General features: G+C 38.4%; 3 protein-coding genes across 5 annotated transcripts; 2 read left to right on the top strand and 1 right to left on the bottom strand.

The window, feature by feature from the left end:
• The first annotated feature begins 321 nt into the window (after positions 1 to 321).
• On the top strand, positions 322 to 46037 carry slco1c1 (solute carrier organic anion transporter family, member 1C1). Of its 2 annotated transcripts, XM_007238161.4 has the most exons (15): positions 329 to 843; positions 5320 to 5477; positions 19633 to 19774; positions 23900 to 24032; positions 24247 to 24356; positions 24472 to 24618; positions 25968 to 26066; positions 26874 to 27119; positions 28472 to 28636; positions 29776 to 29971; positions 30148 to 30313; positions 31494 to 31663; positions 32637 to 32701; positions 33787 to 33904; positions 43963 to 46037. In XM_007238161.4, exons 2-15 carry the CDS (start codon positions 5334 to 5336, stop codon positions 44201 to 44203), a joined length of 2142 nt encoding a protein of 713 aa, XP_007238223.3. In that variant the 5' UTR covers positions 329 to 843; positions 5320 to 5333; the 3' UTR covers positions 44204 to 46037. The 2 variants fall into 2 exon arrangements, with proteins under 2 accessions (XP_022527250.2, XP_007238223.3); XM_022671529.2 differs by lacking the exon at positions 43963 to 46037 and having other exon boundaries at positions 322 to 843; positions 33759 to 33902.
• A 6063-nt stretch (positions 46038 to 52100) lies between these two features.
• LOC103043886 (B cell receptor associated protein 29) lies at positions 52101 to 70886 on the bottom strand. 2 transcript variants are annotated; one of them, XM_049475126.1, is made up of 12 exons: positions 70562 to 70846; positions 69773 to 69894; positions 69539 to 69656; positions 69286 to 69408; positions 68960 to 69196; positions 60517 to 60615; positions 58988 to 59088; positions 58654 to 58801; positions 58426 to 58561; positions 56316 to 56418; positions 53607 to 53707; positions 52101 to 52683 (listed from the first exon to the last, which is right to left on the bottom strand). In XM_049475126.1, exons 1-12 carry the CDS (start codon positions 70621 to 70623, stop codon positions 52654 to 52656), a joined length of 1380 nt encoding a protein of 459 aa, XP_049331083.1. In that variant the 5' UTR covers positions 70624 to 70846; the 3' UTR covers positions 52101 to 52653. The 2 variants fall into 2 exon arrangements, with proteins under 2 accessions (XP_049331083.1, XP_007238227.2); XM_007238165.4 differs by lacking the exons at positions 52101 to 52683; positions 53607 to 53707; positions 56316 to 56418; ... (2 more) ...; positions 58988 to 59088; positions 60517 to 60615 and adding an exon at positions 67528 to 67884 and having other exon boundaries at positions 68970 to 69196; positions 70562 to 70886.
• A 1542-nt stretch (positions 70887 to 72428) lies between these two features.
• cog5 (component of oligomeric golgi complex 5) lies at positions 72429 to 96851 on the top strand. Its single transcript, XM_022671527.2, has 22 exons — positions 72429 to 72547; positions 72658 to 72797; positions 72896 to 72953; positions 74106 to 74160; positions 74305 to 74374; positions 76604 to 76724; positions 78415 to 78545; positions 78823 to 78982; positions 80920 to 81032; positions 81225 to 81302; positions 82056 to 82137; positions 84562 to 84763; positions 85034 to 85195; positions 85658 to 85757; positions 86310 to 86420; positions 88083 to 88142; positions 88310 to 88413; positions 90648 to 90885; positions 92356 to 92432; positions 93314 to 93440; positions 93545 to 93624; positions 94281 to 96851. The coding sequence occupies exons 1-22, from the start codon at positions 72472 to 72474 to the stop codon at positions 94390 to 94392; spliced, it is 2457 nt and encodes an 818-aa protein (XP_022527248.2). The 5' UTR covers positions 72429 to 72471; the 3' UTR covers positions 94393 to 96851.
• Positions 96852 to 106927: the final 10076 nt, after the last annotated feature.

Genomic DNA, 106927 nt, shown 5'->3' with positions numbered 1-106927 from the left:
CTCTGTATTTTTTCATTATTGCAGTATATGTTGCAGAGAAATATTATTTTTTCACAATATTGTGCAGCTCTATGGTAATAATATAACTACAAATGAGTTATTAGTTTGTAGTGGGTAGCTTTGCTTGTCATTCAAAGGCTTACTTCTTTTGCTTTCTCAGATTTGGTTTGTAGCTTGCAGTCTTGCTTGGTCACATGCTCTTGGAATGCTGAAGCAATGTGAGCAGTTTAACTTCTAGGCTTCACGAGTTCCAAGGAAGACTTTTATGCAAATGCTTGTTTTATTCAGGCTGAACGTCTAAAAGAGGACAGCACCAGTAAAAAAAAAAACGTTCGCCGTGTTCATCATCTGCTCCTCACTCATCTCTCTTTCATTTCGTCGCACTGGAAAACAGGATCTAAATATTCTGGATCCACTAGCCCCCAGCCTCCTCCCTACCCCCCTTCACAGCCATCACGTGTTTCAGCCAATTCAACCAGCCGCTTGCTGAAACGCTGGAAGCACTTTCTGGAGAGAAGGTTGTGAAAACCTGCGAGATTGACGTCAAAGATTACACTATTCAAAACACTGCGAACTGACCTGAAACGGAAAGAACTGGATCCGACTCGAACCATGACGAATTAACTCCCGACTCCAAGTGTCTTTCGCCTGCAACCCTATGGGAAGTTTGTGCGACATCCGCGGCGCGCGCAGCGGTGCTGTCCATACGAGCTCATCCTCATCATCCTGAGCTGTTGGGAATACGCTCCATACATATCTTTATATTATATAACGGCCCAGAATCGGTAAAGGAAACATCCGACAGAGAGGAACACGCAGCATTTATCGGAGCGAGGATTTGTGGTCAGTATTCTTGTCATTTTTATTTTATTTTAAACACTATAAATACAGTACACATACATTTTTGTATGTCAGAACTAATCGCTTTTTTATTTGTGAATGGGAAAATAATGTCAAACCGCGCGCATTTCAGGCTGTCTGGGTTTGACGTGAATAGAAAATCTAATAGTGTTTCGTGAGAAAGTAGGTCTGTCCTCGAGCTGCTGTTTGTGCGCTGTTTATACGGCGCGCATGAACGGGATTAGTTATTCTGTTTGAGACAGTGCGCATTTAACGCGTTCACATTTAACGCGTTCACATTTGACGGGCGCGTAAATGCCACGTTTACATGCGGGAGAACTGAAGAAAAAAAAAACAAGGTGTAACATCTGTGTCAAACCTTGTCATTTCGGAGACATTTTGCATCCACCTTCCCATAACCTCCCTACAGCTCTCCTCAGTATTTCTCTGCTTCTTGGTATTTAAATCCGCGTTAGAGAGCAAGTCCTCCTTTTGTAACGGCGCACATCACGGCTACATAAAACACTGTGGCGTGTCATAGTCTGATACTAGTCCAATAATCGCGTATGTGTTGTCTATTGGTCGGTAGGGGTCCAGGCGCAATGCATGGCTTTAATATACATTGGTTAATTAGGTGAAGTGCGCTGGTGAGTCTCCGGTCTCTAATCATCACATCCCCCATTCGCTCACCCAGCCCTGTCCCTTCACAGCGAGCGTGTCTAGGCACAGGATAAACCACTGTGATGTGATGTTTCCCGTTGGCCTGATTCCAATAAGACTTAAACTTTCATTTTGATGTATGTAGCTAAGACCAACAATATTGATGCATTTTAAAGAAACTACTGCAGCCTTTTCAAACTGGTGATGACAGAAACGGACATAACAAAATGTATATACACAAAATATTTACAACTACACAGTAAAACAGGTTTTTAGGTAAGTGAAAAACTTGCTAAAATAGAAGTATAAATACAGACAACATAGAATTTCTCAAAACCTACACTATACCTATGTTATTTCACTGATGAAGATGAAGACTAATAATGATTTTGTCCTGAAGACGTTGTATGACTGAAAGATGTTTTTACAGGCTTTTCAAGTTAGTACAGCATCTTCTAATTGTAATTTTGTTACATTTTCAGAACGTCATTCCAGAAGGACACAGTCAAATCACAATATTATGACCTCCTCTTTGTTATCATTCAATTCTTTTCAATTATTATTTATTTATGTAACACTTTTCACAATGGATGTTTTCAAAAAGTAGCTTTACACAGATCTGGGTCCAAGTCTCTTTGAGTGAACACAATTGCATCAGTGGCAATGAAAAATGTCCTCGAGAGGAAGAAACCTTGGAAACACATGCTCCTCTGTTCAACAATAGATAAAACAAATACAGCAGATATCACAACAAATAACAGCACAACAAGAATAACTTTAGAGAATGTGTAAATAAAGAGGTGCTATGACTGATGTGAGAATGGGTTATGGATTACGAGAATATGAGTGAGTGTAGGACACATGCTCATTGCTCATTGTGTCATATGCACAGCTGTGCAGTGTGGTGGGAGTGAATGATGCAGAGGCCAGGGAGAACCGAGTATCATCATGATAGTGTAAATGATAATTACATGGTCGACTTATTGTATGGACATGCTCTCAGTATTTTTTTTCTGATATCAGTATTACCCATTGTGTTTAAAAAGGAAGAAGAACCCATCAACGTTAACAACGTAACGTTAAGTTTTTTTTATTTATTTAAATATGAAATAAAAAACTAATTAATTTTGTTCTGAACATAATGTATTGTCCCAAAAACATTGGTTATCATGACAGCTCTTACTGTCCAGGGACAGGGCTTTCTACTAGATTTTGGAGCATTGCTGTAGGTATTTGATTACATTCAGTGACGAGCATTAGTGGTGGTAGGATGTTGGTTCATAGTGCTTCACATAAATAGGAATAAAAAATAAATAGCAAGAATTTAAACTTCCAGCACACATTACTGACAGAATTCGAAATAATACAGATTACACGCAAATGTTCCAAGACTGGGTGACTACCAGAACTGCTACGGTTCCAGAACTGATCGGTACCAAGTTCTAATAGAATACAATATGTCACTGAATACACGAAAATACAGAACTTGTATACATAGAGGTCAATGTATTAAAGTGGTCTTCATAAACATTTAGACATACAGTATATCTGCCAATGTACTAATTAAAATGAAGTATAATCATAAATAATTATCAATGAAAGATACATGCAGGGTTTTGGTGGAATCTAAGCAGCTACTTAAGGCTTTTGAAACGTCTGGAAATCCCTGGTCAAATTATATGTTTTGCAGATATTTTAAAAAGTTAATAATATACAGTATATTTATATATATTTATAATATATATTTTATCTCTTTCATCAGACCTTGGCTCTTACTCTAATCCTCCTGATGCATCTAAAAATTGTACTGAGACATGAATAGCTGAATGAGGTGTTAGATTTGTGTTGGAGGAAATTAAATCTATAGGAGGAGGGTTAATAAAAAAGTTCAACAAAGTTCAGAAACTACACATTATGTTGATTTAGACGCAGTAAATGTGTCATCCATTTTACAGTCCAGCTCTTTTAGAATAATAAATTCACAAATGTGTTGTTTCTGCAGTGTGTGCCAGTTTTGTAAGAATACAATAATAAAGCAAACTGTCTTCAAAGGATATAAGAAAAACAGATATTGGAGGTTTATTGTATATTCAAATCCAAAAATAACACAAAGTCTTTACATTTAAAATAGACGGCTAGAAAAACAAAAAAGGACATGTTAGGTCTTCGAGTGTGCACCTCGACATTTGAGCTAACCTTTCATAACTTAAAAAATAAAAAAGTGACATCAACTGTTTTTTTTTTAGTTTAAATAAAAATAAAGTGTGAAATAATTAATGTTAATAAAAAATTGATACTGTGTTTTTAAAAAAATCTGTACAGAATATAAAGCAATATGTTAAGTTATAATATAATATTTTCTTACACCACAAATGTTTACAAACAGTTCAGCTCCTCATTCGGCTGTGTCTGTCTACTGCATTGTCTCTCTCCTCTGCTGATCAGTTCCAGATGATCTTAATCAGTGTTTGGGCACCTAAAGAAGAGAGCATGGAAGGAGAAGAGAGCATGTTTGTGTGTGTTTCTGTGGGGGGAGGGGTGAAGAGGGTCTGTGGGTGTTGGATTCATCCAGTTCTCCCAATTAATCTTTATCACGCTGAATCTGAGAGAAAGTACACGGGACATATTGCCATATTCACAGGCCTGCAGCCTCCTGACCCGGCTGACAGTAAGAACATTAAGAATTATTTAGTAAATAAAAAGGAGCATTTTCTCAGTCAGCTTTATGAGGTAGAACCAGGAATGTCTTTAAGTTAACAAGCTGTGCTGAAGTTGAATTAATTATTTGATTTTTATTTTTGTTCTCTTAATGTGTTTGAGAGCATCAGTTTTGTTTTGAAGAGGTAGAGATGGTGTACAGTGAATAGCTTTTAAAAAAGAAAAAGAAAAAAAAAACGTAAAAAAATGAAGGTCAGTCAATCTGAAAAAAGGAAAGAACTTTGAAAGTATTCTCAAGTGCAAAGACCATTTAAAATGTTATGATGAAACTGGCTCTCATCAGGACCGCCCCAACATAGAAAGATCAAGAGTTACCTCTGTTGTACAGAATACGTTTTTCAGAGTTACCAGCCTCAGAAACCACAAGTCAACAACACCCCAGATGCTTCACAGAGTTTTTTGGTTTGTTTAACACTTTTAAATTTACTACATGAATCAGTATTCATTAAAAATTGTAGGAATTTTTAATAAGTCAGAAATGAGGAAATGGAGCAGTGGAGGGTCGTAAAGTCATAAACATGTTAGTAAGGTGAAAAGTGTTGTTGCAGGCATGTTCATCCTCCCATAACTTATTTCATAACAATATTACACACAAGTTCACAAAAATGAAAATTCTACATTATACTATCTACATAAATGATTGTGTAAATACAATAATTCTTTATTCAGTCATCTGATAAACAATTATTTTGATATATTGTTCATAGCTGTATGATCTGAGAGGATGTAACTCTTTGGAGGTCTCCTCCTCTTTGGATAACACACAAGCAGAAAAATATGCTAATCCTGTGTGGGATTACCTAAAAGCTAACTAAGCTAACTAATTCTGGCATTTGCTAATTTACTTTTTATTTCCCAGAAGTGTGCAGTTTGAGTGTCATTTATTTAGTTATTTAGTATCAAGTTATTACCATTACCACAAAAGACTAAAAAATATCTTTACTATTCTCTTTATATTTATATTTGTTAAAATGACCCAGTTTAATCACTGTTTTGTTTTTTAATATTAAAGATTTTTTAAATAAGTAATATTTGAATTTTAATTCTTTTTATTGGAGTTATTTGAAAGCAATAAATCCCATTGTCTGTTTTTCTTTACAGGAGTACATCCATCAATGGCAAGAAATTTCATTAGAGAAACCTTAGCCAAGGAAAATGAAACGTTTTTAAGGAGGATGGAAATACCAAACAAGGACAGCTGGTCGCCTGAAAATGAGCCTACGTCAGTGAGACGGCACCCTTTCTGTTCCAGTCTAAAGGTAAATGTTAGGTGCTGTGAGCAGCTTTTCTCTGGACTTCAGTAAAGCTGGTCATTATGATGATTTACACTTTAAACGACTTCATATCTTTCCTTTTGACAGTGTTTCTCAATATTAGCACCAGATAAATGGGCATGATGAGCATTTATAAATGATCAAATTTGCAGAGTGATTCTTATCAATCGTATACAGTACAAAGTAAATGCGCCAGTGTTGAATAAACACTGTTAGTGTTAAATTATCACTGAGATTGTGAAATTGAACACTAACAGTGTTTATTTAACACTGGCAATTTTACTTTGTGTCTACTGATAGTGGTCTATAGAAGGACAGACCACAATCTAGCAACAGGGTGTTGGACACTATAGATTCATTAATGTCCTATAAAACAATATAGGAACTATAGGAATTTTGGGGAGCTTAAAGGACGCTTAAGCATCCTTGAAGACAACATGGAGAGCACACCAGGCCTCTAGGGCTGTGTGAAACACTGCTGTCATGTGAAATTTAAACCATGGTCATGGGAGGAATGTATCACAACACACAGTGGAGTGCTCTCTGCTACATAGCTGCAGATCTTTTATAATAAATGTTCGCCATGAAAGTTCTTAATAAATACACATGTTGTAACTCGACCTTGAAGCAATGAAAGAAGGTTGCCTGGCAGCTAGGTACTACATACACACAATACATTTACGTGCATGAAACACCCAATCCAGCATGCAGTCACAACATAATAGTATTGAAAGATCTTCTGCCACCATCTTGGAGCACCTTCGGCTGTGTTTTAGAGTTTTGGCAGCATGGATGACCAACAGCATATCGGCCAAGTGGTCATAATGGCTCAGTGGTATAACATGACAAAGACCTCAACATTCCAGTAAATCCACAAAAGAATGTCTCAGACGCTATGTAGATTTGCTTTGGGTAAGTCAAAGTCTAAGTATTAATCCTACTGACATGATGTGGAGTGATTTGAAGCTAAAACAAAAAGCTGTACTTTCAAGGATTGTCTAAAGCAATACACAGGTGAAAGAATTCTGCAAAGAGGAGTGGGAAAAACTTCAATATGAGTCTATAATGGACCATTTTAGGAATTGTTGTTTTATTGAGGTCATTATAATTAAAGGAAAAAATACTAGATATTAGAACATATAATGCCTCATTATATTAATTCTATTATTATTATTATTATTATTATTATTATTATTATTATTATTATTATTATTATTATTATTATTATTATTATTATAAGTTCTATAAAAAGCATTTTTCCCATAAAATGTATTACAACAGCTGTATTACATCTATCTCTCAGTACAGGTAAATTCAAATCAATTGTCATGTGAAAATAGGCAAAAAGACATATGAGACAAAGATATAATTGGGTGTCCTAATTTTATATAATAAAATAATAATATTTGAAAAGTTTGGTGTACACACTAAGAAATGTAAGTACAGATTTGTACTTAAAAGAGTACAAAGCTTGTCGCTGGGGCTGTACCTTATATTGAGGTACAAAAAAGTACCTTTCAGTGAAAGTCCTTTTTTGTACCCATGGTTTTTGTGGCAGTTAAGATTATAAAAATTATAAACATCATCATCAACTAAATATGGCTCAAAAACTTGATGATCCAAAATTGTCTGGCTTTTAAATAAAAAATGTGCAAATAAAATATATATTGTTTATTAGTACAGTGATACAGAATACTGAATGTACCCTTTGGCTGGTTAAATGGTACAAATTTGTACTTATTGCTGTTAGGAATGACTTTGTACTTCAGAGGGAACAAATCTGACCTCGTAAAGACCAATATTGTACCTTTGAGGGTACAATTATGAAGAGTGTACCTTTGAGTACAAACAAGTACTCATATCGTACCTCTGTTTTTTAGAGTGTAGCACAATGATGAGGAGGCCTGAGAAACTGCCTGTTCCTTTAATCTGTTCTCTGAAATAGTTAATGAGAATGTATTGTCAATAATATTTTGCTAATCCTTTACTGTAATGTCACATGCAATGGAAACACATTGCTGACTCAAGAAGAATCTTTGTTTTCAGTGTGTTTAATATTATGGAGCGCTGCACCATGGGTTTGTTCTGTGGCGTCACTGGGTCAAAATAAGATTTAGCTGCAGTTTGTGGTGGAATCTTCCTGTGCTGATCTGAGTGAGGAGAACAGAGAGGGGTTTCAGAATGGGCTTCTGACTGCATGGTGCCTAATGATTTAAATAGGCAGCCAGTCATGCTTAGCAGTGCCTTTGTTGTGAGGTTTTCTGCTGTAGTTACTGAATATCTGAATGCATCCACAGAGGCTCTATTCAGCAGTGAATTCTCTGTACATAAACTGTATTCTACGTTATCCATATCATGTGCTGATTGCATATGAAGCAGTAGATGTGTAAACTGGTCACTGGGGCCCTCGTAGTTTTGTGTTTTCTAATCATATTTGTGTTTTTAGCCTTTATATAAAACTATGACTGCAATCTTCTTCTGTCACATTAGGTAGTGTATAACTTCAGCCTGAGTACCTTAATATTCTGCATTTTTTCTCTGAAGTTATTTGGCCTTGACTTCATTATTAGAGATATATAGTAAAAAGATCACATTATTTACTAAACTAACTTTATAATTTATTAATATGGTAATTAAACATTAACTTTTTACTTAAGGTTTTCATTTAAACCAGGTATAAATTGTACGTTCATTGTAAACCTGGTTGTGTCACATCCTGGTCTCGTCTCGTGTCTCTGTGTGTCTTCCCCACGTGACCTGTGCTCCCCTGTGTCTCCCGTCTCAGTACTTTTCCACCTGTTTCTCATTTGTAGCTCCGCACCTTCCCCAGGTGTTTCTAATTCTAGAGTGTTTCCTGTTTCTTTATATAGATCCCCTGTGCCACTTTGTCTCCGTCGGTCTTTGCACCTTCCACTGTTGTCTGTCTCTCCGCGTTTCTGTGTTGCTAAAGCCCTAGTTCCGTGTTCATTCCTAGTTTGTTTCCCTTGTCCTGCTTAGTTTAGTTTTACCTTGTCTAGTTTAGCTTCTTGTTTATTTCCTTGTTTATTTCTAGTCCTTCTCTTGTATATATTCCCTGTTTATTATTTTATTCTCTAGTTGGTTTATTTTAGGTTCTCTGATTTGTTTTGGTTATTGGTTATTTGTGTATTTATCCCTGCCCAGTTTTGTTTTGTATCTATTAAGTCTCTCGCTTGCTTCTTTGTTTATGTACTCACGGTTTGTTTGTTAGTTATTATTTTTATCGAGTTAAGTTCCTTGTTGTTATTCCCTGTTTGTTTATTCTTATTATCTCTTGTTTGTTTATGTTCTCTAGTCTCCCTCGTTTATTTTGGTTTATTATCCTTGTTACGTGTTTACTTGTTTCTTTGTGTTTCTTTGTTATTTATTTAATAAATTATTTATTTATTTCGCCCTACCTGCACTTGTGTCCGTCTCCTCGTCTACCTGCCTGGATATCCGTGACAGGTTGCTTTCAATCATAACTTTTGTCATTTTTCAATGGCAATTTTTATAGTTATGAAGTTATATTTCCGATATTTAAACAATAAAAAAAAATTACATAGAAAGGAAATTCATTGCTAGTTAAAAAATTGCTGATTTTCAACCTGAGGAAATCTGAGTTTATAGCTTTTTGTTGGTTTGTTTTATTCTGTGATCTAAGCTCATCTATGAGAGAATAAAGTCAAATCAGCTTTAAATTAAAATATTTTGATCAGCAGCATATTAAAGAACAAACAAACAGACTTTTCTCGGAAACGGGAACATGCTGAGGTGTAGCACTCTGCTCTTAGACTGGTGCCTAATCTTGTAATAAATCTCCCACTGTGTGTTCATTTTTAATTTCCAAGTTCTCTCACTGAGCTTCTGTCCAGTTCTGAATAATCCCAGAAAGGTTCTTGCACAGTCTGCTCCATATTAACTACATGTTGGCAGTGGATAAATAGCCATGCAGGAAGTTGGTAGCCAGAGTCCTTCTCTAAATGCTGCAGAAACAGGAAGTGATGTGATGAATAAGGGTATTGTAGTTGTAAGCATATAGTAGACCAAAGCTGATTAGTGTTTCATATAGCACTCTGCGTTTAGGCCTAAATATGCATGTGAACTTTTACTAGGTTAGTAAAGTGGGATTAGAATAGTTTTGTTCAATTTTTAAACTATTTAAGTATATACTTTATGCAATTTTATTTTTATAGTTATTAGTTTTATAGTCATTTGGACATATGGGATAGAAGCAAAAAGTTTAAAATTACCAACCTAAAGAAACATTACAATATATATATATATATTTTTTTCTCTTTTATATAAGAGTTAGTATAACTTATCAAGAAAAGATGAAAGTTTAAATCTAGCTTTATCCTAGAGAGATAACATTTATTTCTCATATTTTTAATTATATAAAAGCTTTGAGCAAAATTGCATATTTGCCCTTATGTTGTTATAATCAAGCCATTTATGATATATGTGATATATACGATAAGTCAATGATGTGCAAACCTTGAAGCTAATTGAAAAGTTATTTTTTTCTCAATTTTACAAACACTAAAAAGAACAGAACGTTTTTCATGAAGAGATCTCCATGCTTATGTGCTTTATTCAAGCAGGCAATGACTGAGCATGCAACGAGCCTAGGCACATGAGGACCTTTAGCCTCTGATAAATAATCTTATTACTTTGGCATAATGGGAAGGGATTTAGACATCTAGTTATTTATTTATGCCAATTTACTGCTCTGCCGTTTCTACCCTTCATACCACCTTCCAGAGTTATTATCCAGAGTGTTCCAGAGATATTATTGTTTTACTTTTTATAATTGTATAAAGAAAACAACAAGTAGCAATTATCCTTTTAGAAATATATATTCTTTTAGAAATATAAGGGTATTCATGTAACGATTGACGTTTCTACAGCATATGCCATTATCAAATAGCCCATGTGATTTACATGGGACAGACTCATGGCATATAGTTACCTCAGAGCACTTGTCATATGCCTCCAATTTCTAAATAAAGAATTGCCCATTCAAAGAATGTCAGTCAGCCCCAATCCAAAAACACCCATCCCCCACCCCACCCGTTAGGTACATACCCATGTCCACAGTGGACAAAATAGCCTGGAAGATGCAACAAAGACTTTATTTTTTTTTTACATTGTATTGATTTCTGAATTCATTACTAATAAAACATGTTCTGATTGGTATAAGTCACAGTTATAGATAAACACAATCTGACACGGCTTGTTACAAACCAACAGTTCTGTTCTGTTCATGTCTTTTATTGAGAATATTGATTAAACATCCACAGTGCAGTCCAGAAAAAGTAAAGCCCTGCGTGAATGACCTCTCAGAGAGCTAATTGGCAAAATGATGTTTAGTTTAAAGAGATCAGTTTGAAATTGTGGGTTTCATTTTTAAGGTGTTTTGCTCATTAATAAAGACACACAAAGCCTGGTTACTGACTGTATTTTCTACTAAAAGTAATTGTGAACTATATTAGACATGAACGTGTGTAATATACACCTGGGCGTCCATAACATGGTTGTACGGATGGATACATTTCAGAATCAAGTCAATGTTTGCTACTTTTATTAGAAGTAAAAACTAATAGCCTACTAGTTTTAGTCCAAGAGTCTAATGGGCAATCCTGAAAGAGGAGAGAAAGAAACTAAAGGTAGCATCAATGGTTTACAGATGTGTTCATGAAAGAACATAGTATAAGAATCTACTGCTGTCTATTTCAGACCTGCTAAATAAGTTTAAGACCACTGGGATGTCACACAATTCTTTTTTTAAATAAAGAAAGAAAGATAGAAAGATAGAAAGATAGATACTTTATTGATCCCTGAGGGGAAATTCTTGACATCCAGCAGCAGGTGTGTATAGTACACAAAGTTACAAAAAGATAAAAAAAATATAAATGATACATATAAATACAACAAAATAAAAAATAAAATGAAATTATAAAAGTACAGTATTTAGTGTGTGTGTATGATGTAAAATGGAGGTAGTGCAGTTGAACACAATAGATACATGGACAGATGGAAAAAAAAACCTTTTATCCACTGCAAATGTATGGCAGTTTTTTAATCATAAGTACTTTTGTTTGTTGTGTAAATCTGTATGAAGCTGTAGGAAATGTGTACTGAAAGTGATTGCAACTTAAAGGTTCTACAGGTTGTTAAATTCAACGATTCACTTACTTTTTCATAGCATGCACAGGGAATATTTATTAATCTTGCTGTATAAAACATATGATGAGCAGTATAACATTGTGTGCTATTGGTCTAGTTGTATTAGGTTTGTCTATAATATGACCTAAATAACAAGAACTTGATAAGTAATCAATGAAGACATTTCGAAGGTATTCCTCTGTGGCAGAGCCATTACGTTATTGAAAACTGTGGATTGAATTCAGTGATTGTAAAATGTTAATGATGAGCAGGTTAATGTGCTTGAGTTAGAAACACAGGGAATTATATGTACATGTATAACAGGGCAAATAATATTTGGGTGGTGGATCATTTTCAGCACTGCTGTGAAAGTGACGTGTTAGTGTGTGTAGTGGTACGAGTAAATCAGACACAACAGTGTGCTAACCACTGTCCACTCAATTAGACACTCCCACATAGCTGCTTTTCCATGTAGATGTAAAGTCAGAGACAGATTGTTTTCCGCTGTACAGTTTGTGTTGGTCATCCTCTAGTCCTTCCTCAGTAATCACAGGATACAGCCTCCTGATCTGAATACATTAATGCTAAGTTCTAGCAGATACTCTAGAGTTGCATGCATACTGGTATTGCCTTTATTGTTTCTACATTAGCTATAGCATTTCATTATCCATTATGTACACACCACCTACTTAGAACCTGTTTCTACATTAGCTATAGCTCTATATTATCTCTTTAACATAAACACTAAACATGTGTTCATCATCTACTCACACTGATAACCTGTTTCTACATTAGCTATAGCTCTATATTATCTCTTTAACATTAACATGTGTTCATCATCTACTCACACTGATAACCTGTTTCTACATTAGCTATAGCTCTCCATTATCTCTTTAACATTAACATGTGTTCATCATCTGAACTGGCTACCAGTTGATGCTCGCATAAATTTCAAAACTCTTACAATCGCCTACAAGGTGATAACAGAACAGGCTCCTTCCTACCTGCATTCCTCCTAAGGAGGTACCAAGACTTTGTTTTTCCTTGCAACTTTTGCTCCCATGACTCTGCCACTGTTGGCATGACTGTGATGCTTGCTCATATGAGGCTTGGACCCGTTTCTCTGTAAAGCTGCCCTGTGAATACATGTGTTGTAGAAAGCACTATAAAAAAAATAATTGAATTGTGATTAGGGGTAAAGTGTCTCTGTGCTCAATCACTTGAATATATTAAATGTATTAAACCCATTGATCCCAGTGTAGAATCTTTATTTTCTGCTTATTGTTTGTTAAAAGTTAAACAATGTGAAGCATTCCACACCAACTTTTAAATTTAAAGAAGACATTGTAATGGCATGGACATGCATGACTGGTCCATCTACTTATCTCAGATTTAAACTTTCAGAGCAGCCCAAGAGCTTCTTAAGGCCGAGAAATCAGTTACCTGACCTCAACCCAATCAAGCATGCTTTTCACTTACTGAAGACTATGATAAAATAGTTATTTATAACTATTAGTTTGCCCATTTACTGCCCTGTCCTGGGGATATTCCTGATGTGCTCCTAATTCATCTGGCTAATCTTCATACTTGCTGCAAACCTGACCAAGAAGAGGCTGAAATGTATGTCCTATTACTTTTGAGGACTATGTATATTCGGCTCTAATTGTGTCATGATTAGGCAGAATGGGTAAGCTTTATTAAGAAAAGGGCCAATACAAAGGGTGGTCAGAGCAAGCAGGGTCAATACCGGTGAACAGGAGCCAACAGGGAATGACACACCCTAAACAGGATACATTCCAGGGTCAAAAACACAGGCAAACAGCAACATAGAGCAGGCAAAAAGACAGAGTCATGGTACAAATCTCGTAAACAAATAAACTGGGGAAACCCATTGTAGCAGGACAAACCAAAACAATACAATGAGAGCCAGAGCTGAGGGGGAATATATACATGTGAACACAGGTGAGGCTAATTACACTGATTACTTCTAAGAAGTACAGTGTGCAGAGTCATGTGATCATGTGAGCAAGTGTCTATGTGTGGTGCATTCTGGGTAGTGTAGCAATATTTTTTGTAAACCTCTTGAATTAAATCTAAATCTGTTCAGTTAGATCGTCCTTCATTTTAAAATAATTGAGGTGCAGCAAAAATATTAAATATAAAACAATATATAAAATGTATGATATACTCTTAAAATATTGCACTGTTAAAAATATTGCATTGTTAAAAATATTGCATTGTTAAATAAATGTAAATAAATGTAATAAATGTAAAATAAAATGTTAAAAGTCAAGTACATTAAAGTACACTTGAAAAAATAAATGAAATATTCTTGAGGAAGTGTATTTTCCTTAAGCGCATTAAAGTGCATGTCTAAATATAAAAAAACAGTGTATTTTTTAAAATATATATAAATAAATAAATAATTGCACAGTTCTATTAAGACTTACCATTATTTTATTAAAGCTCCCAACCTGTTTAAAGAATACATACTCTAACCTATTAATATTCCTGTGCTCAAACTGTTGTATGAACCAACTAAACTGTTCCTAACTGCACATAATGTGTGTGTAATATCCAAAACACATCAAAATATTCACTTTACGTATGCAACTTGTTATTCAGAGGAACGTCAAGTAATCTGTACAAAGCAACTGGTTGTTTACTTAATTGTCAATTAATTAACATAGATTATTGCATTCTAAAATCATTTAGAGTCTGTAATAGAAACCAGTGGAATTTGCTTTATAAACAATGTTTTTAGAGGTTGTACAGATGTATTAACATTTAAATATCAAAATCCATTCTGTTGTATTTCTGTTACATTTTATAGCCAGCTTTAAGAAAGGAGTCAACCGTCAGTATACAGTTCCCATATGCATCAACTTTGCCAGTTTTAACCATTACTGTGAATCAAAACAATAAAAACAGAAGGTAATTGTAGACAGATCAAATAGTCCTTAGTAACCCACATGATCACAGGATTATTCAGAAAGTTTAGGGACATTTTAAATGGGTAATTGTCTTTTTCACAGGACCACCTTTTGGATTTTATTCTCTGTCTGATCTTTTGTATATTTCTCTGTCAGTAATTACAGGCTGAAGTATTGTTTTTACTTTTGATATTGGCATCAGGTATTAGCCAGTATAGTAGCAAACAGGGTCCAGATACCAACATCCAAAGGCGAGTGAGTTGCTGAGACCCAGCGGTCTCAAGTTTAAACCCCTGAAGGTCAGCAAACTGTCCATAGCTCAACAAAATTGTGAAGTACTCTGTGCAGCCACCATTCATACACCATTCATATATCCAAGCTGCTCGCTGTTCTAAGGAAAACAGTGTGATCTATGCATCCCTAGTTTTACTAAACTTAGCAGCCTATTATTGTTCTGTCCACCCTCTGTATCCTTCCGGGCAGATGTTGATTCACAGTGGAAAATATATTTCAAATGTTTAGCACCCAGCCAATGCCCCCTCCAGCCACCAGAGGGAGGCCTTGAATAACACCGGCAACTAATCAAGCTAAACGCAATGCACCTGTGTACCAACTATTTAAGCTCTTGGTACCTCTCAGAGAGAATCCTCTCTGTCGGAGAGTAAGAGCCCACTGAATCTGACTCTCTCTTGTTCTTGTTTTTTTCAAGCTTCCTCTTACCCCTGTTCTCTGTCTGAGAGTCTGAGTGGCCGCTCTCTCACTGCTTTTGAGCTTCCCCTCTTCCGTTCTGTTGGAAAAGGGCATCAGTCCCTAAGTTCCTAAAGCACCCATTTATTCAGTAGTTTGGTTTGGGAAGATTTAGTCTTTCATCCAGTTTGTAAGGGGCAGTCAGTCCTATTCTGGTGTTCTTTTGTTTATTGTCCCACATGCTCAGCATGGTTTGTCCAACCATTCTACTCAAATTCTACTTCTCTTGAGTTGCTATTCTTACCTGCATCTCAATCTGCGTGGGTTCAATTCCTGGCTAGGTCAATCAGTCATTTTGCAGTTTATGTGGCAGTTCATTTAACTGCGCCCCAATCCACCACAGTAACACGACAGTAACGGGTTAGCCCGTGTATGCGGTGACCCTGCTTTGATCCCTGAGTGTATTACTGAAAAGTCTGGGGCTGAGCACATCACTGTGCAACTGGCTGTTAGACTTCCTGATCGGAAGACCGCAGGCAGTGCAGGTTGGCAGCAACACATCCAGCGTCACCACACTGAACACAGGGGCTTCCCGAGGATGTTCACTCTGCTGACCCACGACTGCACACCAGTACACACCTCCAACCTCTTTGTCAAGTTTGGTGGAATTACACTACAGAGAAGACCAAGAAAATTGGTGTGGACTTCAGAAGAACTTGCAAACAGCACACTCCTTTAAATATCAACAGTATTGCTGTGGAGAGGGTGAGCAGATCCAAGTTCCTTGGTGTGCAAGTCATTACAGACAGATCCAGTCAGACATGGACTCAGCAGAACAGGTAGACCTCGAGCAGGTAAGTTGCACTAGCTATCCAGGAGGCAGTTATAGAGAAACATGAGCAGACTCTGCAGCAGATCCTTTTGGGGGTGCAGAGCCTGGCAAATGTATTTACACAGAGCTTTCCATCAGAGCGTGCGACGAGGGCATATATCATGTCCCTCTTCACTGGTAGGGCGTTTGCCTGGGCCACCTCTATCACAAACCTTGAAGCTTTTGGTCTGCAGAGAAGAGACAATGGACTTGCCACTGAGCCCTTGCTATTGCACCCATTGAATATCTTCAGTCCCCCTGGTTGTCTTAGTGTCTGACACCTACCCTGAAGATCTTGAGCATTTTCAAGAGCCAGAAGAATGCTGGGATCTCCAGGAGGTGTTCAGTAAGCTTCAGGCCAAGCTGCTTCCCTTCATCACCCATATGACCTTGCCGTTGACCTCTTTCCTGGCACGAGCCCTCTCAGCGTCGGAATGCCAGGCAATGAAGGGTTATATTTAGGGGCCTGGAGCTGAGGTTTGTTTGAACAGTTTTTCTATGTCTGGAATAAGGACGGGGGCTTAGGCCCTGTATTGATTACAGGAATCTCAACAAGAAAACCATTAAGGACTGCTAGCCTTTAGCCCTCATGACCTCAGCCTTTCAGGTGCTGCAGCAGGCATCCATGTTCATCAAACTGGACATGCACAGTGCCTACAACTTGGTTAGGGTCAGAAAGGGTAATGAGTATATATATATATATATATATATATATATATATATATATATATATATATATATATATATTGTGTGGTATTAGTTTAAGCAGACTGTGTCTATTGTCTATTGTTGTGACTTGAAGATCAGAACACATTTAATGACTAATTTATGCAGAAATTCAACTAATCCACACTCTTTGATTAATCCTAAATAAAAAATTGGGCTGTTTATGGACAGGTAGTTCGTGCATCTGTGTAATGATGATTTGATGATGATTTGTGTGGGACAAAAATAGACATTTTATGGCCAGTCTGAAAAGGAGGTAATAGAGTGAGCACAAATATTACATTCTGGTTATATTAATGCCACCTGGATGCAAGAGTTTTATCATTGGGGAGGCTGGTAAAACACTGTTTACAGGCATCCACCAGAAAATCGAATCTAATCTGAATAGAGCTTTAGATACCCTAATCCATCTAATGACTTGCTTCAGATTCCACTACAGTGAGCAACAAATAGATAGAATGAATTTAAAAGGTGCTTTTTTTTATAGAGATTTCTGTAATTATTTGGCGTAAATTATGGTAGCTGTATGATAATTGTAAAGGGCTGTTGCCGAATTTGCAAACCATTGTTATTCTTTAACTTACGCACATTTAATGAATACATCTGGTCTGGTAGTCATGAAGCTGGTTCTTTACCAGAGTCCTGAAACTTTTTATGTTTATGTTTTTAAGGTTTGATGAATATGCCTCAGTAATTAGCAGAACTAAAGTACTATAAAGCACTAAACAAACAGTAAACTGCTGCAGCAAGCGAGTCACTTTGGAACTAACATCCGGATGAGCTAAAAACGTACTACTGTTGTTTCAAAGAAAATCAAACTAACACCCCTGAAAAAATATCTGTTTGAGGCCAATACACTTGCTAGTTCTAGAACTTATGTGTGTACATCCTTCACACAAGAAATCACCCACAAGAATGCATTTATTCACAGTTCAGTCTTTTTCTGTCCTCTCTCCTCTGCCTGTTTTTCCCACCTTGCTATACCATCTATTGTTTTTATAACAATGGCATATAACATATTAGATCAATTAAGACAGGAGTATTTGAACTGAAATCCTGAACTTCCTGTCAGACTATTACCAGGTGGTAAGAATAGGACAACTTACTTTCTCCTTACTGACCCCTGGGATGTGCTTAGGCCTCAAGTATAAAGTTCCTCACAGAAGTAAGTAATCCTCACATTTTAACAAATATATCTTTAATCTTTTAATGGGACAACACTATAGCAATGAAACTTAGATATAAATTTGAGTGAGTCAGTGTACAGTTTTTTATAGCAGTATAGATTTACTGTTCTCTCATTAATGTCTAAATATCTGGCAACACAAGTGAGTACCTGTCACAGTTGCCAAATGCAGGACAGACAAGTGTGGATACCAAACACTCAATTTATTAGATAAAGAACAGGCATTTTAAAAACAGACAGACAGGTACAAGGCAGTACCTCACAGTAAACATATCCAATTTGTGCCCAAATTACTATCTAGCTCTGCCTTAACTCTCTTGGGCATGGAATTCACCAAGGCTGCACAGGCTTCCACTCCTCCATGATGACATACCAGAGCTGTTAGACAGCATGCCCTCATCCACCTTTTGGTAGAGGATGCCCCACAGGTGCTCAATTGGGTTTACAATTGGAGACTTTCATGGCCAGTCCATAATATTTACCTTTAGCTTCCACTTTAAGGAGGTCACGTGACACCAGAAAGGTAAGGTGTACTCACTTGTGCTGCCAGCTATTTAGACATTGATGGATGTGTGTTATAATGTTGCTCCATGAAAACGTTTTTTACAGAAATGTAGGGTGCATTCTCACTTTTGGGAGATACGATATAAGTAAACCCACACATGCACATGTACATAAAATTACAATGTTATCATATCATTTCCATATGACACAAAGATATTACACTCCAGTGAAGATGAGGTAGCCCCTTAGTGGAGCTGAGCTTCTGTCACTCCTGGAAGTATATACCAACAGTCTTGAGGAAAATACTGAAGACCACAGGCACAGGTTTCCCAAGCCATTGTCTTTCCTGCTGCCACATCAGGCTACTGAATGGCTAGTAGCTCTTTGAAAGCAGGTGTTTGTCAACACAGTGCTGCAGAAAAAATGTCTGTGGGAAACAAAGACAGTGTGAGCTAATTTTCATTTTAAAAAAAGAATATTTATCACTGGAATGATGTAAGTTTCTTCACATGAACATCTCTGCTCGCATCTTTTTTGTAATCATTACTTTTGATGTTGTGTGTGGGCTTGTTCAGGAAAAACACCACAGGGGTGTGTGTGCACTGCTGTGAGGATTCATAACCGTTGTTAGCAGCATCCTGAAAGTGTGACTGTATTTTGTCAGTCATTATCCAAGCCACCGACTGCATGTTTTTTCCACCATTCCAGGCTTGAGTCACTCTGGCTGGATGTGGCAGGATCTCTCAAGAGCATGACATAAGCTCTCTTAATCCTCTTTTTGTCCCCACTACCCATAATACAGCACAGCTTGAGAAATGATGGCTCCCCCCACCCAGCTACGCTGCCTCTTCCTTCCACCTGTTTGTTCCCCCACTGCTCTCCTGCTCACTCTTCTCTCCCTGATTATTTTAAATGCACATTAATGTTGTGATCATTTTGCGATTGGATGTAATGATGTGCAGTGTAAGTGGATATATAGAATATAAAAAGTGGATTCAGATGATAAATGTTTATGATAATAAAATGCTCTCTCTCTCTCTCTCTCTCTCTCTCTCTCTTTTATTCCAGATGTTCCTTGTAGCCTTGTCCTTTGCCTACTTTTCAAAGGCTTTATCTGGAAGCTATATGAAAAGCACAATAACTCAGCTGGAGAGGCGCTTTGACATCCCCAGTTACTTAATAGGAGTCATTGATGGAAGCTTTGAAATAGGTAAGAACCGGATCATCATGCGTCAGCAGACTCCTCCAAATCATTCTTGTGTGTCTCAGTTGTGCTCGAGTCACAGAGTCTCTCTTTTAAGAAACTAGCAGCCTTTCATAGAGCCAGCAGTGTTCCTGTGCAATATCAGCAATGGGGAAATAATCCAGAGGCTTAGAGGGTGTGCTGTAAGGTATGTCAGTCATCAACAACACAATGCAGCAGTCTGGCAGAAAGGCTTACACAACAGAAACAGGAGCCCACATAGATGTTCATTTCTGTGCTGTTAACCGTGTCAGACCTAATGTCTAATCAGTAAAGTGTCCAGAAACCTCATCTTTGTCCCCTTAAAATATGGCCCGAGAGAAAAGGAACTGCATCCATGTCTTGATGGCCACAGTACAGTAGATTAAAGCTTTCTGTGTTCTGTTGTTGTGAAAAACAAACCAGATGTAGAATCACAGAGCGTTTTCAAGCTGTTTAATCAAAACAACAATTAAAAGTGACTATAATATAAAGCTTGAGAGTACGGACCACACTGCAACAGGAAGTAACAGGAAGGTGAAGACACAGCAGGTACACAGAAATATTGTTTGTTTACTGCAAAAAAAAAAAAAACAACACACTGGATCTAATATTTAAAGAGAAAAAAAAACGTATCTGGACAAATGGACAGCAGTAGTTAGTCAGGGCTTCAGTGGTGGTGGCGATAAAGAGACAGACCTCAAAAATATTTCAGGTGATATCTCTGTTCCACTAGTATTAGAAGGTTTGTGTTTCAAATGGTCTGTGTTTCTAATGAAATGTCCGAACACAGCTACAGGTCACAGCTGCATCATCAAAGGGAAGAACCCTTAAAGGACCCCACAGACGTGTCTGTGATTGAATAACAGCAAGCTTTATTGTAATCTCAGAGATAAGCCCAGCTGTCATCCACTAAAACTCGATTTGTCCTGATTCTGTATGAAGTATGAAACCAAAATTTCACGTGAAGACCTTTTTTGTACGTGTGCATCAGTTACCCAGTGTGGACTGTTCCAATGATTTGGTAAAAAAAAATCTGGTTTAAACCATGTTTACCTGTTATGGGCACGTAATGGGTGCAAAGTTGTTTGTCATGGAGATGAGGTCAAAGGTTGTCAGTAGGGCTGAGGAGGAGGGTTTTGGGTTTCTAAAATTCAGCTGCAAGGTAACTCTACTAAATTTCCTTTGTTTTTAGCACAATACATTTTAAAAGATATAATAAGATTAAATATATTAAGATATACATTAATGTATTAATATATAATATCAAATGTTACTATAAATATAAATACAAACAAATATAAAGTTTATGATAATGGGCATTCTGCCTCACAAAACATGTCTATTTATGCATTACATCACTGATTTTATTTTCCCAAAAGGATGTAAAATAAATCTGCATACAATAAATACAATAGTATGTTTAGTGAATCTCAGGCCTGCTATGTCATCACACAAACCTTGGACCTGTGGAGCCCCAAAGCACCCTCACTTCCGCAGTCACAAGGCCCCGGCAACCAGCGTTTTCATAGAAGTGTTGCCATAGAAACAGGGCAGAAAGCAGGGCTGCAATGGAGTCAGAGAAAGTAGCTAAAGCAATCTGTCTTAAATCCTGTGTTTGAGTGAGCCAGTCAGTGTCTACATTATGAATACACTTTGCATGATATATTTGATATTTTACAAAACCTAAACATGGAACCAAGTGGTAAAATAATTGCTTTTTAAGAATAATATACAGCAATGGCCAAAATATTGCCACCCCTGCTGTTTTTTTTAAGAAAATGTCCCATATTATCCAGATAATTCATGCATTTACCAATGCTTTGGAATTCATATGTTTATTTTAGGGTTGTCAAAAAGTAACTGATTAATAATATAGTTTGCTGTGATTTTGGAAGGTGTAGAGTTCGTTATGACATTTAGATCATATTTTATCATAAATAAAAAGTAATCTACCATTTAAACTCATTGTTAACATTGCTAAATATAACCACTAATAGTTTACTAGGATCTTTTGAAAGCAAGCTCAGGCCAAACTTTAGTAAAAAAGATTAATATGCATTAAAGAAATAAATGCATTAGTTTCCAGACTAATCACATTCATTAACACATTAATGTTGACAGCACAATTTTTTTTCTTGGTTTTTATTGAAACAACACTAAAACACAGAGAAAAACAAAACATCTGATATCATTTCATACAGAGCTCCAGACATTGGTATATTTGGTCCAGTTGCTCCTGAAAGCATCTGTCCACAGTGTGTTTCTACCAGAAGAGAGAGGTTCAGTGAAATCATTTTTAATCTCTCTGTGTCAATAGTGCTGTCCTCCTGGATTTTCTTTCCATATCATTCCATTAATGCAGATGATGAAAGATAATGTGAGCTGAAACTGTTGTACTATGTGTCTGCAGTTCAGCTTAAATTTATTCAGATGTTGGTTAAGGTTCTTTAGGCACCATTTGAATAATGATATGATGGAATCTTCTATAATATTTTCTTTTCTGTGCAAATCTACAGAGGATAGCTACAGTGCAACAGGCTGTACACTTCTTACTGATTTTGCACACAGTGAACAATGGAACATTAAGATCTCCAGAGATTAACTTGAAGTCTTGAGATTGTCAGACATTTATTTCTTTCCCTTTTCCTCAGTGTTTGTACAGACTCAAAGACTGACTGGACTTTTCTTCATTTACAGTGATGGCTGAAAGTGTTGGCAGTCCTAAAAAATGTTCAGAAAATAGAAGTATTTCCCCCAAAAAGTAATGCGATTACATGTTTTGTTATACATGTTTATGTCCTTTGTGTGTATTGGAGCAACACAAACCTGTGTGAAATTCACTCTTGCAAAAGAGTGGTTCAAAATTCCAGTTGAGAGGTGTAAGAAGCTTTCAGTTCATTTTTTTTAAAGTGTGCAAATAAATATTAAGTTGAGGTTGCTAATATTTTTGTCCGGCCCATTTATAGTGTTTTGTGTGAAATTATATTAATTTACCTTTTTTTTCCTCTGTGTATATCAAATGTGTTATTGAAATTCTTTTCTAGGAGAAATACTTTTCTGGAAAATATTCAGGAGTGCCAACACTTTCAGCCATGACTGTAAAAATTAAACATGTTAAAGGTTAAACATGAGATTCAATGAGATATTTCTTACAGTTACTAAAATGTTCCAAACATTTTGTCCACTCCAGTGTTATTTTTAAAAGGTGGTTTTTATTTAGTTAAAATAGTCACATTTTAGTAATTTAGTTATTATTAGTTTTAATGTAGTGAGTTTTTGTCAACAAAAAACAAAAACATTTAGTCTAGTTCAGTTTCAAAAATATAGATTTTAATTTGTCAATTTTATAATTTTTTCTATTTTCTATTTGTGATATTATTTTGAGATGATTTATTACTGACATCTATTGAAACAATATCCTTGTGTTTTTGTTACTTTAAAATTAGGCTAACTTTGAAATGTATTAAAGCACCTGAGCCATAAAGACAGTTAGACAAATACAGGCAATATCTATTTGAATTATGCACTGCTCATAGTATGTAAAATGCAGGGAAGACTGTGTGAATTGTGTCTCATGGTGCATTATAATGAGGCGTTTGTGGCCAACATGACCTGAGCACCTTAACTAATGATCATGGATTACACACACCCCTTTTAAATATTAAACAACACAAAAAGTAATCATGACACATATGAAATAATCAAGCTAATGTTGCTGAGAGAGCTGCTAGATGTGCACAATCTGCCTTTTTCTACATCATTCAGTGGTGAGATATAAGGTTTGGTCAGCTGTGTGGAGCTTGGGGAAGGCCTTATCTCTTGGCTTGAAGGCTTCATCACAGGCTCTCAGCAGTGCATATAAATTAGATGTTATGCATCTTGAAGATTCATTTACTGATTCACCTAGAATATGTTTCTCACATTTACTTTGACTTTTCCTGATTATTCACGCTTTGTATGGTGTTTGGAAAACTTCCCCTAGATTAATAAGTACTCCAACTTTCATGTTTTAATGTGTATTATTCAATTATTACTCTGAACTGTATAAACAATCAATTATGTAAATCACAATCACTCTGTGTTTTCTGTGTTTTCTGTTTTGGATGCTAGGTAACTTGTTGGTTATCGCCTTTGTCAGTTACTTTGGTGCCAAGCTTCACCGACCAAAGATCATTGCCTTGGGCTGTCTGCTGATGTCATTAGGGACATTCTTAATAGCACTCCCTCATTTTATTATTGGAAGGTAAGCTATAAAGCTACTAAGATTTCTGTACGAGCATGCAGGTGGGTTTCTGCTTTGTTATTTGGTTTTGAGAATATGTATAATGATATTGATTGCAACACATTTTTTGGGTGTAATAATAAATCATTAAACTAAATTTGGCAGTGTTGAATCGACTTTATACTTTCGGGTTTCTTTACCTTCTTACTATGAAACACTGATGTTTTATTCTCAGATACAAGTTTGAAACATCAGTGAGATCGTCAGCGAACTCAACAAACAACCTCACTTTATGTCCAACCAGTGTGCTTGTGGGTAATCATTCCTCTACACTTTCAAGCACAGGTACGTGTTACTCTCTGCTTTAATAAGCTGAAATGTAAGAACAATAATAATCATTTGAGTCAATAAAAAAATTGTGAAATGTTTTTAATATACTTTCACCTCTCGTCTGCACCAGGCTGTGAGAATGAGTCCAGGTTATCCATGTGGATCTATGTGTTACTGGGAAACATCCTCCGTGGGATTGGTGAGACCCCAGTACAGCCTTTGGGAATTTCTTATATAGATGATCATGCTCTGGACGACAATGCAGCGTTCTACATTGGTATGAAATGTTCATTTCTTACTTAGGTTGTTAAATTTTCCTGCTGTATGACAGGCATGGCAGGGATGAATACATTTATTTAATACTGTAAACATTTTTTTTTATTACCACAGTATACATTATTGCCAGGGGTGGGGTGTATCTCTTTGCAGATTGTGGTTACATTGCTTCTTATCGTGTATCATTTCCAGAACCCAAGCTGATTTCATAAAACGCTTCATTTGCTTACAAACAAGAAATGTTGAACTGGGCTGCAAATCAGAGCAGAAGTTAGCTTAACTGAAGCAAATAATACACACATTTATATAGATGACAAAGACTTCTGAAAGCATAAAGTTGAAAGAATGGCCTAAATAACTATAAAAATGGTAAATAACTAAAGGACTAAAAGGATTATATGGGTTTGCTTACATTCCTAATTTTCATTTTAAAAGATTCTGTTAGTTCACTAAAAGTGTAGCTTGGTACATCTGTTTTTCTCCTATTGTTTTTAGAAAATAACATTCTTTATTTGTAATTACTTTTAAACCACCCAATCCTGTTTCTCAGCTTAAGAAATCTTAGAAACTGAACGAGTACCAAACCTCAACCTGTTTAATATAGGATATCAGTTTTAGGCTTGTATAGTCCATGTAATGAGCCATTGTTCTACTGAAGAAAAAATTCTCAGTAATGACAGCTTTGTTCATTTATATAGTGCATTCACTATACATTCACTGAACCAGACAAGTGTGTGTACAGTTGTAGGCAAATGCTGTTTTCGAGTGAGACACTGTAGTAATTTTTTTGACATTTATTAAACATTATTTGTATCATTTTATGTAAGCACTTCCCACTTGATGGGTTTAGAATGATAGCTGTTATCACTCTAATGTTATACGCAGTGGAGTCATCAAAGGTTAGTACCCTAAAAGTCCAGTGAACAGCTGATTTATAAAATACATTGTACATAGACATATCATAACTATGTTAGCTGGCTTGCTCGATTTTCTCATTCTGAGTTCAGCCACCCAGAAAAATCGCTTCTCATTTGCATAAAAAAAATTATAAATTTTGCCAGCCGCTACACCTTGTTCTAAAAAACTACTGTTCCCAGAGTCCTCTGGGTGCAGCTGCCTTCAGTCAGTATAGGAGACACTGGGCATTAAAAAAGTTTCTCTGCAGCAGTTAGTCCTCAGTGGCTTCTGTCTGAAAAGCAGAAATGTAGAATATTTCACATAATTTAAGTACACATATAGTAATTTCAGCAGACCACTGAAGTGCATTTGACAGTTATGTGACCTGTTGTATTGTTTTTTTACTGACACTGCAAAGTCTAATAATAACCTGTGTTCACCATGGTGTCTCAGGGTGTGTTCAGACGATATCGGTCATAGGTCCAGTGTTTGGTTATCTGCTTGGATCCCTTTGTGCAAAGATATATGTGGACATTGGATTTGTAAACATGGGTGAGTAATAGTGTTCAAACTCATTTAGTTTTTTTGTTGTTGTTTTTTTTTTTGCATATCTTTATGGCTCTGGGTTTTTATACCTTGATGCTTCTTTAAAAAAAAAAGGTGCTTTGACTTACAGAGGAGAATTCCTTGTTAATAAAAAACCCATATCATGTAGGGTAGTATGGAACATGTAATTAAATAAAGAATACAGTGTTTTTTACATTTTTACATCTATTTGATTTTTATTTCATTAATTCCAATGTATTTTTCTGCATTAATGTTGCATTACAGCAGTTTTTTTGGAATGTGTTGCAAGCCTGAAATGCAGAATTGGATGTAAAGTATATAAATCAATGGAATAATCTGTATGTTTTGGGTTCATACTGTCTGCAACCATGTCCTAATTCTACATTACTTTAATCACATGATCAAGGATCAGGCTTTTTGTCATAAACTTCCTAATAGATTCACATGATGAACATTCACATGCTCAGTTTTATTAGTTAATAACATTTAATAAAAAAGACACTAAATAAAAAATAAATACTTTTTACATTTTTGTTTTTATTTTCAGCTCATGTTTTATGAACATGAAAATTCATATGACTCAATGTGATCTTTGCAAAGATCTCATACATGAGCTGAACTACAGCATACACTTTAGTGTTGAGCTTATCTGTGTCATGTGCTGTAGTGGTGTGAAAGAACCACAAATGAATGTGTTTTGTGTGTGTGTGTGTGTGTGTGTGTGTGTGTGTGTGTGTGTGTGTGTGTGTGTGCGTGTGTTTGTGTGTGTTTGTACTTGTTTTTTCCCAACAGAGAGCATTAGCATTACACCAGGAGATGCACGCTGGGTAGGAGCGTGGTGGTTGGGATACCTTATAGCAGGGCTCATCACCCTCATATCAGCCGTGCCCTTCTGGTTCTTTCCCAAGTCCCTGCCCGTGCCAGAGGGACGACTGGCCAAGTGCTCTCCTGAGCGGACCAGCTTCATCAAGGACTCTCCTGGACTGGACCACAAGTATCAGGCAGATGAACAATTCAGTTTCGTAAGACTGGCCAAAGGTAAATATAGCCTTACGCTCCAAATTGTCCTGACACAATTCATTTTTTTTCTTTCTTATATTAGCAACAGTCTCAAATTTCAAGATTCAAGAGTTTATTGTTATATGCACAAGCACCTGAGACATAAGTTAAAGACTATAGAGGATATTAAACTAGACACATAATAATAAATAACAATAAACATATAAGAGGTATACATAAATACAGTGACAATAAAAAGTAGGTCAATCCTCTGGAATTTCTTGTTTTTGTGCCCTAAATGTCATAAAATGTGATTTGAACTTCATTTGACAAATATACTGTGTCTAAAATTATAACAAAAAATATGATCCTACGGGTCGTTATTGAACGATTCAACATTGAACATTCAGAATTCATTGAAGTTTCATGTTGCTGGATCAGACCAGCACATCGTTCAGGAGGAATTTTATCCTATTCTTCCTAACGAACTGCTTCAGCTCTATATTCTGATTATATTCCTTGAATGCCTGAAGTGTATGTCTCTCTTCAAGTGTGCTCTGACCTGACCACGCCTAAAGACAGATCGATTTTTTCTTTAGCTATTCTGTCGTGTATTTGCTCAGTGTTTTGGGTCATTGTATTGTTGCATCACTCAACTGACTCTCCTGTAGAGTATGCACACCTGGGAATTCATTTTCCTCTTTATGATTGTAAGCTGACCAGGCCCTGCTGCAGCAAAGCAGGCCCAGATCATGATGTTCTCTCCACTATACTTTATGCTGGGGGTGATGTTTTCATGTTGATGTGCAGTGCCTGTTTACAACAGTGTAGTGCAGCAATAGTTCAGCCTCAGTGTCTGCTGTCCACAAAACATTTAGCCCCTTTTGGAGTGTCAATGTGCTTCAGGCATGCAGAATATGTTCTTTTAGAAAGCAGCAGCTTCGTTTTTGTCCTGTTATAAACACCTTCTTGTTCAAGGTTTTATGGATTTTAAGATCATAAACACAGATGTTAACCTGTACCAACGATGCCTTAAAATCGTTGTCTGTCACTCAGGGTTGTTTCTTTACTTCATTGATGAGTCTCCATTGTGCTCTTGGGGTCAATTTTATTGGACATCCACTTCTTAGCAGAGTAGACAATGTTTGTGTTAATTTATATTTATCAATACCCTTGACTTATCAGCCCACATTTTATGACAAATTTATGCAGAAAGCCATAAAAATCCAAATACTTGCCATTGTAGTAAGCTTAGGATTAGTACCTGCGAGTATTGATGGGTTTGTGCAAAGTGCATTGTCATCAAGTTTACTGTTCATTATTTATCAAAAGTAAACAGCAGCAATTCATGTAATATGTTTGAGGCTCATAGACCTTCCTGTGTTTTGCAGAGTTTTTGCCAACACTGAGATCTCTCCTGGGGAATCCAGTCTACATTTTATACCTCTGTGTTACTGTCATCCAGTTTAATTCTTTGATAGGAATGGTGACATACAAACCAAAATACATAGAACAACACTATGGACAGTCAGCATCCAAAGCTAACTTCTTAATGGGTAAGTTTATTCTGCAAATCCATTCTTCATTTAATCATTTTGTTGTCACTAGATTTTTTGGTATAGCTAGAGTCAGTATAAAAAGAGTTAAACTAAACAAGTGTACATATGTGTAAAAATGCACACGTTTTGCCAATATTAAATTGCAAAAATCTAATCTGAAATCACTTTTTTACACTATAAAAAATTGTATTTAGCAGTGATTTATCTATACTTCTCTATACTTCTAAAAGAATTGGAACAGTGAGGCCAATCCACATATTTTACTTTAGACTGAAAACCTTTGGGTTTGACATTAAAAGGTAGCATTTTTTTCACTTTTTCTTGTGAGCAAAAGTACTGGAACATGTGACTGTCAGGTGTGTTATGTTGGTCAGGTAAGTCCTGATGTATTGATTCTTTTGGTTTTGTCTGTGTAGACTGTTCATTTATAGTTAGAGGAGTAAACAGTTAGAGGAGGTGTCTATGGATGAAAAATCTGGAATTGTGAATCTGAGAGGAAATGGGAAAAGTAATCATTGCAGAAATACTGATCATAGCCAGTACAACTGTTTGGAATATCCTGAAGAAGAAAGTCATCACTGGTGTACTAACTAGCATATGTTAAACAGGTAGATGGGGATAAATAACAGCAGTTGAACATTGTGAGGACTGTAAAAAATTACCCTGAAACTACTGTTAATGACATTAGCAACAACCTGCAGACAACAGAGGGGAAAGCACAGTGCAAAGACTACAAATGAGTTCATCAGGGGCAAGAAGTGGAAGATTTTAGACTGGCCTAATCAGTCTCTAGACTTAAACTCTTTAGAGCATGCATTTGATGAAAATGCAGTTATTGATGCAGTTATTGCAAGCAAATGATTTGCAACCAAATATTAGGTCTATTTAAATTTTAACTATTTGAATTTATCTGTCCCAATATGTTTGCTCACAAGACAAAATGTGCTATCTTCTGAACTGATCACCTGGAAATAATAGCTGAAATGTTAAACTTGTGTTTTTTTATATTCATATTTTGATGTTAAACACAAATGTTTTTACTTTACAGTGGAATTAAAGGGATTGGCCTCAATGTTCCTATACTTTTGGAGGGGGGTGTAGTTGATTTGATTTTCCTAATACTGGTTTTCTTTCAGGGGTAATCAACATCCCAGCTGTTGCATTGGGAATGTTCTCAGGGGGTGTGCTTATGAAGAAGCTCAAGCTGAGCATCATGGGAGCAGCCAAGTTTGCACTAGGAACATCTCTGTTGGGCTACTTTCTGTCTTTGTTCTTCTTTGCCATGGGTTGTGAGAATGCCAAAGTGGCTGGCATCACTGTGTCATATGAAGGGTATGAAGATCAGTTATTAGTTTTTTGTTTTTATTCTGGGGTGATGGTATCTATGACGCTGTTCTTTTTCTTTATGTGACTCCTGTTAGTCAGAACCAACCTGTGGAAAGATTAACCTGAAATCAGGTTGTAATAATGGACTGTTTGTTCTTTGTTTCTGTTTACACACTCAACAGAACGGAGAGTCTCTCTCATCAGAACAGCACACTCTTTGTGAAGTGTAATGCACACTGTGAGTGCTCAAAAACAGAATGGGACCCAGTGTGTGGTGAGAATGGGCTCACATATGTCTCACCATGCCTGGCTGGGTGCCGGATGTCTCGTGGCTCTGGAGTAGACACAGTAAGAGGGGCCGTGCTGCACGGATTGTGTTGCTTATTTGGGAACAATGGAATTTGTTTATTGTACTAACTCATCAAAGCTCACAAGCAACAATGCGAGGTGGGCTTTCTTAGCTTCGTACTGGTTCTTTCCCACCCGTTGCTGAAGGGTGTGCACAACCTGTTTGCGTTTTGCTCAAATCCGTTTGTTGCCTTCTCTGGCACTTTCTCAGAGGAATTCACTTTTGTGTGCAGCCACCCAATTTTATGTGAGTCATTTACGATCAAAATATTTATTTTTTGTCATATCAGAAAGAAATGACTCTTGGACTCTTGGGAGGAGCTGTATTCAGATATTTTAAGCCATTCTAAAGTTATAAAACAAGATTAATACTATGCGTTGCCATATTTTCAATATATCAACATGCACTGCATGAAAAGCTGCTTTTATGACTGCTGCCAACTTCACTGTGATTGCTGGATGTCATCTTAAATGTTTATTATTATTATTGTTATTATTATTATTATTATTATTATTATTATTATTATTATTATTATTTTTATTATTATTGTATTAATGATTAAAATCTGAGACTCATACATCCATGGCATAAAGGGCATGTACAGAAATACCTGCAAAGGTAAATACTCAAAACAGGGTGTTTATTTATCTAAAGTTGACTGAAATGTCTCCCAGAGAGTACACCCCAGCTTATATTGTCCAGGTTCAAATATTTCTCTTCACTTTGAGCATTTTCTTTTCTGGATATTAGATATTAGATAGTAGATTAAATACATTTAAATAATAAACTAATCAAATTAGTAAATAATATTTTATTATTGCAAGTCTGTAAAAGAACTTCCAGTTGTCTCTTTGTGATAGACCAGTAAATTCAGTCCCCTTTGCACAACACCTTGTTTATCAAATCAATCCATTATGAAAGAAAATCAGGGGAGCTGCTGGTAGACCTGAACTAATGCAAACAGTGTCTGGAGAGAACAGAAAAGTCAGCTTCAACCCTTCTTCATCATACTTGTGATATACGGTTTTATAGAAGCACACTTACTGTAGAGATAAATACATATTAAAATGTAAAGTGTGTGCTTGTACAGTATGCAAAACATGCATTGCATATTGTTTTCACTTCTGTAGTGATAATGCACAGGCTGGCCTACAGTTGTTGTTGTGTATATGTGTTCAGGTGTTTGAGCAGTGTAACTGCGTGGCAGGAGGAAACCTAACAGCATACGTGGGTCACTGCAGACACAGAGAGAGCTGCCAGAGAGTCTTCCCCTACTTCTTAGCTCTGTGTGTCATCACTTCCTTTATTATCTCCCTGGGTGGAACACCAGGATACATGCTACTCATCCGGTGAGTCAAATGTTAATGATGTCTGATGCAATTAATGATAATGCTAAGAATAAATAATAATGATAATAAGTCTACACATGCATAACTCCAAAAATGTTCTGTCCCAAAAGCAATTATTTTTACCATAAACTATAACAGTTTTGTATATTTAATAAAAATTCCATTGCTTTTATTATTACATTATCATGTGGTGGATGTAAAACATGTGCCTTTGATCTATGTACATTATTTGTATACACATATTTCATCTACATTAACTGACTGAGAAGATTTTTGCGTTGACTCAAACAGAACCATTGAAGTGCTTGATCAGTATATTATTAATTTGCAATGAATTGAGTGTATACTTATTTATGTCTGTTAAATTTTTCATTAGGGAGGATGTGTCAGGAACAAAATGGCACTGAGAGATAATAAAGATACAGAATTACATAGCTCACTGCACAAAATGTGGTTTTATGCCACAGCTTTCTTTATACTAGAGTACCACCGCACTTCATATTGTAATGTTTTGTAAGTAAGTGAGTCTTGTATATCCACTTATCCACAGGAACGTTTTGTTGCATCAGTCGTACTAGAAGAACTGGAAAATTGAATATGTGCATATACTAATATCACAATTATTGTCAAATAAAAAAAAATTTATAGACTATTGAAACTCCAAGTCATTACAAATGAAACAGATCTAGTTTACGGTTTTGGACTGTTTTTTTCCCACCAAAATATTGAGAAAGGATAAACCTCTGAAGTTTGCAAGCTTTGCTCTAAAGCCTGGTCAGCTGACACTTCTGGAATGCATAGCCTCAGCTGAACTAAATTGGGTTAACAGCAGAACTGTTCCATTTTTGTTTGTTGTATGATACTTTACTGGGTGTCTATGCAATTACTTTTCTGTTCAGAACCTATTACTTGATGGACTATACTGTAAAATATGTCCTGTAATTATTATATTTCTCTGCATTTTGCATTGCAGATGCATCAGGCCACAGCTGAAGTCTTTAGCTTTAGGATTTCACACCCTGACAACACGCACTCTCGGTATGTACTTAAATGTGATTTCTTTCTTTTGATTGCTATACGGTGGTGTGAAAAAGTGTTTGCCCCTTTCCTGATTTCCTGATTTCCTGCATGTTTGTCACACTTAAATGTTTCGGAACATCAAACCAGTTAGTCAAAGACAACACAGTTAAGCTCAAAAGGCTATTTTTAAATGAATGTTTATTATTAAGGGAGAATACAATTCAAACCCACATGGCCCTGTGTAAAAAAGTGATTGCTCCCTAATAGCTCTTCGGGCCACCCCTAGCAGCAACAACTGCAACCAAGCGTTTGCGATAACTTGCAATGAGTCTTTTACAGCGCTGTGGAGGAATTGTGATCCTCTCGTCTTTGCAGAATTGTTGTAATTCAGCCACATTGGAGGGTTTTCGAGCATGAACAGCTTTTTTAAGGTCATGCCACAGCATCTCCATCGGATTCAGGTCAGGACTTTGACTTGGCCACTCCAAAGTCTTCATTTTGTTTTTCTTTAGCCATTCAGAGGTGGACTTGCTGGTGTGTTTTGGATCATTGTCCTGCTGTAGAACCCAAGTTGGTTTCAGCTCGAGGTCACGAACAGATGGTTGGACATTCTCTTTCAGGATCTTTTGGTAGACAGCAAAATTCATAGTTCCATTTATCACAGCAAGTCTCTCAGGTCCTGACAGGTGTGTCAATAATCAGGCCTGGGTGTGGTTAGAGACAGTGCACTCAGGTGTCAGAAACCAGAGTGACGGTATGTTTTAACAAGAGAGCAATCACTTTTTCAAACAGAGCCATGTAGGTTTGGATTTGTTTCTCCCTTAATAATAAACACCTTAATTTAAAAATAGAATTTCGTGTTTAACTGTGTTGTCTTTGACTAATATTTTAAATGGTTTGATGTTCCGAAACATTTAAGTGTGACAAACATGCAAAAAATCAGGAGATTTTTCACACCACTGTATGTTGCTCAGTGTTATAAAGATAATAGTCTTTACCTGATGCAAGTATTGATTGGTCCTGATTTTTACTTAATGTATGTAGTGTAAATCTGGCTCTGTTTTGGTTAATGCAGCCATGCTTGCAAATCTGCCATTTAACAGCTGGCATCCCAGCTCCGATCTACTTTGGGGCAATCATTGACACTGCCTGTCTAAAATGGGGCCATAAGAAGTGTGGTGGAAAAGGAGCGTGTAGAATCTACAACACAACTGCCTACAGGTAACACTTCCACACAGTGCCACTTTACATAGCAAACAATAAATCTATGAGCAAATTATTCATTAAAGAATCTTAATATTAGAATCACAATAGATTACAATTATCAACATTGTTACCTAACTATCATTATAATTAGATACAATACTGTTCCTCATGAAAAGATTGAATTGATGTGGAGCACCAAAATTGGCTTCTAGCAATGCCCCATAATGCAGTCTTAATAAATGTGAATGAGTGAGTACGTAAGTGAGTTAATGAATAAGTGAATATGAGTGAATGAGTAAGTGAATGATTAAGTGAATAAGTGAGAAAGCAAATAAGTGAGTGAATGAGTAAGAGTAAGTAAATGAATGAGTGAATATATGAGTGAGTGAGTAAATCAGTGAGTAAATTAGTGAATATGTGCCTGAATGAGTAAGTGAATATTTAAGTGAGTGATTAAGTGAATTTGAGGGAATGAGCAATTAAATGTGTAAGCGAATAAATGATTAAGTGAGTGAGTGATTGCATAAGTAAGTGAATATGTAAGTGAATAAATGAGTGAGTGAATGAGTGATTGTGAGTGAATGAGTCAGTGAATGTGTGTGAAGGAGTGTATGAGTAAGTGAGTGTTGAGTGAATGAGTAAGTGAATATGTGAGTGAGTGAATGAGTAAGTGAGTTAGTGAATATGTGTGTGAGTGAATGAGTAAGTGAATATGTGTGAGTGAATGAGTAAGTGAAGATGTGAGTGAGTGAATGAGTAAGTGAATATGTGTGTGAGTGAATGAGTAAGTGAATGTGAGTGAATGAGTAAGTGAAGATGTGAGTGAGTGAGTAAGTAAGTGAATATGTGAGTGAGTGAATGAGTAAGTGAATATGTGAGTGAGTGAATGAGTAAGTGAATATGTGAGTGAGTGAATGAGTAAGTGAATATGTAAGAGAGTGAATGAGTAAGTGAATATGTGAGTGAGTGAATATGTGAGTGAGTGAATGAGTAAGTGAATATGTGAGTAAGTTAATGAGTAAGTGAATATGTGAGTGAGTGAATGAGTAAGTGAATATGTGAGTAAGTTAATGAGTAAGTGAATATGTGAGTGAGTGAGTGAATGACTAAGTGAATGAATGAATGAGTAAATGAGTAAGTGAATATGTGAATGAATGAATGAATGAATGAATTAGTGAGTGAGTGAATGAGTAAATGAATATGTGAGTAAGTTAATGAGTAAGTGAATATGTGAGTGAGTGAATGAGTAAGTGAATATGTGAGTAAGTTAATGATTAAGTGAATATGTGAGTGAGTGAATGAATAAGTGAATATATGAGTAAGTAAATGAGTAAGTGAATATGTGAATGAATGAATTAATTAGTAAGTGAATATGGGAGTGAGTGAATGAGTAAGTGAATGAATTAATTAGTGAGTAAGTGAATATGTGAGTGAGTGAATGAGTAAGTGAATATGTGAGTGAGTGAATGAGTAAGTGAATATGTGAGTGAGTGTATGAGTAAGTGAATATGTGAGTGTGTGAATAAGTGAATATATGAGTAAGTAAATGAGTAAGTGAATATGTGAGTGTGTGAATAAGTGAATATATGAGTAAGTAAATGAGTAAGTGAATATGTGAGTGAGTGAATGAGTAAGTAAATAAATTAATTAGTGAGTAAGTGAATAAGTGAGTGAGTGAGTGAATGAGTAAGTGAATATGTGAATGAGTGAGTAAGTGAATATGTGAGTGAGTGTATGAGTAAGTGAATATGTGAGTGAGTGAATGAGTAAGTGAATATGTGAGTAAGTAAATGAGTAAGTGAATATGTGAGTGAGTGAATGAGTATGTGAATATGTAAGTGAATGAATGAGTGAATGAGTAAGTGAATATGTAAGTGAGTGAGTGAGTGAGTGAATGAATGAGTGAGTAAGTGAATATGTGATTGAGTGAGTGAGTGAATATGTGAGTGAGTAAGTGAGTGAGTGAGTAAGTGAGTGAGTAAGTGAATATGTGAGTGAGTGAGTAAGTGAATATGTGAGTGAGTGAGTGAATATGTGAGTGAATGAGTGAGTAAGTGAATATGTGAGTGAATGAATGAGTGAGTAAGTGAATATGTGAGTGAGTGAGTGAGTGAGTAAGTGAATATGTGAGTGAGTGAGTAAGTGAATATGTGAGTGAGTGAGTAAGTGAAAATGTGAGTGAGTGAGTAAGTGAATATGTGAGTGAATGAGTGAGTAAGTGAATATGTGAATGAATGAATGAATTAGTAAGTGAATATGTGAGTGAGTGAATGAGTAAGTAAATAAATTAATTAGTGAGTAAGTGAATAAGTGAGTGAGTGAGTGAATGAGTAAGTGAATATGTGAGTGAGTGAATGAGTAAGTGAATATGTGAGTGAGTGAATGAGTAAGTGAATATGTAAGTGAATGAATGAGTGAATGAGTAAGTGAATATGTAAGTGAGTGAGTGAGTGAGTGAATGAATGAGTGAGTAAGTGAATATGTGAGTGAGTAATTGAGTGAGTGAGTAAGTGAGTGAGTAAGTGAATATGTGAGTGAGTGAGTGAGTGAGTAAGTGAATATGTGAGTGAGTGAATTTGTGAGTGAATGAGTGAGTAAGTGAATATGTGAGTGAGTGAATGAATGAGTGGGTAAGTGAATATGTGAGTGAGTGAGTGAGTAAGTGAATATGTGAGTGAGTGAGTAAGTGAATATGTGAGTGAGTGAGTAAGTGAATATGTGAGTGAATGAGTGAGTAAGTGAATATGTGAGTGAATGAATGAGTGAGTAAGTGAATATGTGAGTGAGTGAATGAGTAAGTGAATATGTGAGTGAGTAAATGAGTAAGTGAATGAATAAATGAGTAAGTGAATATGTGAGTGAGTGAATAAGTAAGTGAATATGTGAGTGAGTGAGTAAGTGAATATGTGAGTGAGTGAATGAGTAAGTGAAGATGTGAGTGAGTGAATGAGTAAGTGAATATGTGAGTAAGTAAATGAGTAAGTGAATATGTGAGTGAGTGAATGAGTAAGTGAATATGTAAGTGAATGAATGAGTGAATGAGTAAGTGAATATGTGAGTGAGTGAGTGAGTGAATGAATGAGTGAGTAAGTGAATATGTGTGAATATGTGAGTGAGTGAGTGAGTGAATATGTGAGTGAGTGAGTGAGTGAGTGAATGAGTGAGTAAGTGAATATGTGTGAATATGTGAGTGAGTGAGTGAGTGAGTGAATATGTGAGTGAGTAAGTGAGTGGGTAAGTGAATATGTGAGTGAGTGAGTGAATGAATGAGTGAGTAAGTGAAGATGTGAGTGAGTGAGTGAGTAAGTGAACATGTGAGTGAGTGAGTGAGTGAGTAAATGAATATGTGAGTGAGTGAGTGAGTAAGTGAATATGTGAGTGAGTGAGTAAGTGAATATGTGAGTGAGTGAGTGAGTGAGTAAGTGAATATGTGACTGAATGAGTGAGTAAGTGGATATGTGAGTAAGTGCATGAGTAAGTTAATATGTGAGTGAGTGAATGAATAAGTGAATATATGAGTAAGTAAATGAGTAAGTGAATATGTGAATGAAGTAGTAAGTGAATATGTGAGTGAGTGAATGAGTAAGTGAATGAATGAGTGAGTAAGTGAATATGCGAGTGAGTGAATGAGTAAGTGAATATGTAAGTGAATGAATGAGTGAATGAGTAAGTGAATATGTGAGTGAGTGAATGAGTAAGTGAATATGTGAGTAAGTAAATGAGTAAGTGAATATGTGAGTGAGTGAATGAGTAAGTGAATATGTAAGTGAATGAATGAGTGAATGAGTAAGTGAATATGTGAGTGAGTGAATGAGTAAGTGAATATGTGAGTAAGTAAATGAGTAAGTGAATATGTGAGTGAGTGAATGAGTAAGTGAATATGTAAGTGAATGAATGAGTGAATGAGTAAGTGAATATGTGAGTGAGTGAATGAGTAAGTGAATATGTGAGTAAGTAAATGAGTAAGTGAATATGTGAGTGAGTGAATGAGTAAGTGAATATGTAAGTGAATGAATGAGTGAATGAGTAAGTGAATATGTGAGTGAGTGAGTGAATGAATGAGTGAGTAAGTGAATATGTGTGTGAGTGAGGGAGTGAGTAAGTGAATATATGAGTGAGTGAATGAGTAAGTGAATATGTAAGTGAATGAATGAGTGAATGAGTAAGTGAATATGTGAGTGAGTGAGTGAATGAATGAGTGAGTAAGTGAATATGTGTGTGAGTGAGGGAGTGAGTAAGTGAATATATGAGTGAGTGAATATGTGAGTGAGTAAGTGAGTGAGTAAGTGTGATTGAGTGAATGAGTAAGTGAATGAATGAGTGAGTAAGTGAATATGTGAGTGAGTGAATGAGTAACTGAATATGTGAGTAAGTAAATGAGTAAGTGAATATGTGAGTGAGTGAATGAGTAAGTGAATATGTGAGTGAATGAGTAAGTGAATGAATAAATGAGTAAGTGAATATGTGAGTGAGTGAATGAGTGAATGAATGAGTGAGTAAGTGAATATGTGTGTGAGTGAGGGAGTGAGTAAGTGAATATGTGAGTGAGTGAGTGAATATGTGAGTGAGTAAGTGAGTGAGTAAGTGAATATGTGAGTGAGTGAGTGAGTGAATGAGTGAGTGAGTAAGTGAATATGTGAGTGAGTGAGTGAGTGAGTAAGTGAATATGTGAGTGAGTGAGTAAGTGAATATGTGAGTGAATGAATGAGTGAGTAAGTGAATATGTGAGTGAGTGAGTGAGTAAATGAATATGTGAGTGAGTGAGTAAGTGAATATGTTAGTGAGTGAGTGAGTGAGTAAGTGAATATGTGAGTGAATGAGTGAGTAAGTGAATATGTGAGTGAGTGAATGAATGAGTGAGTAAGTGAATATGTGAGTGAGTGAATGAGTAAGTGAATATGTGAGTAAGTAAATGAGTAAGTGAATATGTGAGTGAGTGAATGAGTAAGTGAATATGTGAGTGAGTGAATGAGTAAGTGAATGAATAAATGAGTAAGTGAATATGTGAGTGAGTGAATAAGTAAGTGAATATGTTAGTGAATGAATGGGTAAGTGAATATGTGAGTTAGTGAATGAGTAAGTGAATATGTGAGTGAGTGAGTGAGTGAATGAGTAAGTGAATATGTGAGTGAGTGAATGAGTAAGTGAATATGTGAGTGAGTGAATGAGTAAGTGAATATGTGAGTAAGTAAATGAGTAAGTGAATATGTGAGTGAGTGAATGAGTAAGTGAATATGTAAGTGAATGAATGAGTGAATGAGTAAGTGAATATGTGAGTGAATGAGTAAGTGAATATGTGAGTGAGTGAGTGAGTGAATGAATGAGTGAGTAAGTGAATATGTGTGTGAATGAATGAGTGAATGAGTAAGTGAATATGTGAGTGAGTGAATGAGTAAGTGAATGAATAAATGAGTAAGTGAATATGTGAGTGAGTGAATAAGTAAGTGAATATGTGAGTGAGTGAATGGGTAAGTGAATATGTGAGTGAGTGAATGAGTAAGTGAATATGTGAGTGAGTGAGTGAATGAGTAAGTGAATATGTGAGTGAGTGAATGAGTAAGTGAATATGTGAGTAAGTAAATGAGTAAGTGAATATGTGAGTGAGTGAATGAGTAAGTGAATATGTAAGTGAATGAATGAGTGAATGAGTAAGTGAATATGTGAGTGAGTGAGTGAGTGAGTGAATGAATGAGTGAGTAAGTGAATATGTGTGTGAATGAATGAGTGAATGAGTAAGTGAATATGTGAGTGAGTGAGTGAGTGAGTGAATGAATGAGTGAGTAAGTGAATATGTGTGTGAGTGAGGGAGTGAGTAAGTGAATATGTGAGTGAGTGAGTGAATGAGTGAGTGAGTAAGTGAATATATGAGTGAGTGAGTGAGTGAGTGAGTGAGTAAGTGAATATGTGAGTGCGTGAGTGAGTAAGTGAATGAGTGAGTAAGTGAATATGTGAGTGAATGAATGAGTGAGTAAGTGAATATGTGAGTGAATGAATGAGTGAGTAAGTGAATATGTGAGTGAATGAGTGAGTAAGTGAATATGTGGGTGAATGAATGAGTGAGTAAGTGAATATGTGAGTGAATGAGTGAGTAAGTGAATATGTGAGTGAATGAATGAGTGAGTAAGTGAATATGTGAGTGAATGAGTGAGTAAGTGAATATGTGAGTGAGTGAGTGAGTGAATGAATGAGTGAGTGAGTAAGTGAATATGTGAGTGAGTGAATGAATGAGTGAGTAAGTGAATATGTGAGTGAATGAGTGAGTAAGTGAATATGTGGGTGAATGAATGAGTGAGTAAGTGAATATGTGAGTGAATGAGTGAGTAAGTGAATATGTGAGTGAATGAATGAGTGAGTAAGTGAATATGTGAGTGAATGAGTGAGTAAGTGAATATGTGAGTGAGTGAGTGAGTGAGTGAATGAATGAGTGAGTGAGTAAGTGAATATGTGAGTGAGTGAATGAATGAGTGAGTAAGTGAATAATGTTGTTGGCATCTGTCTGAAAGACAATGGAATTTGCGTCTTGGTTTTGGTCAGGGTAGCTGCAGAACCCACAGTTGCTTAACAGCCATTCTTCAAGCGGGTCTTATGTGACCAAGCCAGTCTCTGGGAGAGGAGAGCAGACATGCTAGGTATTTTCACTTTTGCCAGCACAGCCTTGTTTGGTCAACCTGGCTGGTCCCATAGCTGATACCCAGGATCTTCCTCAGACAGTGCAGAAGAAAGTCAGCGTTCTTGACTAGAGCATAAAGTCCACGCTTCACTGCCATAGAGCAAATTGTTCAAAACGCAGGCCTTTTTGAACTCTTTTATCTTGGTGTTTGTAGTCAGCATGAAATTGCTCCAGACTCTTTTAGTCAGATGGGCCAACACTGCTGCAAGAGGTAGCTGGAGATAGTGGATCCAAGGAAGGTGTAATTCTTCACCACTCAAGAGCATGTTCACCAATGCATATGCGGGGGGTAAAGCTAACATTTTGTCCCAAAATGATGGTTTTCTTAGTAGTAATAGAAGGACCAAACTCCTGAGTGCTAGACGGTGGATGAGACACTAAAGCACAATCTCAGTGTGTGCAGTCAGAGCAATCAGGTTCTGAAGATGATCCATCATATTATACAGTACCTCTCGTGTCTTCATGGATGGACTTAATCATCTTCAGGAGTTTTGGGGGGCATCCAATCCTGCACAGAGGATGAAAAGGCCACTCCTACTGACCAGGTCAAAAGCCTTCGTTAGGTCTATAAAGGCAATGTAAAGTGGTTGTCTCTGGTCATGGCACTTCTTCTGTAGCTATCTTAAATGAAAAAAAAACATGTCAACAGTTGACCTTCCTGCTCTGAAGCCGCACTGCACCTTCAGGTAGACACCTCCTGCAAGGATATGAAGCCTGTTTGGGATATGCAGGAGAAAATCTTGCCAACAGTGCTGAAAAGGGAGATTCCCTGGTAGTTATTGCAGTCACTGGGGTCACCTTTATTTTTTTTAGAGTGTAATGATGCCTGTGTCACACATTTCTTCAACTCCTTCCTCCCAGCATTGCAGCAGAAGGTCATGAGGGGGGTGGTCTAGGAGTGAGGTATTTTTCCCTGCCTTGATGACCTTCCATAGTTCTATATGGAATTCCATAGTTTTCTGGTGCCTTACTGCTGCCTAGAGAGTCAATGGCTTCGCAAACTCCATACAAGGCCTTTAAGGACTGTCCAATCAGCAGTGTGCCTTGCTCAGCTCCTCCAAGGAGGGTGTGAGCATCAAGATCTAACATGACTGGCAGGGGTAAATGTGCTCAAATGCTGAGTTGGTGACAACATTCTCAAAAGAGTACAGCTGTTGGTAGTGCTCCGTACATCTCTCCATCTTTCTACAACAGGCTGTTATAATGATGCCATATTAGTGGTGCAATCTTCATGATGCTTGGGCCAAATGCTTTCTTTATGCCCTCGTATATTGCCTGTACATTACCACAGTAGGCCGAGAGTTGGATGTTCTGGCATAGGCAGCGCCAGTAGTCATTGGCACTTTTTCGAGCAATCTACTGGGCATCATTTCTGGCTTTCTTGAGTGCAGCGATTGCCACCTCTGAAGGGCACCTCTTGTATGCTAGCAGTGCTGCAATTGCTAGCTCGAGCACTATGATCCCTGCTTCAAATTCGTCTGGATTCTTCCTCTTACACTTGCTGAAAGTGTCCATGGTGCAGTTGTAGAAGGTGTCACGAATGTGTTCCCACCTTTCATCCACACTGCTGATTGGACAGTCCTTAAAGGCCTCTTGTATGGAGTTTGCGAAGCACTCCTGAAGGTCTGGACAGTAACCGTTGCTGTGTTGATGCCAGGTTGACCTTTCAGCATGGCGTTATGAGTCAGTCTAGGTTGAAGGCACAGTTTTGTCCCAACAAGCTGTGGGTTATGCAAATGTGGCACAGTGAGCTTGTTCGGGTGATAGCAATATGTAACTGGTGCCAGTGATTTGACCTGGTATGGACACCCTATGGCTGGGTTTTGTCTGAAAGAAGTTGGCAAAAACAAAGTTCCATAAGTCTCTGCCTATTTTCATTTAGTTAGCAGATCTCAAAATGGCCGATGCAGACAGGCCAGGTGTCATGGTTGGCTCCATTTTGGGAATTGAAATCCCCAAGCAAGTATAGGTACTCTCTTCCAGTCTCACAAGCTGTAGAGATGTAGGGAGAGGAGTCTAGCTGATCGTTAGGAGGGTGTTTCAACTGCAGACAACAGGGTAATCCCCAATGCAAATGTGTAGTCCCCTGAGACTGCTGCTGGATGAGAGCCCAGTATTCTGCTGGCGACAATATCAATGTTGAGCATGTTCAACTCAAGGTCAATTATGGCTGTTCGTCTTGAATCTTCCTCTTGTTTCAGGTTGTCTGAGAGGATAAGGCACAGGTGCAGTATTTACAGTCTGCTTTTCAGTACTGTTCCTAAGCTTTAAGCACCCCTGAAACACAGTGTGACAGGTCAACACCCTACTGGCCAGCGGCTGCCTGGCTTAAGGCAGGTGATAGCTGACCGGTCGGACACAAAGCTTCCTCCCAACGTCGGAGACAACCAGTATCATCCGAGCTCACGCCAATACACTCTAGACTTATAACTCGTATCTGTTGCCTCCTGTGTTGAACCTGTTGCTGCAAAAACACCTTTCATTCACACTGCTGAGTTTGCAAAGTGCTCCTGAAGGTCTGGTTAGTAACCATCGCTGTGTTGATGCGAGGTCACCCTTTCAGCTTGGACTTATGAATCTGTCTACGGGAAAGTGCAATTTCATCTGAACGAGTGAGTTGTAGTTCTTACAATTTGGAGCTGTGGTAGCTTCTGGGTTATGCAAATGCAGCACAGTGAGCTTCTTCTGGTGATATCGATATCTAACTCGTGTCAGTGATTTGACCTTGGATGGCGCCAGGACCCTCTAGGGCTGGGTTTTGTCTAAAAGAAGCAGGTGATAGCTGACCAATTGGACACATAGCTTCCTCCCAACGTCAACCCAGATCATCTAAGCTCACGCCAATATGGTCTAGACTTATAATTCGTAACTGCTGCCTCCCGTGTTGTATGTGTCGCTGCAAAAGCAACACTGGAGTGACCTCTTCATGACGCTAAAAGACTGGGCAATATGTATGGAGATTTTGGGATGCTCATTTGTCAAGATGCCCCTCTCAGCTTCACTGATAAAGTCCGAAGGAAAGCATAGCAATATTTTTGGCACCAGGTTGGCTGCAGGATCTGAGTTTAACCCTTACACTTGGATGTTGGGTCAGCTGATTGGCTAATCTCATTTGACCTTTAGCCTCTGGCATCCACATAGTTGTGCAGTGTAAACACCACCCCGCGGAGTACTTGGTAAATGTATGAGTGAGTGAATGAGTGAATAAGTGAGTGAAGGTGTAAGTAAAAACATGAGTGAATGAGTGATTGAGTGAATATGTGAGTGAGTGAATGGTTGAGTAAATGAGTGAATGAATGGGTGAGTGACTGAGTGAGTAAATTAAGGATTATCTATTCAAATCTTCATGGGCTGTATGTAATGTTGGTAATGTGAGTTGTGAGACGGTTATACTCTCTCTTAGGATAGCATATCTGGGCTTAACACTGGGCCTGAGGACAGCCTCCTTCTTCCTGTGCGCTCTGGGTCTGGTGGTCTTACAGCGGCACATCAAAAGGCAGGAGAACGGCACACTTTCTAACGGCAACACTGGACACACTGTTGCAGAACTGCAAGCACTTAGAAAAGAGGAAACCCATAACTCACACTCAGACCAGTCCCCACGGACCTCAGACTATGACCCTGAGCGGGAGACGCGCCTGTGACACTCACAGATCTAAGCGGTCATGCAGGGAACCATCAGGCTGAATTTATGTTGGGTTTTTTTGTTGTTGTTTTTTCCTAGAGTATAAAACTATTTCTATCAGATTATATAAAAGATCAGAAATTTGTTGTTTTGACATTGAAAATAACTATTGAATGTAAATAATGTTTTATGAAAAACAAACAAACAAAAAATGTAGCAAAATACTTTTGGTGGGTGGAGGGAGGTGATGGATTTTATAAGCAAGTGTATTTTTTTTATTTGATTGTGGTTAATTGCAGATATCATTACTTTTTAATGCAAAGTGAGACTCTTGTTTTATGTCTGTATTTTCTTAAACACTAAATCTACTGTACTGCCATATGAGTGCAGTATTTGGATGGTGGATTAAATACCTGTAACTGAGCCTGCTATTAAGGCATGTTTGATTCATTTAACACTATCGGTGGTTAATAATGTCTATGTGTGGAGAACATATGGCCAAAGTGCGTTTACTGTTTTATTTAGAGAGAAAAAAACAGGTTAAGATTCTGGGCCAGAATAATTACTTTTGATGAAGAATACTTACTACAAGTAATGGTCTATGGAGAATGTCCATTAAGGACAGAATATAAATATTTCCTGAGTGCTTGAGTATGAAAAGATACTTGCACTTTTGTGAAATGGTCTCACCTGGAGTAATTCATATCTGCACATTAAGTTGTGTATTTGTAATTCAGGCTTAAGCTAGGCCTTTAATAGTGTCACAGCTATCATATCCATATCCAATATTTACACACTGAATGTTAATTGTAGCTTAAATCATAGACACTATGAAAGATACACATTCTTCTTATTGAAAAGTATAAATACAAATGTTTGTAGAAACCCCTTCTATCAAATGCATTTAGCTAGTTTTGGTTGCACCTACTGCTGACATAGATGTGCATATGCACACACACAGTTAGTATAGTCCTTGTAGAGAGATACTGCCTATAGAATGAGACTCTGTGTAGCAGATAAACATGAACCTACTGCCACCATACCTAATTGCAGGTGTGGGCTAGAGGGGTATAAAGCCTGCAGCATTGTAAACAAATCCTCACAACAGTGTTCAAGAATATAGTTAAAATTTAAACAGTTACTCCAACAAAAGCAGGATAACAGTTTTTAATACTTTACACTGCCACAAGTTTAGTTTTACACTCCTTTCAGTCTGGATGCCACTAAAAGCTGTTTAAAGCTGTAGCTGTGTTGAGTGGGCTATTATTACAGACTTTATTGGTAACTAGCTTGGCCTTCAACCTGTACTACTACTACTTTTCTTGAAATTTTAACACAAAGTCCTTGTCCACAGTCAACAGTCCAGCAGCAAATAAAGGTGGACATTCTAAAATCCTGGTAAGGCATCTCCAAAAAGGAAAATAAGAGATATTTTTTAATAGTTTAGTTTTTCCAACTACTTTCAGGCCTGTACAAGTCAAACAAATCTTCTAAACCAGCAGCAAGTAAGAAAGGTCTACAAAATATATTTTTAAAATATTTAATATTGGATATCTTCATGAAAACTGTAAGAAAATGGAAGCCATGTGATTTCAACTAGGCCACCAACATCAATAGATGTTTAGGTTAAATGTTGGCCATTAATATTATGTTCTGTGCCTGCAGGCATTACTTCTATTTCGTTGCAGACAGAACTAATATCTTAAGATATTTCATGTTTTATCTGGTCCTAATTTAATCTTATTATTTAATATGCATTCACTCCTCAATTCCAGATCTCCAACACTAATTATGACATTAATTAGCTTGTTTATGGTCATCTTTAAGAAAAGACATTCTAATTTCAAAGCTTTATTAAACACTTTTATTTAAAAAAAAAAAACATTGGTTACACCTCTTTGATCGCAAAGGACCTTTTGGAAGGTTTTACTGTGCATCAACACCTGCACACATATGACCGTCATGGGAGTGTGAGCCAAATTAACCCATTCCTGCATACTTATCACAAAACCCAGTGCCAGATGTTCACTAATGAGCATATAAGCGAGTCTGGTCTATTTTATAAAAGTTTCAGTGGACTACTACGTTTAAAATAGAACTTTTGTATGTTAAAAGCTAAAAGAACACCTCTTGTTGCAGCAGGCTTTGTTGCAGAAGGGTTGGTGCCAGCAGGGTTGGTGGCACAGAGAACATTTCAGTGGTAGGAGGAATGGATTAAATGAAATTTCAGAACAATCCTGAAAGCAAATATCTGCAATAAAAAACTGAAGATGACTTCAACAACAGGACTTTAAACCCAAACACACCTTAAAATCCACAGTGGACTACCTCAGTAGGTGCAAACAGCCATCCCTGACAATATGAGGATAGAACTCAAAAGAGCAGTACATACACATTTTGAAATCAGGTCATTATGTGTGTGGATATACAGTCCTGGTAAATGTTTGGACAAACCTTAAACTCATTATTTTAAAATGTTATACAAATTAAATAAAATGAATCCTAAAATCATATAAACTATAAGGTAAAACATGCAGGGGTTGGACAATGAGACTGAAACACCTGTCATTTTAGTGTGGGAGATTCATGGCTTAATTAGACCGGTCAATCTTCATTAATTGCACATTGCACCAGTAAGAGCAGAGTCTGAACGTTCAATTATCAGGGTAAGAGCACAATTTTGCTCAAAATATTGCAATACACACAACATTATGGGTGACATACCAGAGTTCAAAAGAGGACAAATTGTTGGTGCACGTCTTGCTGGTGCATCTGTGACCAAGACAACAAGTCTTTGTGATGCATCAAGAGCCACGGTATCCAGGGTAATGTCGGCATACCTCCAAGAAGGACCAACCACATCCAACAGGAATAACTGTGGAAGCAAGAGGAAGCTGTCTGAAAGGGATGTTCGGGTGCTAACCTGGATTGTATCCAAAAAACATAAAACCAGGGCTGCCCAAATCACAGCAGAGTTCAATGTGCACCTCAACTCTCCTGTTTCCACCAGAACAATACATTATTTTGGTCTAAAACCTGGTGTTTCAGTTTCATTGTTCAACCCCTGTATATTATGATTAAGTAAACAGCTAATCAGAAACTGCAAGTTAACAGCACCCCAGAATGACAAGGTGTGTCCAAACTTTTGACTGGTGCTCTTTATGTACAAATCTGTGTGAGAAAGGCAGCACAAAAGCAAACTCTTATCATCTGCCATATATGCTGAAGGCCTGGTGTTATGCTGTGGGGTGCAATATAGTGTAATGCCAGATCACCTACATTATGTTATTGAGGTCCTGCAAGAGGTGGCCACTGTTCCAGCAGGACAATGCTCGTCCGGATACTGCTGCCATCCCAAAAGCTTGCCTTAAAGACACAGATGAAATGCTATCTCCGATTAAAAATGTGTGGGATGCAATTTGATGCAATGTTAACTTTTCACCCAACCCCAAAATCTGCAGTGGGTCATTATCAAAATACTGTGCCTTTGACCATTATAACTTTTCATCATATTTATAAGACTCAGATTGCAAGATATTGTCCCAGGTTAATCACTTTTTATTCTGCCTTAGCAAGCCAACATTTTGTGTCCACCCTATAAATGAATTACATTCCATTTCATGGCTCCTCAAAACCTTTCAGAATTACTCATTTTGTTGTAAAAATTGTCATTTTTTTCTAATATTTCTGCATCAGACATTCATTTTACCCCAACTAATTTGGAGGTATGATAAATCAACTATAATGATTTGTTAACCTGTAAAGTAATACTGGTTTACTTTAATCATGCAGATGGATCAAATGTGACAGAGTAAAAGAAAAATGATAAATAAGTCAGATATTACATTATTGATGCACAAACTACACATTTTCATTATATCTTGTACAAAATAGCTTCAAATATACAGTATTGGTATTAATGATATACTAATTGGAATGATCAATATTTGTGGGATGAGTGAGTTGGAGAGTTGGGCATGTTAGGGTGGTGATCCTCCAAGTTGCTGACCTCATTAATGCTCTTGTTAATGAATGCAATCATATCATCAAAGCAAAGCAAAAAAATGTAGCAACTCCAACAAAATTAAACTAGAATATTAGTCATAATATTACACAAGGTTTAAGGATTTAATATGCTGCCCACCATGTCAAGTATTAAGGCTATCCTTTTGTAATGAACTTTCATTAAAACATCTGGCTGAATGAATGCACATACATCAACTGTTCTATATTTTAGATAAACAATATCCTGTATCCTTACAGAGTAAACAAGTGCCTTGACATGACCCCACAGAAATTCAAATCCAAAGGGTCTAAATCAGGGGATGCGGGGGCCACTTGCTTGGCCCTTTTTGACCAATCCACATGAAGAAGTGCATTCGTAATAATTAATATTCCATCCTATTTAAAACAATGAAAGACATCTCCATCTCATAGGCCTTCCTGTTTGAAAAAAAAATATGTTAAATCCAAGATGATGTCATTCAATATAGCTACCATGCTCCTAACATGTTTCTCCTTTAGCCAAAGCGGGTCACACCCTGTGCCAAACTGTTTTTATGGGTGTTCTTTACTTTTAAAACAAGTGTATATAGCAGCTGTCCAGTGAAAAACACGTATCTCCATTTTTGTTGATGCTTATTTTACTACATAATTTAAACACACAAGCTGTCCCTTACACTGTGTGAAATTTCTTAATGCATGGACCAATAGAAATTCTTCAAAATAATGTTTTTTTTTTTTAACACAGACTTCCTCTGCAAGTTAAGAAGGTTTATGTCTCTCGTGTAAAGCTGTTGATTTGTAGATACTTGTTTTTCATATGACAGCAATGACATACACTATGTGTCCAAATGTTTGTGGACACATCTTCTAATGTGCATTCAGCTACTTGTACCCATTGCTCACACAGACCTGTAATTGTCAATAGAAGATGATTCTCGGGAGAAGATATAAAAATACCGGCACTGTGCCTAATGCCAGGCACATGCTAGAGGGATATAGAGCCCCCAGCATTGAGCTGAAAAGCAGTGGGACTGTGTTCTATAAAATGATTTGATCCAATCCAATACTTACGAAATGAGGCGGGGTGATGATCCAACATGCTGACCTCACTAATGCTTTTGTTGCTGAATGAAGTCCTCAAGACGGTGCTCCACCAAATACAGGATCAAGAGACATCTCCTTTGCTTGTAATGAATGTATAATTGTCACCATTTAAACTGTGGTTTTGGGTTTTTAAAATCTTCACTATTGTATTTTTTCCCTGATACATGGTTATGATACAAAGAAAGTGGGGATTGTAACACATGATCTAATTAAGAAAAAGAAGAATCACTGTTGTAAAACATGTAACATGAATGTGTGCTCTGTTTGTGTTCATGCAGCGTAAATTTTTCAAAAGTGGATAGTAAAATGGTCAACATTAATTTATTGACAGGTTCTTGATTGTTAATGCATATACAAGCAGATATATTTGGTTACATTTGGAAAATGACTCATTCTGCGATTCATTCATTTATTTTGAAAGTTTACCAGCAGCAAAAAAAAAAATACAAATAAAATTTCTAAAGCAAATAAACAAGTAGCATTTATAATTGCTATGTATAGTTGCAGTGGGTTGTTTTTTATCATAATTAGAAAGTAAATAATCGGCTGTGAGTGAGAATTTCAGTTGCTGTTCAGTCATAAAAGGCTTTAAAAAAAATAAAATATTTGCAAAAAAATATTCTGGTCTGGGAAAGCCTTAATATCAAATTATTCTAGGAAATAGCTTAATGACTCATGAAAGTGAAAAGAGAGGTAAACAGAGAATTGCAGTCAGGCATATTGTTCCAGACAACCAAAGAGTATTTTTCTTGTCAGAGTGGTAGTGGTTTCTCACCTGATCAAATACAGTGTTACCTAGAACTGTGGGAACCTTTTTCAAGATGAACAAATAAGAAGAGCGAGAAAACAGGGATTTGAAACTGTTCCTCTAAATCGATTCTCACCAGGACCTTGGACTCTCCACTTCAGCACAGTCTTTCAATAGAGTTTATGATTCAAATCTGCCACCAATTTGATGACATTCTTTGCTGGTATATTTCATACAATGTATATACAAAATACTTAATAAAACAGTTCTATATTACACATTACAGCGGGTACTAGTTTTATTTATAAATAAAACCGTATTATAAGGCGTACTATCAATGAATGTCTATTTTTTGGTCTATTTTCATACATAAGGTGCGCCGGATTATAAGGCGCATTTTAAGAGACACTATAAGGTACAGCTGTTTAGCAGGTCTCGCCACTGGGCGGTGATGGTGGGTAGGATGGTAGCTAACTAAGTTAAGAAAAGCTAAGCTAAGTAAACAAAAATGTATTAAAAAAAACTTTTAAAGTCGAAAGAGCGCTTCCGTTTATTTACAGTAACCTTAGATTCCTGAATTTCTCCAGCACTAAGGCTGGAGCATTAGCATTAACAGCTACACTGGATACACTGAGGAACCCTGAGAGTTCTGGTAAGGCAAGACAATAATAGCAAGCGGTTGGTCTCATGTAGCTTGTTTTTGTCCAATAATACTCCCTTCTGAATAGGGAAAGAGCTAGGGCAGTTCGTGAGTAATGCTAATGCTGCCCCAGCAGTGCTAGCTAGGGTTATGAGCAGGCTACAGGCCAATCATACTACCCTCTGAAAGAGCAAAAGAGCTAGCACATAGTGGGTAATGCTAATGTTTCTCGAGCAGTGTTAGGTGGGGTTAGCAACAGGCTACAGGTCAATAATACTCACCTATGAAGTATTTAGGTAATGCTAATGCTACTCCAGCAGTGCTAACCAGGGTTAGGAGAAGCTACAGGCCGGTAGCAAAAAAGTTAAAAATACCATTAAAAACAACCAGAGCATAGTAAAGAAATCTAAACATATGAAATGGATGCAAATTTGCGAGACAGGGGATATATTAACACATTGTACAATACACATTTACACAATGTTCAATGATTGCAACTACAGTTTTGTTGAATCTTTGGGTTTAAGCATTTAAAAAAATATCCCAAAATCCAGTGTCTAAACCTTGCCAAGCCACACTGGAAATACTACAAAGCCACAGGACACTTTTTTTTTTTTTTTTAGAAATGAAGAATGGCAGCATTAAAAATAGCAGCAAGTTCTTGACCTAGTCTCTAGCCCCCCTCACCCATTACCCACCTTGCTTGGGTATTCAGATATGTTCATTCACTTCAGTTGTGAAACACCGTGGTGGTAGTGTCATGGCTTGGGCTTGCATGGCTTATTCTGGGACTGTTTTTTTTCATCTGCATTGATGAACAATGAGCTCAGAAGTCTAGAGAAACATTTTGACTGTCACTTCAATGAATGATGCAACCAAATTGATCGGAAATCCTTTATCATGCAGCAAGATAATAACAAATCCCAATGCCTGGAAAAGCATCAGAGAAGAACAACGCAGAAGGTTAGTGGGTCACAGACATAATGCAGTTACAGCAAGAAAAGGATTTGCAACTAAATATTAAGTCTTTTTCACTTTAACCTATTTTAAATGTATCTGTTCCAATACTTTTGCTCACAAGAATATTGGGTGGGTTCAGACAGAAGGTGCTATCTTCGGAATTGTGTATCAGATCCAGATGTAAATACCTGGAAATAAAAGCTGAATCGTTGATCTTTCGTCTCATGATCATCTTTAAATATAAAACCCAATGTTTTCAGCCTACAGCAGAAATAAATGAATTTGCCTTACTGTTCCAATATTTTCAGAGGGCATTGTATGTCTGTATTATTTAAGAATAACCATGCACATTTCTAATCAGTTAATACATTCATGCACATTTTGTAGAAAAGAAGAAAAAAAAAACTGTTGTGAGAGATCCAAAATATTTAGTGAAAAAATTGAGAGTAAGCGTAAGAGTGAACAAAATCCATTTGGTTTAATTTCACTTTGGCACAAGTACAATCACTGCTCATTTAAAAAAGAACAAAAAGCTGATGAAACCAACGTGTATGAAAGTGACATTCACTTATAAATGCATAACAAATCAAATCTTATCCAGCATATTTTTTGACTAGTTAATAACAATACATGTTATTATCTAGTAAACTCTGTCAAAATAAGGAAGACTTTTGCATGTCTAGAGAACAACACTGCTTTGCTTTAAAAACAAAATATTTTAAAACAAGTGACTATATTAAATCACTGTATATTAAAATTCAACTTAATGTTATTAACATTTCTAAACTTAACAACATGTAGATAGTGTAAACTTAATAATATCCAACCACATTCATTCATATATTTAAACGTCTCAAACTGGTCAAGTCTCTGATCTTTTACTAAATTATCATTGAAACAGTACAAATAGAATATGTCCAAATTACTGTGTGTATTGCTATGTGGTGAATCCAAGTGTGAATAGGGTGGAGCCATGCTGTCTAGAGCTGTTCGAAGCTGATGAGTGGTTTGCTTACATATCTTTCTTATCTTCACTTTGATTCTAGGACAGAAACAGAAATAATTTGAGTTAGGAAATGGCAGTTTGAGTGACAGGAGAATCATCACAGTATAACACAGTCAGTTAAACTTCAGCGACATTCATCTGCTCTGTTAGGAAGCTTAAGCGATCGAGAATAAAAGTACAATTGCTTTGAAAAGTGACAATAGGGGCATTGAAGAGGTACCAGAGAGACAACACCTAAGATTTAGGGTACAGTCTCAGACAAGTACTACCCTCATGTACATTCTCTTACAAATATTTTGAAACATCAAGGCAACATCATTGTGTTGCTTTTTATACATATTTAAAGCATATACGCATAAAAAAAAAGAAGAACACAGGCCTTATGGTAATAGGTCAGATTGATAATGTGCACTAATTAATAGCTTTCTTACAGCTGGGGCAGTAAACTACAAAAATAAATACTTATTAGGTTTCTGGTATAGTGAGAGTCCAAAATCACTTATTATTATGCTATCATGAATGTGCAACTAGTGGTGGGTAAAATTCAGGTTGAATTGATAAGTTATCAAATAATATATGGTAATATTAAGTAGTATAACATTTTGAGCCTTAGATGTTTTGTTTAAACCTGAATCTCTGAAAGCATCAGCCATGTGAATATATCCCTTCTTTTGCTTACTAATCTACATAAAAGGCGTTCAAAAATGATTGAAGCCACTTTTACACTGAAAGGTAATGAAACTAAAAATGTTAAAAAGTTGCACAGTGCAATATTTTTGCTTGGCAACCAAAACCCAGCACAGTATTTAACAGCATATACTAGAACACAGTTATGTTGGTGTAATGATTCGTTTCTAAACGTTTGTCTAAAGTCATATGAACATCATATGAAGTCTAACAGTAAAAAAATATTTTTTATTTGTGCGGAAAGACAGCTACATTTGGGAAGAGTTTGTTACCAGTAGTTGCTGGTGGTCCTGGAGTAAACGGTCATATTCTTTGGCCAGGTCTTCTGTCTGCTTCTTAAGGACATCTACTTCTGATCTGGACTTCTGCAGGGCTGCAGAGAATCAAATCGATAATAAGTGAGTGAACATCACTGCTCTGCATCAGAAGGAAGTGTGCACACGTGTACGAGCACAGGTGCAGTACGGATTCTTAGAAAGTCTCTGACTCCAGGTTTCTTATAGATACTGTCGTTAACAATAACTTTTTTTCTTAATTTTTTGCTTTCGTCAAACACATGGCGTCAATCAACAATGGACAAAGGAAACAAAAGGGAGAGTGAAGGGAGTCTTGGCATTTAACAGAGCTCATTAGACATTTCCCCTTATAGCCTGGTAAACTAGATGCTTACCCAGCTCTTGACCCACAACTCAACACCTGTTAGTACAACACCTGTATCAACATTAGAAACATTATAGACCAGATTCCCAGACAGAGAGTATGCATAGTCTTTGACTACACAATTTTCAATAACGATTTTCCATTTTAAAAATAGTCTACAACTCCCAAACTTTGGAAGAAGCAGCCTGGCACAGCCTGGAGAGATCTCCATCAGTGTCAGAGTGTCCCACATGAGTCTGGGGTTTCCTTCCATCATTTATTCCATCAGCTTCTTCTCTACAATCCCAAGACAGAGCTGGCCTTCTTGATCCTGCTGTCTCTAACTGAATTACTGCAGGTGACAGATGGCAGCAGGAATGGACTAGCCATAAGTGATTTTGATTTAGTCTTGGTCTTTTGATTAAATGTGCAATAGTTTTAGTCACATTTCATTACTATTACAGCACAGCAAACTTGATCACTATTAAAACTCAAGCAATCACTGTATTAACAGAGAAAGAAAATATTTTTTTTCAGGGTTTTGTGTAAAAGTCTTTATATTACTTTACTAATCCATTACTCGTTAACAGCGCTAACATGCATTAACCCTTAAATTAATAGTACTAAATGCAGTGAGGGCTTTGTAAATTGTGTCTCGCAGCTCTAGTAAAATCTTAGCTAATGATCATGGATAACAAAGACATCCCTTTTAGACATTAAACAATGTTAAAACTAAACTGAACCAAACTAGCTAACAAACTAACCTAGCTACCTGAACAAAATGTCATGCATAATCTGCCTTCCGTAAACTGAATGAGCATTTTAAATGTATTGGTTGAAAGACACATGCCTCATAAGGTTCACTGATTTTTATTCCATATATTTTATTCCATATATTTTATTCCATATAGCTTAGGTTTTATTAGCAGTGTCTAAAAGTTTACTGAGACAGGATGGGAAACCCCAATAAAACAATTTAATTAAATAAAGCTCTCAGTTAAACTTAGTAACTCAGTAAAATATTCTCATATACAAAGCAACAGAACTGCCCTCAGGTAAACAAAAAGCACAACACTTTATTCATATGTAGCCACTACATTATATCCAGCTCTGTACATACATTACACTGGTCAGCCATAACATTACAGTTACCTTCTTGGATACATAGGGATAGTGACAAACAGTCTAGTAAAAACTGGGATTCATTACAGATCACTACAGATACTTTAAGTATATATGCAATGAGGAAAAAGAAATCCTGTATAGAAGGAATAACCATTTTATAATCACATTGCAGATTTCCAGCCCTAGGTGGCAGTGTGGTGACGTAAGTAGGCAAATTAAAGGATAAAGAGCAATGTGGCCAGAACCAGTACAGCCACTGGGTGGCTCCTGTACTGCAGAAAACTGATTACCGGTCACATATCCTCTCACACAGTGTGTTGGCGAGGTAGTCTAAGGTGGTGGATCATGCTGGTCAGCATGCTTGGTCATACGGCTCATTTTGGTTGAATGGCATTGATCTCAAAAACCACTTTGAAGTAAATTAAACCATGCAGACTGTTGCTTTTGTAATATCCCTCACAGTCGTCCTAAATAAACATTAAATGCTGTTTTTTTTTTTGCTAGGATGAGTAAGTAAATATATACTATACTGACAAAAGTATACGCTTGCCTGCATTGCGCCTGATCTGAAGACCACATGAAGTTTAAAGATCTGTAGTGTTTGACTCTAAGAAAGACTCTAACCCTAAGAAAGTATGAGATCTCTGTGCACTATGCCCCTTAGTATCCAGTGACCCTGCTTTGTGTTACTCTGACAGAGCGAGTTGTTGTCTTTCCCAGTCACTTCCACGTTGTTATAATAGCACTGACAGTTGACTGTGGAATATTTAGTAGTGAGAAAATTAAATTTCACAACTGCGTCCTATCACTGTACCATGCCATGGAAGTGATTGGAACTTGAATTCAGATGGGTGAGCAAATACTTTTGGTCATTTAGTGTATAAGAAAAAGATTTCTACCTGGCTCCAAAAGGCTTGGACAAAATGCTTATGGGACAAAAGAGCTTATGTACTGATAATCGTACATCCCTATTTTAATTACATTGCTCAAATATAAAATAAATGTGCATTAGCTTTTGAACTTCGACTTTTTTTTTAAATAGTTTGCTGCCTTGGTCGAGTCAAGTATTACTCAAAAAGCTAAAATTATATATATATATATATATATATATATATATATATATATATATATATATATATTCCTTTTGCCCATTGGTGACCAAAGTTTTAAATAAGAAGGTATTTATTAATCCAAAGACACAGTGTGTTTCTACTCACCTTCAGTAGATGTCTTCAACTCATCTGTTAGTTTCTGCACCTCTTTTCTAAGAAGTTCATTCTTTTGTCCACTCTTTTCCTCTTCTGTGCCATCTACCAAAGCCTACAAAGAAAACGAGCATCTTATTCTTCTGCCATACTTTCACTGCACATCTCTCTACATGAACATTTTGTTGACTGTGGCCGGAGTTCTATCTGTCCATCAGTCAACAGCACTTCCTAAAACTCATCTGACTTGTCTAACATATTCTATAGCAAATTTTAAACATTGGTTTTGTGAGGCATTGTTCTCAAGTCTCGTTTCTTCTAAAAGGATTACACCCATGAAGCATAATATTATGAACACCTTTCTACACCAATTATTCATTTTTACAGTTCTACTGGTCTACCTGTTCTTCAGTGGTAAGGACCAGAGAACCAGCTCTTTGGGTGGTGGGTCATTCTCAGCACTGCTTTGACAATGACTGCTTCACCTTGTAGATGTAAAGTCAGAGAAAAAACTTCAGAATGCAACAGATAGGAATACCTAAGAGGAACAAAATTTCGTGTTTGATATTGAGATATTCAGAATTCAGCTCTTCCTTGCCAGTTATCACAACAGAGAACAATCAGGGCAGCTGCAGCTGTCAAATGATGGAAAACCACATCTAAAACCCATCATTACTATTTGAAAATCTTTGTCAAAAGTTACTTTTATTTTAATAAACTTAACTTTTACATGAAAATATTTAACCAAAAAAATCTTCAACACTGCTTCCGCACAGCGTTCATGCAGAATGCAGCAATTTGTGAACCAAAGGAAAACAACAGACAAAATGAGTGATAAATGCAAAAGGCAAAATATGCAAAATGTGACCTTGTGACGTCAAGCCAACAGTATGATAAAAAGAAATGTCAAACAAAGGGTTAAATATGTGTGTACATCACATGGTCACCCTGGGAAGTTAAATAAATGTATTCATTACTCATTTCAAATCAGTGTTTTACCTAAAGTGACGCTCTGTTCTGAAGAGCAGGAGCATGGCCAGATTTTCCCTCATTCTTGGTCATATATACTTATTCACCAGTTAGGTTTAGCAAAAAGATGGTGGTTTTAGGTTTGTTGTTTATTATTTAACCTGCACTCTGACGAGCTTCAAGAGTCTCAGTCCCACACGCAGTGTAGCATCACCCTCTCCACCCCTGTTTTAACCCCTGCTTTAAACAAGTGCTTTCCTACACAGGGTGTGCTTCTGCTTGATTGCAATAAAACCTGCAGCTTCATGGACCTTTGCAGATAAGATTAGTGACCTCTGCTCCAGCCCTTTATCAGTGTTCACAGGATGCTGCCCACAAGACGCAGTAGGTGGACTATTTTCAGTCCAACAGTAAAACTGAGATGTTTATAAACTCCAGCAGCACTGCTGTGTCTGTTCCACTTGTACCAGCACAGCACACTCTAACACACCACCACCATGCCAGCAATTATAGAAATACAATCTCTTTCTATTTGCTCAGTGGAGATGAAAATAGATAAAGGGTGTAGAAACAAGCAGGTGGTCATAAATTATATGCTAGATTGGTGTAAATTACTGCTGGAGACCACTACTGACTACTTGACTAGGATCTTAACCTTCCTGCCGTGTCTTTGCACTCACGTATGGGGTTTGATTAGCTTTTTACTTAACACTCAAACATTCTGCACTGTAGAAACCACAAACTGAACTTTTTTTTTCTTTTAGATCTTTAGATAATTGCTTGGAAAAGCCAATAGTTTCTAAGTGTAAACAGAAGATTTAAAGACATGGACCACATTTATCAAATTTAATGTTTTGTGTTTTAAAAGCTAGTTTCACTGAAAAAGCTACAGAAAGAGTAACTGTGTAGTATTCTTGCCAAATAGTTAAGTCAACAGTTTGATTTTGAGGAATACATTTCCACCGAACCCTAGTCGTTTATACTTAGACAACACCAGAGGCTTTTGTATGACAAGCCTTTTAAAAGTGTTTGTCCACGAAAGAGACAACCTTATTATATTGTTTTCTGCTAATTCCATCATCACAAAGTCTGAAAGCACAGTGAAAGTTTAGCCTGGTTTGGTAACAATTTTGAAAAATACAGAAAAAAAGACCTGCTTGAGCAATTCAATGTCCTCCATGTACTTTTTGGCAGCCAGGTTAGCTGCCTCTGTCTGGGCATGAAGAGCTTTGCTGGTGTCTGTAACCTCTGCCAGCTGATTTATCAGCATGATCACCCGGCGCAAGACCCTGTTAGATGCAGATGCCACGTGAGCAAAAAACTAAAATAAATTAACAACCAAAAGGCATTATCTATTGATCCTAAAAAGGGTATTACTTACAGCCACAAGAAGAGGGAGAAGCCAGAGATATAGAGATTCCTCTGGGCTCTGAAAAGCTTCATATGCAAGTGGTCAACCATGTTAGGTGTCATTTTGGCTTCTTTGCTGGGTTCAGCTCCAGAGTATTTTCTAACCTCCCTTACAGCATCTGTTATAGATTATAACAAAATAACAGCATACAATCAGTTTATCAACTGAAAAACAATTACAGCCATGTGTATTCTGAAAGCTGGTAGAATAACAGCAGTACAGAGAATTTTCCGCCCAATATCCGATTGGACTATGTTAGCTTTGGCCTTGTAAAAATAAGTCCAAAGAGGATTAGACCACATACCCAGAAAAAGAACAATAAGGATGATTATCATTGCCAGGAATCCCTTGTTCCAGAATCGAGCAATGCTGCTCCACATGTTCAGTTTGAATATAGATTGCCATCTGCACAGAACAGCAGGACACAAAAAACAGATTTGAGAATGTGATGGAGAACGTCAAAATGCAAAATGTAAATGAAAACATAAAAAATTAAACAAAGAAACACAACATTTCTTACATTTACTTTGACTTGTATTTATATGGAGACAGTAAGAACACAAGCTATTTCATGTTTTGTCGACATTAAATTTGTTAATATACAACCATTTCTGCATTTCAGACCTGCAACACATTAAAAACAATTTGGGACGAAGCAATTTACGGCTAGTAGTAAGGTAAAAAGTAATAATGTGATTTTAAACAGGTAATTAAGGTAATGACTTAAGAAATATTTAAAGGGATTTGATTAGCTCTCCCTCTACAGTGCATAATATCATTAAACCATTCAAGGATTCGGTCTGTAAAAACAAACATGATCTCTGATCCCTTAAATGGCATTTATATTTTACTGTAAAAAACATTTTACTGCAAAAAACAAAAGCCAGAGTGTTATGATATGGGGTGTGTACATGTATTTTTCAACAAGATCATGTAAAAGCACATGCTGCACAGATCACTACGGCATGGCTGCAGAAGAAGAGGGTAAGGGTACTGGGCTAGGTCACCTTTCGTCCTGTCCTCTCCCCAACCAAGAAAAGGTGATAACAAATTGAACTGTTACTTTAGGACATATTTGAAAGGAGAACGAAACAAATTTACCCATGAAACACTTCATCGTTTGGTGCCTAGATGTTTTTAAGTGTTAAATTGGAAACAATAAAGAAAAAGCTTTACCGTCCCAATTTTTATGGGTTACATTCCTGACATAGATGTGTATTAACAAATATGTTTGAGCAGAAAAAAATATATAAAATACCTTTTTTTGTTTTATTTGAATTTTGATACTATCCATTTGTGTAATCGTAGCAATAAACATGGCAAAGCATCCACTGTTTACCAAACAGTGCACAAAATGAGCTAATTCAATAAGCCAGACTTTTTAGCACAAGCCTGGTTCATTTTTTTTTTTTTTCCAAATTCAATTTCATAAAAGAGGCTAAACGTAAGCCCCATTTAGTTACTATTGAAAGATATGTGACTGAACAAACCTGCGTTGTGCCAGGGTTAAGTTCTGGTTTAGCTCAGAATGGTCTCTTCTGTTATACAAACCATGTCAGAGAGGAGACTGTCGGAGAGGAAACTATAATGCGGCATTTAGCACTGATTTATAGTTTACTATGTAAACTTACCTCTGAATTAAATTTGAAATTAATAAGAGTTTAATTTAGAATCATTCAATATATTATGTAAAAATGTTTTTTATATATAAAATAACTTTACATATAAAAATAATGGAATGTTAAGAAATGTTCTAATTGCCACTACCCCTTAATAAAGGATCATATATGATAACATAAAATTAAGTAAGGCAGGACGAACCAAAATATTTACCTTTTAGCTGAGATGAACGGCAGACAGAGGAAGAAAAGGATTCCAATTTCAGCATAGAGGAATGAAGCAACTGCAGTCCACTGCAAAGTCATTTTAAGCCTGCAGAATGCTGAAGAGCAAATAAGGGGTCATTTGTGCATTTAAGAAAATATTTATTTTTGTGTTCTCAAACATGTCTTAAACAGTTCTCTGTGATTTACTGCATTGTGCACGTACAGTGTAGGGCTGCCACGATTAGTCGACTAGTCACGATTATGTCGACTATTAAAATAGTCGACGACTAATTTAATAGTCGATTAGTCGTTTTGTTTTTTTTTCTTTGTTTTTCTCTCCAAACTGCTGCGACTGCCTTTCTGTCCTGGACGCACATGCGCAGTAGTGGAAACCGGGGTAGGTAGTGGACGACATCTCAGGACATTATACAGACAGGCTCTGGTTTCATGGCTACCCCGCTACAGAACTCAAAAGTGTGGGATCACCAAGAAAATAAAAGTGAAACGCGTGCAATGCAATATCTGCAATGAAGAACTTGCCTTCCTCGGCAGCACAACCGCGATGCACGAGCACCTGAAAAGGAGGCATGTTGTGGCTGATTAAATGACGAAGAAGCTAAATTGCTATTTAGCTGCTAAAATTAGCGTAAACAGAGCGTTAACTTAGTACTTAACTTACTCATCTTGATAGCTTTAAAACAGAGGTCACTAATAGGCGGACCGCGATCCGGATCCGGACCCAGACGTTGTCACAAATGCCGTCCCAAACCGATAAACTACAGAGAAAGATTTCATTCTGACAGTGGCTTCTGTTTTCAGTGCTTTTCGGTGCAGTAAACTCACAGATCAGTCATGTGTGGTGTAAAATCACCAAACGCTCTCCTCTGCCAATCAGATCTGTGCAGACCGCTGCCCTGTGTACGGTAATGTACACAATATCTGGACAGAGAGGCATTTTTTATTAATATACTTTTTTTTCATAATAGTTCAAACAACCTCACAGTTGAGATGTTTCATAAATGCCAGTGCCTTATCCTTATTTTACACAGTTGTTTACACTTTATGCTAAACAGTAAAATAATTGTCTGTTACAACAAGCTGCATATTTCATTAAAGGTTTAATGAACTATGATTTTAATTGTTTTTATTTTTAGTTAGCATATAGCTGAAATCTAATGTTGGTTGTATAATAGCAGCTGCATTCTATTGTGATAAACTGTGTTTTATATTCAATTAACGTATGATCCGATTAGTCGACTAATCATAAAAAATAATCGGTGATTAGTCGACTATAAAAATAATCGTTTGTGGCAGCCCTAGTACAGTGCAGTCTTACTGAACTGCTTCAACAGGATTCCTGGCCTTTCTGTTATCATCACTCAGCGATTATTATCAGTAGGACATCATCATAAAACAAATATGAATATATACAAATTATGCAGCAGAAACATAATCAGTGAAGCAGCACAATTAATTTATTTAAACTTCTCAAATACCGCAATCCAGTGCAGTTAGTGAAATACCACCAAAAGTGTTAGCATTTTTGGAAAAAGGGGAGAACCTTCTGAAAAAGCTGCAGGGGTGGCAATATTAAAATATTGAGTAAATATTGAGTATTTTATTGATTATAATTAGCCACAGCCATACTGTAAAGATACAGCAAGTCACAGTAGAAACGCACAGTGCACGTTTGCATAATGCCATGTACATTTGCATACCAAATTCAACAGTACTAAGCTACCTATTATGTATCTACTCTTTAGACATTCCCTTTAGACATTAGATGAACAGTCAAGCTTCCAGTTAGTGAGGGAACAACTAGCTAGTTTAAAAACATACAGGCTGTGTCCCAATAGCGTGCTAGGTACTAACACAAACTAATCTTTCAGTATGAAGTATGTGGTATACACAATAGTGTCATGGAGTTAACTCTATGACCAGTCAATCCAGTGCAGAACAGAAAGGGAGGAGCTTCTCACAGTGGGAACAATGTTAGAAAAATACTTGATAACCAGCAACGGCAGCTGGAGAACATGCAGTGATGTATCCTGGCATAGCAAAGCTTCACCAGTACCTTTAAGTGCAGTTGGTTTAGTATTTTTTTTCTTCATGTACCTAACCTGCCAAACCTGCACTATTAAGACAAGCCTATTGTAAATACCTTATAGTAGTATACATAGTACACAAAGTACAGTTGGCATTCAGCCACAACTTGTTCCACTTAAAGCAGTGCTGCGCAGACCTATCACTACTGCACTTAGTTTCTTTCTTATACATAAAGTTGTAAGCTCTGAGAAATGCTAAAATTACATATTATTATACCACAGTTAGTTCCGTCTCTGCAATGTGATTGGCTGGGAGGCATTTTATGAGTGACATTATCAGCCGATAATACACTGTAACCGTAGATCTCCATGTATTACTCTGCCATATACAGGAAACCTAGCAACAATGCAGCGCTTATAAACCAAATGCGATGTCACTGTACACCACTGGGAGGTGCAGGCAAAGACGTGGTCCACACAAATAAATAATCCCAGCGATTCGAAAATACATATTTTTACACACATTATCAGACACCAAGAGTTGTTATTATTAAAGCTTAAGTGTATATATTTTCCAATTAATATAGGGTATTTTAAGCTGAATGTAAGGTGGACTCTTGTAATTCTGCAGGTCTCGCCGCTGGGGGACGCAGATGTAAACAAAACTTTCAGTCAAACAAGCACTGGACTTTAATCTACCCAGATTTCTCTCTATTTATGGAGTAAAGCGCTTCTGTTTATTTACAGTATGATTAGATTTCCACAATTTTGACTGAAATGTCAGATAATGCAGAGCTTACAGTGCAGCTACAAACAGAGCAGCAATGGAACTATTTTAACTCAGAGTTTTTATAACCAAACAGATTATATTTTCTCGTCCTACAACCACATCACAGCAGTGCCAATATTACACGTCATAGCACGAACGTCGAGTGAATTATTGCTTAATTATTATTATTATTATTATTAGCAGTAGTAGTAGCAGTAGTATTTTTAATGTTGTTTTTATTAGGGCAACTCTTGGTGTAATGGACATCATTGCATCAATCCATCACGCTGTTCAGACCACACTCTGTGAAGTTTGATTACAAATGTTTGTGCAGAGCAGCCATCTGCGTGTTTTTGGTGTTTGCACCAAAAGTGCTGTGTTTTCATCACTCCATGCTACTCTATTACCTAGCTTCTCAAACATGTAGATGTAAAGCCTGAGACAGATGCTCATCTGTTGCTGCACAGCTTGCGCTGGTCATCCTCTAGTCCTTCACCAATGGTCACTTAGGATATTGCCCACAGGATCCAGCCTGTTACACTTGAAGTGTTTAAAAACTCCAGCAGCACTGGCACTGTGCTCAATGTGTGACCACCACCAAAGTAATATTTGTTCTGTGGTGGTCCTGACCATTGAAGAACATTGAAGAAGAAAATAATAATAATAATAATAATAATAATAATAATAATAATAATAAAAATGTGTGTAAAGGCGGTGGCTGACTTCACATATTGTGGAGGAAGCACGGGGGTCCTAATGAGTGGCTTGGTAATTGGCCATATAAAATGAAGAGAAAATGTGGAAAAAAATGAAATAAAATGATAAAAAAAGAAATCTCACTGAAGCAGGTTTTAAATTTGTGGCTGAAGCTTGCTTACTATTACCCTAGGCTCGTAGGTCTGACTCTCAGGTTGTGTTGTTTACCTGGCTCGTGTTATCGATCAGCCTTTAAAAACAGGGAGCTCACCTGATGGTACAACAGAACCCTGACTGAGACTGAAGTACTCAGAGCTTATTGGGACACAGCCAGGGTGGAAACCCCCAATACAAGACCTGATTCAACAGCATGTGTAGCTTTCCCCTAAAATGAGCCCAGCGGGTTACTACAGACACTGTATATTTATTTCTGAACTGAAAATATAAAAATAAAAAACAGTCCTGACTAGCCAGGAGATATGTCGGATAAGAAGCTCTCTGTCGTGTGTTGTGAGAGAAGGTTTAACTATTTAGTTACTGGTTTAACTGGTTTAGTTATTCACAGTTCCAGGGATTTTTAGCACCAAGGGCCTCGGAGTTAGGCATGGCAGTGTATCTGCAAAATACCTGATATAATTAAAAGCTGTATCTTGGTTCCTGGACCTCAGTAATCAGTTAAACATGCGGTAAGGTGTTCTCCGGCTGCGTGAACAGCTCACTCGCTCAGACTCACCCTGCTGTGGACTGAGAGAGCTGAGGTGGGTAGGTTGGCTGTTCTAGCAGCGGATTCCCGCCCCGCAGCGGCCTGTTCTACTGTAACAGCAGCAGAAGTCCCTGTACTCACCTGTCTGCGGCTCAGCTTCACATCAGCGCGGTCAGAGCGAAATCTGGAAAACTTTACAACTTCTGCCTCTACCGTCTCACAGTCCTGACGTCACTGCGCTGTCTCAACTACACGGACCGGTGTTGTGCCGGATTGCGCTAGCTATCGATAAGTGCTACTTACAGCACTGCGCATGCGCGAATCCTTCTTCTCCGTTTCCTATTTTGTTGGCAGCGGTGTAAACGGTGTTAGAACACATTTAAACGATGTAACACAACTCGTCAAAACACCAGCACTGAATGTACGGCGACTACCTCTGTCAGAGCCCCTCCCCTTCAGCCCCAGTCAAAAGTTTGGACACATTCTGCTTTATTAGTTCTTGATTCGTATTATTCACTACACTCTAGATTCATATTCAAAAATACGAAGGAACACATGTGAGGTTAGGTAACTAGTAGATAAAAAAAGTATTTGTTCTTCACAAATCCCTGATATAAACACCAAACCCAGGTGATTTGGAACGTGTTGAACGCAGAGCGAAAGAACAGCAGTTAAAAGAGCTCAGTACACCTAGAACTCCTACAAGACAGCTGAAGAACCATTCTAGGTTCTACCTCATGAAGCCGCCTGAGAGAATAAAGAGTGGGTAAAGTTGGCATCAATAAAAAAGGGCTACTCTGAATTAAATAAAGCATAAAACATATTTTTGCTTGTTTAATTTTTGCTTGTTTAATAACCGCATATGCATTCCTTCATATGGAGGACCAAAACTGCCAAAATTAAAAATAAATAAATAAAAACGTAGGCAATTCACTCAATAAAAGTAATATGGTAATTAAAACAGTAAAAAATAATTAATAATTAATCTAAAAATTAATACACAAACATAAAAATAAATATCTTAATTTTTTTGGGGGTTTCTTTATTAAGATTTTTAATTTTTCTTTTGATTCATTTATTTATTTACATAACTATTTATTTCTGCATTCATTTATTTCCTGATCTATTTTTTTCAGCATTCATTTATTTCCCGATTTATTTATTTCAGCATTCATTTATTTACCAATTTATTTATTTTGCATTTTCCTTGTCCCTGTATGATAATGAAGGGGCGTGTTCTTTTACGTACAGGCGTAACAATCAAGCCCAGAGAGAGAGGAGCTGATATGAGTAGATGAGTCCAGAAGTTGAAAGTTGGGGTGAAGTTCGGTATCGCTGCTCGCCTCAAAGAACTGGATCAGAGTCTGTATTACAATCTAAATGATCTTTATTAAATAATCTTCCATGTTACCAAACTTACAGGCAAAGGAGCAAGACATGTACAATCGATCTAGGGTATCTGACATCGATCAACCAATAGGAATGCAAAGACGCCGTGACCTCATTGCCGGACAGCCCCTTCATTATCACATAAGGACAAGGAAAAACATAAATAAATAAATCGGGAAATAAATGAATGCAGAAATGAATAAATCTGAAAATAAATAAATACATTGTGATATAAGTAAATACAGAAATAAATAAATAGTTATGTAAATAAATTAACAGAATCAAAAGAAAAAATAAACAATGTTAATAAAGAAACCCATAAATAAATATTATTAAGATATTATTTTTATGTATATGTATTTATTTGTATATGAATTATAATTATTAAATACTTATAATAAACTGTTTTAATCACCATATTACTGAGTGATTTACTTACATTTTTATTTATTTATTTTTAATTTTGTCAGTTTGGTCCTCCATACCTTCATAGTTATAATGTTGTCATATTAATCTACACGGTAGAAAACAAAATTAAAGAAAAAATATAATGAGAAAGGGTGTGTCCAAAGCTTTGACTGGTACTGAATAAGTAAGATTTAGCTTAGATTAAGCTATATTTATAATGCAGGCTGCATTTCAGGTGTAATGAAACAATTACATAAAAACTAATAAAAGCTCTCCAACACAGGAAATTAAACAATGGACTATAAACGTATTTGCCCTGCAGTTAACTAGTTAACCAGCAGCTAGGTTACTGAACTTTAGCGCTTCACTTTTATGTATATTGAGTACTTGAAGGGTTGTTCTTAGAAGGAGGATTTCACCCCGTTCCCTTGTAGCTAACTATGTTCTAAGGGAAAGGGTTACACTCGAAAACAAGGGATTAGGGGTATGAAATAGAAATGGGATTGGGCCTAAATCACTGCCCAAGTTGCCTTAAATTACTCTTAGACATTAGAAAGCAATACTTTTTAGAATGTTTTTCCACACTGGGAGTTATCACAAACCAGCTTTACAGATATGATTCGTTTTTTCAACAGTGGCAAGGAAATCCACCCTTAGATTAAGATGAACAAATCTAGAAAGAAAGACTCAAGATGGAACTTCAGCTAAATTGGCCATGCTATCTTTCCACAACACTCCTAATGTGATGTTCAGCACAAGCTGTTTTATTGGAGCTTATTTTGACTGCTTTCCTCAGAGCATGCTGGCTACCCAGCAATGCGGCATCAGCAGATGTTCAAAAAGATGCAGTGGCTGCAGGAAACGTGCTAGTAATTATCCACCTAGTGATAGGGGCATTGTTAGTGATAAGGGAAGTTTATTTGAAAAGGGTTTGGAAATTGGCCTTTCAAATTGGGGAGAAATTGGGATGCAATTAGAAAAAAAAATAATCACATATCGAGACAAACAGTACATTCTTATTTACAATCTCACTTTATTTTAAATAAAAATCAATACAAAAAAAATTGTGGGGGGGGGGGGGTTGGGGGGGTAATCAGAATCTAAATTCTGATAACTATACTGGTCCATAGCAATGGAGCAAGTAGTCAGTGACTGCAGATATACTTGACAAACTGTTGAAGATTTTCCTCTCAGGCTGGGAAGTGATGCGTTCTAACATGTAAATAAGATGCTGGTGAAAGCAAGTAAAGGGAGTCCCCTGTTCCAAGGCAATGTCTACCCAGTCCCACACACACTTCAAGGGGGTATATTCATAGCCAGCAAACAGTGCAGGATTGGCCAGCAGTCCTCGAGCAGACATCACTCCTACAAAAACAAACACACAAAAGATGATAGTAACTGTCAATTAGAAAGTAAACAAGCAAGTCAATAAACAAGTTGGTTCGCCAAAGCCCATCAGAACAGCTTAATTGCTATCTGTCCTGAAAATGCAGCCTTAGTTATATGGATTATGCAATTTTGAAATGCATTAGGCCAATAACAGTTGGTCAATAGTTAATGTTTTACCAAAAAATAGTTGAACAGTTAAAATAGTCGAGCGAGCATTCACTGCCAAAGATAAATTCCACTGCAATGCTGTAGTGCACATTCAAGACAACCTTAGTATACTTAGTAGAAATTTTTTGCATAATTCAAACAGTTATAATAGTGATTAGTAAAGTTTTGCTAAACAATTCATTTTAACATTAAACCATCCCAATAAAGAAAGTTTTGAACTTACAACTTACATTTAAGCCGAAAGAAAGTGATTATTATAGCAAAACTGCTTTATTGTAGACTAGAAGTTTGAATCCACCTTTTGACCTTTCTTACTGTTTACACACATTTTGTAATATCCACGCACCCATGTAGTTGTTCGGTCTAAAACACTACTCTCACTGTCCTCCACTCAATTAGACACTCAGAATCAGAAGCTCTGAATCTGTTGCTGCACAGTTTGTGTTGGTCATTGTCTGGTCTGTCATCAGTGATCTTGGAAGACTGTCCTGATCATAGAAGAACAGGGTAAAAGGACCACAGTCTATAATTATAGAACTACAAAAGTGTCCTATATGCTCAGTGGTATGGATAATTGTTAATGTTTACAGAAACGAGGAGGTTTTAACCATGTTGACCCAAACCATGTGAGCATAATAACACCAATTAATGTAATTACTCACTGTTAAAATTGAGATTAGATCACAGAAAATATAGCTTTTCATAATTTCAATTTGTACTACCTTTTGTAATTCATCAAACTAAAGTTGTTGTTTGTTTATCCCTTTAAAACATTCACATATTTATAAATGAACTACTTAAATTAACATTATTATTTAACGTTACTGACTACAGCTGCAAACATTGCATAGCACCTTTAACAAAAAAAAAAAAAAAATACAACTTGTACATACCATCCACCCCTGTAAGTTCATATATGGACTCCACATCTTGAACGTTTTTGATATCTCCATTGGCAATGACTGGGATAGAAAGACTATCCTTAATAGTTTTTATTGCGTTGTAATGCACTGGTTGATGCCTCTCTAAGGCTGTCCGCCCATGAACTGTGATCCATGACACTCCTGCAGCCTCGGCCTTCTGACAAAGGTCCACGGTCTTCCTCACATCCTTGTGAATTCTATAAGTAATTATACAAAGTTAAAAATATATATTCAGTGGTTTAGTGTGATTCTGTAGAATATAACTGAAGGTGATGTACATTAATACCTTATTTTGATGGATACTGCATAGTTGGGATTGTCTATTTGGTTTTTCACATGTCTCACCATGTCTTTTACTAGTTGTGGTTTATTAATCAAGCATGCCCCATAGCCTTCTGCCATAGCCCATCTACAGAAGACACATAAAGCATTCTGACACCAGTAAAACTTTGCAGTTAAATAAAAAGATGAGCATTACTATAATTTACTGTAAACCAACTTTGAAAGCCAACAGCCACAAAAATGTACATCAGGAATACCTTTGAGGGCATCCGCAATTTAGATCCACTCCATCAGAGAAAGGCGCAACTACACATGCAGCATCTGCCAGTGTCTGGGCATCTTTAGCGGCAAACTGGATGATTAACGGTCGGTCAGCTGGTTTAAAGTAACAATACAATATTAACTTCTTTAATATTTTATATATTTTTATATTTCATTAACATGTTTTAATTACTGATGTAAAGAACTAGGTAATATTCTGATGTACTTACAGTTGTTAGTGGTGAATTCACTATCTCTGGCTTTGACAGAACGCATGAAATCAGCAGCAACTATCATAGGGGTGTAGCACATGTCACATTCATATTTTCTCACCAGAGATCTGAAAGACAGTCTGACAGAAGGAGAATATGTTAATGTGCAATCAAAGAGAGGGCTAAAACCATAAGTCGACATGATGTGAATCATTACAATTTGTTGACTCCAAATTTCAGAGTAGAATAAGCATTAATCAGCTTGGTCACCAAAAGTGACAGGTACAACAAATTACATATTTTCTCACTAAATATAAAAACATGGAACATATTAAATATTCTTTTGGGCATTTAAAGGGCATTTATATCCCACATTCAGCATTTTATCGTTTTGAAGCCAAAAAGAAAGCTAGGAACAGGAGCACAGCAGAAAAATGTAAACTAACCTACTATTTGGAAAAAATATTTACAAATTAGTCGGCTACCTAAATAATCATTAGTTGCAGCCCAAATCAGAGAATATGTTTTTCTGCTAAAATATCCAGCTCAAGATAAGCTTTTGTTCGTAGCTGGTATGAGCTGGTCTTTCTGGTTATTCACGAGATATCAAGCAAGATCAATATAGCTTAGCTTGTTGACCACACTAGTTCAGTCAGGTTGGTTATGCTTATAGATCTGTTATAAACAATCAAACTAAAACTACTTTGGTCAAAGCTGATCAAATCTGGCTGACCAGCTTCAGCTGTCCGTCTCTACAGCAGGAACGTCATGTTAATTACTTAACGCTAAATCCATCGCTCAACTTACTTTGAGTACCGTACCATTGGAGCACAAACTCTAACAACTTTTCCATTCTCGAACAGGTCCATGGAGAGGCTTTAAGAGTAGACACAGGACCGAAACATCCACAGCCTGCTCGCCCTCGTCTTTTTCCACAGCTCGCGCTGGCGTTCTGTTAACTCTCGCAGTTTCCCCCAGGGGCTGAAACTGAAGCCGCGCGGATCTGCCCGGCCCGGTTCCTTCCTAATTTACTTTATTTTACCGGATCCTGCCGGGCATGTGGCCGCGGTACTGTCTAATTCTTCTGTACAGTACCCCCCCTACTCCCTATCTAGTGCACTAACTACGTAATCTTCTGCGGGTTACAGATCCGGTGCGGAGCCCAATCATACGCCCCTCCCATATCCACCTCTCTGTGTTTCCGGTCGAGATTGGAACATCTTATTGGACGAATTTTCAGAAGAGATCTGTCATTTAACGATTCTGGGCGGAACCTTGAGACGAGATACATATATATATATATATATATATATATATATATATATATATATATATATATATATATATATATATATATATATATATATATATATATATATATCATTATACATAATTATATATCATTTCTGAAAATTCCGTTAAAATAATTAACATATTTTAATCAATAACATAATGCATTTGACCCAAAAATACAATTTTAATAGATTTTACAGTGTTTTTATTTATTAGACACTATGGGTTTTCCCATGTCCCTGGTGTTGTGCATTCTCTTTGTGTGATGGGAATATAAAGTAAAATCACAAAAATCTTTTGATTTTTTAATATTGTTTAAAAGTTTTGCATAACCCCTCTTGTAACTATAGTTTATTTTTCTAAATGCTTTTTAGGCTTTTATTTTGTCACAAATTCTAATGCTTTTTTGCATGTCCCTCAAATTACTGTCCACCCTGTTATGTCTAAGTAATGTCTCTTTAAATGAAGAGCTGTTTTACATACAGACATAATTTCCTGAAGTTTGCATCATCTTTTTGTGGGGGAAACACTGTGGAAGATGAATGGCTAACTCCTAACACTAATGTCTGTTTTTCCTAATTTTATCCCATCAGTCTGGCATGGCCAACCACAACATGTCCACTCTTATGAAAAATATGAGAAAGGCTGTAAGATTTAAACATTTCAAAAGTCATATTAAAAAGCATACAATTCTTTGTCTAATTTCACTATTTTGCTACCCTGGTTTTGCTCACACACTGGATAATGGCTTATTTTATGTCAGAATGTCCACCCTGTTATGGCCCACCCTGTTACCACCAAAGACATAACAGGGTGGACATCATAATGTATATATGAAGTTCTATGTTGCTTTATTATTATGTTTAGTATAAATAATAGGTTTCCTTACTATTGATATTAAATGTGCATCTTTTAAAGAATGCCCTTAAGTGCTGCAGAGAGACCGAAACATCACAGGGATCGCCAGGATTCTGATCCTGAAAGGAGAAGAAAATATCTACAAAGAGAAATGGTGGAGAGATAGACAGACAGGCAAATCTGCTTGAAATCTGCTTTTAGCAATCGTTTTTTAATGGCTTGGTGTTGCTAATTGTTAACTTTTTTTATTATTTTTTTTATAAGATTTATAAATGACTGCTCAATTGCTGCTTTTTTCATAATAAAATGTAAAGAAATTACACATTTCATGTTTATTTAGTGCCTTATGTAGTGCTAGAACCAATTTGACGTTTGGTTCACCATTTTTTTTTTCAACCAGCATAGGAGCTGGTTAAAAGTCTCTTTGTCAGATTTTATGTGATAAGAAAAATCCTTGTTAAATGAATGTTTATGTATGTTTTTTTTTTTTTTTTGGTTTTGATTAATTCAATAAAAAAAAAAAGTCCGGAAGCTCGCGCTGGGTAGTGTCGCAGAGTGTTCACGTCATGAGTGAGGTGGCAGTAATGGAGGCTGGAGGAGAAGAGGTGGCCGCGGTCTCTGTGATTAAAGAGCTGAAGGACGGTGAGCTGTGTTTAAATGTCTGATTTATCAGTGTCAGTAAGTGCGCCGGCGGGCGGTCGGTCTGCTGTGAACGGGCTGTGTAACTGCTGCTGCTGGTTTGTCTCCTGTAGAGAGTTATGGAGAATTTCTGAAGCAGGAGTTCGATGTGAAAACATACACAGCGCGCGCCATTCATCATGCAGTCATCGCAGAGCAGCTCGCCAAGCTCGCGCAGGGCATCAGTCAGCTGGACCGAGAGCTGCACTGCCAGGTACGATCCTCACAGGGGCAGCTCGCGCAGAGAGCGACGGGATCAGGGGCTGTGGGAGAACTGTCACTGCTGTCTCACCCGCTCCTGTTTTTACTCAGGTGGTGGCCAGGCATGAAGATCTGCTGGCGCACGCCACAGGGATCGAGTCTCTGGAAGGTACCCAGTATTGTCTCTGTAGTTAGAGCTGGACCTACAGATCACATCACCTGTACTACCACTATTACTATCACTATCACTATCACACAAACACAGCCTCCACCTGCAGCCCAGCAAAACTACAGCAGATCTCAGAGTGTGAAGTTCTTATAAAAGAAGAAAAACAGAACTTCCTCTGTTATTATAGCATTAAACTGCATGGATATGTGCAAGGATAACAGCTATGGATAACAGCTGGGTTACTATCAATTATGATATGTATATGTGTATTTTAATAATGTGGTGATAAACCAGGTAAACATATTAAAAACAGTTAAAGATATTAAAGACATTTCTGGTGTCTCTAATCTGGTGTTCACCCATAACAAGTGTAAAGATGGTATATTTATTGTTTGGTAAAAAATGAGTGGATTTACTTACAGTATTTACATATGGTTTGTGTCTTGTTGGTCACTCTGTTACCGTTGATTGTTTCCACTGGAAAGTCAAAATGCAGCCAGACATACAACTTAAAAGTAGCAGAAGCATCTTCTATGCAAATGCACGAATTTTCCTCTTCCGCTGAGAGCTGCTCTCACTGCTCAGCCACCACACTCACTGCTACTGGGTTGCCAGATCCCTCTCAAAAAGTCAACACTAAACGTTCACATGCCACAAGATCTCGTCACACCCCTAATGATAATCCATTTCTTCTTTACTACACCAAATCATAAAGAACTAACATTAATACACTTTTCCTTTCAATTTACACTAAGACAGTAAGAACTGATCAATTTTACACTGATCTCCTACACTGTTTATTACATATGAATCTTTTAGTTCAAGAATTGTTGAGAAGGAGTATAATCCAATGTAGTTTATTATAAGGCTTAGTGAATATATGCTCTTATGTAAAAAAAAAAAAAAAAGTTACAATATATTACGGTGAATATCTCAGTAAGTAAAATATTAGATGATTTGCAAAATATTGCATTTCTTTATGACTTTAAACTAGATAATTTTTTGAACAAAGCAAAGGTTAGACACGACTGGTATAAACTTGGCAGTTCACATTGGCAGGTTTTGTTGTTTTTCAGGTTCAATTAAACCAGTAATATGCTGATAATCTTGTTCATAGCTGTATCTGACCGTTGTTTTGTCTAATTACTGTAGGTGTGCTGGAAATGATGGAGACAAGGATTGCGGCACTGCAAAGTGCTGTAGACAGGTATCTAAAAACCTATTACATTCTAAACATATTTGAAGTGCTTAGTGTATGCAGTCAGTAACTAATGCTCTCTCTCTCTCTCTGTCTCTGTCTCTGTCTCTCCCTCCTCATTTCCTCTGTCCCTCTTTCACCCCAATACCAAAGGATACGGACCAAAATAGTTGACCCCTATAATAAGATTGTGGTTCGGACTTCTCAGCTTGCACGACTACAGGTATTCTTTGTTCTGACAGTGCTAAACACAATGCTTTACAGTTATCTAGCCTTTTTAGCTGTATTTCCTTTCAGAAAATAAACATTTAGGGCGAAATATGCCTTGTTTATAAAAAATATGATTCATAATTTTCATATTTGCGTTGTTTGTATGTTCATATTTATACATCATTTTGTTATACATCATTTAAACCGTCTGACTATCAGGATTACGGAACAGAAAACTGTTTTACTGTAGGATGTACGGTTTCTGAATTAGAGCCAAATAAGTGCATTGCACGGTTTGTTTACAGTTTACATCGGCTTGTGTTTATGCCCCGGGGTTACCTGAGGACACCCCTCACACACACCCAGCCCCCACCAGTGCCTACCTCAGACTCCTGGCTTTTATGTCCAACCAGTGCTTGCAAAAAATTGAGGCAGAAAAATATTAATACAAACTTTAAAGCCATTAAAACTGTGCCAGCGTTTACCGTGTTCAACCACATATCTGCTGATTCAGCAGAGCCTTACAGAGACAAAGACGTGATGCAGCTCTGTCGGCCAATCAGGTGGCATGTTCTGTGGAGAGGGAGGTGGGGAGGGGGTTGTGACCCGAGACTCTGAGAGAGCAAGAGATCTTCCAGAGGGAGGGAGAAACACTGCACAATATATTTCCCTCAGGAGTAGAGAATGCAGAAATACCTTCTTTACTGCAAAATAAGTTATAAAATTTGTAGTTTTTTTTTCTTATAAAGTTTCCAGTCCTTTGAAGAAAGAAAGGACCATTCCAGGTTCAGATAACAATTATATTTAACCAGTGAAAGGGAGCAGTTTATAATTTTACATGCTGAATCTAAACTCATTATAGCAAAATATAGAGCTGCAAAAACACTTCATCCATATAAATATTTCATTTTATTGATCTTAAAATAAAAAACAGAAAGGCTGAACAATGCCTAAAATGTTCCTGGTTTTTACCATATCATCATTACAATTGAATAATTTTAAGTGTTTTAAATTAATTTTGTAAAGGCTTCTAAGTAATATTCATTCATAAAATTGCCTCTGAATTATTAAATATTTAAGTGAAAAGCCTTAAAACTAAGGTTAAACAATCACAGATAAACTGGCGTGCTATAAAACTGATAATATCGTAAACTATGCTAAGGTTAGCTCTTTTTCATGAATGCGTTTAATACTTAAATTAATAGTAGTTAGGAACATTAAAACTTTTTTTTTTTTCTTGTTTCTTGTTTTTTTTGTTGCCTGGCACCAAAATGTGTAGCTTTTATGCTTTGCAGTGTTTTTTAATCCTATTGCTGAAGTAGCTCTGCCTTACTGGTTATAGAGTTTATACTACTTACAGCACACCTCATCCAACTAATGAGTAACTTACCAGCTTTTGCTGTGTTTGTTACAGCAGGACAACAAGCAGGGAAGTGGTATTTCTAGATCACAATCTGTTTCAACCATCTGTGCATACGTTCAACCATAGGCTAGTTTTAGTGCAGACTTGGGCTGCTCCAATTTTGCCTATGTTCTTTCTTTATTTTGTGTGTAAAGTCTGTAATAGGTAGAGATGGGACTGATCTCGGTATCGGGCTGATATTGACATAATCAGCGTATTGGATAACGGGTGACCGCTGTCGATCCACTTACCAATCCATATTCCAGTCTGCAGCTTGAGCTGGACAGTAAAACCTGACTAAATGCATCACTGATCTGGATTCCAGTTCCACAGATTTATTTAGTAATACAGTTAGCCTCACCAGTTAGCCATTAGCCATCTCCATTTAGATCTGCAGTCTGTAGCCTAGCTAGCATTGGGCCAACAGCATTCTGGCATTGTGAATGTAATAAGTAACTAACTCAAGTGAACTACAGCCATAATCCACATCTGTTATTAAAAAACAGGGATTAATTCAGCTCGGAAATACAGTTAACGTCGCCAGCTGTTAGCCATTGCAGCTAATCCAGTACACTATGTGTGAATAAAAGTTTCTTGCACAACCAGTGCAAAAAATAAGTCTAGAGCCCTGTATTTAATAGTTGACATATTTAGCTACAGATTTTTCCAAACACCTGTAGCACCACCTTTTGCTTTCCTACTGCTTTTGTAAGTAGAGCCGTATGCTCTGTTAACACATGATCATTGTTTGAGGTGTAATCTAGTAATGGTTTCCATTAATCATGTTCTGTTGTATGATTTAGTAAAGTGTAACTATGAGTGTAAATATTGTTCCATCAGGTAGCGTGTGATCTGCTCAGGAGAATAATCCGTATCCTGTATCTGAGTAAGCGCCTGCAAGTTCAACTTCAGGGTGGCAGCAGGGAGCTGACCAAAGCTGCCCAGAGCCTCAATGAACTGGGTAAGTGAGGAGAATAGTCTAGACCCCATTTGTCAAAAACAAGGCCCACACTCTAGTCTGGCCTGTGAAATGATATTTCTTATTCAATTAATATTGGTCTGTTTCACAATTCAAAGCACTACAATCTCCAGCAAATCACAGCAAAGAAAAGATGCCAGGTGTTTAGTTTAAGCAGACGATATTATACATTTATCTGTATTCTATTGTTTTATACATATATTTTAAATAGTTGTGAATAATTTAAATACTAATATAATGTTTCAAGTAGGGCTGCAATTAATGTTTTTTTGGTAGTCGACTAATCTGATGATTATTTTTTTGATTAGTGATTATTTCTGACGTGTCCTCCATCTGGTAAAACACTAGAAGCTGAACATGAGATTTAAAAGGCATTTAAATGTCTAGATGTTGTTTAAATGTGTAAAGTACTGATATTTAGTGAGTAAATATGTAATCTGTTGTGTTTGGGCACTTTTGGAGACACAGACTAAGTTGAGTGTAAACTGTGCAAGTGAGCAATTTATACACCTACCATTGCTCTTCTTTTCCCAGTACTGTTACAAATTGACAATTAGACGAAAATGGAAATTGTAGTCAACAAATGTAAATAATCGACATAGTCGATTACATCAACTAATCGTTGCAGCTCTAGTTTCAAGTGCCAATACTGTACATAAAGAAGCAACAACAGAATAAAAGTTAATGTTATCCCAGCTTTATTCTGATGATTTCTACAATGCAGACAATAAGTTGACACTTAATTACTGGGAATGTCTTGGATGGTTTTGCTTCTAACTGTAAAAAATATTATCTAAAAAGATTAATATGAATGCTCTTCCAAAGCCAGTGATGGGAAAAACATGATCCTGTTATTCTTTGCGAAATATCTTAGGGTTGTGTTAGTAACGGTGTAACGGTAGAGAAAATACACGGTTTAGGTCATACCTCTGTGTAAACCCCACGGTTTGGTATGTTTTTGGTACAGTTGGTGGAAAAAAATAAAGCGGCTGGGCATTCTGCATTCTGCACCATTACTCTTTACTTATTACTCCTATTAGACAAAGAGAGAGAGAGAGAGAGCATGCGTGAGTGAGCAAAAGAGAGAGAAAGGGAGACAGATAGAGAAAGACAGAGACAGACAGACAGACAGAGAGAGAGCGTGAGTGAGCGAGTAAGAGAGAGAGAGGCACAGGCACACACACACACACACAGAGCGCGCGATTGAGCATGACAGAAGGACAGACAGACAGACAGAGAGACGATCCCTGCGTACTGTTACAACCCTAGTCTGTATATTTGCAGACTGTGCTGCTTGCACTGAGATATATCTACAGATCTCAGTACTCAGTACTCAGTACAGATCTCAGTATACTTTGGGTATATTGAACATGATAACGAGTAACAACTTAAGTTGAATAGCCCTCCTCTGTTCACCCCAGCATTCCGAAATACAGAGCTTTTGGCAGATGATCCCAACAGGTTTACAATGCTAGTGATGGGGGTATAGCATTACCCATGCAAAGAACTCTATTTTTACACCATCAAGCTCAAAGTAGCTCCACACTTATTAGTGTAATTCCGAGGACTCTGACATTTAAAACGAGGCATTTAAATTTCTGAATGGAATAGCTGACTGTGCTTAAACCAAAATCAAATGCTAAGTGTGTAAAATAATATTTATGTTTTTCAGACTATTTGTCTCAGGGAGTTGATCTGTCTGGGATTGATGTCATTGAGAATGACCTGCTGTTAATCAGTCGTGTGCGCCTGGAGGTGGAGAACCAGGCTAAAAGAATACTGGAGCAGGGAATGGAGATTCAGGTAGAAACGCACTCCTGTCACTGTTTCTTCTTGACAAAACGGAAAACATTTCTTGTGAATGATAATTACTAGTAAAATGTTATAACGTTGTAATGAAAAATATTTATTTTATTGTGTTGAAATAGGAGAGTTTGCATTAAACAGTTATGTATTTTATTCCTGTCACAGCACTCTGCAGGTGGTCATGATTTCTTTTTCAATTTTTTTTTTATACATTTTGGGAAATGAAATAACTCATATTGTACTTTTTGCTGTTTCTTGTCTGTTCCAACTCCAGAACCCATCTCAGGTGGGAACAGCGCTGCAGGTCTTCTACAATCTTGGCAGTTTGAGAGAGACCATCATCAGTGTGGTGGATGGCTACAAGGCTTCTGTCCAGGAGAGCATAACCAGTGCCCTTGATGTTAAAGTCCTTACTCAACCTGCAAACACCAGAGGTTACATTGAATTCTAATGTGATTTTTTTTTTATCATTTGTTTGCACTTTGCAGGTGGTTCTTCATGGCCTGTATTAGGGCTGGGCAACACTAGATCAAAATTAATATCTCGATTTTCTTTTAGCTGAATGGCTATTTGATGGATATCTCAATATGTTTTTAATCCCATAAGATAATAACAAAAAGACACTTCTGGAACAAAGTTTAATATTCCAGATTTTATACAGCCACTTTTATTAACATTCAGATGTAGATTAACATGAAATATATTCTAGAGATGGAAGTAACAGTTGGCTATGTATCTGTATTGATATATTGATATAAAATAATATTCTCTCTTGAATGAAAATTTATTGATAATTCTTAAAAAAAACTCAATATACAGGCCTAGCCTGTATACGCACACCTTGGATTTCTTTCAGATACTAGAAAAAGTAGCCATAATAAGTAAATATCTTAATGGCAAAAACAGGCATAAATATCACACTTTAATGAAAGGGACTTAACATAACACAAATTTGGCAAGGCAAGGCAAGGCACCCTGTGGCGGAAATTCAAGTAAAAGAAATTCTACACAAAATCTCTGGATCAAGTGAGTAGCATTTATTGGAGATGATAGCACAACAGATAATGCAGAATCCTCTCTCTCCCATATAGTAACAATCACTGTGTTTTATGTAGGGGTTTCCATGCCCTTTGAGGGATGCACATCCCACCCTTGCAGGACCTGGGCTTTAGTCTGGTTACTGGGCAGTTTTTAGCTAACAGTCCTCATAGGGGTATGTTATACGACCCCTCTTAAGCAACCTGGAATCACAAAGTTACATAGGCAGTACAAACAGTTCATACATGGCTTTAGTGAATCATTTAGTGTCCTTATCTTCGTCAGAGCAGGCCCTTGCTCTGCAGGTGTGGAGCGCACCCAAACCCCCGCATTTACACCTACTTCTACTACTACTGTACTTTTAATGGAAATTTCTACTTGGAAAAAGAAAAAAAAAAATCAATAAAGTATAAATAAACCGATACCATCGGCAAGAAACCGCCGCCCCCGCACTGCGACCGTAAACTGTAGCCGTGCTGGAAGCCCAGTTATTATGAATGCATCTGCTATAGTGTCTGTCTGCAGACACTGCTTATTTACCAAAAGCACACCAGTGATACAGATGCTCACAGTAAGGTGATTTATAATATTAAGACAGTCTTATATGAGTCTCTTCATTAAGTGCTTATACTTTTGAAGCTTTAGGTACTTTTTAATTAAAAGGCTTTTTAATGCAGGACCTCTGATTTTAAACAGACTACATTTACTATGTGGTATTAGTACTTTTACTGAGGTGAAGGCTGTGAACAATTCCTTCATCTCCATAACTGCTTCAGATCCAGCTCACAGACAAGATGCTCAAACATTCTCTTGAAGAATTCTCTTAAACAATAGTGAATGGAGCCCACACCAGCCAAAAACTTCCAGAGTTCAGAAGGATCATATAGATCTAAGCCTTTTACACCTAAACAGTGTATAAATACAGTTTGCGCTGGGACTGTGTATTGGCAAGAACCTGTTAATATAATTTATATCACGATACAGGAGTTAAGATTCAGTATTTCTCAATACACTGTGATACAGTTAGTAAGGTGGTTTATTGAAACTGTTTAAATCAAGTTTATGAAAAAAGAATTCCCATGGTATAATACACACACTCATATTTATAGAATCAGAGTAAATGTTTTTTTAACCAGTGAGAACAGTGGGATCTAATGATGGAGTGCAACACTGCGATGTAGTGGTTTTTGGTGAAACACATTGTTAAATGATCCATTGTCTGACACAAATCTGACTAAATATAAAGTAAAAAAAAAAAAAAAAGAAAGAAATAGTTCACTTTTTAATGCACAACAAGAACCTAACTTTTATATAACACATGTCTTCTGTTTAGGGGCTCCAGGTAGGGCTGTTATACCGATTCCAGGAAACACAGCTACTTTTCGTGCTGCTCTTTGGACCAACCTAGAGAAGCTAATGGACCACATTTGTTCTGCTTGTAGTCAGGTATGCTAAAAAAAAAACATTCTTAGTGAATAAATGTAGCTATATAATGAACTGTTAATTGTATTTCTAGTGTATGCTGTATGCATTGTTATTGCCTTGTAATATGCTGTCTCTGTTTGTTACATAAGAATGCTTACAGGGTTACAGATATGCAAATTATACAAGGTTTTCATGATATCATTTAATTTGTAGGTGCAGCACCTTCAGAAGGTCCTTACCAAAAAAAGGGATCCTGTCACTCACGTGTGCTTCATTGATGAGATTGTCAAGGTGATAAAAAAAAATATTCCATATATATTTTATATGAAAATATCCCTTTTCTCAGTACTGTTTTGCTACTGTTCCTCTTAGGTGTGGGCTAGAGGGGTCTAAATTCCCCCTTCATTGAGCTGTGGAATGATGGTGCTCCACTCAATACTTTTGGGATGAATTGGGGAGTTGGAGATGGGGAGATGGGGTTGTCATTATCCAGCATCCTGACCTCACAATTTCTGTTGTTACTGAATGCAATCAAATCCTCACAGTAAGGCTCCAGTGTAGAAAACCTTGGCAGGATAGTTGAGACCAAAACTGGATAAACTATTTTCAACGCTCTTTTTAACGCCCATGTTTCACAGTTGAGGTTGTGTGCTTTTGCCTCACTGTGCCGGTCAGTTTAGTGGTTTTTGTCTTGCAGTGTAGCCAGTGTATTTGTTTTTGTGAAGTATTCTACAGTTGGTAGTCTAATAGTGACTAATACACACCCACCACCTGAATCATGTTTCTTGAGTATTCTTCTGCCATCAGCAGTGGGGATCATACATGTAGAACAACAGCAGCTACAGATACCAAAACCTATGTGTCTTATTTCTGCAGTAATGAAGCAACAGAAAGTATGTGTGTAGTCAGAAACACCTGTGTGAAATTTTTTTTTCTAATTTAAACACAGTAAAACTCAAAACTGGGAATCTAGAATGATTTGTTTTGCTTTTATATTTGCTTTGCAATCATAACCATTATTGATTTTTTTTTTTATCTCTGCAGGAAGGTCATCCAGATATCTTATACATTTTCTGGAATTCCGTTACTCAGATGCTCTCTGTGGAACTCAAAAAAAGCACACAAGGTGAGTGAGTTTAGCTAAGTGTGGAAAAGTAAATTGAGCCTGATGTTGGATAGTTTTTGAAGGGAAATGAGGAAACAAATATTGTTCAAATTAGATTTTACAGACCAGTGATGGTCTCTGTATCAGATGACTGGATTCCTTTACAGTTTTGTTCATTTTCTGCATAAGCAAACCTAAATTAGCCTGTTAATGCTTGTTTATTAGATCTGTTGGAGCAGAAACAACCACCTCTCAGATTAGCTTACATAGAGAGAGTTTGTGATCAGATGTGCAGCCATTGATCTAACAAGGTGGAAGGCATATAGTGTGTTAGTCTTGTGTCCACTGCAATATTATGGATTCCACATTATGAGAATTATATGAAATATCAAGAAATTGCAGTACTTTCAGTACTTTCCATAGGGCTTTTAGTTTGAAATAACATCCATTACTGTCTGTAGAAACTTCACACTAGACCTCAAGCAGCTTGGAATATGTGCCTTCCCAATGTTTCTCCAGTTTTTGGTTCCTTGATTTCCAAAGGAAATGCAAAATTTACTGATGATCAGTGGTGGTTTGGTGAGTCATGTTATCTGCTGGTGTTGATCCACTGTGTTATATTAAGAGGAAATGACAGTACAAGTGTAAACAGAACCCGTATAAACATTAGTGCAAATATAGTGGTATAATAGCTTAAGACTGGTCAGGTGAATGAGTTAGGGGGAATTAAAGTGGATATGATGGTGTGAGTGTAGCAGTAGTGCAGGTATGGGGTGTGTGAGTGAATGCCGTTCTTAAAGTTCCAGTACTGTGTTGGTGGGGGGGTCAGGATGCTGAGTGAGTGTGGGCTGGGGGCAGGTATGGGATGGGGGGGGGTCAGGATGCTGAGTGAGTGTGGGCTGGGGGCAGGTATGGGATGGGGGGGGTCAGGATGCTGAGTGAGTATGTGCTGGGGGCAGGATTGGGATGGGGGGTAGAGCAGGAAGAGAGTTCAGCATCCTCACAGCCTGATGGATGGGGCTGTCTCGCAGTCTGCTGGTCCTCGCACCGAGGCTCTGCAGTCTCGTCCCTGATGGCAGCAGGCTGAAGAAGCTGTGTAGTGGGTGGGTGGGGTCTCCTGCCAGGCGGAGAGCTTTCCTTGTGAGGCGGGAGCTGTACAAGTCCTCGATGGGTGTGAGTGCATCTGGACGATAGTCATTGAGACAGGATGGCGATGCCTTCTTTGGGACAGGGATGATGGTGGTGGCTTTGAAGCATGTGGGAACCACAGCCTGACTCAGAGATGTCAGTATAAACCTCTGTGAGTTCCCAATCACAGTCCTTCAGCACACGAACAGGAATTTTGTCAGGCCCAGGTGCTTTTCGAGCATTGATCCTGCTAAATGCTCTCCTCACACTGTCTGGGGACAGCGTCAGCACCTGATCACCAGGAGGAGGGTTGGATTTCTGAGCGGGTGTGTTGTTGAGTGATTCAAACCGAAGAATCCATTCAGGTCATTCAGCAGAGAGATGTCGCAGGTCTGTGGGTGGGGTTTTTAGCCTGTGATAGACTGAATTTCCTGCCACAGGTTCCGTGTGTCTCTGCAGTCACTGAAGCGTTCCTGATCCCGCGGGACAGGTTGGCCCTGGCTGTCCTCAGGCCTGCCTGGTCTCCTGTTGTGAAGGCAGCATTTCTAGCCTTCACATGCTTGTGGACCTCTCCTGTCAACAATGGCTTCTGATAAGCCCGAGCAGTGATGGTCTTGAGGTCAGTTACATCATCAGTGCGCTTGATAATGTAGGCAGAGACGGTTTCTGTATGTTCCTGAAACAGTCCTGAAGTGCCTCTGAGGAACCCTCTGGCCACACTCGTACCTGCTTAAGAACTGGTTTGGTGACTTTAACCAGTGGTCTGTAAGCTGGCATTAGCATAATGGTGAGGTGATGAGAGGCTCAAAGGAGGGGGAGGTGGGAGGCTGTGTAGGCTCCTCTGTTCCTGGTGAAGACCTGGTCCAGTGTTGTTTCCCCTGGTTGGAAAGTCTGTGTTTAAAAACACACTCTTTGGGTCTGCATGGTTGAAACCTCCAGCCAAGATGAGAGAAGCATCCGGGTGTGTGCTGTCTGCTGTTCACTTATGTGCTGGTACAGTTCACGTTTCAAAACAAAACAAAAAAACATGCATCAACTGTACATTCCCTTATCCAGCATTCAACTACATGTTTGTGTCTTACATTAATATGTAAATACATTTCCTTGAGGGTGAATTTTAGTGCAGCCTCCTCTGTTAATATTTTTCTCTTATTTTGTTTTTATCTTGCAAATGTGTTGACAGTGTCACTGCTTCAGGGGTGGAAAGTGGAACCATTCTCTTTCATTTGATGATCAAGCCATGAAAATGAAATCTGTTTTTGTATGCTAACTCTCCCGTCCTCCCCTCTCCCGCTTTTATCTTTTGTTTTTCTGTAGCCTCCACGTTCCTGAAGCAGGCTCTGGAAGGAGAGTACCCTAAGCTCCTGAGACTCTATAATGAGTTGTGGAAACGGCTACAGCAGTATAGTGCCAAGATACAGGTGGTGCCGGTAGGCAGTGGCTCAGGGCTGGAGTTTGATTCAACAGTGACTGAAAACGACATTCAAGACCTCTTCACAAACACTAAACAGGAGTATGAGTGAGTATGCTGTTTCATTCCTACACTTTTATTAGAGGAAAGTAAAAAAGCCAGTACACTTTAGTTTTACTTCAATTACTGTCCATCACTGAGTTTAAATCTAATTCTATACCTGACCAAAAACATGGCATACATACATTGATGAATTGAGGTGCATTATTTTGCAGCCCTAATCCATAATCTTTGTTATGATGACCTTAGTATTACACAAAAAAGATCATGTACGATTATGTTAATCTAGCTGAAATAAACCTGTACCTGTTTCAACAGTCCAGAGAAATCCCTGAAGGAGTCTCTGCAGCCATATGAAGCAGCCTACCTCTCCAAATCACTCTCACGTCTGTTTGATCCAATCAACTTGGTTTTCCCACAAGGAGGGTATAGCCCTCCAGCCAGCGATGAGATGGACAGTATCATCAAAACCATCGCTAGGTTTGTGTACCTGTTTTAAAAAAAAATTGTCAGCAGAACTTTGCATGAAAATTGTTCTAAAATTACAGACTGTATTTTGTATTTTGTGTGCTTCACTATCCTCCTTTCACACTGTTCTTCAATGGTTAGGACCCCACATGAGAAACCACCACAGAGCAGGTGGATTTATTTTCATCTCAGCAGTGACACTGGGGTGTGTTGACTGAAGTTTTTAAACACCTCAGTGTCACTGCTGGACTAAGAGTAGTCCACCAACAGTGGTCATTGTCATGCTGTAGGTAGTGTCCTGTGACCCCTGATGAAGGACTAGAGGATGCCCAACACAAAGTGTGTGTGTGTGTGTGTACTATATATTTAGAGTAGTGTTGATTTAAGTAGAATAATTCACATGCTGTGTTTATTGCTGCTCTGTGTGTTTTTAATGTTCTTTATCTAAAGCAGGCTGTGTGTGTGATGTTGCAGTGAGCTGAATGTTGCGTTAGTAGACTCTGGATTGACTGTTGCTGTGGCAAAGAATGTCGCCAAGACAGTGCAGCTCTTCTGTGTGAAGTCTGAGCAGCTGGTAAGTGCGTGATCAAGAAAGTAACTGTGTATTGTAATGCTTGAACAACTTTACCAAAGTACTTTATTACCCATATGATCCTCTAAACTATTTTTGAATGATGGTTCTTGATGCAGTGCGTCTGACGGATCCTGAATCATGGGTGTTCAGCTTGTGCCCGTGGCCTTTACAAACTGAAATTCCTCCTGCTTCCTTGAATAGTTTAATGATATTGTACTCTGTAGCAATTGAAATATGCACATTTTCTTTCTTTAATTAAGAGTTTTAACATTTTAGTAATGTTTTTTGCTCGTTTGTTGCAAACTAGAGATCTACTGCCAGTCTTTGTGCCTTAATGCTCTTCCTGGACACTGCTTTTGAACCAAATCATGATCATAATGACCTGTTGACATCACCTGTTTGACATCACTAGTATCTTTATATAATGCATGTAGTTAATGATTCATTCTGTGGGCTTGTTGCTTATTTCAGTGTTTCCCACTGTTTGGTACAGGTTGGTAATTTGTGAAACATTCAGAGAAGAATTTCTTACTCCCTCTCCCTCTCTGTTAGCTCTGTACACAGGGGGATGCCAGTCAGGTGATTGGACCATTAACCGAGGGTCAGAGGAGAAATGTAGCAGTGGTGAATTCACTGTACCAACTACAGCAAGCTGTGTCTAAAGTGAGTACCACACTAACTATACAGCTTTCAGAAACTAAAGTGTTTCAGTTAATTGTCTCAAATCATGTGGAGGATTCATAGATTTCATTGAGCAGGTACTTTTTGTGCTGCTGTTTACGCTGTTGTGCATACAGAAGAATACGTGTTATACATACGCATATGTTACAGTGAGGAAAAGAAATATTTGATTCAAGTTTTCTTACCTACGAAGAATAGAGGGGTCTTTAATTTTACCGTAGATGCGCTTCAAGTGTGAGAGACAGAACCTGATTTTTAAATAATTAATTAGCATTTTATTGCATTAAATATGTATTTGATACAAGAGGGAAAACAGAGATTTATATTTGCTATAGAAACTTTTCTCACACTGCAGCAGGGGTTTTGGCGCACTCCTCCGTACAGATCTTCTTCTGATCTTTCAGGTTTCAGGGCTGTCGCTGGGCAACATTGAGTTCCAGGCCCTCCAAAAAATTTCTATTGAGTTTAGGTCTGGAGACTAGCTATGCCACTCAAGGATTTTAAATAGCTTCTTGCGGGGCCACTCCTTGGTTGCTCTGGGTCTGTTTTTCAGGTCATTGTCATGCTGGAAGGCTCAGCCATCACCCGTCTTTAATGCTTTTAAGGGAAAGAGGTTGTTGGCCACAATAATAATACATGACCCAGCTATCCTCCCTATCCATCCTGTTTGCCTATCGCACTGTAGGCCATCCCAGCCTTGTGCAGGTCTACAGATTTGTCCCAGGTGTTCTTAGACAGCTCTTTAGTCTGGTCATGGTGGAGAGGTTGAAGTGCGATTAATTGAGGCTGTGGACAGGTGTCTTTATACAGGTAACAAGTTTAAACAGGTGCATTTAATACAGGTAATGAGTGCAGAATAGAAGAGCTTCCTAAAGAAACACTGACTGGGCTAAGTGTATCTATGATAAAATCACAGACCTCTTTATTCTTTGTAGGTGGGAAAACTTGCAAAAACGGCAGAGTATAAAATGCTTGTTTCCCCATCTGAGGTTTTGATGAAAATAAGTATCATCATGACATGTTTATGAACTGTTCAGCTTTATAGCATCTCAAAATACACAATCATGATTGATCTTAAGACAGATGGGCTATAACAGCAGAAACCACACTGGGTTCCACTTCAGCCAAGCACAGAAATCTGACCAAACCAGACAGTTAAAAGTCTTAAAAACATTTGCTGTGATGAATCTACATCTATATACATTTACATACATTACTTACAGTACTCTCAAACTTACAGTACTTTCATTAAACCAAGGCCTTCCTCATTACCAGACCTCATTTATCAGAGCACCCTTAGGATGTTCATAGCATGTTTCAGCAACTGCTTCTTAAGAGGAATCCTGGTACCAGTAGACTGCTGTCCTAGTGCTGCATTGTTTGCATGTTTTATTAAAGCAACATATTTGCAGCTTGTTATCAATTGAATAGAATTGTATAGGTGAAAAAACCCTCAAACAGGTTATCTCAAGCGAGATAAGATTTTCTAGTGGTCTGTACAGAGATTCTATTCAATTTGCCAGCCCTTCTTGAGGTTTGTAGAAAACATGGAAGAATAGAATGTAAACCTGCAGTATATTTATATATTTGTTTTAAATCTTCAAGCACTTGTGAGAGCTTTAATCCTTCTGTATATGTTTGCAGGTCATTTCTGCGCTGAGTATCCCTGTGGATGCAGAGCAATCACTTACAGCCTCTTTGGAGGTAACAAAAGCACGCATGCACACACAATCCCAAACAAACAAAAGAACAAATATCCAAACACAGCTTCAGCATCATAACTTTGTCAAAAAGGCACAAGTACATATTTTCTAAGACATGTAGCTTTAATGACAACTAATATACAGTGTATGATGTATGTCCTGTTCCAGTCAGTGCAGGCTCTGATGGACAGTGCAGTCCAGCCGTTGTTGATGTCCGTCACAGACTCTGTGGAGGCCATTCTAATTACTATGCATCAGGAGGACTTCTCTGGGTAAATCTACACGTTTCACTAACTACATATATATAGAAAAGAGAAAATACAAACTCATATTTTAGATATAAAGTCGAAAGATTACAACCAAAACTGCAGCTATCAAATTACAATCCCAGATCAAAAAGTTTATTATTGTAATTTACATTTGCAAACAGCAAGAACCCAAACCAACAGCTTCATTTCATTTCTTAATATGCATCCAAAATGTTACAAAATTAGGACAGTAAAGAATCTACCACTTTGTAGTGTTTCAGTCCCTAGAAGACATTTGAAACTGGGCAGCCGGTCTGGACAGCAGGCGAGCAGGCCAATCCAGTATATCAACCCTATTTTTCTGATTCCATGCTGTAATAATTTGTGCAGCATGTGGTTTTGCATTGTCTTGTTAAAAAAGTCATGGACATCCCTGGAAAAGATGTGGTCTTGAAGATAGCGTATGTATTTCTATTTATTTATTTATTTATTTGCATTGATGCTGCAACCGTATACCATGACACACGGCTCATTTGGACTTGTTACAGATTACCATCTGGATGGTCTTTTACAGGAAAGTTAGAATAAGGATTAGTTTAAAGCTTAACCCATTTGTGCAGCAAACATACACAAACACATTAGGTCACATGTCAAGTGTGGTGCGATGCCCAGGGAACTGATGGTGGTTGAGAACCTTGCTTACGGGCAGTTCAGTCATGTCATGTTGGCTGTCATTTGCCATGTTTTTTGGGATAGTCCCTCTACCCTCTACACCAGGGATCACTAATAGGCGGACCGGGTCCGGACCCAGACGTTGTCCAATCCGGACCCAAACCAATAAACTACTGAGAAGGATTTAATTCTGACAGTGTTCATTTAAAGCGGTGGAACGTTTAGTGTCTTTATGGTTTATGTGCTTTACAGCGCAGTAAACTTACAGACCAATCACGTGTACTGTAAGATCACCAAACGCTCTCCTCTGCCAATCAGATATGTGCAGATGCGAGAGCGCGGAGCCACACAGGCGAAGCAGGCGGTGAGAAGTCGAAGAATAAAGCGAGAAAAGCTAAGACAAATGGTGCGCACCAGAAAAAGAAATTAAAATACTACAGTTACAAAACATATTAACAGTAATGTAACCTCGCGGTGTTACTTGAAGGAATTAAAGAGAAACAACCGAGACAAGAGTGCAAAATATTCCACTTTACTCCACCTGATCAGAACTCCTTAGCAAGAAAAAAAAAACTTTCTTTGCTCCCAAAACCACCCTACCTCAAAACTAAGGCAACCCCCAGGGTACAAAAAGTATTTGCAACTTTCCCCAGTTTCAGTTTTACCCACAACTTAATAAAGTATGCTACAGTAAAAATATAAAATAAAATAAAACAAATAAAAAGCTGATATTTTGGCCAAGTTCAGCAAACATTTCTCTATATATTGTACGATTTATCATTCTTATCATTTTTATCATGACAGGCAGGCCTAAATCTAATATAAATAAAATCAAATAGAATAAATATAGCATTTTGAGACAATGTCAAATTACAGATTCACATTATTAGACTCGATATGTTAAATTATTGAGGGTGTTTCCATTTATTTTATGATAGGTTGATAATGTAATTATTGTGACAGGTCTATTTATTAGTATGTGTAATTTGTTTTGTCTTTCAGTTGTTGATAAAACACTGACAGAACTACTATAGGCCTCTTTAGTAAACAGAATAAAACACTGAATCATAACACAAGTTAACACTGGCGACGGTCCGGACCTTAGCCTGATTAAATTTTCTCTAACTGGACCAAACTGAATTCTAATTAAATACCCCTGCTCTACACTATGACCATTGTTTTCCATATAAACCTTGAATCGTTGAAAAAAGTCTCTGAATCCATATAAACCTCAAGGCATCTGATCTGAGGCTGCATTTGCACATTGCACCAATTCTTGTTCAACCTCATTTCCAATAAAAAGTAGGTATGTTGGATAAATAATACATGCTAAACAAAAATTTATAGAATTAAAAGTCTGGCTAGATTTGACGGATATCACTGGATTAAACCTGTCTAAATTCTCAGTTAATCTGACCTGCTGTGTTGATGCGCTCTGCCAGACACTGTGGCCTTTTCTTTGGCAGCAATAGGTGCTGACCCTGAGTTCAGAGTTTTCATGGGTATTACAGTGACAAACATTGTTAAATGTGTCAAACAATTGAACATTTTCGTGTATGTGTCATGCTTTTTTGTGTGTTGTGTAGCCCCATCCCTGCAGGAGATAAGCCAGACATGCCTTGCTCTCTGTACATGCGAGAGCTGCAAGGCTTTGTGACCCGGGTGATGAATGACTACTTTCGTCCACTGCAGTGCCTGGATTTTCTTTACGATAGAACAGAGGGTGTTGCCCAGCGTGCCATTACTCTATTCATCCGCCATGCATGCCTACTGCGGCCACTCGGCGAGGGTGGCAAAATGAGATTGGCTGCAGACTTTGCCCAGGTGAGGACTGTGAATAGAGGCTGTAGAGAACTGCCCATACATGTATTGATTTGTTGCACAACAATTCATGTTGTTTCACTCACAGAGTCACTCGCATTACTGGTCTTACCATTTGTAGCTCCACTAGATAGCAAATGTCTTACAGGCACTGAACTGTGCTGTGGTGCTGCTGTTCATTATTCTGATATGAACACATTTTGAGTATTTTAGCAGATCCCTTGCATCTTAATTTTTATCTCGATTTTTCACACTGTTTGTTTATAAGGCACACATGCTGGGCTACATACGCTTTGATGTTAATGTAATGTGTTTCAGGTTGAGTTATCTCTCTTTTGTTGTGCTCAAATAGTGCTGGATGATATGGCCAAAATTTATACCACGATATATATGCCTTAATTTCGGTCGATATGATATAATTTCGATATTGATATAAATACTTTGAAAATGTATTTATTTACTTTGAAGAAAATTGGTTGAATACTTTAGAAATAAAGAAAAAAAAAACAATGCTTACTTTTATTTGCATATAGCAAAATAAAAACATGACATCCCTGTCAAACATAAACCTATATCCTATATACATATTACCAATATAAATGACTTTACGGTACAACAGAGGCAGAGCTTCTTATTCTTTTGTAAAACAAATTTAACAGATCAAAACAAAAGTGCTTCAACCAGGATAAAGAATGCAAAAAGCCTTCATATACATAAAAGGAACATGATATCCCCATCAAATAAACAAACCTATGGGCTTTATCAGCTATAAATAACTTGGTTACATCATAAACTACAAAAGTGCTTCAGCCAGAATCAGGAAAATATTGTATGTAGTGCAATTGTTTGTGTTACTGCTGCTGGTCGGCTCCACTTTCCGGACCAATTTGGAGCAAGCTGAATTAGTCCTCTCTCAACTATCTCTTCTACTTCTACTTGTAGAAGCTTCAGGTGCTTTATTCTGCATCTAAAATGGTCCGAGCTGAAGCCGAGCGGGGCCGAGCCTAACCGAGGAACTTGGTGAAAAGGCCTGTCCGTGACCGATTCTGTAAATAATACATATCGATATAGTACAAAAATTGATATCACCGTTATTGAAACAGTTCTTATCGCGATAAAAACCAATATCAAATTATTGTCCAGGCCTATGCTTACACATATTACAGCCACACTATGACTTTTCTTCACTTTACTCACTTCCACTGCGATTCTTCAGTGACTCAATTGCCTAGCAGAGGCAAAAGAAAAATACATCGTTCACATTGTACTAAAATCACTTAAAATACCCACTTCAGAAATGAGATTGCAACAAATGGTCTTAAAATTGCTCTTTTACATTTTCTAAGGTTCATCAAATTAGAATACCTCGAAGACATATTTTATATGATTTTTATATTTTTGTTTATACTGAGAACAAACAGAGTTTTTGGTTTTGATGGTAATGGTATTTTGTATGTGTGTGTTATGTTTAAGATGGAACTGGCTATTGCACCTTTCTGCAGACGAGTGTCAGACTTAGGGAAAGTGTACCGCTTGCTGCGTTCATTCAGGTGAGTGTGTGAGTGCATGTGTGTAGCTAGCTAGTTAGCACTAATACAACCTCTGCAGTTCTGAATAGAAAGCTTAGCCATGTCGGTTAGACTCTCTTCTAGACAATAAGCCTATCGTAGCTTAACTACCCAGCTAGTACATTAGCAGCCATTCCAAAAGAAGGAAACGTATCCATTTTTAACTGTTTTGGGGGATGTGTTTTGAGCAGGGTGCGCTCCATGTTTAGCTAGAGCATAGCTTAGCATAGCTTAGCGTAGCTCGGGGGCTGTGTGTTTTGCACTGATCTACGCTAAACCTATAAATAAGACCCCGTGGTTAATACTGCAGCTATGGCAAATAAAACGCCATATGGAATAACCATTTAAATCCAAAGCTCTCATAAAACTAAAGAAAGTATGCTATTTGTGAGTTTTCAACTGGTAAAATGTTGGCTAATTAGTTAGCTGGGTAATTTAATACCCATATGATATAAGATGGTGGTCCTGTAGTGTCCTGAACATTGCAGAACAGGATGAAAGGAGGATTACAGAGTAACAGAAGAACTACGGTCTGTAATTATAGAACTACAAAGTGATCCTGAAGCTGTAAAATGAATAATAGACACCTACTAATGTTGTGCTTGATTGGTTCATAGCACTTTATTAAAAAAAGAAAAACTCTGAAAAACTTGTGGAAGAAAATTTGCAAGTGTTAAAGAGTGAAACCCATCCTCCTGTAACTTTAGAGAACTCAGACAGCACAAGAAGTACCACAATATGCTGCAAGAAAGAGCTAATGAATATACAGAAATTATACATGAATTCCCAACTGAAAGTGAGCGTGTGTGTGTGTGAGTGTGTGAGTGTTTAATCACATGTACGCACGTGTGCATGTTTTTCAGGCCTCTTCTGTTTCAGACGAGTGAGCACATATCTAGCTCTCAGGCTGTGGGTGATCTGATTCCGTACAGCACAATCCTGCACTTCCTCTTCACTCGAGCCCCAGCTGAACTGAAATCTCCTCATCAGGTACAAACACATACAGAAATCTCAGGCTTGATTCTTAACTTCAGAAGCGCTTTGCCACATGCTGTTTTCATAAGTGTGAACTGCTGTTTTTAACCATGCTTTAGAGAGCCGAGTGGTCTGTAGCACGGTACTCTCAGTGGCTTGATGATCACCCCTCAGAAAAGGACCGACTTGTTCTAATCAGGTAATCTTCACAAGTTTCTAGAGACACTGTGTTTTTGAATGTAGGTAAACTTCTGCGGAACGCTTTCATTCCTCCTGACCACCAGAGGGAGGCACTGTTTATGAATGCGTGTTTCCTGCACAGAGCATGGATCAAGATCATATACCAACAAAGTAGTGCTGGGTGTTAATGTAAAAAATAAATCTCAATATTCTTCAAATATATGAGCAACTCTTAATTGCAAATGAGAATTTTAACATATTCACAACAAACAGCACCTTTTAGAGCTATTAAATATGCAAACTAATGTTACTTTTACATTTATTTTTAATGAATCCAAAACCATGCAAGCACAATAAAACTTGTATAAATGTGTTTACATAATAAAAGCTCCCCCTTTTCACATGATTCATTTACTGTACATTTCACTCTTTTGACCCCAACAATATGCTAATATTAAACGAGGAAGAGCTATTTATTAGAAGTGCTGGAATTTCTAGAATGTGAAATACAACGTATATTTTAAAACATACAGTATGTACACAATATTAAAAATGTGATTTAAGACTGTGGTGTTCATAGGCAGATAAAACATGTATGTTATGCTGTTATTTATCTAATGCCTATTTGCAGCTGATTTTTTTTTTTTTATCTTTTGTATTTTTATCCATGGTCAGAGGGGCTCTGGAGGCTTATGTGCAGTCTGTACGGGCCAGGCAAGGGAAGAATTTCGCACCTGTGTATCCTGTCATGCTCCATCTTCTACAGAAGGCCACCAGTGGGACATAAGATGATTTTAAAGAATCAAGAATTAACAGAATAACTTAAATCACTTTTAAAATCATTACTAAAAGGTGCAAGCAATATATGTTCCTTCTAATTCAGATTATACATTTCCTTTAATTCTTTAAGTCTCCCCAGCATTACATGCTTTAATTGACCATATTGCATATGTACACATCCTTTCTAAGTTCCTATTTCATGTTTGGTGCAACGCAGCTGGAAGATATTGAAAAGTAAATGATAAATAAATTAACTTGCTGAGCAAAGCTTGAACGATTTTATTTTACACAAACATAGCTTCATCTATACTGTAGTATAGCTGCACCTAACATTGGCAGTATACAGAAACTGGACTAATTCCTGTTCTCAGTTGGGAGCAGTGGGAATGTGAAGTACTACGTTTGTGAACCCCCTAGGAACCACCACAAACACTGTAGCAACCGTAGCCTTTATTCAACAATACCTGGCAACACCATAATAAGCATCAAGTAACTGGATTGTAACCACATGGGGATACCACTGCAGCCACCTACCACATACATGCAGCATATTAATAATAATAACACAAGATGTTGTCATCTTTGTGAACATTTTGTACATTTGTTAAGTCACTGGAATCAGGACTATCAAAGCACACTTTATTAGGTCCTGTAGTCAAACCCGCCAAAAACCTGTAATAAAACGTATATACTGTCCGGGTTAATTCCCAAAATTGAAAGTTTTGAAGTAAACTGGAATCACTGACTAATAACTGGGCCTTTCACTAATTTGTTTAAGTGAGCATCAGTAAAAGGTAACTATAATTTTGCTACTAGAAATTAGAAATAAATGATATTGTTACATAAATTGCTGTGGAAACTCTATGCCGTGAAAGCTAGTGATGTTTTTTTTTTCTATGTTTTTAGAGTTTGTCATTTTCATTTTCTATTTTATGCAGTTTTTTCCTTTTTCCAAGTTTTTTAAAATGCTTTTTAATAAGACAACAATCAACCATGCTGAATTACAGCACACTTTTAAAAACTATGTATTATGCAGGATGCTTAAAAAATATATGTAAAAAAAAAAAAAAAAAAAAATCCTATAACTGGCTGGGCTGAGCCCCGGATCTTTAGATAACCAGGCAACGTCCCTGGTGGCTTCCTCTGCCACTGCTCCTTTGTCAGCAACAAAATGTGCAACACCCTCTGGCCTGGCAATGGCCACTAAAGGACTAACCTACTAAAGGACTGAAGACAGGACTAGGAACTTACCCAGAGCCTTCACTTCTGTGCCAGTGCTACCCACTAATTATGCACCTCCCACCTCCGCTCCTTTCCCATGTCCACAGCACATGTGGCAGTGGTGCACCGTCTTTTCCCTGTGCCAGCTGCACCTGCCAGTCCTAGCACCAGTGCCAGTTGCACCTGCTGCTTGTCACCCCAGCTTACATGTCAACTCCCAATTTGTCTGATCCAGTATCGACATTCAGAACTTCGCCCAGACTCGTCTCACAGACTCAGAGTGTACCTCAGACTGTGTCACCAGGTTCATACCTGTTCCTGTTCAGAGAAGGCCCAATGATTTCTGCAAATAAGAAAATACATGTTTGTTTAAAAGATTACACCAATCAGTTTACACTGGTTTATTGTTACTTTTTGGTTGGAAACAAAACAAATCAACCCCAATTATCTCATAACTCTAAACAAACAGCTCGGTAACTGCTTAACTGGAAGCTAAAATAATAGTCACCTAACATCCATGAGCTAGTCACAGTGTTGAACTTTATCACATGCAGGTGAAAGGGTCAGCTACAGAATCAAAAGTTCTGTTTATTGGAGTGAAAATGTGTGCACATGTTTCCACCAGATATAGTACATTAATGTACACATGATGCTTGGTTACTTAATTCGTATTATCAGCACTTGGTTAAATTATAATTATTTTTGTGGAGTTTTATAAACGATTGCTACTCCTATATAAATCAGTGTTGTTTTTAAAATAGTTTACAGTGCTAAAGAAAAACAGGATTACTAGATTGTCTTTTCTCCCGCTCTTTTCTCTTTTCTTGTAAAATATATAGTATAAATGTAAAACAAGAAGAACCTTGAGAAACAGAAACATTTTTAATGACAAATGAACAAGTTTTGCATTTTTTGGATCTGTATCATCCATGTGGAAAAAGTTATTAATAGCCACTGTAACCAGATGTTTACAGTAACTGAGTAGCAGTCTTTTATGTTGCTGTAGGGTGATTTTAACCTGCTCATTCCGAGTCACTTTGGAGGGATGTGTAGCATGAACTGCCACAGTATCCTGACGGCCCAAGTTTGCCTCTTTAAAAGCTAATTTTGTTTCTTTGTGTTGATTTGCTCCTGCACTTCAGATTGATTAACATTGTTACACTAGTCTAGTGCTCCAACCTAGTCCAATTCCACAGAGCGGATTAAATTGATGTATGATTAAAACTAACTGAACTATTAATCTGATTTTGAGGTATTTATTAATTTATTTTACGTTGCTGTATTCAGTGTCATCTGCTTTTATACAGGGTTTGCCCTCATTTCATATAGCTATAAGATACTATTACAAATTTACTTCTATAGTAAATTGCTACTGTGCTAGTTTTAAATAATGCATAAAACTGAATTGAACATGTCCTACAATTATTACTTAACATATGTTTTGCCTGATTGGCTTAATGAAAAGTGGTAGGTTTCTTTTTTTTCTAATAGAATAATAGAATATAAGGTTAATTACATTTTAAAAGTTTTATTTATTTATTTATTTATTTATTTTTACCAGTATGGTGGCCTGTAGGTATTGTAAATCAGTGATGTTGACTGATGAAATGCTCACAGTGACAGAGAAAGTCATATAACTGATTAGAAATGTTTTGATAAGTTAATCAGCATTAGTTGCCATCAGTTAAATTTTCCTTTTTCCCAAAATCACAAACGACACTGGCAGATGATTGACTCAATATTAAGATATTTAATGATTTCCCAAGAACAATTTTATGTCCTTCTGTATTTTTATGTCACTTTAAAAATGAATTCCATCTGAAACCTAAAACACACATTGACAAAATATATTGATAAAAGAATAAAAATGATGTTTACAGAATGAGAAGCAGAGAATATCAGTCTCACTAGGCATTTAAACCATAGGCTTTGACATGCATCGTTCTGAGACGTTGTAAAGGAGATGCTTGTAATGTTGAACACAAACAGTAGGCTACATCTCTGTCTTCAGCATCAATAGAAAGTACTACAAAATTGTCTTTGTACAAAAAATGCTATATTCTGTTAGAAACCATTTCTGTGAACACAATCCAAATACTCAAAATGTTAACCTGCTGTCCTTCTCAAACACAAAAGGTAGATGCTAATAAACTGTTTCTGAGGAGTTCTAACAATGAGCACACTTTGGCTTGATAAAGGCATAGGTTAACTATATGTTTAAAAAGAAAATCATAAAGCAGGAAAATCCATCATGATCAATCCAAAACATTTTAGACATTTACTGAGATACAGGATGTTAATAGATTAGGTTGCAGCACGGTGGACTGTGCCTCATATGCACTGTAATTTGATGATGTCGGCTGATGGTATGCTGAGGGTGAGGCGTGTAAGAGGGGAATGCTTGTTATGAGTTGTTATGACCTGTAATGCTACACTATTCAAAAGTCACCAGACATGATTTTATTTCAGAAACTGAGACAAAATAAAACGATAGAGAAAATGATCAATCTGACAACCCCAGCACGAAGTGGGGGGGGGGGGGGGGGCTATCTTGTAGGCTATGTCTAAAACATGGCCGCCATCTTGAAAGCTTCCTTATTCATTTCTGAAATAAAAGGGTTTCCTCTGTAACACTCTGTATTATGGTTATCAATGTTCAGATCATAAATGTCAATGGCAACATGTCAATTCTTACATTTCACCACTAACTCTGTTTTTGTGTACTGATGTATAGCAATGACTTTTTTTATCTTTATATTTAACTGCAGTTTATGAAGTGAAAAATCAACAAGGTGTTTTAGTAAGGTGGCAGACCCCACAGATGCCCCTGCACAACATTAAGACAGCTCACTTCAAGAGTCAAATATACAGCCCTGTGCTGTTCGTATAGTGTAAGCCTCACAGCCACTCACAGGTTCTGGTAAAAGATGAAGCTAATGTGACCAAACATTGTTCTGTTTTTTTATGAATGTAATAATTTCTTTCTACACCGCAGCCTTAATATAATACCCCCTCTATATAGTCTGAACGATGGAACTGCTGGCAAAGTGAGAACATCCTGTACTCAACATTCTTGGCATCATACTTCGTGAGCTTTCCAGCCCAGTTTACTGAGGCCACTTTAGTGACTACTATTGAATAAGTTGTCAGCAGAGCAATCTTATGACCTAAACTCTGCTTTTCATTTCATTTCATTCAATTTTTTGCATTCAATTTACCACAGATGATGCTAGCAATACCAGTGATGATAATGCATTAAACAATCCGAACAGCGCGAAAACCTGCACAGAAAGACGTTGGACAGTACTGTGTGTACAACTGATTTAATGAGACTAATCAATAGAAGTAATAATAAACTGTATAATGCTGCTCTTACTACTGTTAATGTACAGTGCAGCCATCTTGGTTTTAGACCTTGGGCTTGGTGAGGTTCTCTCGAGATCTGACCTGTAGAAGTGTTCCAGTAAAAGTATTGAGTGTATTCTGTACTAGGTATGTTTGTCCCTTCTTGGAGAGGAGAACAATAGCCTTTAGCCCATAGGGGTTCATGTGTCCAGCTGAAATGTTTCTGAGAAGTCCATTTCTATACATGGTTGGAATGTCACATATGGTTTCAGGTAAGCAATGTACCGCTTCTCAAGAGGTCATTTCTACATATATGGTGAAGCTGTAAATAGGGTGGTTGGAATTCTTTGGGTATGCAGAGCACCATATAAGTGACTGTGGAAGAGTATGTAAGCTGTTCCAAAACAAAAGACTGGGAGAGAGAGAGAACTGGGTCACCGAGAATTGACAAGCTCTCTCCCACACTTTGCTTCTGAGAAAGAGAAGTCCTGGAAAGACAAGAAGACACAACCGTATCCTACTTGAAACTAGGAAGTTCTGACATGTAGCATTAGATGTTAGAATGTCTGCTCAGCATGTTTATGCATCACAGGGCGTGGTAGGGTGTTAATTAATTTACTGCACTATGCAGCACAACTGTCTGAAACCTACCGTCACCGTTCATTATTCTACTTTTCATTTTCACTGACGTGTCAAACTCATAGGAAAGCCGTATGTTAAAATCAAGAAAAGTTATGTCAGAAGACATATGCCCACACCTGTATACGTTGTGAGGTGTTACCTGGAAAGTGAAGCTAAAGTTGAGGTGAGGTCTGATAGTGGGTGTGGGATGTTTAGGAAATTCCATGTCTGAAGAGGTGCCAGCATTTACCACTCCTCATTCCACAGTGTTAAGTGCGTACAGGAAATATGTCTTAGAAGATTTTACCCCCCACAGTGGCGTCTGGCTAGAACTGTCTTTATAAACTGATTAGATCACATTCAGTGCAGTAAACCCCATACACATCCTGTATACCACAGGTCACTGCAGCTTTCCTTAACTCCCATAACAGAGAACAAATGTCCTGTGACATTATTCTGCTTCCTGTCCCATGACATTTGGCATGCCAGTGCAGTTTCTCACCTAAAGGTACATGTCTGTGAAAACTTTGTCATGATTAAACATTCCACATAATTCAACTAATTTTAATACGGTAAAGACAACATGAGTAAACATAAATGCAGCTTGTAAATAATCATTTGAATTTACTGAAAATTTAAACTCGATGTAAAAAAACTTCCGCTTAGCTACTAATTCACGTCTGTGGCAATGTGATGCAGGTTAAATACCACATTCTAATGAGATTCAAATACACCTGCAAAAAAAAAAAATCTTTGAAATCATTCAGTGTGGAATGGGTTACAAAGACGCTGGACAGAAACATCACTGTGAAACAGTTACAATGTGCAAACACTGCTGAGCAAAAAGAATAAAAAGCTATTTCTCACAACACCAAAAGCAGTTATGGGAGCCTAAAATACTTTTAGGTAGACATAAGCACAGCATAAGCTCTGCCTTCCGCTGGTCTTAAAAAGAACTCAAATCACACCTGTTTCCTTTTCAGAAGCAGCATTTTACACTCAGCAGTAACTGCAAGGGTCTAGATGACGAACAGCAAGTTCATTGATGTAGAAACTCTTTTTGCTCTATTAAAAAGTGACTTGAGTAGAAGCAGAAGTTTTTTTAAGCTCCACACTTCAGTGGAAGCACTTAACATTTATAGTATATATTATATTAAGTAGTTTATTGTAAAATGTAGTAGTGAATTACTGAAAGTTCTCAGAGTGAAAGGCAGAATGGGAACAGTGCAGTCTTTTTATAAGATCAGCTCTTAATTTTTTCAAAGATGAGCAGCTTCATCAAACCCGGTGACAGTGCAGAGCATCTATCACTCTGGCTTCAGTGTTAATGTGGGTTTGGAATGCTTCCTAACATTTTTAGAATTGTATAGTAACGATGCAGCACATTAAAAAAATGTATTAGAGTAAAAGTAAAAAAATCAAAAACAAAATATGTATAAATATGTATAATAAAAGTATAAATACAGTATTTTAGTACTTAAACACAGTAGTAAAGTAGTAGTTCTGTTTCATTCCTATACATCATCTATGCCAAATACTTTTATTTTAATTAAAGACTTTATATACTATAATATTGTTTCCAATAAAACTGTAAAGTTCTTCTTTCTCACGCTCGCCTCTGAAGTCTCTGGCAGAAATACTCTGTATCCAAATCAAAGTCCTGACATGCATATCATTGAGATTCCTTGGCAAGACCATAAACAGACAGTTGATTCCCAAAAATCCTTCACTGAAGCCAAATTAAAATTTGATGAAACAGACTATGCAGATTACTGCCAAAGGCAATAAAACCAGTCAATAGGTTTGGTGTTAAGTACTTTTTCACATCGGTGATATATTGTTTGTGAATAAATCTTGAGCTTCAATTTGATTTAAATCCCGGGCCACACTTCACCACCCTATTCTAAACTTCTTTTCCATACACTAATATGTACGTATTGTGGCCGGCGGCGCCGACCTCGAGGAGAGAGGACGCTGGAAACAGAGCGCCGTTCAGCACCGGACAGCTCCCAGCTGCACCGCCTTCCCATGCGTGGCCACCGTTCAGCACCACTGGTGGGACAGTGGTGGAAAAACACCAGCAGGCAGGACAGCCCCGCCCTCCGAGCACGGCTGGAAGACACTGAGTGCTGCACGGCTGGCAGCCTCTCAACTCCACTCAGCAGCCCCACAAAAAGGCTGCTGAAACGGCATTCTAGGAGGAGAGCCTCCAAGACGACACTAACGCTGTCTCTCTGTCCGTCTCTTTCTTGCTCCTCCACTCTGTCCTCCCTATAGAATCCTGACCCACAGTGTGAGCCGCCGCGTCCGGGACTGCAGGACCCTTCTGCCAGCCCGAAGAGGAGCTCATACCCTCCTGCGGACTGGCTCTGGACTCAGCCTCCGACCCTGCCCCAGCTGATCCCACAAGGAGTGGGCTGCAGAGCTAAAGACTGAACTTTTTCCTTTTGTCTGTGAAAGACTCTAAATAAATTCCCCTTTGGGGTTGTTTAAATTATCCTGGTCTCGGTGTGTTTGGTCCCCCACACCCGCCCCGGCGGCTCACACTGGTGGAGAATGCGGTCACGGGACCAAACTGACCACTAACTGACCACCGAAAAAAAAATAAAAGATTTTTAGTCATCAATTTTCCTCGGAAAAAAAAAAAAAAAAAAGAGACTAATTCCCCTGTCTTTTTAACTCAGAGATGGACCAGGTGATACGGCAGCTTTTGGAGGCCAACCTCACCCAACAAGGGGTAACCCAGGACCTTGCCCGGGGACTTCGAGAGGTCACCGGAGAACTCCTGGCAGCGCGACGAGCCAGCACGGCAGCAGCCCTTCCCGATCCCAGAAAACATGCCCATCAGCTCCTCACCAAGTTAGGACCGGCCGATGACATCGAAGCCTATCTCTACACCTTCGAGTGCATCGCCGAGCGAGAACTGTGGGAGAAGGAGCAGTGGGCCGAAATCCTCGCCCCGTTTCTGACTGGGGAGGCTCAGCTGGCCTACTACGCGCTGCCCCCGGAGGATGGCAGCGACTACGAGAAGTTGAAGGAAGAAATCCTCGCCCGGGTGGGGCTTGGTCCTTCTGCCGCTGCAGCGGAGTTTCATCGGTGGGGGTATAAAACCAGCCAACCCCCCCGACCCCAAATGACACAGCTGCTGAGGACCGCCAAGCGTTGGCTACAGCCGGAGCAGCTGGGGCCAGAAGCGGTCACTGAAAGAGTAGTTATGGACCATTATCTACGCTCCCTGCCATTGGAACTCCGGAAGGCGGTCGGGCTCCGGAACCCCACCTCAGCCAAGGAGATGGTCGAGGCCACGGAAATGGCAGAGTCGGTGCTGTCCCTATCCCGACCGGAGAAAAAAGAGTCTGCTAGCAGTGGCCGCCCAGACCTCTTCGGCCCCACTCGGCCCAAGCTGAAACCCCATGTCCATAACCTACCTCGGCCACGCTTCTTCGGGCCCCGCCCCCGGGAGCCGGCGCTGAGTCCCCAGGATGAACCGATGCCCACCGAACCCGAGCCAAGTCGGCCTCAGGGTCCAAAAGCCTGGCTGGCTGGATGCCGGCTGCATGGCATGGAACGGGGCACGGCCCCCACCCGCCTCCTGTGCCTGGACGGCCGCAAGGTGGAAGCTATCCTGGATACCGGGAGCACCGTCACTCTGGCCCGACCCACGGCTTTCCCCTGGCTCCATCCCGGTCCCGAATCCATCCAACTCTCCTGCGTCCACGGAGATCAAAGGCAGGTGCCGACGGCCCGGGTACACTTGGGACAATGCTCCCGAAATTGGGAGTTGTCCATCGGTCTCGTGCCAGATCTGCCGGTACCCCTACTGGTGGGTCGAGACTACCCAAACTTTGACGAGGAACTGCGGGGCAAACCGGAGAGGAGAATGACCCCTCGTAGGAGGAGGAAGCGCCGGCCCGCTGCTCCCCGCGCTCTGGCCGCCAGCGCCCACTCGGGCAGCAGTGAGCCAGCCTCAGAAGGTGAGCACAGTCCCCCCTCTAATCCTCTGTTTATGTTCCACCAACAGGCAAGGCGCGAGGGCTGTCTCAGCCAAGAGCAAAGGGAGGACGAGCAGCTACGGGAGGTATGGAAAGCGGCACGTGAGGTGAATGGGGAGCCCAAAGGGGAGCCTAACCCAGTGCCCCCATACTTCATTATTAAAGATGACCTTGCTTATAGGGTGGCTGACCTAAATGGAGAGAGGGTGGAACAGATGCTGGTGCCAAGAGGGAGAACCCGCACCATCCTTCACCTCGCACACCAACATCCTCTGGGGGGACATCTGGCCACCGACAACACGCTCGCCAGAATCCTGCGACGCTTCTATTGGCCCTCCATTCGGGCCGACGTAAGTCGCTATTGCCGAAGCTGTTCCACCTGCCAACTTACCTGCCCGTATAAGCCTCCTCCGGCCCCGTTAGTTCCCCTCCCCATTATAGAGACGCTGTACCAGCGACTCGGGATGGACATCGTGGGGCCGCTGCCGAAGTCTGGCCGGGGACATGAGTACATCCTGGTGATGGTCGATTATGCCACTCGCTATCCTGACGCGGTCCCCCTGAGGAAAGCGACCTCGAAGGCCATCGCCAAGGAACTGGTGCTCCTGATGAGCCGAGTCGGGATCCCCAAGGAAATCCTCACAGACCAAGGTACTCCTTTCGTTTCCAAACTAATGAACGACCTCTGCCGGCTCTTGCAGGTAAAAAGGCTGACTACCTCCGTGTGGCACCCGCAAACAGACGGGCTGGTGGAAAGGTTTAACCAGACGCTCAAGAAAACCCTCAAGCGGCTGGTAACAACAGACCCGCGGAATTGGGACCTGCTCCTGCCCCACGCCCTCTTTGCCATCAGGGAGATTCCCCAAGCGTCCACAGGGTTCTCCCCGTTTGAACTGCTCTACGGCCATAATCCCCGCGGACTTCTGGACCTGGTCAAAGATGCATGGAAATCGCAGCCGTCTCCATTCAGGTCAGTGATCGATCATGTTCAAGACTTACAAAATCATATAAAAAAATTATGCCCATCATCAAGGAAAATATGGAGCAGGCCCAACAAGCCCAAGCCCGGGTGTACAACCGACCAGCCCGTCTGCGGACCTTCCAGCCAGGGGATCGGGTCATGGTGCTAATACCCACCTCCACCTGTAATTCCTAGCGAGTTGGCAAGGTCCATACACCATCACTGAGAGGCTGAGCGAGGTGAACTATCGGGTCGAACAACCAGGGCGGCGCAAGAGAGAACAGGTATATCACATCAACCTACTGAAAGAGTGGCATGAACCCCCTCCCCCTCCTGTGTCTGCCTCTTCCCAGGTGTGTTTTGCCGAGCACGAACCAGAAATCCCCACAGGAGAGGATTTAACGCCAGCCCAGAAGCAGGAGTTGAAGGAATGTCTGGCCCGCCATCGCTCAGTCTTCTCCGAGTCCCCCGGCCGGACCCAAGTGATCCACCATCGGATACCCACCGAACCCGGGAAAATCGTCCGGCAGCGGCCCTACCGGCTTCCGGAGGCCAGGAGGAAAGCCGTCGAAGAGGAAGTCAGGAAAATGCTCCAGCTCCAGGTGATAGAGCCCTCTGCCAGCCCCTGGTCCAGCCCCATCGTGCTGGTGCCCAAGCCGGACGGGTCGTGGCGGTTCTGCAATGACTTTAGACGGCTGAATTCCATCTCCCGCTTCGACTCGTACCCCATGCGCCGAGTGGATGACCTCATCGACCGACTCGGAAAAGCCAGGTACGTGTCCACCCTCGATCTTACCAAGGGCTACTGGCAGGTACCCCTGGCCCCGAAAGACCGAGAGAAGACAGCCTTTGCCACCCCCTCCGGACTCTGGCACTACACGGTGCTACCCTTCGGCCTTCACGGGGCCCCCGCGACCTTCCAGCGCCTCATGGATGTGGTATTAAGGCCCCACCAGTCCTTCGCGGCCGCGTACCTGGATGACGTCATCGTCCACTCGGTGACATGGGGGGACCACCTGGCCCATCTCAACAAGGTGCTCTCGGCCATCCATCAGGCGGGCCTCACCGCGAACCCGCGGAAGTGTCACCTGGGCCTGACCGAGGCCGCCTACCTGGGCTACCGCATTGGCAGAGGGCTCCTCCGACCACAGCAACAGAAGGTCGACGCCGTCAGTAGCTGGCCCACCCCCCGGAACAAGACCGACGTCCGAGCCTTCCTCGGGTTGGCCAGCTACTACCGCCGGTTCGTCCCACACTTCGCCACACTCACTACCCCCCTCACCGCCCTACTGAGGAAGGATCAGCCTGACGAAGTACAGTGGAGCGAGGATGCCCAGGCTGCGTTCGCGGCCCTAAAAAAATGCCTCACTTCAGAACCGGTACTTCATAACCCCGACTTTAATCTGCCCTTCATACTCCACACGGACGCCTCGGACACAGGACTCGGCGCCGTGCTGGTTCAAGAATTCCACGGGGAGGAACACCCCATACTCTACATCAGCCGGGCCCTCAACCCGGCAGAGAAGCGCTATGCTGCCCTGGAGCGAGAAGCCCTGGCGATCAAGTGGGCTGTCGAGGAGCTAAGGTATTTTCTAACGGGTAGACAATTCACATTGGTGACTGATCATGCACCTTTGCAGTGGGTTTCAAAACACAAAGATACTAATGCCCGCGTAACCCGCTGGTTCCTAGCTCTACAGGAATTCTCATTCCAGGTGCGGCATCGCCCGGGTGTGGCCATGCAGATGCCGATGGGCTTTCCAGACGTTCCGGAGGGGGCGACCCGGTGAATCCCGCGCTCTGGTCCCAGCTGAGGGGGGGGCAGTGTGGCCGGCGGCACCGACCTCGAGGAGAGAGGACGCTGGAAACAGAGCGCCGTTCAGCACCGGACAGCTCCCAGCTGCACCGCCTTCCCATGCGTGGCCACCGTTCAGCACCACTGGTGGGACAGTGGTGGAAAAACACCAGCAGGCGGGACAGCCCTGCCCTCCGAGCACGGCTGGAAGACACTGAGTGCTGCACGGCTGGCAGCCTCTCAACTCTACTCAGCAGCCCCACAAAAAGGCTGCTGAAACGGCATTCTAGGAGGAGAGCCTCCAAGACAACACTAACGCTGTCTCTCTGTCCGTCTCTTTCTTGCTCCTCCACTCTGTCCTCCCTACAGAATCCTGACCCGCAGTGTGAGCCGCCACGTCCGGGACTGCAGGACCCTTCTGCCAGCCCGAAGAGGAGCTCATGCCCTCCTGCGGACTGGCTCTGGACTCAGCCTCCGACCCTGCCCCAGCTGATCCCACAAGGAGTGGGCTGCAGAGCTAAAGACTGAACTTTTTCCTTCTGTCTGTGAAAGACTCTAAATAAATTCCCCTTTGGGGTTGTTTAAGTTATCCTGGTCTCGGTGTGTT

Source organism: Astyanax mexicanus, chromosome 2 (genome assembly GCF_023375975.1).
Source record: "Astyanax mexicanus isolate ESR-SI-001 chromosome 2, AstMex3_surface, whole genome shotgun sequence".
Taxonomy (NCBI): Eukaryota; Metazoa; Chordata; class Actinopteri; order Characiformes; family Acestrorhamphidae; genus Astyanax; species Astyanax mexicanus.
Note: the sequence above shows the minus strand (reverse complement) of the source record. Positions and strands in the feature narration are given on the sequence as shown.

Bases quoted from the DNA above. Each gene is read 5' to 3' on its own strand.
- slco1c1 (XM_007238161.4), top strand. From the start codon at position 5,334: ATGGCAAGAAATTTCATTAGAGAAACCTTAGCCAAGGAAAATGAAACG. The intron at 26,067-26,873 runs GTGAGTAATAGT...TTTTCCCAACAG, and splicing joins CATTGGATTTGTAAACATGG to AGAGCATTAGCATTACACCA. The intron at 27,120-28,471 runs GTAAATATAGCC...TGTGTTTTGCAG, and splicing joins TTTCGTAAGACTGGCCAAAG to AGTTTTTGCCAACACTGAGA.
- LOC103043886 (XM_049475126.1), bottom strand. From the start codon at position 70,623: ATGGACCTGTTCGAGAATGGAAAAGTTGTTAGAGTTTGTGCTCCAATG. The intron at 69,197-69,285 runs GTATTAATGTAC...AATTACTTATAG, and splicing joins GCAGTATCCATCAAAATAAG to AATTCACAAGGATGTGAGGA. The intron at 58,802-58,987 runs GTATGTGGTCTA...AATCTATAACAG, and splicing joins CCTTATTGTTCTTTTTCTGG to ATGCTGTAAGGGAGGTTAGA.
- cog5 (XM_022671527.2), top strand. From the start codon at position 72,472: ATGAGTGAGGTGGCAGTAATGGAGGCTGGAGGAGAAGAGGTGGCCGCG. The intron at 72,798-72,895 runs GTACGATCCTCA...GTTTTTACTCAG, and splicing joins ACCGAGAGCTGCACTGCCAG to GTGGTGGCCAGGCATGAAGA. The intron at 88,414-90,647 runs GTAAATCTACAC...TGTGTTGTGTAG, and splicing joins CATCAGGAGGACTTCTCTGG to CCCCATCCCTGCAGGAGATA.